A 144,179-nucleotide genomic window follows, 5' to 3' on the forward strand; every position below is an offset into this window, starting at 1 on the left:
CCATGCTACCAGTGTTGACCTTGGTGCATTGGCAAGCTGGCACTACCACCCAGACTGAAGGTGGACAGACTCCCCCATCGTGCCTTGCAATCTAAGGAGTGCAGCGGACATCCCTTCCTGATGTTTCCGATTTTGCCTTTGCAGCTCCAGCAACTGTGACATGACCAATTCCAAAGGCTCGACACCTGACTTGGGCTCAGCAGGTTTCTGGCCTCCAGCAGTCCTCCGAGTGCTGGAAACCTAGGAAGTCCCTGCTGCAGCCTGCTGTGGATCAGACTGTGCGATGTGCTCACCAGATTGTAAACCTGAAGCTACTGTAAAGCTAGACCCCACTGAAATGTGTATCTCTGCACTTGTGGAGGGCGTGGGTGAGCGCTGTTACTGGTCTGTGATTAGGGTGTCAACAGATTCTTCTTCTGAGGTGTGTTCAGGGCTTTGAGTCAAGGTCCGCAGTTGTGGACCACCTTGGCTTTTTCCCAGATGTGCCTGCGAAAGCCAGGAAAGATAATTAGAGCATGGCAGCGGACTGCAGAACATGGGAAGTAACTCATAGCATGATTGACTAATGGATGCTGTATTGCTGAATCCTCACTTTGTTGAGCACTGATCGCACCATCAGAACAGGAACGGCCCAGATTTTCACCAACCAGCTGGATGGCTCTATTTTCAAAGTCTGTGATGACTTTGATGTCGAGCATTCCTCCACTAGTCTGCAGCCTCTCCCTTTTGTTGTGTGCCAGCTTGTCCTGCATGAAAACAGATAGAAAGAGTGTAAGCAGGACGCCTGCCAGGCCAGATGAGAAGGATGCCTGGCATGAGTGTTGGCGTGGACAGGATGAGGACACGATCTGCAGAGCAGATGGAGGTTTGTGTGAGAGAGTGAATGGTGATGTCCCTTGAACTGGGAGTGAATGAGATCCCTCTGGATGTGTGATGGGCTTGTGAGTGTGTGAGTTGAGAGTGCTGAGAAGAATGACTTACCTTGCTGGAACAAAAGAGATCGTTCATCCTCTTTTGGCATTGTGCGGCTGTCCTCTTTTGCAGGGCATTGATGCTGACTGCCACTGCCCCCAGTGCTGAATTGGTGACCTTGCTTGCTGGTCTTTACCCAAAGCGGGGGTAAGGGGACTTCATGGTGGGCCTCCACAGCGTCCAGTAGGTGTCTGAGGGAGATGTTGCGAAATTTGATGGCAGCATGTTTCTCTCCTTTGGCAGCCATGACATTCGAGCACCTCCGATGCCTTAGAGAGAGAGCTAGCTTTGTTCAGGGGCACCCTTTAAATATGGCGCCTGGATTACTGAAGGCCTGGAGTGCTAGCTGGGCAGGATGTTGCCCCATGAGAGACCCAGCGTGTTCCCGGGAATGCATTATTAATGTGACAGGACAGGCTGGGAATGGGATGATACCAGCAAAAAGCCGCCATTGTAGCCGGCAGGTGAAACGTTCTTTTTCCTGCCCACTGCCGCACTTTGTGCAAATCTGGGACAATTCCGCCTGATGTCTCTTTCTATGGTACATGTAAAGAAAAGCTCAAAGTGGCCTGTCACCCCTCACTTCTACCAGTGCTCAAGACAACAATTTTTTTTGGTTTATGTCAGAAATCTTCACACAGTACAATGAACAAAATAAATATTTTTCATCAAATTGTGCAACTCCAATGCAGTGTACCTGATTGTGGGGATTTGTGCGCCATTGCTGTGTGACTCCAGTTCTCTTCTCAGTATTCATAGCCTCCCAGTGATATGTCAAATTTGGAGGCAGGGGCATTTAATTGGTCTGGAGGGTGTGGGGTTGGGACCCCACCACCTTCCAACCTCTGCCCAATTAAGTCCAGGATGGGAAGGCCCGTGGACAGCCTTCCCAGCCTGATGCTAACTGAGGCCCAGAAGTGCAATTTATGCCCGCTTAAGGGCTTCATCCCATTGCCACTATTCACCCAGCGGTGGGTGGGAGAGTCACCACACTTGGGGCCCAAAAGCAAAGTGCCTTATTTGTGGGGGTCCAGGGTTGGGAGAGGTGGGGGTGCTGTCCCTCATTGAAAGACACTGATTGAGGGACCTAGCATTGGGAAGGGATGGTCCCATTGATAGCTACCTCCTGCCCTTTTGTCTGACCCCCTCTCTCACCCAGCCAGCGACCCCCTCTCAGTGACCCCCATCCTGCCCTCTTTTACCCATGGCCTGGGTTCTGTGTGGATTACTGGCAGCAGCTACAGCTCCCAGTGGCGCTGACAGGTAATGGAGAGCTGTCAGCCTCTGATTGACTGGCAAATCTTGAGGAGCGGGACTTCTGCCCCTGGGGTCCTAAGTCCATGGGAAGGCCCAATATTGGCCAGTTAATTGCCTGAGGGGCATTTAATACTAGCAGGCCTTGCCTGACAGAGACGACATGGGGCTCCACCGGTTTGCCAGACAGTGAGCGAGATCCCCATTGCCAACATTAAATTCTGCCCCATATGTGACATGTTGGATTTAAAATTGGCTGAGAGGCAAGAAGAAGAGGGTGATAATAGTGGGATGTTTCTGTGACTGAAAGTCTGTTTCCAGCGGGGTTCCGCAAGGTTCGGTGTTGGGGCCCTTGCTGTTTGTAGTGTACATAAAATGATTTGGACTTAAATGCAGGGGGTATGATCAAGCAGTTCGTGGGTGACACGAAAATTGATAGGTTGGTAAATAGTGAAGAGGATACCATAAACTGCAGGAAGATATCAATGGACTGTTCAGGTGGGCAGAGCAGTGGCAAATGGAATTCAACCCGGAAAAGTGTGATGTAATGCATTCGGGAAGGGCTAACACTAAGGGATTGCACTATGAATGGTAGGATCCTGGAAAGTACTGAAGATCAGAGGGACCTTGGTGTGCATGTTCACAGATCCCTGAAGGTAGCAGGGGAGGTAGATAAGGTGGTTAAGAAGGCATATGGGATATTTGTCTGTATTAGCCGAGGCATAGAATACAAGAGCAGGGAGGTTATGCTGGAACTGTATAAAACACTGGTTATGCCACAACTGGAGCACTGCGTGCAGTTCTGGTCATCACATTATAGGAAGGATGTGGTTGCACTGGAGAGGGTGTAGAGGACATTTAACAGGATACTGCCTGGACTGGAGAGCCTGAACTATGAGGAAAGATTGGATAGCCTGGGGTTGTTTTCCTTGGAGCAGCAAAGGTTGAGAGGGGACCTGATAGAGGTGTATAAGATTATGAGGGTGCACAGATAGGGTGGATAGGAAGGCACTTTTTTCCATTAGTAGATGGGTCAATAGCCAGGGGGCATAGGTTTAAGGTCAGAGGTAGAAGGCCAAGAGGGGAGATAAGGAGAAATTTTTTCACCCAGAGGGTGGTGGGAATCTGGAACTCACTGCCTGAAAGGGTGGTTGAGTCAGAAACTCTCATAACATTTAAGAAGTGTTAAGATATTCACCTGTACTGCCATGGCCTCCAGACTATGGGCCAATCACTGGAAAATATGATTAGTGTCATTAGATCTTTGTTGACTGGGACAGACAAGATGGGCTGAACAGCCTCCTTCTGTGCTGTAAACATCTATGAGTCTACAAGCCTTGGTATATTAAGCTATGCTTAAACCAGTAGCAGTGTTACTTTTCATTGAGCAAGCCAGTATCTACTTCCACATCTTAAGTAAAGTAAAGTAAGCCAAGATAGATTCAGAGATAAAGGCTGAAGCAAATTTCCAAAATCCAATCCAAATGTCTGAATCTGGAGTATGCTGTGTTTATTAAAAGATGAAAGGAAAAGATACATAAAAGCAGAATATATCTCTCAATGCTTTTTATTAGCTCAAGGAATTTATAATTCCAAAGATATTAGACTACTTATTAGAACATAAATTTTGACAATCATAGCCAAGCAAAAAAAGAAACATAAACTAAACTGTCCAAACAAGTGAACATTAATAATACAAAATCAAAATATTGCTGATGCTGGAAATCTGAAATAAAAAAATGGAAAATGCTGGAAAAAAAATGCAGTTTAAGCAGAATTTGTGTTGAGAGAAACAGAGGGCAGAATTTTCCCATGCCCATTGGCGTTGGGCATGCTCGGCAGCATGAGCAGAAAATACGGCAAGAAGGCCAGAAATCAGTTTCACAACATCATGAAACCAGTTTGCAATCGTCCGATCTGTCCGTCGATGGCGGGCCACATTCCCTGCCATCGGACATTGGGAAGCTTATTGCAATGCACCTGCATATCATTATAAGGTCAGCCCACCGGAATCGTCCCACACTGCCGCTGGATTGTCCGCCTATATAGGCAAGAAAACTCGCCGGTGCAGACATGTCTTGATAATTATGATGTGCAGAGGTCGGGACTTACCCCCAGGGCCTTGTTCGCATCGCAGACATCTGAGGAACATAAGATGCTGGAGCCCGACAGCAACAGGATCCTGGAGAAATGTCCATGACATACTGGGTGGGTTCTCATGGACGTGGCTCTGCAGCGAAGCAGCTCACGGAAGGTGGAAGGTCACCGTTGAGGGTCTGCTCACAACGGATAGTGGTTGACGGGGTGGAAGACGGACAGCTAGGATCGGCTGGGAGAGGAAGGGATGTCAGGGGGAAGTGAAGTTGGGAAGGGGGAACAAAGATGTCATAGCGGTTGGGACCGGGGAGGGAGTACATGAAGGAGGTAACGGAGGAGGAGGCGGCTACTGGGAGGTAGGTATAAAGGGGGGTGGAAAGTTTAAGGGAAGGAGTTCAGAGGGGGAAAAGTGTGGAGAGGGGAGGGGGGAGGGAGTCCAAGGGGAGGAAAAAGTGCGGAGAGGGGAGGGAGTCCAGGAGGAGGAAGGAGTACGGAGATGGGAGGGAGTAAGGGTGAAGGAAGAAATAAGTGTGGAGGAAGGAGTCAGGAAGGGGGAAGGAGTAAAGCTGAAGAAAGAAGTATGGCTGGAGGAAAGAGTCAGAGGAGAGGACTAAGGCAGAAGATGTATGGGTGTCTGAAGGAGCCGGGAAGGAGGAAGGGCTAAGCGGGTGGGGAGTCTGGTAGTGGGTGGGGGGGCGCGTGGATTGAGGGGGTGGGTCCAGGGTAGGGGGGAAGGGATTCCAAGGGGGGAAGGGGGCCGGCGGGGGTGGGGGGGTGCCAGGTGAACATGCAAGAGAAGGCTCTGATGAGTACATGACTACCTCCTGGGGAGTGAATTGAGGGTGGACGTGGTAGGAGACAATGGTGAGAATGACCGACAGCAGAGTGAGGCGGTAGGATGGGAGGGTGAGGGTTCAACGGTAGCGGTAAAAGGGATGATGAGGATGGTTGGTAGGCAGGTACAGACCCTGGTGGTGAGAAAGAGGAGGTCAGGGAGGTGAATGTGGACGGGGGTGGGCTTTTCAGGAAGGGAGGGAATGTGTACGTTCACCAGGACATCCCTGAAGGAAAAAGGTTGTGGCAGATAGGTCCCAGAGGGGACATGGAAAGTGATGCTAGGCGGGGGGAAGAGTCAACTGTGATTGAGGAAAGGAAATGGATGACTGGGGGAGGGGAAACGATGGGGGAGGAATGAAGAAATGAATCACCACCACGCTTTCCAAATCGAAAGTGAAACAAGAGCCGTGGAGGGCAAGATCAGGTGCTGCATTGGAGTGTGATCAGTGGGTGGGCAGAGATGCAGGACAGCTCAGATGGCTGTCTGAAAGTGAACCCCAGCAGGAAGCATTGAAAATGCTCAGGATATTGAGGTGAGTGTGATATGTGAAGGATCCGTGTGTGTGGGAGAGTGCTTGCACGAGGCTCCGAAAGGCCCTGCCACACACACACTTCTCCCTTCGATATCAATCATTGACCCGCTGCTCTCTCTGTGGTGACAGAGGATGACGTTGAGGGGCTCACAGGCAAAGGGGACTCGGAGGGAGAGGACAGCCTCTGAGATTCCTGAGTGGATGACCCAGGGGTGTCCAGCTGCCGCCCCTCCTCCCATCGGTTGCCTGAGGGCCCCGTGCTGACTCCTTGAAGGCAAGGAGCACCTGCAGAGACATCGAGGTGCCCTGTTTCCCTCACGCATTGCCACTGCAGGAACCAACCCATGGCCCCCATGGCAGAGTGCAGGTCTGCACACATCTCCACATTCTGCTGGACCAGGGTCTCATCGTGTCCACCATGCTCCCAATGGAAACCTTCAAACACGCACATGTGGGCACCACTTCATCAGCGAGCAGGCGGATGTGCTCCTCTGACTCACATGCCGCTCTACTGAGGGCTTCCAACAGTTCTGCATGATGTTCCCACGCCTTCTGCTGACTCTCCAGGGTGAGTTGGAAGGCCAGATCCAGAGGATTGTCATCTGCCTCGGACCTCACAGATGCCTCTTCCCCAGCAGTCCTCCAAGTGCCGGGGTGCTTAGCTGAGCCTGCCTCCTCCTGCTGCAGACATGTTTCTATGTGGTGACCACCAGATTGTGAACCTGAGCCTGCTCTGGACCTAGGTCCCACTGGGGTGTGTGTCTCTGTGCTGGTGGAGGGTGTGGGTAAGCGCTGTGACAGGTCTTCCAGACTGCTTATTTCCAACACTTCAATGGAGGAGGTGTCCTCTTGGCTTGAGATGAGGACCTGGATGGAGCTGAGGGATTGGCTGGCTGAGAGTATCGGTCGCTTGGCAGAGCTCCCTGTGAACCAAAGTAGAGATAAATAGAGCATGAGAGCAAAGTCAAATTTAGGAGAGTGAGATTACTCACACTTGTATTGAGAGAGGGATGATGTGATGCAGGATCGTCATGAGGGTGTTTGCCGCCTACTTCGCCGTCACCGCAGGCACGGTCCACGTTCTCACCAGTCAGTGCGATGGCACACTCCTCAAAATGAGTGAGGGGCCTAATGTGGGCCACTCCATCCCTGGTCTGGGACCTCTCCCTGCTGATGTGAGCAGGTTTCTCCTGCGTGGAAATAGATGAAGAGTGTGAGCAGGAAGAATGGCACTGTGTGGAATGTTTGTGTGGTTTTGTGTCGTGAGCAGAGTCATTGATGGACAGGATGAGGATGCAATCTCAAGAAGATATGAGCCTGATGGAGATATGAGGGTGTGTGTGAGAGTTAGTGATGTTGTCCCTGAGGTATGAGATCCCTGAGGATGTGTGATGGGTTTGTGAGTGTGCGAGTTGAGAGAGATGAGAAGAATGAAATACCCTGGCAGAACGGATGAGACCATTCATCTTATAGTGGCACTGGATGGCTGTCCTCTTTTGCAGGCATTGGCGCTGACCATCGTTGCCACTGCCTCCCATGCTGAGTTGGTGATGGACCTGCCCCTCATGCAGCCAGAGTGGGGATAGAGGACATCAAGTTGGGTCCCCACAGAGTCCAAACGGCATTCAAGGGATGCGTCACTAAACTGAGGGGCTGCAGTTTTTTTTTGTCTTTCGGGTCCTTGTGTTCTGTGCAGCAGTCGTGGGCTGGAAGCACTGAGAGGTGTGCGCACAGTTGCACTTTAAATACGGCGCCCAGCGTGATGAAGCAGCGAGGTGATGGCGTGGCAGGCAAATGAGAGCCCACCACCATGGGAATGGCATGTTTCTGAGGAATGCATCATTAATGCAGCGAGTTTGGGACAATACGGCGTGAGAAGCCGCTATTACCGGCTGCCGGGTAAAACATAATTTTCCCTGCCCGCTACTGGACTTAGTGCAAACCTGGGATGATTCCGCCCAGAGTTAACATTTTAGGGTCCTCGAGAAAGGTCATCAACCTAAAACATTAACTCTATTTCTCTCTCCACAGATGCTGCTTGACGTGCTAGGCATTTCCAGACTTTGTTAATAGTTTAATTAGTAGGACTATATTAGCGATTGCCTTTGAATATGCAAAGGCTTAATGACAACAAATCTTCAGTCACTAAACCACATTAACTGAATCATAAAAATAAAAGGTAATTGAATACAATAAGTATTAATGCAACTTAACAGTGTGGCCTTTGAGTTAGTCTGGTCTGATCTTGTTGCTCTCAGAATATAACAAAATTCGCAGTACCACATGGCTATGACCCCTAATCAGACTCTCTTTATTTTTTAATTGGATGGTAGCATAATTTTGTGTACAGCTCCTTGAAACCCAAATACAAGACTAAACCAGATAGAGGATTAAACACATAACTCACCCACTAATTGACCAGGGGTATAGAGAGGCAGTTTCCCATTTCTAGTTCACACAAGAAATTATATTTATTACCATCAAGTTTCCTTTATAATTCTCCAACTGCTTGGTCTTTATTTCAAATGCTTTGGCCTAATAGCATTCAGTATAGCTTCATCCTTGGGTGTCTGGAATGTGTGCCTTTTCAATACATTATGGCATAGCTATGTGTGCTATGCTTAGAACGTTACGCAGTAGTGTATGTAATGCACAAACAGGGTCAAACCACCCCCACCAGTGGGTGAGAGTTTGCTAAATGAGTTATTCCTGCTGAAGTCATTTGTGTATCATTAACAGCTCCAGTATCCATCCAGGCATGGCTAAAGAATGCAGAATCAGTAAATTACAATATCACTTAACTACAAAATTGAAAGTACAGGTAATTGGAATAACTATTTTCTCCCTTCAGCTGTATTTGCACACTCTGTATCCTGCAGTTACCAGTGTTGAACTGACAGTATATTAGAAATGATGTAAACAGGAGGTGCCCACTGACCTACATTGACTCCTCATTAAGCAAGGCCTCAATTTTAAAATTCTCACTCTTGTTTCAAAATCTCTCCATGCCTCATCCATCCCTATCTCTGCATTCTTCTCCAGCCCAACAAGCCTCCAAGATACCTATTCTCCTCTAATTCTGGCCCCTTTAACATCCCCAATTTTAATTGCTCCACTATTGATAGCTGTGCCTTCAATTGCCAAAGCCTTAAGCTCTGGAATTCCCTCTTTAAACCTCTCCACTTCTCTACTTCTAAACTTACCCCTTTGTCCAAACTTTTGACCATCTGCCCTACACTCTTATGTAGCATCTTGGAACAGTTTATTACATTAAAGGTGCTAAATAAACATAAGTTGTTGTTGCTGTGATTTGCAGCCTTGTGAAAGAGCTTAGGCACAGCATTCTGCGACCTGACTTTGGAACCATATTCAGACACATATGTAGAGAGCTGCGTTCTGGATCCAAATCACTGGGGAATTTTTTGAACTGAAAGAGATGACAAAACAGTCAATTCTTTGTTGGTAAAATTATGAGACCACCTTAAAAGGAATATTTTTTAACAAGAACAGTGGGGGTTTCACACTGGTGCTATTAATGTTATTGCTGGAGGAAATCAAAGAATATGCCTAAATGCTTCAAGACAGCTCCATTTTCACTAATGCCAGCCTATACCAGTAGCTTTATACAGTACGTCTGCACCTGGCACAACAAAAAGCTCAACGTGGCACCAACGCTATCTTGAGTAACCTAAGTGAATGGTCAAGATCCATTGTACATGACATCGTCAAAATGGGAAATAAATATAATTTAGTAAATTAGGAGCTAAGTCTAATACATATTAAAAGCCCACATTCTTTCAAAAAGTGTAGGCTGACAGAAGTAAGGAGATCTAATATCCTGATCCCTTGGAAACAGTAATCTCAGAGACACTGCAAAGTTGTACTTCAAAAATAAATTCCTTTGTGAAGAGCCTGCTACAATCTTTCAGTGATGTGCTACTCTGGGTTCCAGGCATTTAGCCAAATTATCTGACAGGGCTATCATCTCAACATATAAGTTGATGTTACATTCATATCAACCTAGGAAACTAGCCAAGGCTGGCCGGCAGCTTCAAAAAAACTGGCACGTGCCCTATAAGGCTGCCAACTTAAAATACAGCTATTATTATAAACATATGAAGTTTAAAAACCAGTAATCACACGGAATGAATAACTTATGCTGTTGGTAGACACATTCCTTCAGTTGTATTGGAGGAAATAAAAATGGAACTATGTGAAAGTTTGAAGGACAATTGATAAATTGTTGACAGCACAAACCTGGTTGTGCAATTCTAAGGTGATTCCAGGTTGAATTTTTGCATTAGAAATGATAGCTTGCTTAATTTTAAGCACATTTTTATTCAACTAAATAGGTCATCACTTATCACAAAGTTAGCTCAAGAGTCACCATCCCCATTCCAATCACTGTCCCAACACAGTTCATAGGCAGGTTCTATCACCCAATCCTGTCCCAGTTCACAGACGTGTTCAATTTCTGTGACCCAGTTCATAGACTGTTCTATCCCCCTGTCTCAGTTCATAGACATGCTCTATCCCCCTGACCCAGTTTGCAGAGGCAGTGTACCCCATTGAATTCCCATGATTTCACAGATACAGAATTGGATTCTCCTTGTTAGTCAAATTCTGACTGGAGATAGAGTGGGCTGGCCTTTTGGCTGTTTGGCTCACTGCTGAGTGCTGATCACTGTTGAGTGATCCTATTCCCTTTACATAGATTGGTGATCAATCAAACATTCAGGGCTGGCTCTTAGTGTTACCTCTGTGCTTCATTTAGCATTTACCACTGTAGTGGGGTAGGGCTTTTGTGGGCTAGAAGGAAATGTTGTATTCGTGCAGCCATTCACTCATTTTAGCAGCTTAAAGGAACAGGCCAATCACTTCATTAAACACAGATTTCTCAAAGGGAAAGAATTCTGCTGTAAATAACCCTTATAGTGAAGGGTCTGAAATAGCAGCTAATAAAAGGATTGCAGAAAATCACCTGATGGGATTTACATATTGCTTGGTTCCCGGCACCATTCATCTCTGACCACTACCTTGACATCACTATGCCTCTCAATTATATTACTGCCACTTCTCCAGATGTATAATATTCTATACTTTAATGTTTATCCAAGGTAATTGATTTCATGTGATTTTGAAATGTGTTCTGCATTTATATGGCAGTATCTAAAATTTATTTTTCATTAATATTTGCCAGTTCTTCTTTGCCCTTGCTTTTAGATACAATGTCCTTCATTCCTATAGTTTCCTTGTCTATATGGTCAGCTTATCTTTCCATCATCTTTTGTTCTCAACAGAAGTGAGGTAAAGGAGCTGATTGTACATATGAGAAGTAGCTGGATGATAAATATGTATTAGAGTGATATATACACACATGATCATGCACTTATGTATGGAAGAAGGAGAGAACTCACACTTATGTAGCACCTGATCACATCCTCAGAACATCCCAAAATGCTTTACAGCCACTGGGTGACTTTTGAAATGCAGTCACTGTTGATAATGTAGGTAAACAGTGCAGCCAATTTGCACACTGCAAAATTCCACAAACAGCAAATGAATAAATTAGCAGAGAAACTGTCTTTGATGGTGTTGGTTGGTGGAAGAGTGTAGGCCAGAACACCAAGAAGAATTAGACGATGGCTTTGCAGAAGCCTCTGTTCAGTCTGCAAGTGTGACTCCAAGCTTCCAGTGCTCTGTCATTTTAATCTCCCACCCCAATCCCACTCTGATCTCTCTCGCCTCAGCCTCTTACTTTTCCAAAGAAGCTCAATGGAGCATCACATCATCTTTCAACTATGCATTTTACAGTTTTCCAGACTCAACACTCTGTACAATGATTTCAGAACATAACAACTACCTCCAATTTTTGAGGTATTGGTTGTGATGCCGTCATTTCCATTTACATCTCGTCTAGACCCATCTTGAGTTTTGTTTCTTGTCCCATTACTACCTCCTTTTGCCTTACAGTGTTGGGAATTAAACTAGAGCTTCATATTTCTGGATTTCACATTATTTGAGCTGTTTGACTGCAATGAATCTTGACACTTTCTGTCATCCTTCTTCTGCACGTTATTCACAAAGTTATAACAGCTGAATTTTCCGAGCTGGGGCACAATGCAGGCTTCAACCTCAAACCCGCACGTGGCCGTGGGGGATGTCACTCACAATCATGCCAGAGGCAGGCAATTAAGGAGCCACTTCTGGAGCCTTGTCCAGCGAGTGAACCAGTGAAGTGGTAATCCCAGTGGAGGGGTTCACAGAGATATGTCCAGCTGGCAGCCATGACACTGCTGATGGAGGCAGGAGACCATGAGGCTGCCTAAAAATGGTGGTGCTTTCTGCAGAATTGTAAAAGTTAAAAGTTCCTCATGGCCACAGCTGTCAGGCCATCGTTGTGGTGGGAGATCCTCTCTTCAGGATAGTCTACACTACGGGCTATGGCAATCAAATTCTAGCATGTCCATGCTGGGGTGATGGAGAGGAGGCACCAATGGCTCCCCACAAGTCTGACATCGAAAGGCTGCCTCTGGTTAAATGACGGACTCCAGGCTCAGTGTGTGGCCTAGCTCTGACAGTTTCTGTTTTTAACAGAAACTCCCACTATGAAAGTTCAACCTGACAGCTGGGATCGCATTTGGGATGATCCCAGCAGCAGCAGCACCTTTCCCCCAGTGGCATTAATGAGCCTAATTGGCTATCCACCGCTGTCAGGTGAGTAGCCTCTAGCTCACTCACCCCACCTCCGGCAAAGTTGTTTTGGGGGGGATCATGGTGGATCAGCTACCTGGCTCGCCTCTTAAACCATCTCTGCGGGGCTTGGAAAATTCAGCCCATAATGCTGCCTAGAATCATTGTCATTATATAGAGTATTATATATATAAGCCTAGAAATTATATTGTATGATATTGTTATATAATTGCTTAACATATTGGCATAAAATTTGCTTTTTAAGTTAAGGTGCTAACCACTTTTAAGAGCTCTGTGCCATGGACAATGGAATTTGTATAATGTTATCCCATAGCCCAATTGGCAGGCTGTGCTGTGCATGTTAGACTAACTTAATCAAGGACAAAGAAACCTGTTTAATCCAAACCAAAAATAATAACTTTGCACAGAACTTGTATTTGTAATGTTTCCTTCAATGACTCTAGAAGCCCAGGCAGTATACTTAAAAGGTTATCTACTAACGCAAATAATCTAATTTTGATTTAACTGTCTCGTGTGTGAGGTATTTTGTCAGCCCGCTGGTGGAAGAAACCACTAGATCTGACAGTTTCTGTTTTTACTAGAAACTTCCACTATGAAAGTTCAATCTGCCAGACTTCTTAAAGGCTTCTGTTTGAGATCAAAGCAACACTTTTCTCGAGAAGACCCGTGAGAAGCTGTCTGCATTTCAGGCAGGTACTCAACTTTAAGGAAGCTGATCATATACCGATAACACAAACAGTAAGCATCTGCGAGTGGTTTTAGCCACCGTCTAAAGGCCTGCACTTCGCCCACTGGCTTTCCGTGTTTATCGAATGTTCTGCACCATTCATATCAATGTGAACAACGTCTGCCAATCTGTCACGTGCAGAGTTGACCTTTAACCTGCTGGGAGTTAAATGTACAAAATTATACGTATGTAAGTCTTAGCAGTTTTCAGCGTACCAAGGCTATCAGGCAAACTCATGTTAATATTGAGCACATGAACCCTCCTTACATAATCTTCATTCAGCAAAATACAATAGTTACTGTATCAATGTTTTGTAAGTAAGCACTCCTGTTTGAACATTAGGGAAACATAATTTAAGGTGCCTATTAAAATGCATTCGGGATACGTTGAACTGTATGAGAGATTTATGATGCAGCAGAGACTTCCCAAAACACTGTTAGTAACTAAAATGCTCTAATGAGTAACATTCCAAAACATGTACACTCTATGGTAGAAGAATTATTTCCTTGTGTTCAGAATTCAAGGAAAGGATGTGAATTAAGGGATCTCAATATTACTAAGGAAACTCCTTGCACAATAATAAGCTTGAGCAAGGCTAATTCTTGGGAGACTGTAACTATAAGAGGAACATTTCTCCTTTTTGTGTTTGTTTAATCAGTTAAATTGGAATCCATCAGCTTTTAAAATCTGATTAAACAAACAGTGCACAAGAGCACTGCTTTAGTGTAGAGTCTTCTGAACAAAACAAGGCTGGAACCAACAGTAAAATGCAGCCATTAAAAAACCCCACTACAATTATTTTTCCAACTATTTTCACCCAAATGAAATTTGAACACCAATTCTGCTCACTTACAAAAGCATAGTTCTGATACTCTGGACTTTGGGTGATAATGTGATAGGGGCTCTATCGATTCAGCTCATTGAGGTCAATCAAAATGAAAATCAGGAAAGATATATAATGGATTGTTGGTCTAAATTACCCACTTTATGCTATCAGGCAAATACAAACTTACCCCCACTTAGCTTTAAATCTCACCAGTTTAGTTTAGATTAGTTTGAGTTGATATTCACATGAAACATTTTGAAGTTTAGACTTACCCTGTGTATGACTACGATAATTAATGCCACTTAAATTTAATATGATATGGATTGAACAGTGTTTTTTTGGGACTGGAAAATTGCTACACATTTCAGAGCTCTCAGGCTTGGACAGGAGTTGCAGGAAATATAGTCAGAAGGCTGGCTAGAGGCACTCGTTGAGAACAGCTGCATGCGTGATACTCAGAGAGGCAAGAGCTCCAGCCGAATAATTGGTCCACAAACTTCAAATACGAAACCATGTGAATGAAAAGTAAAACACAGGAGTGTTTTTAATGAGTTTGAACAGCTGGAGACAAGTTCACTTGTTACCTTTTCAGCATAAGTGAAATGTTTAATCACATACACTTGCTGCAAGACAAATTTGTTCCACCTTACAAATATGCTAATTCGCAAATACTTTTTAAATACCTTTACAAAAAGGTAAGTACATTTGGAGGATAATGAAGGATTCTTGTCATATTAATTGATTTCTGAAATATGCAACTTCTTCCTCTCCTGCAGTCAATACAGCTCACACAAGTAACCAAATATTTCCCAAATGGAATTAATGTTCAATTTTTGTTGTACAATGATGTAACGCTAAAATTGTTTTATAACTGATTGTTAAATGTTAGGGATAAAGCCTGTGACTGCAGAATGCTGCTCATACCTATTGCTTTGGTATTCAGCCTGATCTTGAGCTAAATTTATCTTTTAACTCTTACAGCTAGCAGCAGGTCCAGACAGACCAGCACAGGCAACCTAAGTCCCAGCCCTCAGGTCACCTCAGGGAATGATGAGGATCCATTTGAAGATGACCTGTGTTCATCTGCACCCTCCACCAGCGCAGAGACACACACCCCCCTGGGTCATATTCTAGATTAGGCTCGGGGTCACATTCTGGAGAACACCTAACTGACACGTCTCCACAGCAGTCAGAGGCAGTTTCAGCCCAGGCCTCTGGCACTTGGAAGACTGTTGGAGAACAGGCACCTGCTGAATCTGAGTCAGGTGATGGAAACGGCCAACACAAATGGTGAAGATGCAGTGACAGGTGGCAGAAAATCAGGTAGAGTTGCAAAAGGCAGTCAACAGGCTACAGCAAAGAATGGAGGAGTCCATCCACATTTTGTCTGATGTTGTGGTTCCGACAGGTCACCATGGGAAGGGTGTTGGCTGCCTTGGAGACCTTGGTCCAGCAAGTTCTGCCAGATTTGCACTCGGACCTGCACTCCATCGCTCTAGCTACAGATGGCATCTATCAGTGGCTAGGTAAGAGGAAGACAGGGCACCGTAACTTCAATCCCGGTGCTGCTTCTCCTCAAGGAGTCAGGCAGCGGCCCTCAGGCTCCCACAGGGAGCAGGACCATCAGCTGGACAAGGCCACTCACCCAGGTGACTCTGAGAGCATTCAGCCAATCACAATCCTCTCTGCCTGTGACCCTACCACTTCCAACTCCACAGGCCAAGGAGGGTGCACCTGCCTCACGGCAGGACACCGAAAGCTGGCCAGGGCCCTCCAGGCCTTGGCCCTCCAGAGGATGCCCACCAAGGTCATCAAGACATCAGGGCCTCATAGTCAGCAGGCTGCCTCAACCACTGTTGCAGATGTCAGGGATGCACCAGAGATGTAGCAGCAGAGTTAGAAAAATTAAGAAACGTTGATCTCACAATAAGGGCACGGGTATTCACTCACTCTATAAATAATGCACCTTTGTAAATACCTTTGCTGTTCATGACAATGGCCTCATCATTTGAATGTGTGATGTATATGCCTCTGTGTTCCCTTTTATTGCGAGAGTGAGCCAAGCTCCCACTCCTTTGTTTGCCTCAGATTCATGTGATGTTTAACGGGCTCACGTTAGTTACTTGTCCCTTGTGCAATGTCAGGGAGATGTGTCCAGCTCATTCCTGAAAGTGTCTGCACATTGATTGTGGAACTTTTATTCCTCACAAAACTCCATGGAGCGGTTCATCCTCATGTGCCATTAGTAATGTCTCATTGACAATGAGCTGTCATAATTGTTTGTACCAAGGTACAAGACCTGCAGCCATGATGGCATCTTTGACCATGCCTGCATCTCTTTTGTCCCAAGAAGTGTCTCATTCAGGTAGCCATGACTGCATCAAGTCCAGTAGATGCAGGATTTGTGCTGGAGAGCAGCCTTTCATTTCCCAGAGCGGCTACATGCAGCTTTGTCTGCTAACCTTTTCAAAGAGTAGGGCCTGGTGATACATGAAGATTGCAGGTCCAAGGCGGTATGCAGACCTTGCTCTCGATATCACTGCTTGCAAAGGCCTTTCCAAACACTGGCATGGCACTAAGGGACAGGAGCTATGCGCTTGATCACCCTTGCCTGGACCTTATTCCTCCTGGAACCTTGTGGCTATCGGTGTATAATGGGCACATCTTCCACGTTGTGCTGCTTTGAGGGCATCACCACTTGGAAGGTGACCCACATTGCCCTCTTTAGGTTTCTGCCCATCCAGGTCTTCATCTTCTGAGGAGTTCTCCCCTTTGGAGCACCAGGTTGTGTAGGGCACAACAGACCACGATGATGCAGGACATCCTCTGTAGAAGGTACTGCAGAGCCCCACCTGAGCCACCCAAACATCGGAAGCACATCTTCAGGATGCCAATGGTCTGCTCTATGGATCTTGTCGCTTGGTGCTCCACGTTGTATCTCTCCTCCGAGGCACTTTGAGGGTGATGCATGGATGTCATGAGCTATCTTTTCAGCAGGTAGCTCCTATCACCCACCAGCCAACCTTGTAAGCGCTGCAGCCCCTCCAATATCTGTGGCATCTAGGGATGATTCAGGATGTATGTGTCATGGGAACTCCCAGGGCACTTGACACAAACGTGCATGATGTGCTTCTGATGATCATACACCAGTTGAACGTTCAGGGAGTGGAAGCCTTTCCTGTTAATGAACATCAGGGACTGCTGCCATGGAACTCCCAAGGCCACATGTCTGCAATCAATTTTACCCTGTACTCTAAGGAAAATTGAGATAGCTGTGAATCCTAGAAATTTAGCAGCCTGCTTAGCGTCACCCATTGTGAACTTCACATATAGATCAGCTTTACTTTAAGGAGCATGTCACCTATGTTGAGGACTTAGGGATGCCACATAGGTCCCCTGTGGACCCCTGGATCATGTTGTTTGCAAAAAATTTGAGTGCGGCGGTGACCTTCGGGGACACTGGCAGAGGATCATCTCCAAGTCCATGTGGCATTAGCTCCTCCTGCAGAATGTGGCAGATATGAGCCACCACATCTCTTGACAATCATAGATGTGCGTAGCATTGTCTCTCACTCATCTCCAAATAGGAAAGGCATCTTCGGTAGAGCCTTGCTCGTGCCAGTCTCCTCTGTGAGATGCGCCTGATGTCCTCACTCTCTGGTTCTTCTTGGGCTCCCCTGGACCATATACCTCAGGCCAAGGCTCCTCTCAAAGCTGAGTGAGGCGGCGCTGGACCCTTCTTCTCCACCTCAATTGGAGCCTGCCATCAAGAATGCAGCATTGAGCGCAGCCTCCATCCTGCAATCCTCCTTCTTCCTATGTACATAGAAATCCAACTGATTAATGAGAAATGCCCAACTATAGTAGATCTCCCACTCTCAACCAGAAAGCCACTGTCATACCTGAGTTATGAGTTTGCGCTACTTGTCTTCCCTTGATCCAGCCTTGTAGCTCAGGCACCATCACACAGATCTAGGTGCCTAAGAAACCACCCCAGCAACTACACATCTTAATCCAATTGAAGTTGGAAAGGCTTGAGCACAACCATGCTATGTTCACCCTCACTGAAGACACTCTCGCGATGCTTGATTTGGCATAGTGATGATGCCAAAAATGCACTTTTGGAATGAGTGGATGCTCTTTGGCCTGTGAAACATGTCAATTGGACAATGCACTTTACAGGGTTTCAGTGATCATCTTGCAGATATCCAGTACCTGTGTTCCATGGTGGACTGCATCTTCCCATCTCGCATTCCTCTCTTTAATTGATCACCATAAACGTGACCTCAATCATTCTTGCAGTCTCACGTTAAAGCACACCTTGGGCAGGATTTCCAGCTCGGCATGCGGGTGTGTGCCCGACACATACGAGCGTGAAATAGCACACGATGACATCGGGCGAGGGTCCTGACATCATTGCGCACTTGCATGATATTTCGATCAGCGGGCGCGCACGAGAGTCAGCAGCGCCCCCGCCAACAACTAAGAGGGCTATTAATCCCATTAACCAATTAATTAAAATGAATTTTTCGCTGCCCGTCCAACGTTACGGTTGACAGGCGTGCAAATAGCCTTTGCATTTTTTGCGAAACCTCATCCACAGGTAGGGTGAGGTTTCCAATAGTGACTTAAAAAAAAAATTTTAAATTTTAAACTCATTTCTCAGATGTCCCTATTCATGTGTGGGGCATGTTTTCCTTATTTTTAAAACCTTTATTTTTCATTTTTAAACTCTTCAGCCCCCTGAGATAGCTTTGTGCCTTCAGGGAGCATTGACTGAGCACTCCCCCGTGCATGTGCAAACTTCAGCACTCACACTCCTCCCGCCCCCACCCCGGCAGCGCTGATTCACACTAGCCGGCCGTTAATTGGCCAGCCAATGTGAAATCGCGGTCGGGGCCTGATTGCGGGTGGCGGACTGTTTCGCAGCCGCTCCTGGACCTGCCCACCACACCCTCCCGACGAGGGGAAAATCCTCCCCCCATAATATGTCAGTGGTCTCAAATCTACATTCTCAATAAAGTGTTCATGAGTTCTATCAGGTGAGACTTCACCTCCATGTTGGGAACCTAAGAAGTATGAGGGTGTCACCTGCGACGGCCCCTGAGTTGGGCCGTGAGCTCCCCCCACACTGCCTGTGGAGAATTCTTTCCAGTTTCAATTTTAAACTGTACCAGCGCTTTAGGGTCTCAGATGGTGGTACTGAATTTCCACTTTGAGGTCAGCTTCAACCCTCCCCCTGTTACCATCCTGCCCACCAATCACCCTGGAACCTCACAATTTGCAGGTAGACCTCCCTCTGATTATTCTGCAGCCTCCACCAGTAATCCTGAATCCCATCGTTATTGGTGTGGACATTCCTGTCCTCCCCCTGAGCCCATCACTGTTGACATCGCATCCCCAAGTCACATGTGGACCTCACCCCCCCACCCCCCTCCATCTTGAGGCTGTGTGCATGGTGGGGAGGTGGCGGTATTGTGGTATCGTCATTGGACTGGTAATCTAAATAACCAGGGCAATGCTCAGTAAAAAAGCTAGAATTTAAAGTCTGATGGTGGCCATTAAACCATTGTCAATTGTTGTGGTGAACCATCTGGTTCACAAATGCCCTTTAGGGAAGGAAATCTGCTGTCCTCACCTGGTCTGGCCTACATGTGACTCCAGATCCACAGTAATGTGGTTGACTCTTAAGTGGCCTAGCAAGCCACTCAGTTGTATCAAGCCACTAAGGAGTCAATAAAAAGGAATGAAGTCATACAGACCACCCACTGTTGACCTAGGTACCAGAAACGACAGCCTTTGTCAAGACTGCAAAGTCCTCCTTGCTCACAAGGCACAAGTGGTGTGATGGAATATGCTCCACTTGCCTGGACAAGGGACAGGACGGTAACAGGAGGAGGGTTGAAGTTGGTCTCAAAGTAGAAATTCAAACTCTTTGGAACTCCCTCCCTAACAGCACTGTGGGTGTACCTACACCACATGGATTGCAGCAGTTCAAGAAGGCAGCTCACCACCACCTTCTCAACGGCAACTAGGGATGGGCAATGAATGCTGGCCTAGCCAGCAATGCCCACATCCCATAAATGACTTTAAAAATAGAAATATAGAAGTGACACCTCTCCCACACCCCCAATGAGAGCTTTGAGTAACCTCCAACTTTATTATCTTTTCTCCATTTACAGGCTGTAGATGCCTCCCCTGACCATGGCCATCCCATCTGAAGACCAGTACCGAGCTAGGCAACACCATCACCACCAAATGTGAAACAATGCCTATGCCCTGCACACAAAACTATGCCTGATCTCCACTGAGCACACTGGCCTTGCTCCTCCCTGCATTTTAGTCTTCCATGTCGGGCTCCAGCTTCATCCCTTTCAATGTTCCCTCTGCCTGCCATCATTCCCCAGCCAAGACCACCTTCCCCTGCACCCTTCGCCCTCATGTCTCTGTCATTCCCACCCACCCCCACCCCCCCACCCCCAAACCCCAGCCACCATGCTGGTCTCTGTTTTAGAGTGCAGTCCTGCCTGAGACCAGAGGCACAACATGAGTGCTCTCCTCCAGGATATGTGCAACAACCACCATGAGCAGCCCTACTACACACCTGAGGCACCCACCCTGAGCATCCCTACTGCACACCCGAGGCACCCACCCTGAGCATCCCTACTGCACACCCGAGGCACCCACCGTGAGCAGCCCTACTGCACACCCGAGGCACCCACCGTGAGCAGCCCTACTGCACACCCGAGGTACCCACCCTGAGCATCCCTACTGCACACCTGAGGCACCCACCCTGAGCATCCCTACTGCACACCCAAGGCACCCACCCTGAGCATCCCTACTGCACACCCAAGGCACCCACCCTGAGCATCCCTACTGCACACCCAAGGCACCCACCGTGAGCAGCTCTACTGCACACCCGAGGCACCCTCCCTGAGCATCCCTACTGCACACCCGAGGTACCCACCCTGAGCATCCCTACTGCACACCCGAGGCACCTGCCCTGAGCAGCCCTACTGCATACCTGCCAACAATTAAGAGGTCTATTGAGCCCATTAAAGGCGCAATTAACTGGGATTTTTCGCTGCCCGTCCAACGTTACATTTGCCGGGCGGACGAATCAGCCAGGCGGCCTTTGCATTTTTCAGGAAACCTCATCCAAGGGCGGGGTGAGGTTTCTGTAATTAAATAAAATAAAATAAAAATCTGTGCACTGAATTTTGAAAATGTCCACACACAGGTAATTCATTCTGATTGGTGGGCATTTTTTCTGGATTTTCAATTCTGTCCTTAATGATTCATCAGCTCCCTGAGGCAGCTCTCTGCCTTCAGTGGACTTTCCTTTCCCGCTCCCCCACGCTGACTTTAGTGCTCGCCGTCTTCCTGCCCCCACCCGGGCAGTGCTGAGCTTCTCACTGCGCATTTCACACTGGCTGGCCGTTAATTCAACAGCCAGAAAATTCTATCCATGGTGCGCATAGACTCTTCCATGGTCTGTGCAAAGCTATGCATAAACTCTGGCATCTCCACCATATGTTCCCTAACCTCTGCTGCATTGACAGTAGGTTTATGGGGCTGAAGTCAGAGACCCATTATCAGTGTGAGGCTCAACGCAGGTCTGTTCCCAACAGTCCTTCAAGTGTCAGGGTCATCGGCTGTCACAGCCTCTCTCAGCTCCTACGGTGAGGCAGTGCTGTGCTCACAAGAGTGTGGCCCCCATTCGAAATGCAACCCCTCCTGGGGTCGGGATTACGAGGCCCTGTAAAGAAGAACTAAAGGAAACACACTAAGGTTCCACAGAGCCTCTGAGCACAGCATAATTCCCCACCTGATCCTGAATGCCTATTCTGCCAGCCCCAGGTTTGATGCATCCTCACTCTGATGCCTTGGCAATCTGGCCTCGCCATCAACAACAGATCAGCCTCCCTGCTCCCCAGAAATCTGGAAAGCTTCTTCCTCAGCAGGAGTGAGGGTCTTGAGATCGAGCACCCCTCTGCCCATCTTCACCCTTTCCTTTTGATTATGGGTCTGCTTGTTCTGCAAGACAAAGTGGAGATTTAGTGAATTAACAATGCCTGTTGACCCCCTTGTCTGCATGCATCTGCACCACCCATACTGGTCCATCATTGTGTTAGGTTGAATCCACACACTCAAGCCAAACTGGCACACACTTTGGTTTCAAGTATCCTGTGGTCATGAGACTAATCAAGCATTTACCTGCCTAACCTAGCTGAATAGTCACTCAAATACATAGTCTGATTCCCACATTAGAGACAATCCCATGCTACAGTGACACTTACCTGGTGCTGGGCCCAGGATTTTCAGTGGATGCTAGGTTTGCTAACCTGCTCCACAGTTTCTGCCCAGGCCAGCTTGGTCAGGTGTGAAGGGCTACTGTTGTCATTGGTGACAATGAGCACTTGATGCCATTCCTTGACAGCCAGGAGGAGAATCTACACTGAACCATGGGTCCGATCTCTGTCTGGGCTCTGACAACTTCAAAGTAATGTTGAAGGATGTTGATGTGATGGCGGGGGTCCCAGAACAATAAAGATTAATAAAGGAGGGAATGATGAGGGGAGGTGCTTGAGGGGTGAAGAAGGGAATGGCGGGGTGCACAGAGCAAATGGTTCAGACTTCTGACAAAAAAGAAGGGGGGCAAGAAAGTTGAGGCCTGATGCAGAGCCTGCCCGCTTGTCCAGGCAGCTCTTTTATAGCCCACCTGGACCTGCTGAACTGTCTCTTGCACACTGGGATCCTCCAATGGAAACCCGTGCCCAGCAAATAATTTGCAGGTGTTTCATGTGCCCACCACCAGCCCTTTAAATTTTCATCTGAATTGCATGGGCACTGGCTCCCAACACAAAACTGGAATTGGAGCCTATATCTGGTTCCGCTGTCAGGGATGGCGTGCCATGAATTAAATTCCACCCTGAAAGATAAGAAATGATAAATTAACTTTTCATTATATAATACGCAAAGGCCCCAAAGATCTAAACAAACAAATTCTGGCCACTGTATATTCAATGAGACATAAATCTTACTGCTTGCAGAATATTTTTACTTGAAATTTACATTTAGCTTGTTCAAACTCACAATGTCCCTGTTAACCTAACTGCATAGAATGGAAAGAGTCAAGATTAGTACTTTAGGAGTACATAGACAGAGGAAGAATACAGTGCATAATTCAATATTTTAAAGACTAGCCTGGTTTATTAGTGGATCAAGTGGATCACGAAATCCACAACCATAACCCTACCTGTTTACTTCCTTTTGGGCAGCAGAAAACAGTTGAAATTTTTGACTAGTTTGAGGACAACTGAAATCTAGTCTGAATATTGATTCTTAATAATGAACATTATGAATTCTTTCATATCCATTGTGTACATGAAGACATATTAATCAAGCCATGCCTTATTATTCCCAAGGCTGTAGCAATCTTATGTTTGCTAACAAGCCTCACTTACATTGAGCTCAGTTACTGAATGGTCCTATTCTGATGTTAGGGAATGTCTTATTTAGCAGGATTAGCTTATTCCATGGCTTTTTATTCACTGTAAATCATTTAATATTGTTAAGTGCGTTTCTTCCTTGTGCCACATGTTGCCAAATTTTATAAGTTTATTTGTGTTAGTTTTGAAGGTCTGAAACAACAAAATGATTTTATCTTATTTCAAGACAATTGATGGCACAAAATTGCTGCACTACGATGTATCAATATGACAATCATTCAGTTACATATTGATTTAATGTATACACTATGGAGGGGTAAAAATAGTGATCAAAACTTTCATCATTACTATATTATGGCAACCAAAAGTGAATATTGTAGTTAAATATTAGGTGTAATGGTGGAATAAGTTATTACAAGTGAGGAAAATTTAAAGTGTTTGAGGTGCATTTGCCAATTACTGCTTAGAATAAATTTTGGAGGCAAAAGTGCAAGCTTTAGAAATGATCCTCTATCCACTGTTAATCAGTTATAGAACAGGGTTCTGTATCACAGTGATCTTACTTGGAGATCTGATCCCATTGCAAGAGAATTACAATGATGATGGACTGGGATTGCCTGAAAATTGTCAAATTTTGTGATAGGCCAGTGAGCACTGAAAATGGCCTGTGTTAAGAAGATAAATATGTCAATTTTTAAAATATTAAATCCTGTGGCTGGAAAAATGGCCCTCAGAATTTACGGAGAAAATAGATTTGTTTTTAATGGTGGAACCTAGAAAATATAACAGAATAAAAATGTTAAAAGCCACGACAGAATTGATTTACTTTTTAAATAAAATGGAACAAGAAGAGAGGCCATGGAGAAAAATGGGAAGACAAAATTAAAATTTCATTTTATCTATTTCAATTTAAATTTGTTTTGTAGATTTAGTTTTGTTGTGTCGAGTTAACATTGCAGTAACACTGGTACACCTGATATCACAGTAACAATAGACCGTTTCAGTCTTGCAGTTTATGAGCTGCAAATATAAAAAATACGGCTAGCCAGGGTGAATGGGATTTCCTGTCAGATGTTCATGGTTTGGTAAAGGGTTTTATTGGCATGAATTTAATTGTTAATTAATGACTAGGATTTATGTAAACAATAAATATATAATGTACATTATCCTTCGATGTTAGATTTTCTAATTGCATTATTAATGGATATTTTCTGTTGAATATTTTAATCCTTAGAAAGAATAACTTGCATTTATACAGCACCTTTCATAGCATAGGGCATTCTAAAGTGTTTAATAGCCAATTAAGTGCTTTTAAAATAAAAAATAAAGTACTGTGGATGCTGGAAATCTGAAATAAAAACACAAAAACATAACAGTCCTTATGACCCTTCTTCAGAGCTGGTGAAGAGTCATACATACTCAAAATGTTAACTCTGTTTCTCCCTCCACAGATGCTGCCAGACCTGCTGAGTTTTTCCTACATTTTCTATTTTTATTTATCTACTTTTGAAATGTAGTCACTGTGGTAATGTAGGAAATGCTGCAACCAGTTTGCACACAGCAACTTTTCTCAAACAGCAATTAAGCAAACAACCAGATCATCTATTTTAGCATTAATTCAGGCATGAACGTTTAGCCAAGATACCAGGAGAATGCCCATGTTCTTCTTCAAATAGTGCTGTGGGATCTTGTAGATCCACCTCAGAGGGCAAACAATATAACAGTATTACACCTCATCCAAAAGACGTTACCTCCAATAGCAGCACTCCCTCAAATACCGCAGGGAAGTGCTCAATTCTCTAGCTGATATTTTCTGGCCCCGTTGTGGTAGGACCCATCGTGAGAGATTCGGTGACCCAGCCAAAAATCCATTGACTTTCAGCGGGACCGGACAATCCCAGTGGTAGGTGGGGCTGGAAAATCCCACCCTCTGGGTAGGAGTTAAATCCGCAACCGTGTGACTCAGATGCAAGAGAGATATTGCTGATTCAGGACTGGAAACTAATGGTATAGGTGCTTCCATTTCATTTTGTTCCAAAATCATGTACATATATTCCTCTTTACCAGTTGTAGACTGGGGCTGATGAATAGTTTTAACTTAATACATTCCTGAACTAACATGTTTTCTTTGTTAGTCGCTTCATCGCTCCTAATAAGTCTGTCTAGCTGATTCCCAGAGTGTAGTGACTTGCAGTAACAGTTCACAGCCTCCTTTCTTTTCAGGATCTCCACTCTACCTTTAGTCTGATGTATTTTAGTAGCTACATTTACATCATTGAAGCATTTTGAGCCAGATTTTATACGTGCAATTTAATTAAGTATCAGCAGCTTTGCAGTAGATTTATACATATTTCTAAAATTAAATGTAGGAATTTGTATTAAATACATTTATATAAGCAAAGAAAGAAAAAGAATTGAATTTATATAGTGATTTCACAGCCTTAATAAATTCCATAGCAGTTTACTGTTAATGAAGAGCATGGAATGTAAGAACTAGGAGCAGCAATAGACCATTTGGACCTTTGAGCCTGCTCCGCCATTCAATGTGATCATGGTTGAAATTCTACCTCAACTCCAGTTGCCTGCACCCTCCACATTTCACTTGGCTCCCTGATAGATCAAAAATTTATCAATCTCTATCTTGAATATAGCCAACAACGGAACATCCACAATCCTCTGCGTAGACAATTCCAAAGATTCACCTCAGTCCTGAATGATTGGCCCCATGTTCTATACTCCCCGGCCAGGGGAAATAACATCTCAGCATTTACGCTGTGAAGCCTCTTGAGAATCTTTGTATTTTGATGAGATCGCCTCTCATTCTTCAAAACTCCAGAGAGGATAAGCCCAATTATCTGGATCATCATCTGAAGAAACATTTGCAGAGCTACAGGAAAAAAGCAGTGAAATGGCACGAGGAGCTCTTGTAGAGAACCATCACAGACACAATGAGCCAGGTGGTTTCCTTCTGCGCTGTAACCATTCTATGATTCCATGATTTAGTTTACTCAGCCTCGCATCATAGGAAACCTGCTCATCTCAGGAACCAATCTAGTGACAAAACAAAAACAAAAATACCTGGAAAAACTCAGCAGGTCTGACAGCATCTGCGGAGAGGAACACAGTTAATGTTTCGAATCCGTATGACTCTGCAACAGAACAGGTTTGAAGGGTCATGAGGACTCAAAACGTCAACTCTTTTCTTCTCCGTCAATGCTGCCAGACCTGCTGAGTTTTTCCAGGTATTTTTGTTTTTGTTTTGGATTTCCAGCATCCACAGTTTTTTGCTTTTATCACCAATCTAGTGAACCTTCCCTCTGCCCCCTCCAAGGGAAATATATCCTTCTTCAGAAAAAGAGACCAAAATTGCACATAGTACTCCAGGTGTGATCGCACCAAAGCCCAATACAATTGTCACAAGTCTTCCTTAATCTTGTACTCCAATCCCCCTAGCCATAAAGGTGAACATGATATTTGCTTTCCTACCTGCTTGTCGTACTTGCATGTTAACTTTCTGTGTTCCTTATGTGAGTACACAACTAAATTTAAACTTTTCATTTTTTGAGAAAATATTCCGCTTTCCCATTCTTACTATCAAGGTGAATAGCCTCACGGTTCCTCGCATCATATTACATCTGCCACCTTTTGCCCACTTATTTAACCTGTCTATAACTCTTTGCAACCTCTTTGTGTCCTCCTCACACATTCCCACCTAACTTTGCATGATCACAAATGTAGATATTTTACTCTTGGTCTCTTCATCTGAGTCACTAATATAGGTTTTAAATAGCTGATGCCCAGTATTGATCCTTGCAGCACTCCACTAGTTACAACCTACCAACTTAAAAATACTCCATTTTTCCCTACTCTCTGCTTCCTGTCCGTTATCCTCCATCCATGTTTTACATATTACCCCAACCCCTGAGCCCTTATCTTGTGTATTAGCATTTTGTGTAGCACCTTATCGAATGCCTTTTGGAAACCCAAGTGTACTACATCGACTGGTTCCCTTTTAGCAATTGTACTTGTTATATCTTCAAAAAACCAAAGTAAAAGTAATTTTGAGGTATAATCACTGTCGTTCTGTAGGAAACACTGCAGCATACTTGTTCACATTAAGCTCCCAAAAACAGCAATGTGTTCAGAGCTGTGCACACAGATCTTGATGAAGACAGAGTTGTGTGAATATGCTAAACAGATTAATGACGGGAACTCAATGACAGCAGAAATGAGATGCAGAGAGGGAAAGAGGGGCTAAGTGATTTAAACTAAGGGAAAACAGTAACTAAATAAATAATCAGAGTAATTAATTAGATCTAAGGGGATAAAATTAAAATCAACTAAATTGAGAATACCAATATTAAAGGGATTCAGATCACATTAAATAAATATCTGGCAATCATAAATAGATTATCAATAGAAGTAAGGGAACACTAAAGTAAAAGCACTTATATTCAGCTTAAGAAAATTGACTTTTAAGCAAAATAATGAAAAGCTGCAGGCCTGGAGGCTACTGGAGTCAAAGGCTACTTGCCCCAATGATGGGGCCATGTGGGTGAAAAGCCAGAGCTCTGTCCATGCAAAGTCTAGTGGAGGAGTTCCTCTCCAACTCAATGGCACAACCAGCTTTGGGCCTCTTTATTGCATGATGCTTATGCAGGCAAATGAAGGCCCCTCCATGATGAGGTGCCCTCCTTCTCGCCTGCCTGCCTCTCTCGCTAAGGGCCTAGCAGCCTAACATCACTGCTGGCCCTCTGTTTGGGCCTCCAGCACTAGGAGCCCACCTGCATGCTATTAGGGCGGTGTCCGTGAAGGCAGCCAATTTGGTGGCCACTTCTCAGCAGATTGCAGCAGCAGGCTAGGGACTCATATTTGTGCCTAACATCAGGGTCCCAAAATCCACCAGTAAATGCAGCCATTTGATTCTACGACCAGATAATATGTTGTTCCATGTTGTCAGAAACTGTCAGTAATGCAAAAGAATTATTGCGTGGGTGGCTCTTTAATGGTCAGTAAATCTTCAATACCATAATAATTCTTCAAAAATTATACTTTATGCAAATTCATCAAAATTATATAAATAAAATGTCTAGTTCAGCTCATTAATTCTTTTCAGTCAATATATCTTTGATAAAGATCACAGAATAATGCAAATATTATTAATGTCATACTTTGTACGCTGTTCTCATCCTAATTATTTTAGCAACTTTAGATTTATGCTGGTTCCAACTAGACAGTGATGAGCAGCATTGCTATTTTCAATTTGGATCGAGTCTCTAGCAGTTTTTTTGCAAGAATATTAATCCACAGTATGCTTAAGTTTCTTCCCTGATGGTCTAAGCAAATCTATCCAATTTAGCCACACAGATTGGGAAGAACTCTGATTTCAATCTTTGATTTATGCTGAGTTTCCTCTCCTCAATGATGGAGATGTTAACAATTTACCTTGGCCTCTTGAAAATGATGCACAGACATCTCCTTTTGATCACTGTCCGATGATGTCTGCTAGGAGTAGACATTGAGTATAGACACAAGATCAAGTTGGCTGTGGTGTGTCACCAGTTGAATAACCTGCTGCCATATATCACAAATGAACAATGGCTACTTGGTGAGGAACTGGAGGCCACCCAAGAATTCTAGAAAAATAGGAAAAAATTGCCTCAGATCATTGTGGAAGAAATGAAGTCAATTTTCATTAGGAATGTTCAGTCAAATGTTATGTTTTATCCAAGATATAGAAAAAAGACTCCCCCTTTCAGTTTTTGCATTTCTAACAATTACTTATGAGGGATGCATGTCATTTCAAAAATATACATTTTCATGGCAAGAGATACATCAATGCTTTGTTCGAAACTCTGTCTGCAAATATGTTATATGCAGCAGAGGATTGTTGCTGCCATTTAGCATGGAATACACAAGCGAAGTCTCATCCCTTATTATCATATATTTCACAAGAAGTGCTGAATGAGTATTCAGTTTTTGGCTAATTCCATATTGTGGTAAATTAATGCTGACTCATAAATTTTGCCACTTTGGATGGAGGGGCAAAAGAAGGGACAGTGGGGTACTGAGTGGGGCCAACCACATCTGCCACTTTTAATGCAGATAAATGCATATTAGAGAAACAATGAAACATATTTTATATGCATTTTGTCTATGGTTTTGTGCAGCTATTTAATCTTCAAAATCAGTTATAATTCTCTTATGTACAGTGGATGGCCAAGTCTTAAAGGTTCGGACTGTGGAAAATCACAACCTACTTTATTAAACATATCTTGCATCCTCGTGACAAAGGACTGGGGTTGGCATAATTAAATTGCTACTTTTATGGAGTGCTTTCACAAGATAGCATACATGTAACTATGATTGTGGATTTAAACATTGCCAGCAATTAGAAATGTATTTGTCACCCAATGCTATTTACATAATACAGGTAGAGTAATCAAAGTTAGTGGAAGTGGAAAGGAAAAGCAATAATTTACAAATAGTGCAATAACTATCATAAACTAAATGGTTCTTTACCAATTTGACCCATCAGTTAATTATTAAGTTTGGTCAAGCACTATTTCATACCATGATATATCACATGAAAATACCATTTCCACTGTTAGGCATGTGTTTAAGATGACTATATGATAGTTACAGGAATCTTACAAATTATATTAATTGTATTTTTGTGACTGTTCATTTTAAAAGGGCCACTGTTATACTTTTTAACAAGGCTTATTTATTTACCACATGATATTTCCCATGGTTGTATTTTTCTTGGCAAAATACAGTTCAAAACTGCTTACAGCCTAAAAAATATCTATATAACTATCCTTCACACAAATCGCCACACAGGCCAATAGCACACAATGAAGCCATTGATACAAGATCATTTCTGGGCCTATAGTATTCAATTTTGAAGTGGCTTTAGAACATTATGACATAGAGTTTTAGTGACGACAGTTGCTTATAACAAAAAATATTGAGGACTTTAAATATAAAGGTATTTTCAAAAAATGTAATCAGTTTCCTTTCATCTTTAAAAGTCACAACTATAATTACTATAGCATGTGATTCAACCTGAACCCACAAACACAAAGGCAGATATTCGCATTTGCATGTTAACTGCATTTAATGTAATGAAAATGATTTCACTATATTTTCTATACATGTTTGAGATCATGAGCCTTGATCTTTACAATATTTTACAGGTATGAGTATTTGACTTAGTTAACCCATTCTTCACAAACCCCTATTTGTATGGATAGAGATTTAGAACAAGATGCCAGAGAAAAGGTAAGTCACTCAAATATAGTATTTGAAGTTATCTCATTTCAGTATATACACTTGTTTTATTTACAATGAAGCATAATTGATTCCTCTCTTTTATACACCAAAGAACTTTCAACCACATTTCAATAACAACTTTTCTCTAACAATAAATCATTCTTAATACTCCAAAAACAAGCACTTTTAGGTTGTCCAACAATAAATACTATTGACCAAAAAAAAACACTAATAATTAATACAAGCAATTTCAGCACTTTGTTCATGTTGAATAAACAGTTAGTTATTGCTTGATACATAATTTAAAATATTATCCTTTGCCTTATGATGTAAACACCAGTATTGCTCAAAAGTGGAGACTAAACTTTGATGCTAAGAGTCACATGAACAAAATATAATACATACATAGCTGTAATTGGCTATCTGTATAAAACATTTACTGTATGTGAAACAAAGAATGTCTGTGGGCTCTCCATTATTTACATCCATTAATTTTTGCATGTACCTGTGTTGAGTTGTCTCATTGCTTTATATATCTGGAAATAGGCCTAGCAGATATCATGGAGCACTTTGTCCCACGTTCCCCAATCTTTTCTATGAACAAAGCAAGTAACACCAATCTAAATTGTTTCTGAAGCACAAAGCATTTGCCTGCACACTGAAGCATTAGTGTGTCCTCGGTATCATTTGGGTTTGATGGACTACAATGAATATCTTATTGTATTCTGGGATTTATTTCTGTTCTTAGCTGTTGTCACACTTTACCTGGGGTAAGATAAATAGTGGAACTTTTTCAAGAGTACTGAAATTCAAAGTTCTCTTTTAGATAAGTTTCATTCCTGTTTGTGTTCTTGACATTACCTTGTATAAAAATGAATTTAATTAGGTGTTAGTCATGTGATATTCCTACTTATGCTTTTAGTCACACAGTATTGCTAACTGTTCCTTTAACAATGTAGGAGGAATTGATACCCTTCCCTCCACCATCACTGCTATGTATATGATATCGCTTCAGGTTTGTTTCGATTCGTACTTAATTTGGAAATATTAAAGCTGTAAGTGTAGTAAAAAGTTATAATTATTAAATAAAAAATGTAATTTGCAAATCAGTAGGCCTCATAAGCATTTTGCTTGACTTAGTTTATATAGGCCCTACTGGTAACACTTTGAAATAGTTATAAAAGAAATGTAATGATAACTACCCAAAGAGATGGAGGTAAATATTTCCTCCTTTCGGTGATATGTGTGGGCATGCAGGTGTCAGCATGAAGAAATCCTTCAGTGCTAATTACTCTGGACCATGCCTCTTCACCAATACCACATAAGTTTATAGCAACAACAAAATTTAAAGGGATGGGGAAATTTCATACATATTGCTGATGATTCTTCTGTTTGTACAACAACTATCATGCAGTTTTTTGAAACAACTCCAAAATATTAACTATACAGTGCAGAGAAACATCCACCAGATGGAACCCTTCACTCTTGTTTTTTGTGAATAACTAGTTTCAATATCATTCAAATAAATAGTGTTCATGTGCATGTGTGTGTGTGCTTCTGTGTGGAGGAGAGGAAAGAATATTTCAAATATATATATATCTTTTATAAAGATTTGTTACTTGAAAAGTACAGTTAGTTTTGGTGTTTTTAAATATTGCTTGAAACAATGTCCAACTTCAACAAATGCAAACATTCATGTATGTCAGATCAATGGAGAGTTCTTTGAATTAACTGTTTTCAGTCCACTCGGGCACTATGCCCACTCCATGTACTGAGTGGTATTGATGTGGTGAGAGGGTTCTTGACATGCCATGTGGATACAAGTAGTCAGCAGGTTGAAGATTGCTTGCAGACTGGATCCCAGCTTGAGGGGCGCACGGCCGGACTATGGGCTGGTGAGAAACTGAGCTCTGATGCTGAAACATGTTGTGGGTGTCTCCTATCTGTGGAGACGTATGGTTGGTAACTCCAGAAATGCGAGGCATTAATGGGCCTGATGTGAAATGTGCTGAGAAATGTTGGTAGGGCAGTCTGTCCATGGGTTGCATTGTAGTCACTGTGCAGCTGTTGTATGAGGGAACGGTGGCCCAAGTGTTACAATTAATGTCATCGAGGCTGGAACTAGGGTCCGTGTCTGTTGTTGAGCCAGCATACATGCATGCTTGCCTTTGTGCTGAGTCAGTCCTATAGGAGGGAGTAAGACTTTGCTGTTGGGTGTAACTTGAGGACCTGTAGAATGGATCATCCTCTGGAGGAGAGCTTTCTAGATATGACTTCTTGTATGGATGTTCTGTTGAGTTGCAATCTTCTTCCACTGCTTTCATAAATAAATCAGAGAAAAATAAAATTTCAATTAATGAACAATCATTGTATAAAACAGCATAGACATTACTTAGTTAGTAGAAAGATTGTTTTTGTTAGTCAATAAATTTGTTGTCAGCGTCCTTAGAAAAAGTTAACCAGTAATGTTGTGTGCGTGCATCTCAAGGTCACATGGGACTTAGTGACCTAATTGTCGCTGGTCACTTCTGAGCTAGAAGATTCTGCTTTCAAGCCCCACTCCAGAAATCTGAGCATAAAGTCTTCACCGAAGCTGAGGGAGTGCTGCACTGTCAGAGGTGCCACCTTTTCAATAAGACCAAGGCCCCATCTGCCCTTCAGGTGGATGTAATGGATACCATGGCATTAATCAAAGAAAAGTAGTGCAGTTCTCCCCAGTGCCCTCAACAATACTTATCCTTCAACTAAAATCATGAAAACATTAATTATCTGGTATTTTTTAAAAATTGTTTATGGAATATGGGCGTCATTGGCTAGGCGAGCATTTATTGCCCATCCCTCATTTTTTAAGAGTCAACCACATTGCTGTGGGTCTGGAACTACATATGCTGTCTGTAGATCTTGCTGTGTGCTAATTGTTTGCTCCATTTCCTACATTATAGCAGTGACTGTGTGTTAAATGCACTTCATTGGTTGCATCCAGAGGTTCTGAAAGGTGCTATATAAAGGCAAGTGTTTGTTTTTTTTCATGGAGCAAGTCTGAGCTCATGTCTCCACTGCCCCACCCACCACCCCCAACACACAGAAACACACTGATATTCCATCAGCAGTGAATTACTAACACTTTCACCAAACATAAAAATGTTTTAGCATTATGTAGCTCCATTTGTTTCACCTACCTTGTTATGTAGGCAAGTATCTTTGTTAGTCAAGAGTTCTGGGTCCTGAGCAACATTTTCCTAAAGATGTATTTGCACCAGCTAATCATCACAAAAGCTATCTCTTGCTTTCAGCTTCCTGGCAATGGAGTATTACTAAAATGCACTTTGAGGTAAAACAAGATGTTGACAAGCCCAGCCTGTGTGAGGTGGAGCTCGGATTTGGAAGATGACATGCTCTGTTCACGTCACAGCATTCCAACTTGCCACTGGAGCCCCCAGAGTTGTTTATTTTTTGACACTCGAGTGGAGCAGATAACTGGTTATTTAGAGAAGCCACCCACAGAAGAGACGTTTAAATCTCTCTGTGGGAATTCTTGAGGCGGATGACAACTTGTCAGTTTATTCTTTAAATCGGTTGTTTCCTCTATAATAGGAGACAGCAGAGTGCTGCACTTGTCATGATTACTAGAGGTGGAAAGTAGCTCATTTCTGATTCTATTGTGTACTGAAAATGCATCTTTTCATTATATAAAATGTGTACCTGATAATGACATGACATTCACATTGAAAAGCGTCCAAGCCACAGAAGCTTTGAAGCAAAGGCTGAGATCTGTCTCACCTTTCCTCTTGGTGCAGTGGTACAGCGGGCTTTGCTCCTGGCACAGTGAGTATGGGTTGGGAGGCAAAAGCTCCTGAGTCGAACTGGAAACCCCATTCTCGCACTGATACTGGGAGCTCAGGTTGTTGGACACTGGCAGCACTCGCACCTCTCCACTGAACTGACTCGCAGTGGACCCCACGCGTTGTCTGACTGTGCTCCTGGGAACCACAGGGTATTCTTTACTGTAACCATATTACAAAATACAAATACCTTGAAATTCAAGGGGGTAAAAAAAGGCGCAACACAACGATTGTTGCTTCCATCGGGTACACAGCGCAACGCTTTGTTTTATAGTTCAGTAGTTAAAGATTTAAGTTGCGCATGCTATTTAAGGATGTTTCCATTCTCTGAAAATCACAATTGAACCATTTAAAATGTGGAAGTAATTCTGCCTGTTCTTGTGCCCGTGTTCTACCCATAATTCTAATTTGCAGGGGCTATGGGGAAAGTGTGGGGGGGGGGGGGGGGGCGTTGTCGCGGAACCAACTGGGGAGTTCGTTCAAGGAGCTGGTTCTTGCACGATGGACCGATTGGCCTCCTCCTGGACTCTATGATTCTTATTGGCCCAGGTAAAGGTCTTGTTGTTTTCGACCAATGCAACGAATTGCACCTGGGCAGGAATGTTTGCATCAGGACCATATTTGGGCACCGACTCCCAACCAATGACGTCGGACCGTCCTATCTTCCGATCAAGGATACTTGGATCGGGAATGTGCATAGAAAGTCTGGGCTGCATAACGTAGACAGAAAGCCAAGATTGACCGCATTTGATATGTCTGCAATAGCAATTTCGTGTAACAGTCTCATAATCTACAAATTTATGTACAGAAACAGGATATTGATACAATTTAACTGGAAAGAGTCGTAACTGTTCGTTCCCTACGCAACAGAAAGCAGCTGAAGTCGGCCCGCAGTTTACAGGAAAAGACACCTTATTTGAATCGCCACATGAGAGCAGTAAATAGGTTTCATTGGCTGTTTCGGAGCATCCTGAGCTCATGAAAGGCGCTAGATAAACGCAAACCTTTTTCATTCTTTACAAAGGTATCACCCATTTAATCATATTTACAGGAGGCAACATGACAATGAACTTAGTCCGGCCTCTGACTGAGTCAGCATTTGTGCATGCACACATAACAACAATCCCGAGAGCACTAAATGGAACAAGCGTGGCGATTATTTTACTAAAAGGTGATGGGGTTTGGTTGAGATTGAAACAGCTAGATTGATGCGAATTAATTTATATCTCAACCCTGACAAAATATTATCGGTTCCTGCTCTCATATGTCATTAATGTTTGTGTGTCTTACCTCTGCATTCGGGACATCCTGTGCAGCTCCATGTCATCGCTCCCTCGAAACCCCTTTGCAAAGGGGTTATTCTCGATCTTGAGCTGAGTAATCTAAATTAGAAATTAAATCAGCTTTAAATCTTTGATGTCACATTAAAATAAAATACTGTCAAGCGCACTCCGTTTAAACATCACCTGTTTCCCCTTATGAAACCTAACTATGGTGCAACTTGAGGAATGTATTTTAAAACTGTCTACCTCATTGTTTCGCTTTTTGGACGCTTTGTGAGAAAGTGGATACCTCTCCTCCATACTTTCCTAATATTAAAACGCCAAACCGGAGTAGGATTGCAGAGAACTGCTTCATACAGGCCTCAATGCAGTCAGTAGTAAAATTGTGGACAATATACATTGAGCCCGTCGGGCTGTAAGACAGGGATGGAATGTGAATCTTCTAACTATGTTTGTGTGTGTAGGATATGGCTCGGGGCTTGCTTTGATGAGGAGGTGGTCGGGAATCGGGTCTGGCTCCTGCAGGCAAAGAAACCATACCTCCAGTGGGAAGTCTCAAAGCATTGGAGTTCGACCTTGGTGCAGTACAATTCTCAGTCTGGCTTAAAGAGGCGTTATAAAGTGTCCAAGCTGTCTAGGAGACTTCCTGGGGATATACATCCACAGATATTAAAAATACTTCTCACATGCTCGCCAAGCAGACGTGTTCAAAGCGGAATCGCTTGAATTGGTTGGAAGTGGGTTGAGTTGGCAGGACCTGCCAGGTGATTGGGGCAGACTCCAGATACAGTTCTGAGAAAAGTATAATTGCCGCCCGGGACAGCAACCAAACGAATTAATCGTTCCCAAGTGAACATATAGAACCTGGCGTTTAATAGTCTTTAAAATTAACATATCTCTGACAAATGAATAAGACCCAAACGATTATATGTATTATTCTCGCCGGTAGCGTTTAATTTGATAAACAGCGAGGCAAAAGTAAAGCCAGTAATTCAGGCAACTCAAACACGTGGAGTGTATGGATTGGACACCTCTTTCTTCTGAAGAAACGCGTGTTCCGACATCAAAACGTTCCTTATTTGATGCTTACGCCATGTGCAAATAATGTGGTGGTTTCTGGAAAGTCAATTATTTGAAAATTCGTTTTCAACTGCATCGAACGTTAGCTAATATGTACCGTGCAGGTCCAATTAACCGGTTCAACATGTGCAGCCGCGTTGCCAACAATACCCCTCATGGTATCACCAAATTTCAGGGCCTTCTGCTTAAACTGAATGAGTCGGTCGCGGATGTGAAATAAGCCCGTCTGTCCATGTACAGAAATATTGAGTGATATACGGCGAGGACTCGGTATATCAGGATAGAAAGATACCCTGATCAATTGAAGGAAATTCGTGCGGATGATATTATTATATGCAACGTGATCCCCCAAAAAAGCCAACTTACATTGTATAAAATAATTTGCATTCCAATCTTATTGGGTGAGAGCGAATTTGGATTTCGATCCTCAAATAACATGTGCACTATTTTTGTTTTAGGAAGTTGTATATTAGAAAAAGACACGCTGTGTATCTAATAACACGATATTACATGGAATATTTATGAGTTGTCTTTCTTGCTATTTTCAATTAATATCTGGTGCACTTATTCACTTTTTCAATGCTCACCAAAAACACGCAGTCTACCAATCTGACCATTTTAATTTTAAATACGGGTCAAATTTCAATGTATTAAAGAAACACGAATGAACCCACAACTTGATTTTATATATCTTTATATACTCTTCTTTAATTAGGCCTTATTACAAAAGTAATAAGCAGAAGAATTTAAAATGTTATGTGAGCTTTGCGAAACCATTCTAGTGTGCGTATCTGATGGAATCGTCCTACTGTTTACTCAATATTTGGGAGGAGAGTGCCAGACTACAGTCGAAGTTTAGGTGGCTTCGGGTTGACGCATTTACCAGAAAACTGAGCTTTCAAACAATGGGTCCTAAAGAGTTAAAGGTGATTTGGGTTACAGGCGGCTGCATTATTATACTGCTTCAGTTAAATGTCTTCATTAATGATGTCTAAATCAGTTAATTCTCCTCCACAATTATACTAACATTTTGCAGCATGCTGGAGTTTCCAGATCACTGGGAGCCTGTACGCTTTGAAAAAAACAAACACTGGAATCGTAAACTTGCAATGAAACTTTTGTACCTAGTTAAGAAGTACAATCTTCCACCTCCAAAATGCCACTTATATAAAGTTAAGTATTTTCAAAAACCTCCATTCAAAATAAAATGTACCGACTCCTTGGGATACTTCCCATCCCAGAAAAACTGATCTTTCAGTCAAAATAGCCCAAGTCTGATTCCGCGGAATCTTGGGCTTGGTGGGACCACATGATCCCACAATCTATGCGTTTTTATTAAAATGATACATGTTAATTCCGTTTCACGTTTCACGGGCTGCAGGTTAAAATTCTGCTTTATTTTGGCTGTAAAGTTAAATGGATTCCGACTCCAAACCTATCACCGGGAGTAAATGTTCACCGCATTCCCGTCTTCAACCATCAATCGTTTAAACGGGTCGGTAACTGCAATTGAACGCAGCTCTCAGATCAACGGTTCGGGCCCCTCCAATGGTTAAATGACACATCACCAAAAGTGATTGCTGATCTATGAAACTTTAACCTTCAACTAATTCCACAACTGGCGTTCTTTCAATAGAAGCGGAAATTAAAAATTAGACTAGACTTTATATATGTGGCGAATTATTAAAGTCTCCCCTTAAAGCGCCCCCATCCCAATAAACTTAAGAGACGGAAGTGTATGGGTATTGAAATTTAACGCAAAGATTGGGTGTATGAAATGAAAGTTGAAAATAATCGCCATATGCTGTGGGTCCATTAGCATCCGTAAAGAGCAAAGAACGGTTTGAGCGAGTTAATTATTAGTCTGAGCCTTTTTTTCTCAGTCTCTCTATCCCAGTGTTAATCTATCAATTGTTTCCAGATGCTTGCGAACTGTATTGCTTGATACTGCTCCATGAACAACATATAGACGCGATCTTTAAATCTTCGAATAGGTAGGTGATCGCGCATCAAACTAACAGTTCATGAACAGTTCTAAAACTATACATTCCCCTGTTTACAGCGTGACACAGAAACAAGGGAAACCTGCAGGCTGCTTACATAGTGCAACCTGGCAGGAGTGTAGCTCAAGTTTCCGATGGTCCGACATGATCCTAGATGTTACATTTATTCTTAAACAGTGCGTTAAAACAGGCATTGCAAACTACAGAGGTGTGGCTGGGCGAATGGTTTCTGCTAAGGTTCGAGCTTGCTGGGTCAACGCTCACCTTGTGGTTCTGGTACGACGTCACCGCGATAAAGGCGGTTTCAGAGAAAGCGTGGGTACAGAATGCGGTGTTTTTGGAGCCGAAGCCGTTATTTTCGTCAGCCTTTACAATATGCAACCTGGGCTGGTATTTGTGCATCGAGTTTAGGATAATCTACAAAATAAAAACAAATGCAGTCACTTCGTCATCCCACCCAGCATCAAAACTGCCTCACGTCCGCGGTAGCATTTTTAGCAACTTGATTCTGGGGAATTTGCTCGAACGGGAAGCTTGTGTCTGGATGCTCTTCGTTAGTTGCCAGTCTGTGGTGATATCAAAGTGGCTCTCTGAAGACTTCTCTCTCCAATTATTCCAAGATCGTAAAGATTGTTGGTGTGGGGTGGGGGAAGGTTGGGAGAGAATCTGGCGACAGAAAGACGCTGCTTGTCCCGCCATCGCAGACCCTGCAAGTCATCTCTACTCGGAGTCCCTCTCATCCCTCAAGCTTAGTTAAATTGCTTTGACAGCCCCGTAAGCCGTAGACATCGGTGGTGAACGATCTAATGATTTTTAATTTCATTACATCCCGCTTAATTGAGAGGCTACCAGTACTGGTTTCATCTAGCAATTTGTTAAATGTATTTCTCATTGTTGCCTCTCCCGTTTGTTTAGAGAGATTTTTGCATTCGCCGCCTTTTCACAGCGGGGAAGGCTGCCTTCGCTGGCCTTCCCCATCCATCGCAAGGCAGTTTCCAAGGCTACCGTAACCTAACGAAGTGCTTAACGTCTGCCCAGCACAGCTCCCTTATTCTGGTAAGCAAACCATAGGAAACCTAAGCCGAACGCTCAAAAGCGAGCATGTTTCCTATCGTGCACTGCTTCTATGTTTTAACCTGTATTCTCAGCTCTAGGCAAACCTCGCAGATTAGACAGATCCCGCTGCCATTGCTGGGCCAGTTTACGATGTGGTCTTTCAGAGTATTTTATTGAGTCAAATGGGGGGATTGAGGGCATTTTACAACGGAAAATCACAAAGTTGCGGGAATGCTATCAGAAGATTTAAATCGGGTCCCAGAACTCAAAATACAATAGAATGACTGGATCTTTATAACGCAGCGACATATATACAGTGCATGTTACAGAATTCCTAAGCCTGGCTTAGCAAAGGCCTTCTCCCATAATGCTCTTATTGTTTATGTCATGGCAGACCTCCACATCCCATAATACACAGCATCACAATGAGGCAATATGCAATCAATTTCAGGTGGAGAGAAAGATTCAAATCTCCAATGATGTTTGCAAATCCCTTGTATGCGTCGCTAAAAAAACACTCGCTGACCCTCTTACGCAGCTCACATCGCTTTATGAATGTCCCTTCCGAATAAGTATCACAACATGAGCAAATATTCGCCTTACATTAAATGTTCTACCAACATGTAGAGCAGTTCACCACACAACTTTCTGATTAACCCTTAGTAGACCATCGCGCCAGTTAAATGAGTCACTGCAATATCAGCCGATTTAGATGTATTTAGTTTTAAGGGCCAGCAAGTTTCGACAATACTTAGTATTAACTTTTCTCAAGACTGCTCGATTAAAACGTTGTACGTTTTGAAGACAACTGGAGTTCTTTGACAATTAATGGAAAGAAAGAGAATTTAAAATACAAGTAACTACGCACTTACGTGCCCGAAGGGATCGAGGTGGTTATTGGTAAGTTTGAGTTTTTGGAAGGAGACTAACTGTCTCATCCAATGGGCCCCGGTGGCAGGTGAATCTGGGTGAACGTACAACCTGCCTGGCATTGCAGGCTCTGCTTTCCCAGTCACAGACCTTGGGAAAATAAAGCATGGAAAATGTTCAGATTACTCGGAAGTGAAACTCTAACAATTTGCCATCAGTCCAGACAACGGGTTTAGACTTGGCCCACAGAATATGTTATATAAATAGTATTACCATTAACAAAACAGGTGCCATATACGTTGAAACCAAACTCCAAATTTATATTACACAATGGACGCTAGTAAGTGGATAATTCCAGATATTTAACTGCGAAAAAAAACTTGGCGTATTGTAAAACTTCTGTTCTCATATCTCTTTGAAAGAATTAACAAACTTTATACAATATAGTCAGTATTGAATACAATCAACACGTGCCGTTTAGGAGAGGCCAGTCACTTATCAACACAAGAGTCTTCTTACATCCTATCCAGGAGGGGGGGGGTGGGGGGAATGTTATACGCTCCATATTCCACCGAGTAACGCTTTGAAACAACTCAATATTCGCATCTCCTCGATTGATTAACTCTGATACCGTGATAACCTAAACCTATTCAGGCCAACCACCATTTATTCTGCATTGCTTGAACCAAAAGTAATGAATCAGATGCAAATAACGCACAGCACTTACCATTTATTATCAGCGAACTTATAACGGTGATCGTCCGCTGGCACAATGTCCATGAGGAGGATGTACTTTGTCTTCGGATTTAACCCGGTCACCTTCACTTTGTAACTAGGAAACATGCGCCTGAAAAGAGAGAGACTAAACCATTTTTGTACATGAATAATAAAGTGTACAAAACGTTCACGCTGGAAAATATTAACATATAGGTTCGAAATAATAAAATATATTATTTACATGAAATGATCTGCCAACCGCTATTATTTGTTTGTATTTAGTTCGATATAATGGTTAGCTGTGACAAATTTCCTTATTTACTTCGTGTTTATATTATTTAAGAACATTTACACAGTAAGTCACACTTTAAAGATGTGCGTGGCAAAGAAAATCTGTTCCGCTGTCCTTAAGTATTTACTGACAAATTGTTTTATTTGGAATAGACTCGGTAACATTAAGAAGCCAATTTGATAAAATAAACAATTGTTCAATGTCAAGAAGGCATAACACGATCTGTAATTCATGTGCACAGTAAACACGGGTTATAAAAGCCGCGGTTAAACAGGCGACGTTAATGCACCAAGTAACACACACAAACATGGCTTCGATCATGGCCTAATTTGTAACATGCATACAAAGCCTAATGTTTCACCTCCTTGTACCTAGAATGTTGATTTGAAGTGCTAGACGTGTTTACAAAATACTTTTGGAAAATAAACTGGATGTGATTTTAGTCGGTAAGGAGTCTCACTAGAAGTGAACTAAAGAGCTTTTAAATTAATAGCTGGAGTTGTTGTCTTGCCGAATTATCAGAGAACAGCTTGAATATATGTAGATCTTTATAAATATTTATCACTCGTTCAGCGTAAGTAGGATGAAAATGAAAGCCCACGAGGGAACATGTTGTCTGCTTGCAAAAAATAAATGTCATAACAACAGTATTAAAGTAGGGAATCTCACAGCGCCGTCTGTTCGAATGGCCTGCACTTCTCTCAACCTGCAACTTTGAGAGTTATTTGGAATATTACCGTGTATATGTTCTTAAATAATATAAACTCGAAATAAATTAGGAAATTTGCCATTTCTAATCATTATATAGAACTAGATGCAAATAAATAATAGCCATGGGCAGACAATTTCATGTAAATAACATTTCATTATTTCGATTCTATATGTTTATTAAAATACGTGTTCTTGCAATATTTTATGATAACCCTTTGTATTATAGTTTCCACAAACAGCCTAAGGACAGTCATTGCTAGGTCAAAATTTGCGGTTTTCGGGGCAATTATTGAAAGCTGTTATTTACATCTCATAAAATACTTGACTGTTACTTCATGCCTGGCAGGTTCTGCTCTCTCCAGTCACTTTAAATATTTCATATTAAAAATTGATTGATCCGAATCTGTCTAATGTTGAGCATTGCCGTTATTATCTATTATATTCCACCCTTAAGAAACACTTAAAGATTCCCCTTTGGGACCAAACGGACTTTGAATAGGCGTAAGGAGTTCTATCACTACGAAATTTAGGTAGTCAAAATGATATTTACAAATCCATTTTGGATCATGGTCGTGCTGTGAGGACGATTCCAATAATTGTAAACAATAGCGGTTATTACTGCATCACTGTATTTAAATATATCAATAGGTCCTTACCTTCCTGCTTTAGTAATGATCATCTCAGTCCCGACTTCGTGAAATTTTAACCATAACTCTCGTTCATGCAAATAAACCTTGATTCCTTCCATGCCCTATGACAAGTGGAGATGGTATTAATATATGAATGTTCTCAAACTTAACACTTCACAGCCAAATAAATGCAATCCCATGTGCTCATGCAATGCTTTCTAACCATACTTATGTCTGGTTGCTGACCAGAGGCATTGTAAGTAATAGCCCGAAAGTCTGTAACAAGTAACGAGATTAACCAATCAGGCCGTGCGTACACCAGCAGCAATAGAGGTGTCAGAAATACATTTCTGGGCATTTACATACGACACCTAATTGTTACTCGTGTTAAGCAATAGCCTGCACTCACTACGCTGTGCTGTTCATGGTTTTGTCAGTGTAAGGGTGTCTAAGACCAACCTGTTGAGTATATGTGGCTTGTTGTGGGGAGGGAGGTTTGCTGGCGGCTCCGAGCTGGCTGTCCTGCTTACTTTCAGATGAATGCTCCTTGGGCTCGGACTCGCTGTGTGTTGTTGCTGGCAGCCCGAAGCCTTCCTCAGTCTCCGCCATGTTTCGCCACACAGTTCTTGTAAAAGAGGCACCGAAACCCAAGCACTGTCAGGTAAATCAACGTATAGCGAGCATCACACTGCAGAGCTCCCTCCTGACAAATATACAAAGAAGAAATGCTTAGAAGACGCCAAGAGAAAAAAGAGGGAGGGGGTGGGGGTGGGGGGATGAAACGCCCTCAACAAGAACTATTTTCTAACCAGAGGTACTAAACTAGGTATTACAGACTGCAGGCCTTTTATATTAAGTTATGGAAAATTGAGGGGGAAAAGATAATGTCAATCTTAGCTGACTCCAAAAGATAAATGAGGTATTCACGAAATTCGTCTGGACTTCTGGAAAGAGTAATAAAGATAAGATTCCAGGCAGCTTTTGAACAACCGTTTGATTGGAGTATAAGCAGCAATTACATTTCCTCGACTTTATAGAGCCGTGATTGTGTGGTATACCAACTTCTTCCACTGGTTTTATTGCCTTGTTAAAGTGTCGGTAGCTTTCGACATTAGCCCGAGGTTGCAACCGTATTATTACAATGACTATTGTTTCCTTGGCTCTAGTGCATTCATTCACGGTACAGTCCGAGTTAGGGAACGGCTGAGCACGTGACCGTATTACTAATACGTGTAGTTTTCAAAAAGTGTGTGACCTCCTGAACAAAATACTCGACACTACACTTATCCAAAAAAAGGCAGAGTTTTAAGATCTGAAAGGCAAAACGTTGTCAAATTTTAAAGCCCCCCCCCAGAAAAAACTGTTCTGACTACAACGATATCTTCGATGAACGTCTTTATCGCGCTATTTTATTCCTGCTATGGTGTACAATTATGAGTCAAGTGTTGCATTAGTCAAGCATTGTCAGCTACTTTCATTTGGGAGTCCAACTGATATATTCATTTCTCTGCACTTCTTGCTATGTTCATTAATTATTCACTGCCCTAAAGTATAAAAATAATAACGGCTTTGTAGCACAAACAGAAAACACATGCAATATAATTTCGTATGTTATCGCTAAATTGTTTTCGAGTTTATTGCAAAATATTTATAAACAAAATTAATTTAAGCAAACAATAACATTGAATGCTTCCAGATCAACTCCACTTAAACTAGGCCTCTGTTGATAACATGCAAAGGATCAGTGATGAGGAGGATTATAATACGAAATTATGTGGGCCAGATTTACCCTAGATATGGGACAATTAATGCTATTTATGTACATTAAAATTATATTTCCTCGGCTCATACGGCTATTAGTTTAATGAAAAACTGTTTATATAAAAATATAGTATCCGAAACACATTGAATGTAGCATCTTTTACGTAACAATAATATTTTAAATATTGCTTCGATGCCAACTTGTAAATGACCCGTAGTTTGAATTTTACATTAGTGTTTTGCTTTAAATGTAGGAGACTATAATGCTCATGGGTTTTCAGGCTGTGCACTTAATTAGCCATGCGTTTTAAGCATTGTTATAAATAATTCACACCAATCATGAAACACTGCGTGTGTATCTGTGATCGACAGCATTAGCTTGCAAAACGTAATCATACCGAGGGTAACGTGTTAATAATGCAAATAATGCATCACATGTTTGAAAAAGAAAGCAATGGATATTTATAGGCTTTACGTATTTTTAAAAAAAAAGTTGTTCCTTTTTAGTAAATTTCCCTTTACTCTATGTAACTTAAAAGGCCTTTAAAGCAATGTGTATGAGCATGACGGCAACCAGCACTCCTCTGTGAGGGTGACACTGCTTTACAGTTTTGCAGTGTTGTCAAGTTAAAAACCTTGATACTTGTTTCGGAAGATATTGTAAATTGTCCAATATCCAATGGAAACGTGTCACCAGTTTATGCTTTAGCTTGCGCTCTAGAAGAAGCAGTCACTGAATGCAGGAAATGAATTGTTTGCAAAGTTTCTCGGTTGGGTGGAAGAAGAAAGGAAAGTATTTCTGACGATATTAATCTAGCGTTTAAAAAATGATAGAAATTAGAAATGTTCAATACTGACTAACGGTTTACTCGAAATAGATCAATGTCGTGCTAAACTCTAAGAATTTGACCTGCATGATTAACACTGAAGTTGAGTGTAAAATCACTGGACGTTCAGTGTTAAACGATAGCTGTCTGCAGATAGGCCGCGACACTGTGAGTGTGTGTGTGTGTGTGTGTGTGTGAGTACACATTGCCCACTGGACACTGTCCGTCATTAGCGTTCTGGTTATATTATTTTGTACACGCAAGGCTTTCTCGATACCAGTCAATAGATGACCAGCTCTTTACATTTCGGGAAGACTCGCCGACTGTCATTTGCAACAACGCGAAATGCTCCCTTTTGTTTCATTTTCCACGTAGGCCCCGTTATTCGCTGATGAATACTGAAACAAGTAACGACCTCTGTCTCGCACGCATCGCATATTTGAACACCACACGTACAAGCAAAAAGCAAAACGCAAAGAATGAAGGTCAACCCGAAGAAGGGATAGTAATATACCTTCCGATCTCTCCACGATGAAAGGGTATTTATACAGCCCTTCTCAATCTTTGTTTTCCCTGGTTAGGCACAGAACACATCCCAGGCTGAACAATCCATAGATCTCCAGAGGTACTGCACTTCTCCAAACACTTCCAGGTTGCAAGACGCGCAAGAGGGATCCTGAGAAAAGAAAGATAAGGCCTTATCGCACTGTTTGGGGCATCTAGCTTCAGTAAAAAAAAACTTGCCGTTCAGAGTGCTGGTGGGGAAGGAGTTCCCCCATAAGGTGGATTTGGTGGGTGCTGTGTGTGTGTAATATAGGAAATGCGTGCACATCCAGAGGAGCGCGCTGACTGGAGTGACGTGGTGGGGAGCCTTTCGTGCTCTCAAAGTGCTGAGCGTCTGTCCAACCAGCGCTGCTCCTCACAGAGCGACTCGTCCCAGACCCCCCAGCATCCTGGCAGCTCAAGCACAGCACAAAGACACTGTGAAACTCAACAGCACCCCATCATCCATCTTGGTCCATTCTTTTAAGCAAAAGGCAACGCCCCCACACCCCCCGCCAACCACCCGCCCCCCGCCCCCTCCCCAACTGTCCCCGACCCCTCAAAAAAAAAAGAGACCTTTCAGCACAGACTGGACCAAAAGATCACTCTGAATAAAACTTCACTGAGCACAGTGAAATGCAAATCCCATTCCCCCTTTTAGGCTGTAGATAACTTCGCAGCTCACCATGACGTTATCCAGATGGAGAAACAGAAATCAAGAAAGTAACAAGCCTGCCCGAGGAAGCAAGCGTTGAGATACAGTACTGGGTACTTCTGCGGTTTGTTTTGTGCCTGTCAGAAGAGGGCAAGAATTGTAGGAGCAGTTTGTTTTTTTGCAACTGGAATCCGAGGTGGTTACGCTCGATGTTAGTGCATTCTATAAATGACTGTCCGGGCCACTCCGATTTAAATACATCTACATAATACTTTGGTTAAAACAAGCAACACCATTTCAGCTTGCAGGATTGTTTCCGCGTTCATCTTTTTTTAACGATTAGCGTGTTGTTGAATCGGTCAGTCTCGCTAAACGGCGTGCTGTCTCATTCTGCACTCTGAAAAGAACCAGATTAGAAACTGCATTTTTGATAAGGAAACGGGTCCCGCACCACCCTTTCCACGATGGGTGATAATTTTTGATGCACTATCAAATATGGTTTACACTTAAATGTCAGATGTGGTCCTTAGCGGCTTTTGGAATGAACGACATATTAATAAATTTCTGCTAATGCAGTTGAACATCTCCATGTAAAATGTACGGACAAATATACTTAGGTCTAAACTTTCATCGGTGGGACATCAGATCAAAAGCCAAGGACACACAACAGCTTTCGGGCAGGGCCACTGTTGTATACATTACACATTTTGCCATTGCTGTGAGGCGCAGAGCACCTGACTATAGGTAAAAGTGCAGAATATTCCTGCAAATACTAAGATACAGAACTGGCCACATATTTGAATATAAACAGGAGAAAACTCTCGAAATTACTTTAAGCTGCCTTGGGTACTGTCCAGGTAAACCTGGCATGAATAAAATACACGTAACGTGGCGAATAGCAATTTCTATTATCCTTCCTAATGCTTTAAAAGTACTATTTAAACTGACTTATCCTGCCCAAGCATTTACCTCGTTAGTATGTTTCATATTAAGGCAACAAAAAATAGCGTTTTAGCCGAAGGCAGGAATTCCACCCATGCACCAAATATTGTTTAGGCTGGTTGGGGTACAAAATTATTGCTGGGATATTTGGTAAAGGATATATATATATGACATCGGATTCCAACATCTCTAACTGGATATCATATTTTTTAAAAACAAATAAAACGAAATATCATTCCAGTATATGCGTCTTAAAGCCGTGATAGCAAATCTGAACATTCTAAATGGAAACGCCCATGATTAAAATACATTAAACCGATTTCTAAAATGCATCAAGTAATTTTGTAACTCATATCTTTTACCTACCGACAACGTGTAAGATTCCTGTACTCTGTGAAATAAAGCAATAGGCTTCCTTCCAGTTGGGCTCAGGCTTGTTTTCTGTTTCTTTTTCTCTAAAAAAAGTCTGATTCAACATCGAGAATTCCACGGTCCAGTTGCACCGACAACGCCAAGAAACTCTCGAATTGAGACGGGTTCAACGTCTTGAACGAATGTAATATTGGTGTTTATCCCTCGTCGCAGGCCAATAGATAAAGAATGCCGCGAGAATATCCGCGGTATCATCAGCCATTCACCTATAGAACTCGCCAACGTCACCACCACGCAACTCGGCTTTTTGTGTTGGGTTAACTGCAACCAGAGTAGTGGGGAGGGGTTCATCTGAATCAAGATTATTCCTGCCAATGGGAATGAAATTCTTATAAAACCAGTGATGTTCAACCATTGTATTTTAGGGCAAGCTTTAAAATCCCTGAGTGTTTGTATTTGCCGTCTTGTCTTAAGAATTGCAATAATTAGAGGTTAGAATCACGGTTAAAGTGACAAAATGCATATTTTGAATTTAACGCGGCGCCCGCTTGCTAAATTTGTGTTATTAGTTGAAATCTTGTACAGACACTTCGGTGACAAGTACTTGCTATACATAGTAATTGATAACCTGTGGGTTCACCAGTATCAAACGATAAAAAGCTAGGAACCAATTATTCCTAGTGATTAAAAACAAGCTAATCCTCTAACACGGCCAACAGAAACTAAATTTAAATCGCCAGGTTCTTCTAGAGCCGAGTTGTTAAAAATGCTAAGAATTTTTCAAGTGACGTCGTGCGCCTGGCACATTTATTAATAATAAATGTATAATGCCAATGTTAAAAGAAATGTTAAGATTACATTGAGTGAAAAGGGGTTTGGATTGTAAAGAGCATCAGTGGCCTAAAAATTTTATGTTTAGGAAATGATATTGGCAGTCGCGATTGGCAAGTACCTGCGGTAAGTGAAGCCGAACTGGTGTGTAATGCTTCTTAGTGGCTATTTATAACGTGCAGTTGTTTATGTGCAGTAAAACATTTATAGTTACTTCTGGTTACCGTAAACTCCGTAGTAGTGATAGCTTTTTGAAATAACTTATTTTTAGTATCGCACTGCAAGTAGTTAATGGAATGTAAAAGTCACAGTTGTTTGGAGAGGGCGAGAAAGATATATACGCAAAGATAATGTCAAATAAGAATGATAAAAGGACCCTATGCATTTCTGTGGTAAAATAATGCATTTTATTGCTCAAATGACATAATGATAATTGCATATGCGAATAATGTCATGTGGCTAAATTATTATTTGCTTCACAATGTCCGTTTAAACACGTAGATGCGTCAGATAAACTTTAAAATTCTAAAGGTGGAAAATAGCGTGTGACCGCAGCTATTTATCCACCTTATGCTAATAATTTTTCAGAAACAGGCGGAGTCATACCTTACTACCAAGTTGTTTTGACTGCAAACAGCGCCATGGGAAGCCGATCTGATTATTAGGTACAACAAGGCGCAGACACCCAATTCAATCCAATCCGTGCACAGGCTCACTTTTAGTTGCACAGCTAGTCGTGTCTCTGTATTTGTTTTACAGAAAGAGAACGCTCATGTGGAAATGGGAGTGCATAAGTAACCATTGGTGAATAATCCTGTTTGTTCCCCGGTACTTTTGTCTTGGATTTTCTTCTCTCATAAAATGGTTTGATTAGAAAAACTTTGCTCTAGCACAACATTTGTTATAGAAATAATGTTCCGAAAGCCAAGGACAAAATAGGATAAATTTGAATGTCATATCATATACCGGCCCATACAAATTTAATACGGGTTCCATGAAGTACAATCAACTCAATATACTATTGTATTATTATATATTCAGGTAGTTTTATTCTTTAAGAGCACCACATGATGAATAATGCAAAACTACCAATTGCACTTTTGCATTAATGTCTCTCACAACACTTGCCACTGTAATACGGGTTATAGCAGGTCAATGTGAGATGGAATTAAGGTCTTAAAAGCACATTTGACATGATTTTAATAGCAGCGGAATAAAGAATGGTAATCTTTCTGGATTTCAGAAGTTTCATAACTTATACAGGAATCCAAGCATTCCAATTCACAACAGCACCAGTAAGAAAGAACTGAATTCAGCGAGTATCGTATTGCATTTAGTTTCATTTTATTTTGCATGCAGAACCTACCAATCGTTAAAGCATATATATATAGAAATATATATATATATATTTCTAAATAAAGTGTAAATACTTGAAACGGGTAACTGTAAATGAAGCAATTTCTATTTTACCATTCTCTCATAAACGAGCGGTCGTTAGAGATTCGGCATTCTATTGAATCACTCCATTACTATTTAGAATTCCTACATACACACACCGAACTGAACACTATTGTATCTTTTAAACACGCTATCACTTGAAGAGATTAGTGTGTACATACATATGCAAATCTGAAACTCTGTGAATCTGAAATTAACTTTTTATCATAAACAGTTCATTTTATGCCGTCTTACCAAGTCTATAATGCACCTTAGTATATCACTAACGATAATGTGAAATGTCCAATCATGTAAAACCAGTTTCAATTATATTTTAATTTTGACTGCGATTAAGAGTTTTACTGTGACTTTCGGAATTCAACTTGTCTTATGCATCCAAATGTTATTTACTTATTATGCCGAGTTCTCAGTAAACTTTAGTACCGTCCATACTTTGGGGCTTTATTAAATGTCTAAATGTAGATATTATATAGGTAAGCCACAATAGAAGTTACCTCACGGCAAATGTAGACATTTGTAACAAAGTTTAAGCAAATGCTATGGTGGGCATTACAAAGCAAATAAAAATATTGATGTTGCATTAAATCATTCATCGGCCTCAAAGTTGCTCATGACAAATTTAAATGAATCTGCGTTAAAGTGAACACTTCAATCGCTGTTCGTAAGTATTGGAGCTGTAGCACTCCAAATAAATAAAAGATAATGCATAACATGCAGCGAATAACAAGTTAAAGGAAAATGTAATTGTTGCAGCAAATTGAACTGGGAACTTGCCAAGCGATGCACTTACGTTCAAAGTTTAAGTGAATTCCTGCATCATTTCTCACAATTCTCAGCACAGTATTAGGGGCAAACAATTGGAAAATATGTTGACATAATTTCAAATTTATTTGAAGGCAATTGTTCAACTGTAACACCTATACATCAGAGTTGCGCTTACATCGACCCGCTTCCAGTGGATTACATTGCCAGACTGGGAACATTTAAAGAAAATTAATAATTGCACAGTTAACCACTTAACAGAGAAACACATAAGGAACATTTAGACATAGATGAGGGCGTATCCAGTTATAAACGATTTGCATGGAGAACATCGTGGAACCAATGAAAAAGAAACCCCTGTTTAATATTGTCGACCGCACAATCAAGCCTTGAAGTTTATTCACTTCGAACTTTTCAAATTAGAAAAAAATCTCAGGCTTAGTCCCTCAAATTCTGACCAACAACCGGTACATTTGAATTTCTGTAAATGTACTGCTAGATTTTTTTTGTTTTGGAACGTATTCGTGGAAAGAAAACAGCTAATGCATCCGAAGAAGCATCCTGCTAAAATCTTACTTTGGTTTTATAGATCACTTGTACAGCAAGTATACATGTGTAACCCCAGGCAGGTTAATCAGTTCCCTATCAATCAAAAGTTTACGAGTTAACAGGAAATGCTGCAAAGATGAAAAGTACTGCAAAACTGTTGGAGACATCAGCCGAAAGAACATGTCGCTTAGTCTTTGCGATCTCTGTTCTCTCTCAGTAGAGGATTAAAGGCATGTATCTTTAACGCGGCCTGTTGTTGGCGCCAAGTGGTGTGTTATTAATCATGACTTTTAGCTCCATTTTACGTAAAGGCTATGTTGCTACAATTCTTCACCGCCGAGTTAAGACAGTGAAGCAAACATATATTTTTCTCATTCTGTTCAGTAAAGTATCTTAACTCTGGCCAGTCGCTAAAGTCAGGAGTCGTTCTAATAACCATGCAGCTGTAAGTCTGTGGTTTAAAATGACCAAGTGATTATATCGGTGAAAAGATGCGAGTTCTCTCCGGGAATGCTAATCTGTTCTTGAAGAAGACAAATATATCACACACTTTCAGATCTAAGCTCAAAAGAGGCCTCAAATGTATTAACATATTCTGTGGGGAATCTTCGATGGTCTGTTTTCTATGAGTTAATATAACCTTGAAACCTCATAACGTAGCATTATTTTAGTTTAGTGCTAATTTGATCAAACGCAACGTACATTTATGACATCCAGCTGCAATTGGTGACTATGCCAACGTGTTGAGAGGTATGTTTTCAATATGTGCCCTTACCCAATCAGGAAAAGTTTATTTTTCGTTTTGCATAACGGTGAACATGTAAGCTTAATGGTCAAACAAAGCAACGTAGCAACGATTCGCATAAACATAAGAAATTAGGGATTTAGCTTGTGATATAAATGGTTTAAATATTTTGTTAATAGAATGTGCATGCAACACTAATTATCAGAAAATACGGGCAATCTAAAGCATTCGCAGAATACACACCAATTTTGCAAAGGAGAGAGGAGCACACTCCCCAAATTTCTATCAAGGTTCTCGGATAGAACTGTGTGCATTGTGGGTTTGTACATTTGCAGTTTCTTTTCTGACCTGGTTCATTTTCAGTGTATTCTTCGCGTCCATGAAGACTGACGCAAGCGCACATACCTGTCTCTAACATGGCTAGAAACGGAAAGTGGCTAACATACAATTAAAGGGTTACTGTGAAACTTGCCTACTTCCCTTTTAAATTCATTTCACCATAATCTGTTTCGTTTAATTATTCTTCACTTTCAATCTTCATGAAAAACTACAAATTTGGTGAGAACCATGTTCAATCAGGTGGAGGCTTTGACCGAAACACGTTGTATCTTCACGGTGTATAAAGCTTTGACAAGTTTGTGACCGTTTACCGACTTGTGTATTTGCCTTTTGAAGTTGATGAGGCCAATGCGTAATAAACAAGAACAATCACCACCCATTTCTATTCGAAATAGCGAGTCTTTATAATAGATACTTAACGGCCTGTTGTATTTTGTAAGTACCGAGAAATGTTACGATAGATGTACATGTTAAGAATACACATCTCTTAAACTATAACTAAAGGATGGAAAGTTAAAGGCACTAAAGTTAAAGTCAACACTGTGCACAGGTTGGAAATACCAATTCTCATTTATAAGTAAGTGCGTATTTGGGGAAAATGATCGCATCTTTTAATCAACTCATTTTTTTAGGGTAGGTATTGAAAGTGGAGCTGATTTATGCTGCTACTAACAAACTGATTTATAATCGAAAGTGAATTGAAACAATGAGGTTTTTTCTGCTTCGAGATCAACGGTTTTGGCTGTTGCTTGAATCATATATCTTAACATTGGTTTTCTTGCAAAAGTGTATTACAGAGGGTTTTTACATTGCATCTATGCTATTCAAACTGCCCGCTGCGGTTTCGTTCTCTTAAACTTTGAAGGAATGCATTTTATTAAAAAAAACTGCCAATCCTTTTTATCCACTGTAAATGGACATACTATTCGTCACCAACATTGCAGCAATATCAAATCAACCATTAATATAATGGTATTTTGAGCTTGCGTCTATCATATTCCCTTCCTCCCCTTTCCTTCTACAAATGGCAATTCGACAAGTTTGGCAATTCAATAATGTTATGACATTTACAAATGGGAGGGCATCTATTCAACATCTCAAGGCCCCACAGCTGCGAGGACATGTGATAGTCCAACTGAGACTACGTTTTTCTGTTTGTGGGACTTTGCTGTGTGCAAACCGGCTGCAGTAACTACATTTCGAAAGTACTTCACTGGCTGTAAAGGAATGCTGGGACATCCTGAGGACGTGAAAGGGGCTACTTAAATAAATATTCCAATGATATCAGGTCAACATAGGATGAATGCCCATGAATGCCCATGTCTTGAATATTAAATTTGCTTCGGATGTACTGTCTCCCTCGTTGATCCAAATTGTTCTCTTACCTGGATGTTTGCTAGAGATTACTTTCACTACCTGATTTCTCTTCGAACCCACAATTATTATCCATCAAACACGTTGAATCATATGGGAAGTTTGAGTAAACATTTGGGAAATTGGGCAAACGACACAATACCAAACTGTACAGCAATAAAAGAGACACTTCGTACACATTTTAACACAATATTTGGCAATATCTCTTGTGTTATTCTGTGCAGATTATTCATATCGGCCCAGTCTCAGTCCAACAGTTGTCCAAATACTTGCTTATAAAAGCATACACATCCTAGTTATCAGCTGAAATGATTTCATAATTAAACCCCCCGAAATAATTCAACGATGATTTCAAACACATATCAGACACGATTGTTCCCATAACCTATTTGTACACATTAGGAGCTCGGGACAATTTGGTTTTAACGTTGCTAGTCAATAGTTTAAATTGGTAAAATGTCTTCGGTTATATTTTTTACCGGTTGTATGAATCCCCCCTTATTTCGGGTTCTATTATTTATGGGCGATTTAGATATGATCGAAAAACACATTTTTATTTTGGTAAGCCCATTAGTCCAGAAGATTGAATACAGAGCCCCATTTCAGAAAGCACGTTGAGCAACATCCCTTTGTAGTGCGGTGTCCACTGCTTTATTGCTAATCCCATGCTAAAGTCCCTGGGTGAGATTTTTGGTTCATTTTACGGAAACAGACGGTTCTTTTCCCCGTTAGGCCAAAGTTGTTTGGAAAAACTGCTACGGCATAAACAAAAAAACGTATGGCCGATTCTTTACATATTAATAACGTTATCTTCCTTAGCTTAGTTGGTATGGGCGAGTGGGGAGTAGTAGCTCGCCCATTAGATCCGGAGTCTAGCGCTTGCGGCCCATTCCGCTACTACCCAAAAACCTGAAGCCAGAATCATATCTCTAGGTCAACAAGCGCGCTGGTCCAACAAAGCCCTCCTCGTCGAATGACCCATAGCCCAACTCACTTCTCACTCGAACCAACTGAGTAAAAAGGCCGGTTACCTTATAAATGAAAAGAACAGTTTTGTGCAGGTATTTTAAATCAAGTCAATGGTCCCACCACGTTCTCTATCCCACCCACCCCCCACCACACCCTCCTCCCCAATACTCTCACACACAACACACACACCTGGAAAGCGCCAAATCTTGCATGTGTTTCTTTTAACTTCACGCTGTTTAACACCCCTGGGCTGCTTTTGTGCACAGGTAACGAGAGATTGGCTTCTTTCGAAGGACAGTGGCATATTCTGAATTGACTTCAGATCATGAGCATACCATATTCGAAGTATATCTGCGCGCACCGTAATTAGCAATAGTTTACATAGAATTTCTGCAGTTACAAAGTCAGTTACAGGATCCCGGCCGCCAAAAGGCGAGGAACTTGTTTATTCCGGACTTGTTAGATTTGCCACCGTTGGAACTTGGGAAGCTCATTCGTAAACTTACAATAAGGGGAAGGGAACAGCTTGGCCAGCACAGCAGCAAAGGCTCCATCGAGGACGTGTCACATTCGTTTTCTTTCTATTTACTGCCCTTGCTTTCACAAAAAAATCGAAACAAAATTCTCAGTGCACGTGCTGCGCGTGCATTCCAAGCCCAATAAAAAGGGTTCAAATGTGGCCGACTCAATTAGTGTATCAAAAGTTGCTCATGGCAAGTAAACTTTATTTAATTGCGTATTAAATTAACTTTTCGATCGGCCCGATCCTCTTCCGGGAACTTAACCCAGATAAATACATCCTAAAGAAAATAAAACGCACCTTTTGGAAATGTCAGGTGTTAGTCGATGGGTGGGGAGAAATACAACCGGCGCATAGGTATCCAATGAGGCAGAGAAAGCAGTGCATGATTGGAGATCAGCACAAACATGCTGCTGCCATTTGTGAGGCAGTCAAGTTTTGTTTCTGTTTCTTATTTGTCAAGGCTCGGTTTTAAACTCCGCCTCTCCCTCCCACCCCACATCTACACCCCCAGCTTTTAACTGTCAAGTGGAACAATCCAGCACACAACGTGTAAAAATCCTACTTCCATAGCTGGCTGAATAAAAAGTAATTAGAAATGGCCCACAAAGAACCATAGGCATCCCTCTCTATTAGAGAGAGACACACACATACAGTTCGTTATATATAGCTCGAAGGACAGCATTCTACAGGGATGGGGCAAGGTGAGGAGGCAGGCATCCATGAACTACCACAGCCACTAGAGGGATTGAACCCACGCTGTTGGCATCATTCTGCATCACACTCTCGCCACTAGAGCCAACTGTCTCACCACGAGTATATGTTCATTTAAATGGATTCTTATAATAGCTAGTAGTGTGATAGGTACATGAGACACGAGTTCAAAGTTCCATTAAAATCGGATATAAACGGTAGGATAAAGCTAATATTATAACAACATCTTTATTTTTCATGAGTGCTTACAGCACAGAAAGTGACCATTTTACCCAAATGGCCAATGCCCATGTTTATGCTCCACATGAGCCTTCTTTCACTTAACTTCATCTCACCTCATCAGCATATCCATATTTCAAACTATATAAAGATTTATTCCATGCTGTTTTGCAGAATGGGGTGCACCAGTTGCTGGATGGCACAATGGGTCATTAGCCTGTTTCCACTGAGAGCTGAGTTTGAATATAGTCCAGGAATGAATCAGGTGATAAATTCCTCTGCCTACCAGCTGTAGTGATTGGTAGTGAAGTAAATCAGAGCATTCTCAACTCAATTTCTAATAGTTGTGAGTTCAAAGCACAATAATCCCATTGTTCAGTTCTACTTATGCTGCTTTACCAAACTCATTGGGAAAAGCTTGGTGAACTAAAAGATTTTGAACTATCACCACATTAAAGGAACAGGGCAATAAAAATGAAATCAACAATATTGTGCAGCACAACAATTTTAGAAAAGTTAGCACTTGTTAGCATGTAAATATTTTAATTGTGTCTATTTCTTTAGTACCTAAACATCTGACCGCATAAACTGCAGTCCATACGCAGTTACAGACCACAGAAATATTGGTACTTCTTGCTTTCTGTAGGATCTTGTTTGGGGTTTTTTTTGCAGGATTTAGTTTATCACAAAAGGAAAATGCACCAGGTTCAGTTATACCCCAGATTCTAGATGTCTAACTGAACAGCCTATGTACTGAAGATTCATAGTGGACATAATGTTTCAACAGTGCTAGTGACTCTCCCTGCTAAACTAATGTAAAATTCTCCATTTGTATTTAATCCTAATTAGAGCTACAAGTATATAGGCAATTTGAATTAGAAGCTCATCATTTATTATAACCGCCCCGAAAAAAGAATGCATCATTCAAATTTCTACAATTAATTAACAACAGCAGGGAAAAGGGTCATTCAGCACAACAAATCCTTATCACTGTTTCCTTTTGAGCAACTATCTTTAATTCATATTTACTCTCACATTCAACCTTTATCCATCTACCAAACCTAACCTTGAATGTTGGCATTGATTTTGCTATAACCACAAACCCTGAAAGTGAATTCCACAGCCAGATCCCATTTATAGAAGAAAATTGTACATTGAACATTTTGTTTCTGTCACTTTAGTAAAAATATCAAGTTTCTCACTGATGTGAGGACTTCTTCTTTGCTTGAGTGATCCCAGGCAATATATCACAGTCCAGCTCCACACAACACAGTGGTGAATTCAGTTTGAAACCAGTCTGAGTGCTTATTAACAGTGACAAAATCCGAGCCGGGGATACAGGTTTGCTAGATCCAAGTAAAATTTCCCAATTCAAATGATCTCAGAGCAATTCTCAGACCATAACTTCAAACTATTATAATCATTTATTCTATGAAATTGTTCCAGAGAACACAAAATGTGTCAGATAAAATACTTAAATGTGCAGATAAATATCAGATGTAGTTTAATATGGATAAATGTAAAGCATTGTTCGTTGGAAGAAAAATTGGGCTTACATATTTCAAGTATAGAGCTGAAATAACTAAAGTTGAAGTTGAAAAAGATCTAGAGGTGAAAGTAAACTTAATATGTTTAATTAGTGAGAAGCAGCAATTAACAAGAAATAGAATGACAAACTATATAGCTAAATAAATAGGACACAAGTCAGATGGTACAATCCCCAAAAATGTGCATTGCTTTATTTTGGCCATACCTTGAAAACTCTGTTGAATTTTAATTACTGAGATTGTAGACAGACATTGAAGCCCTGAAGGTGGTGCAGAGGAAAACCTGAGGCTGATTCCTTGAGTCACTGATGTGAACTGGAGGAAAGGCTGGAGAAATCTGGGCTTTCCAATTTTGAAAGAAGATGTGATAATAGTGTGCAATACAGAAAAGTTAAATCCCAAGCAGTAAATTAAGTTAAGAAACAGTGGGAGGTGTAATCTGAGGAACTGCAAGCGTGTTCCAGACAGAAGAACTGATTTGTTTTGAATGGTCTTCCCTGTCTGTACCTATGTTTTGATTTCCCACTATTGATTATGACATATCTATATGTTATATTAAGGTTTTGGAATGTGGACAACATTAGTAAGGATGCATTTATTACCCATCAAGTTGAATTGAGAACATACCAGTGGGAATCTTCCTCAAACCACTACAGTCTGGTTCCACTCCTCTTGCCAAGTTAACTTAAACCCTCCCCCAACAGTACTAGTTAAATTCTCAGTGAGAATATTGGCCCCGATTGTTTTCAAGCACAATTCGTCTATCTTATATAGGTGCCCCATCCCACAGAATTGGTCCCAGTGCTGCAAGAACCTGAAATCCTCGCTACTGAATCACCTCTTCATGTGCTGGGCTTTGAGTTTACAGATTATTCCAAGTTTTATATCTGTGTGACTGTGGGTCTGTGCAATTGTGCAATACATTGCTTAGAATTCCTGAAAGCAAATGGATTATATAATTGGAGGATACTATCTTCACAACTTGTCAAACAGCTACAATATACTCTTCCACCAGATCAGCTGTATTTCCTGGCAGATTGTCCTGAAATGGACACTAAATATCTTCCCATTTGCACTTTGCAGATCCTAATTCAAATCAATTCCCAATTTCCAATGAGTAATGTTGTGAAGTAATCTTCTGCATATTACATTTCCAGGTGGAGTGGAAACAAATATTAGCCAAGAAAATAGTGAACAATCACAGTCCTTTGAGAAGGAGGTAGTTAGGAGATAGAGAGCTTCAGCAGTGGTTAAATTGAGGCAGGGTTGTAGCTGGCAAAATTACAAAGGGGAAATAGACAGTATTAATCAGCAGATTTATGGCTGGAAGCTCGTCTTGGGGTCAAACACAACATTTAGATTACGAATAGTCTGATTCAGCTTCCAAAAGTTGCCAGGGACGGAAATGATGGTCAGGGAATGTAGTTTGTGGCAGGGACCAAAGGCAATGGGCTTTAGTCTTCCCAATATTTAGTTAGAGGAAATTTCTCCTCATCCAATACTGGATGTCATACAGGCAGTGTGTCAAATCAGAGATAGCAAAGGAACTGAGAGAGGCAGTGGTAAGAGTTGAATATTGTCAGCACACATGTGGAACCTTAAGTGTTTTTGAATGATGTCACCAAGGGGCAACGTATAGAAGAGAAGTAGAAGGGGACCAGGATTGATGCTTTGGAGATTCCTGAGGCAATGGTGTGGGAATAGGAAAAGAAGCTATTGTAGGTGTTTCTCTATTTATCATTAAATAGATAAACATGGAACCAGGCAAGTGCAGTTCCACTCATTTGGAGGGTGGAGGAGAGGTGTTGAAGGAGGATGGTATGGTCAGGTATGTTAAGGACTGTAGATGGACTGATAAGGATGAGGAGAGGTACTTTAGCAAGATCAGTCACATAGAATGGCATATGTAATTTTGATTTGATAAGAGCCATTTCAGTGCTGTAGCAGGGGTGGAAACCTAAATGGAGGGTTTCAAATGTGGAAGTGCTGGGAAACTTGAGGTGGATCTCATAGACAAGAGAATCTCTGAGAGAGCAAGGCAGATAATAAGATAGAATCTAGAGCAAAATGTGGTTCAGAGCTATGACACATTAGAAAAGGTTTGGCTCGGTGGGATACTGGGAGACAGGAAAGTGGCGTAAGCAAGTGAATAGATGGTTTTGATCTTTATGACAATAAGTACATAAACTCTTTATACGTATTGGTGGAGGTAAGGGTGGAGGAGCCACTGGAGGGTTGTTTAAGAAGAAAACCTGTGGTGAAGAGAAGCCAGGGTTTATCTTTGCATTCCAGGATAATCCTTTTCTTACAGTGCCTTGGAGATGATAAAGAGCTGCACAGGTCAGTGTTTATTCTTGTAATATGACCTGATTGTACAATTACATTAAATGCCATGTGATGCCTAAAGTGTGAAGGAACTTTGCATACCTACTCACCAAAGATATCATAAAGATTAATGATAATTATCACTAATTACAGATTTGATCGCCAGTCTTAATTTGCAAATCTTCCAACCTGATGTTTTCTCTGGTAAGTCTCTCCTAACTATTAGTAGGCAGCAAGTGCACAGTGCATCATCCATTCATTAAGAGCTCAGAATTGAATCAGGGTGCTGTAGGACACTTACTGGCATGTTATAAATAGGTGCCTACTTGAAACAAATGCATCACTGGGCTGCCCATGTAGTAGCCCCCATCATAATGGTGATGGGTGGCAATAGGCAGGGACTGGAGAGGTAGGTACATGATTTTTAGGGTTCTGTCATCCACTTGCACTAGGCAAAGTGAAAGAAAACTTGGGGCAATGAGTTTGAAAATGTGGTTGTGAGCAAAATATGACAAACAAGGTGCATTTCTGTGATGCATGTCTTGTACAATGTTCTTTGTTAAATGCTCCATCGACATACACAGTTGCTGTCTGAGACCTCCTACAGATCTGGAGACAATGAAAACATCCAGAGGAAGACAATTGCTGAATATAGTATCAGATGTTCCAGCGTGGACACATTCCAAAATTGTATTCTTATGGAGTAAGCCTATGTCATTCGGGAAGGTGATGGCATAGTGGTATTGTTGCTAGGTTAGTAATCCAGAGACCTAGGGTAATGCTCTGGGGACCTGGGTTTGAACCCAACCCCCTACCCCTACCCATTGCAGATGGTGGAATTTGAATAGTAAAAAATAAACTTGAATTAAAAGTCTAATGATGACTATTGTTGATTGTTGTAAAAAAAAACCTCATCTGGTTCACTAATGCCCTTAAGGGAATGAAATCTGCTGTCCTTATCTGGTCTGGTCTACATATGACTCCAGACCCACAGCAATGTAGTTGACTCTTAAATGTCTTCACAACAAGGGCATTTAGGGATGGGCAATAAATGCTGGCCTAGCCAGGATGCCCACACCCCATGAATGAATTTAAAAAATTACTATCATAATTGTAAAAGAAAATCAATAATATGAACAATACCAATTCTAAGTATTTAGAACATGAAAATTAACAAAAATTTTAAACTTCTACTTGACTGGTAACTTCTATCTCATCAGACTAATAATTGTGAATTCAAACTCAGGAAAGCATTTAAAACAGTAGCTGAAGTGAAATCAATGACAATAATTTTCAAATCTCATTTTTATATGATGTGTGCATGTGTGGGTGTATATATAAACTCAGGTTAAAAAAGCTTTTTTTTCTGGCCAATTTTTTGGATCAGTTTTCTCTCCTCACGCCCCTATGAAAGGCCTCTTGCTTAGTTTGAATGACTCTGGTCATCCTAAAGAATTTCACCAAGTGGTCATTTTCATGCATAAGTCTTAATAGTGAGGTGACAGTCATGTCAGTAGAAATAACTGCATTGGGGTAGGGCATCATTACCAAGCCTGATCCATCCCCATCTGATATCTATGCTTGTGCACTTCCAGAAGGTGTCTTGGATGGCAATCAGGAGCAAAAGATGGTTGATTTCCCCACTTCACCAAACGAACATAAGACCAATTGCATTCTGTCACCACTACTCTAGTTTTAATTAGTTAACTCACTGGATAAGCTAAATGGGCCATCAATCAAGCCAAAAAGCATGACGTTAATAATGGCAAATCTATTAAGAATGGCATTTTCTTTCAAGTTATAATTTTTTCTATTTATTTCAATGGAACTAAATTTCATTGAAAACTGAACATCTCCATCAAGCAAAATCGAACAATGGCACATCCCAATGCTCTATTCAAAGGCATGCCTCTCTACAGGTATAAAACTAAATTAAGACAAGGCATATTTCTGTGCTCATTAAACATGTGATAAGTGTGGAAGCCAATTGGAAGGCCTTGGGTATTTTATTTTATGATTAATAAAATAAACTGTTTCTATGATCCATGTAGAGATCAATAACTTATAAAAAGAGATATGAGTTTTCCAGTAACCAACTCAAAGGATCATATGTTAAGATTTCATGTTTTAAGACTTTTACTGCAACAAACACACTACTAATGACATTAAAACATTACTCAGTAGGAAGCTAATACAGTAAACTACACGAAATGTATTCCTGAGTAATCTCCTAACACAACCAAAAACCCTTTGCCACATTTACACATTACACCACAATCTCAGCAGAACTTCAGTCTTGTTTTTAAAGTTTCAAGCTCCTCCTAGCTTTAACCATATATCTTCCCCCTGCCCAATCAGTGCTCTTTTAAATAAAGTCCCTTCGCTCAACCCCTTGAGCATAGTTCAATGAATGGACTTCCAGTATCAAGGTACCCTTTCATAATTCCATAATTTTAACTCTTCAGATGCTTTGTTGAATGGGGAATCCATCCTCACTAGCACTCTGCTTGGTCATTAACCCCCCAAAATTCCTTTTTTTCTGTTTGGTGTAGCAGCTGTTGTGGGGCTGCTTTCCCAAAATCTCTCAACCTGACTGAATCTGAGGCCGGGATTTTCCAGCCCCGTCACAGGCTAGACCTGCCGCAGGCAAGGTGTTGCCCCAGCCAGAAGTCCATTGACCCGTGGTGGGACCAAAAGATCGTGGCGGTGGGAAGATGTGGAAAATCCCATGCTGAGAGTTTGAGAGTCTGGGCAGCAGCATGGCCAGCTGCTTCCACCTTTGTGTCAAGGTGTTAAGACTTGCACTTTACTTTGACTAAGTTTTGATTTAAGTTTCTGCCTCCATAGCAGGTCACATGGGTTTGTCTCCAGATAGATTTAGTTTGAAGCCACATGGGCTTGCCTCTGGGCAGATTTCATTGGAAATCATATCTTCCTCTCCAAACTATTCTATTTTACCTTGAGTTAAAGGAAAGGGTTTAAAACATAATCATGTTATAAAGTCCAGCCATTATAATACTATCATTGGGAACTCATTAGCAGATGAAAGTTAAAGCAATTATTATTAACACAAAGTTTAATTGGATCTAATTCTCTTAATCACACATTACATAAAATTAATAAATGTACTGCAGCCAATAATTCCAGATACCATTGCCAGGAAGGCAGCATTATGTTTAATTATTATTATGACATCTTCATGATTATGACATTTCTTACATTTGCCAATGGAAGCTGGGCTGGAGGTGAAGGGTGTGAAAGGTGGAGGTACAGTTATATCTCAAAACCTCAGGAAGAATATAATACTAGGAACAATGACTTCATACTTGAAGTTAACTTTTGGAGCAGATGATTATTTTCTGTTACAAGGAATGGAAGGATATTTAAAGGAGTCAGAGCAATTCCAATATGTACCTCATCTATCAGGAGGTAGAAGGATATAGATTTGGTCCCAGAGCAGGAAGGGCACAAAAATGATGTAAGCCACTGGGAGTCTTGCTGAAGCATTTTGAGAACAGAGAGAAGGTGAACACAGTTTTTAAAAACAGCATTTATTGATTTTTGCGACTTTTTAAATATCCAATAATAACTTGGATTTGTTTGGTGCATTTCATGCAGTGAACCATCCCAAGGCACTTCACAGGAGCAGCATGTCAATAGGAGAGAAGGGCACAAGGGGTAAAGAGAAAAGGGAAGTAGAAGTGAAGGGTTTGAATCTGGAGCAGCAGCCAAATTGGACACACAAATGGACACAAGGAAACTATAAACTGAATTCATGATATCAGGAAAATTAAATTGTATGCAATGATAAAATATATTCAAACGAGAAAGGTCAATTATTCCATTTTAGTCCAGACAGATAAAAAGATCTGCAGTTCCCCTCCCCCTCACCGCATACAACTGGTTCTTGAATGACTCTAAAAGTTTTGCCTCTGCTCTTTTGGCAGTTTAAATCTTCATTACTCCAAGGGAAAGAAAATATTCCTGCCATCGATCTTAAATTCACCTTTCACCAGCTTACTATCTTTGTCTACTGCCATGATTTATCTTCAAGTTGTTCTCTTGATTTACCTTTCTAAAACTGTTTAATACCAAATACCTAAAAGAATCTAAAGGCTAATGAAGCCAAGTTTCTCTAGCTTTTCCTGGAGGCTCAGCTATTGGACTCTGGGGATCCGCTCCTTGGCGTTTCACTGTACTGCATCTACACAGTCTAACAGCAACTTATTGCTACATATAAAACAGCTAATTGAAAGCTCAACTCTAATCACTATTTTCATGCATATAAACAGATTCTCCAAAATGGATAGAGAAAATGTCAGGGTTTTTGACCAAGCAGGTATGCAGCAGAATCATGTTGTTCTCTCCAAAGCAATCTAGAACTCCTTGCACCTACCACCCCGTTCTCAACAAAGGAGGCAGCATTATGTAGCCAACCGGAGTTGGAACAAAGGTTACCCCACAGGGTTTATGCTTCACTTTCACTATCACGTGAGTTAAAGGATGCATTTGCATCGCACCATCTCCTCATTTCCCGTGGGTTTGCAGTGCCAATTCACATTAGCTCATTCCCATTAACTTCTTGTTTTGAATTAGATGCACTTTTGAACTAGAAGTGTTCACACTGTAGTCTGGTATCTGTAGCTCAGGGTCACCCCCCCCCCCCCCCCCCGACTACTATTAACCTCCAGTTTACTGAATCTCTGCTTGTATGTCAATTTCTGTGTCCCACTTTGCTATGACACTGACAAGATCCCCTCTCCCGAGATTTGAAATCCCAAATGTTCCAAGGTGGCCTACTCTTATTTGCATCTCAGGTGAGATATTTGGATTTGCAAGCTGGAATATTCTCCTATTTGTAGGACTGGAGGGTGGGGGGGAGGTGACTAATTCAATGCATCGGGTGATAGGAGTCAAGCTTGTTTTGAGGTTTAACAAATACGAGTTGCATCTAATTTCTACATCACCGCTGATTGAATTTTCGCTAAGGTTCTGTCCTTCGTCCACCCACCGGAGAAGCTACAGAAAAATAATGGAATCAATATGCAAATAAAGAAAGTGATTATTCAGAGAACTGTTCCTGTTTTGGAAAATCTTCGTCCCAGAACTTGAAAAAAATATCGCAACTATTCGAAGGGCCAGAGTGCCGGTCAGTCTAAAGATAAGTCTGTATCACTAGGCTACAAGCAGGTTGAAGCTGCTTTGGAATGTAATCGAAATATCACGCTTTCAGGACAAACGTTCACTAAATACTAAACAACATAGGCCAGTTATTGAACAAACCGAGGTGCAATATGCATTCCACCCAAAGTTGACGTACTTTGGCCGTCGGTCAGCTTGGTGTATGCTGGAATTTGGCACCTATGATTATTTATGAAACCATCGAGTTTGCCAGCGATTTGCACATAAACGGATTCGCCAGAAGTACTGTAGCATATCCGCCTCATACCTTTAACGCCCCAAAGTTCCAGAGCAGGTCCGCTAATTATTTCGCTCTGCCCTTTATGCCGGCTTCTACTTAACGGTGGGCATTTAGCATAAGCAATAGGTTTACATCAAATCTCATCAAATATTTCATATAGGAGATAGTACCTGGCATTAAATACTGCTGCGACCACCGCTCAGACCAATACGGGAATACCTTCTACACCTGAAAAGGACGTGACATTTGAAAGTGCCCTCAGAATGCAGTGGAATGTGTATTCCTCTATCTTAACTGAACATTCTCGACCCTGCCCAATGGTCAGATGTGGTCAGTTTGTTATCTGATACAAAAACAGCATTCGATGGAGCTGTATCCAGGTTCCTGGAGATTTAGCAATAGTTTCCAACTGTATTTGTGGAACGTGCACTAAAGGAAGTTTGTTGCTTGTTCTGGTCAGTGAAAGGTGGAGATACTGGAACAAGCCACTGTGGCCCAGCAACAGCGGAAATGCTCTCAGAAAGATAAGATCTCGCTAATAACGCGCGCGCCAATGATGTTTTTTCCTCTTTCCGGTTAGAAACCGAGGGCAATGATTTTGACCACTCCCCAGAGTGTAGACGGAATGACAGTAGCTTCGTTGCAACAAATTCGGCGATTGATTGGCACCCTGGATCTTTCTGGCTGCTCGAGATACGCAAGACAACTGATGTTGTGCTAAAACGATCGTCCTTTTCGAAAAGCTGAACACATGTGTAAGGTCGCGACAGAATGGTTTCATTTTTGAAGCGAATGTAATTTCTTTCTCGCTTTAAGCCATAAGTCTGGAATAGTCCAGATGCGCATTAATAACGAAATCCCCGAAACACAACTGTTGTGTTGTATCTAGGAGAGTGCAGCTGTTTGCTAAATGCTGCAAACGCTATGATGGAAGATCATTCTTAATTCCCCTAATAAATCATCTTATTTCTAAATTCCCATTGGTTTATGTTCAAAGCAGATATATATATATATATATAGTTCATGCGAGATCTATGAAAAATGGAGCATAAAATCTGGTGATAACACTTTGCGCCTTGTCCGACAGAAAATGACCGATCTGTCCAGAAAAACGGGGAAAACTAGGACCACAATTAAAACCACTTTCATCCAGGGTTCGATGTAGAGTCACTTTCGACACACACTTGTTCACTGTTTACACATCAACCCAAATACATAAACTACCCAATAAAATAGATTCAAAGGAGCAACTCTGGAGAAACCTTATGAAATAAAAAAAAGAGCGAGTTCGGAGGCGCATTAGACAGCGGTAAGGAAGCAAACATCTGGAGCATAGAGGTAGCTCGCAAACTCTGCTACCTAATGTCTCACCCCATCGTCAAGTTATTGTGTGATAACAAATTCTAGTGTCAATGAGAAACTGAAACTTTCGTTATGTGTCGTTGTTCATTTCTTGTAGGTTCAGTTTTTCTCTACATGCTATGTCTAGACTTGGGAAGAATGCCTTCGTCTGGCCGCTTAGCTGTCCCTGCTAACTTGAGCGCTGCCCAAGAGCCGAACATGAAAGCAAACGTTCATTATTCGCTCAAATTGATGAACCGAAACTTAAGCGCATATGTTATAACACATGTGGTCACGTCTAATCGCAAAACTATTGTAACAGTCGAAAACGTTTCAAGAGAGGAACTGGACAACAAAATACACGCCCGAAACTGCCAATGAACCTAAACGTTGTTGCCTGTTTGCTCCGATATACAATCTTGCGGCGATATCTGTATATGGTCACATTTTCGGTTTAAGTAGAAGCCAGTTTTAAACCTATCTAATTTATGTAATCACCTTTCTCACTGCTCAAGGAGACAACGAAACCCATCAATGGCTTTTTAATATCGGACACCTTAGGTAAAGATACCTTACATTAGTGGGCGCCTGACAGAAGGAACAGGCGGTGGTGGCGCAGATACGCCGGGTTGCTGTAGCACCGGGTCTCTTTCCGCATTGGACACGAGCAGTTTCGCTCTCCAGGGCGCACCGTTTCCCCTCACGGCTGTATTCCCTAAACATCAGCCTGCAAGCAACAACGGTAGGAAGAGATCAAACTGGAGATGCAGTGGCGACTAATTCTGCTGCCCCAGTTACACGTTAGGAGGGTAGCTCGGCAGGAATCGCCTAAGCAGCATTCTGGCAGCACGCTCTCTCGAGCAGTCTACGATTGTTGCAACCATACAGGAGCAGTTTGGATGGGTGTCAAACGAGTACGATAGATTCTGACATGTTAAAAATTGTGCCTGAGGTAATCGCTGCTCATTCTAGATACAAGTCGATTTATAGACACCAGGTAATAGATACTGGGCGCGTTGGGGTGTTAGAACTTCTGCAACTAAAAGCTTTGTTGTAAAATTCCACTGTCAAATAAAATTATGGCAGAATCTATTCACCCTCGCTCCACCACCTTTACTTTAACCATGCTTCCGGATGAGAAGGGAGCATTATAGTAGCGGGACTCACAGCCTTCAGTCTAAAATCATAGGAACATTGGGCCTGTTCGATCATTCAACTAGGTTATGGCTGTATAGCACATAACCCTCGCGATTATAGACTGGGATGCCATCAGGAAGTGCCGGATGGGCAATTTTATTTTGGGTGCAGACTTCTTAGACTTGGTTTAACCAAGATTGTTTTTGGATTATTTATTTTGGAAAGCCGCGCTGTGGTTAGAATTGGAATGAGTTGTTGGGAAAAGCGCATCGTGTGTTTTCCAAATCCACTAAATTCTTTGATACATTTGCCTGTTAAATTGTAGACTCAGGGATGTCTTTTAAAAAAAAACACCTTACTTTCTTTTAAAGATTTGGATCTGTCGTTCATATTTTGCGTTTGATCGTGAGAAATGGGAATCCTTCTAAATGGATAGAAGCCATCATATGTATATATATATATATATATATATTCTAGAGTATATGTGAAAAGTGAAAAATTATATCAAGCAAACATCAGAAGATCGGGCCCGCAAAAGAGTTTCTCCTCTGCACATCACTGAAGTGCAGCCCCTTATTGCACCCTGGCTAAACGAAGATAAGAGCGCAGCTCATCGATAGTCACTTCCCCCTTTCAATTTCCGCCGTCTGCCTTACAGGAACTCCGCCGTAATTCGCACAATCTATCACACCGCTTCCCTTCCGAATTCGAAAGGACCAGTGAGACATTTTCAAACCAGTGAGAGGTCCCGCACGATCGCTACCAATGCATACGTCTATAGTAGTAAAAAGACTACTGTGTGTTCAAGTGTACCACATTAATTCTAATCAAAGTCCCAGTTACAATCGTCAGTAAACAATTCGAATTAAAATCCATCTGAACCCATCGTTTATTACACTTTAAATCTACCAATGATGTGTGTTAGCTTTAATATTGTCGTGGATTAAAGATGCATAGTAAGATCGATAAAGCAATTGAATCGTCAACATTTAATTTCCCTGTGAAAATATTAATATGATTACAACTTTCCAATTAAACTGGAACACTAGTAGAAGTGAGTTAACAATGTTGCTAATGATGCGTTTTTGTTGTCGTTATAAGTGCAAAGGGCTTTTTGAGAATTTTATGCTCTCACTTTCAACGCCTCGGTGTTATTTATTAATTCAAAAAAAATGTTAATTCGCTGTAATGATATTCATACATTTCATGAGGCTTTACCTCTGCCTCCGGTCATTAAACTGTATATTCAATAACCTGTTATCATGCAGTTTGTGTGTATAACGATTTGCTGTGCATTGCCCATCGGGGTGTCAATCCCCTCCCTGTTATGCAGAATGAGCGCAAACAGCTTTACGCCAATCTACCTCTCCTGTATCATGCAGGTCCTTAGCATCGTGGCACCCCTGTGCTTATGAAAATAGCTTTCACCTGGAAATCTGATCTTTAAAAATTAACAGTATAACTTTCAAACCTCTGGATATTAAGTTCATATAAAAGTTTACTAGATGCAATAAACAAAACGCAGCCTGATTATTAACCAGGGACTCAACTGCCAACCCCATTAGCAGTAAAAATCCAACGACAGCGCGGTAGATTTCTAACAGTATAGGTTTCTAACGTAGTAATTATAGAAACTTACATTTATTTACGCCATAGTTTGACCGTGATTTACATAGATAATATAGACCTGGGACTATTTGAACGGGCAGATCGGGTTAAACTGTTACTTAGGATTAATCATATAACCTGGTCGATAACTAGGGACAAATACTAGCCCCTGTTTTCTGGTGCATAGTGAACGATTTATGTATCACAAGGCAGAACTGAAATTGAGCCAATTTAAGCTTGCAATTGCGTAGGAACAGACGGTAAACTTCATAAGAAACCATTGATGGAATTATCAGTTTCACTACATGCGGAATATCTGCAGGAGTTCTGCGTGTTTGTTCGATTGGTGATTCGGAATGCCAATTGCAAACCAAGTTAAACTCATGATTATATCCAGCTTCTCTGTTGGCAGCCAGTAATGCGGAACTTATGTAAATTAGCTGGATATTTTAAATTCCACAGTTGACTTCAAATCTCACATAAATCCACAAATCACGGAGTAAACGACGCAGGATACACAACGGAATGTTCACTGAACAACGTGTAACCCTATCACGCCATGGCATGCTGTGCGAGCACATTAAGGAACCATAAGAAAGTAAATCTAGGGTATTTTGGAAGCAGACTCCCGTCGCAACAACAAGCAAACTGTCTTTGGAAATTTTGAGTTTTATTTTGAATTTAAGCAAATCTAGAATTTCTGAAGCTAGCAATTTACGAAGGTGCTCACCCGCGTCGATGCTGAGTGATAGGAAACAGAAAGTAACAGTTAGGGTTGTTTTTTTTTCCAATTTGAAGGAAGGTTTATGGTGGAGTTCCCCAGGGGTCGGTATTAGGACCCCTGCTCTAATCCTGATATATATAAATAACCTAGACCTTGGTGTCCAGGGCACAATTTCAAAACTTGTGCGCAATACAAAACTTGGAATCATTGTGAACTGAGGATAGTGTTAAACGGGTTGGTGGAACGAGCTGACAAATGGCAGATGAAATTTAATGCAGAGAAGTATGAACTGATTCATTTTGGCAGGAAGAACGTGGAGACACAATTTAAGATAAAGGGTACAACACTAAAATTGGGTGCAGGAGCAGAGGTGCATATGTGCATGAATCAGGGTGACAAGACAGGTTGAGAGAGTGATATCTAAAGCAATATGACATCCTGGGCTTCATCAGTAGGCAGGAAGAGTACAAAAGCAAGAAAGTTACATTAAACCTGTATAAAGTATTTGTTCACCCTCAACTTCAGTGCTCATCTAGCTCTGGCACCACACTTTAAGAAGGATGGGAAGGCATTAGAAAGGGTGCAGAAAGGATTCACAAGAATGGCTCCAGGGAAATTAAGTTATGTAGGTAAATTGGAGAAGCTAGGACTGTTCTCCTTGGAGAAGAGAAGGTTGAGAAGAGATTTGATAGTAGTATTCAAAATCACGAGGACTGTGAGCAGAGTAGATAGGGAGAAACTGTTCCCATTGGTGATCAAGAACCAGGGGCTCAGATTTAAGGTGATTGACAAAAAAAGCAATGGGGACATGTGGAAAAACTTTTTCATGCAGCGAGTGGTTAGGATCTGGAATGCACTGCTGGATGCTATGGTGTTCAATCAAGGCTTTCAAATGGGAACTGAATCATTATCTGAAGGGGAAGAATGTGCAGGGCTACAGGGAAAAGGTCGATGATGAGTACTAGATAAGTTGCTCCTACAGAAAGCCAACACAGGTACAATAGGCTGAATGGCCTTCTTCTTTGCTGTAGCCATTCTATGATTCAAGCTGTGCATTGGTGTTAGATTGGCAGGACCATTTGGCTGTCAGCTGCTAATTTAACATCCATGCGGACTAAAGTCAAGGAGTTATGCCAAGTTTCTAAGTACATTCCCATAGTCAATACTTGCATAAAATAATCAAAAATGCATAATTTAAAGGTCAAAATCCTGGAATCCCTTCCTAACAGCACTGTGGGTGTACCTACAGCACATGGACTGCAGCAGTCCAAAAAGGCAGCTCACCACCAGCTTCTCAAGGGTAATTGGAGGGTAAATGATGGCATTGCCACCAAAGCTGATCCCAAAAACAAATAGATATTAAATTAAAAGAAGAGGAGTAGATTAGTCTTAAAACTGAAGATTGGGAGTGTTTTAAAATCAAGCAAAGGGCCATGAAAATTTGATAAAAGGGGGGGAAACAGAATTTGAGAGTAAATTAGCCAGGGATATAAAAACATTGTAATAGCTTTTGGTGGTGGTATATCTGACTGTATGTCCAAGTTGTCTACTGTATATGCTCCACTGGCTGAAGAATCCAATGCGAGATCAGCATGGGCATCCACAGAACTGGCAGTTCATGTTGAATTCCTGCAGCTGTGCCATAACATCCAATGTGCCTTCCTCTGGATACACTGGATGTTATGAGTTTGGCATACATGGTCCTCAAAGTGTGCTGAACAAAATTTCAGTGCTTGTCTCCACGTGGACCATTTGGCTGCACTGTTTTCTCAAGATTGGTGGTCTGCAGTGCAGAAGATTGTAAAGCTTTTTTTGAGGGTGTCCTTGCATTGTTCGTACTGACCACCATGATGATTTTTCCCCTGAGACTGTTCCAATAGAAATCTGCTTGGGGATTCTGTAGCCATCCATGTCTACATGCTGTTGAGTCAACATGATGAAGGGCCTCACTGAGCTTTGACAAGTTTATAAAAAGGAGAGCAGCCAAAGTAAACACAAGCAGCAAGTAGCCCATTTGGGCAATTAAAGGCCCTATTAAGGCAACTAAACATTTGCCGACTAAAATTTTCTGGTCGGCATGTGGGCACGCCCATGAGGCTGAAACATGGCCAAAGTGGCCTAATGGCAGACTGGGAGGGGTGGAGGCCCAGCACTTCATCCAGCTAGGAGACAGATCTGCTCCTGTGCCCACGACAGCCATTGGGCCAAAACTGAGGCCACTGGCCATCCACTGGAGGGCTCGCCCATTCACAATTACAGCCTGGCAGCTGAGGTATTTTTGATATTAAAAGTTAGTGAAAGGTCTTCAGATGGTACCTCCTTCGAGTTGCCCCCCATCTCTCTCCCACATACTTCAGCAGTGCCCACCTCTGATGGTGGGGCTGCTGATCTGTTAGTGCTGGAGTGCTTCTTATTGCCTGTCTCAGGAGTGAGAGACAGTGTGGGGACACCTTGGCCACTAACTGATCTAATTATTAAAACTCGCATTGGGCATCAGTCTTTGGCGCGACCCAACATCATGACACCCAATGATGGAAGCCTTAACCCAAACAAAAATTTAACCCAATGTGTATGACAAAAGCAATATTAAAAAGATGCAGAGAGAAGATGTATTTATAAAACATAATCAAGAAGGAATAGATAATAATGTGCTTATGTTTTTAAAATAATTAAGTTTGAAGTACACACAGTTCCTAGAGTTCATGATCTGAAATGAATCTTTGTTTGCTGTGAAACTACAATTAATAAAGTACAACTGAACTTCTGCCCTCACAAAGACATCTTAAAAGTTAATGCTCAGTGTGTGGTCATCATTTAAGGCCAAAATATAGAAAGGAGATGCAAAGGGCTAACATGAAGAAAACGTGAAATGTGAATAGGAAAGAAAAGCAAGTTGATAAATTATTAAAGAAAAAAGAGCTTGGCCCAGGGTAGTCCATTTCTGTGCTGTAAATGCTACATAACACAATGTGGAAATTCATATGGCTACAGCCTGTGCCAGTGGGTTGTTAGGGGTTGGTTCGGTTGAGGAATATTAATTGATGTATTATTTGTAACATATATTTCAAATCTGCGACCTCTACCATCTAGAAAGACAAGGGCAGCAGATGCATGGCAACACCACTACCTGCAAGTTCCCTCCAAACCACCATCCTGGCTTGGAAATATATCTCCATACCTTCATTGTTGCTGGGTCAAAATCCTGGAACTTCCTCTGTAATAGCAGTTTGGGTGTACCTACACCACATGGGCTGCAGCGGTTCAAGAAGGTGGCTCACCACCACCTTTTCAAGGGCAATTAAGGATGGGCAATAATTGCTGACCTAGCCTGTGTCACCTGCATCCCGTAAAATAATTAAAAAATTTATAACTATTTATATGGTCTTCCTTCTTCATTGATGCAGGTGGTTAGGGGAATTCCCCTATCATCTGAAAAGTTGGATATAAACTTCAAATCTTAACAAAGGTAGTGGTAACAAAAATTTCCACTGAGCCATATTGACACAACCATGTCTAAATATTGCTTGGCATCACCATTTTACATATCTTGCTGTAAGCTTTGGTGCCATTATTGATGGCTGCTAAAAGAAAGACCACAGCCAGAGTCATAGCCTGGTGATGTAGTGGGAAGGGTGGGAAGGAATGCTGCATGTTGCAGTTGGGGACTGTTTTGGGTGTTAGGATTAGGCCTATTTTGAAAATTAGGATCGGGGCTGGGTGGGGAGCGTGTTGTGGGGAATTGTGGGGTGGGAGCTATGCAATGGGCATAGGAGAGAAAAAGTTTTAGTCTGAATTTATCCTGTGGCTTAATTGGGAGAGCTAGGTGCAAATGGATCTGAATGTAGCTGAACAGTGGGCTACCTTCAAAGAAGACATAGTTCAGGCACATACAAAGTATAGTCTCTTGAAAGGGAAAGGTATGGCAAACAAATCCAGAGCTCCTTGGATGGCAAAAGAGATAAAATTAAGACCAGAATGAAAAAGTGCGCTTATGGCCGGTGCCAGGTAGAAAATATAGTTGAAAACTAGGCTGAATGTAGAAAGTCCAGAGGGGAGGTTATAAAGCAAATAAAAGAAACAAACAGGGAGTATGAAAAGAGACTTGCAGCTAACATTAAAGGAAACCCTTAAGTCTTCTATCGGCATTTAAATAGCAAAAGGAGGAGTAGGGCCAATTAGGGACCAAAGAGTGGGTTTACACATGGAGGTAGAGGGCACAGCTGAGGTATTAAATGAATACTTTGCATCTGTCTTTACCAAGGAAGAAGATGCTACCCAGGCCATGGTGAAAGAGGGGGTAATTCAGACATCATAAAGGTTTGAAATTGATAAGAAGGGTGTATTGGATAGGCTGTCTGTATTTCAAGTTGATAAGGCACTAGGACCAGATAAGATGCATCCAAGGATACTGAGGGAAGTGAGAGCGGAAATTGCAGAGGCACTGGGCATAATTCTAGTCTTCCTTAGATTCATGGGTGGACCCAGAGGATTGGAGAATTGCAAACGTTACGCACTTTTTCAAAAGTGTAAAGATAAGCCCAGCAATTATAGTTTAACTTCGGTGGTGGGCAAGCTTCTAGAAATAACTCAGGACAAAAATAATAGTCACATGGTCAAATGCAGGTTAATTAGGAAAAATACACATGGATTTATTAAGGGGAAATCGTTTTATATGTGTATAAGTCATTGAAAGTGGCAGGACAGGTTGAGAGTGCAATTAGTAAAGCATACAGTATCTTAGGCTTTATTAATAGGGGCATAGAGTACAAGAGTAAGAAAGTTATTTTGAACTTGTATAGGACACTGCTTCAGCCTCAGCTACAGTATTGCATTCAGTTCTGGGCACCACATTTTAGGAAGGATTGGAGAGAGTGCAGAAAAGTTTCACAAGAATGGTTCCAGGAATGAGGAACTTCAGTTATGAAGATAGATTGGCTGAATTAGGACTGCTTTCCTTGGAGAAGAGAAGGCTGAGAGGAGATTTGATAGAGGTATTCAAAATCATGAGAGGTCTGGATAGAATGGATAGGGAGAAATTGTTTCCACTCATGAAAGGATTGAAAATGAGAGGGTGCAGGTTTAGAGCAATTTGCACAAGAAGCAAAAGTGATATGAGAAAAATAACTTTTTCACAGTGATTCACAGAATCTGGGATGCACTGCCTGAGAGTGTGGTGGAGGCATTCAAAAGGGAATTAGTCTGTTATCTGGGAAGGAAGGCTCCGCAGGTTATGGGGAGAAGGCCTGGGAATGGCACTAAGTGAATTGCTTATTCAGAAAGCCAGTGCAGACATGATGGGCTGAATGGCCTCCTTCTGCACTGTATCCATTTTGTGATTCTGTGATGTGGAAAGATATGTATTATTAATATCGCTCGTCCTGATCAACACAAGGAAAATACCTCTCAACCTGTTGAATTATTTGTTTATGCACTACAAATAAAATCTCTTTCCTCAGCCCATCAGGTTCTTCCACTCGTTGCAAAATAAACTTGCTCGTAACTGTGGAAAGGACATTGTTGCCTCACAGGTATTCAAGCGTGTAAATAATCTTAACAATTAACCTAACTTCAATATCTAAGATTGAATTAGCAATAGAGACTGCAGGAATTAATAAGGTTAAAGGCTCAGGATAAATACTTTCTTTGTTTTAGGTTTCTCTATTATTCATTCTCACTGTCTCTTACTTAGGGTTATCTGCTTTCTTTAACATCAGGCATATACTTCTGTACAAGGATTATTCTACGAATCATTTACACAGTCATTTTTACATCAGTGTGAAGCAATTTCCACTCCAAACTAACGTTAAACATGCAGAGCAATTCTGATTTCAGGAGCTGACCTGACTCTAGTGAAATAGTGAGATAATTACTGAAGGGGATAGGGTCACACAATTTATACTGACATTGCATGCAGTGTAAATCCTTTGCCATATCAAAGCTGGCTTGCAAAGTGCTTGAGGGTCTGTTGGAGCACCAGACACAGGCAAAAATACCTGATTTTAATTTAAATGTATAGAGATTGAGGATTTCTCTATATCTGCTAAACAATACAATGTTTAAAACAAAAGCAGAATTACCTGGAAAAACTCAGCAGGTCTGGCAGCGTTGGTGGAGAAGAAAAGACTTGACGTTTTGGGTCTTCATGACCCTTCAACAGAACTGAGTGAATCTAAGGAGAGGGGTGAAATATAAGCTGGTTTAAGGTGGTGGTGGGGGAGGGGGGAGGGGGGGTGGGGTGGGGGGGGGGAGAAGTGGGGCGGGGTGTTGTGGTTGTAGGGACAATTAAGCAGTGATAGGAGCAGATAATCAAAAGATGTCACAGACAAAAGAACACAGAGGTGTTGAAGGTGGTGATATTATCTAAACGAATGTGCTAACTAAGATTGGATGGTAGGGCACTCAAGGTACAGCTCTAGTGGGGGTGGTGGGGGGGCTTAAAAATTTAAAAATAATGGAAATAGGTGGGAAAAGAAAAATCTATATAAATTATTGGAAAAAAACAAAAGGAAGGGGGAAGAAACAGAAAGGGGGTGGGGATGGAGGAGGGAGTTCAAGATCTAAAGTTGTTGAATTCAATATTCAGTCTGGAAGGTTGTAAAGTGCCTAGTCGGAAGATGAGGTGCTGTTCCTCCAGTTTGCGTTGGGCTTCACTGGAACAATGCAGCCGTCTCCTCTACATTGGAGAGACCAAACGTAAACTGGGCGACCGCTTTGCAGAACACCTGCGGTCTGTCCGCAAGAATGACCCAAACCTCCTTGTCGCTTGCTATTTTAACACTCCACCCTGCTCTCTTGCCCACATGTCTGTCCTTGGCTTGCTGCATTGTTCCAATGAAGCCCAACGCAAACTGGAGGAACAGCACCTCATCTTCCGACTAGGCACTTTACAGCCTTCTGGACTGAATATTGAATTCAACAACTTTAAATCTTGAACTCCCTCCTCCATCCCCACCCCCTTTCTGTTTCTTCCCCCTTCCTTTTGTTTTTTCCAATAATTTATATAGATTTTTCTTTTCCCACCTATTTCCATTATTTTTAAATCTTTTATGCCCTGCTAGCCTTTCCACCCCACCCCCACTAGAGCTGTACCTTGAGTGCCCTACCATCCATTCTTAATTAGCATATTCGTTTAGTTAATATCACCACCTTCAACACCTCTGTGTTCTTTTGTCTGTGACATCTTTTGATTATCTGCTCCTATCACTGTTTGCTTGTCCCTACAACCACACCACCACCCCCCCACTTCTCTCCCCCCACCCAACCACCCCCCTCCCCCCGCCCCCCCACCACCTTAAACCAGCTTATATTTCACTCCTCTCCTTAGATTCACTCAGTTCTGTTGAAGGGTCATGAGGACTCGAAACATCAAGTCTTTTCTTCTCCACCGATGCTACCAGATCTGCTGAGTTTTCCAGGTAATTCTGCTTTTGTTTTGGATTTCCAGCATCCGCAGTTTTTTGTTTTTATATATTTATATATTTAATACAATATTTAATTTTTGCAAAATAGCTCTGTGCATTCATTTGTCCAGGCATGCACAGCATCACTTCTGAACAGGACGGTTAATGTTCTAGACAGACAACAGCAATGTAATATTAATGGGATTCAGTCTGTCTGGAATCCTGAACTGCATTTTCTGATCGCAGATGTGCAAGTACATCTTTAATATACCTTGCGAGTAGAACTTCTGCAGTGCTTCCCTGCTCCCTCCTGTGGTAACTTTGGCATTGGGTCAGTGCCATCCCTGGACCAATGGCATTAATGATCATTTATGGTGCAAATTTGTAGTTGGAAATCCGGACTTGGATGAAAGGACCGATTACATGGTTGCTAAATTTGCTGATGGTACAAAGATAGGTAGGAAAATAAGTTGTGAAGAGGGCATAAGGAATCTGCAAAGGGGTACAGAGAGGTTAAGTGAATGGGCAAAAATTTGGCAGATGGAGTATAATGTGGGAAAATGTAAATTTTTCCACTTTGGCAGGAAGAATAGAAAAGCAGCGTATAATTTAAATGAAGAGAGATTTCCAAACCGTGAGGTACAGATGGATCTGGGTATCCTGGTCCATGAATCAGGAAAAGTTAGTATGCAGGTACAGCGGGTGATTAGGAAGGCAAATGGAATGTTGATATCTATTGTAGGGGAAGTGGAATATAAAGGTAGGAGTGTTTTGCTATTGTTGTATGAGGTGTTGGTGGGACCATCTCTGGGGTACTGAGTACAGTTTTGGTCTCCTTATTTAAGAAAGGATATAAATGCATTAGAAGCAATTCAAACTTCCTAAAGAGCTAACAATAGAGACCCCAACCTTAGAAGAGGTGCATGCAGTGTTCATAGCCTTTCTGACCCATGAGAACAACCATGCAAACACAGCACATGGTCAGAAAGGACTTTCAATTTGAAATTAGGTTTTGTCATTCCCAACCCCATTCCCGCTTCCTTCACCAGTCAAAAATTTGGCTTGAGGATTTTGCACCACAGAGCCACTTAGTGACCACTTAGAGGGTGCAACTACAATGTAGCAGATTACATAGCAAAATTGAATGGAAAACATTGATAGGGATTTACAGTGACAAGTGGTGACAAAAATCACGCCAACAGGAAGCTAAGCTTGTGCACATGAAGTATGTGACTTATGTAAATGTTTTAATATTATGTTAATATTAGTGCAGAATGAAGTTTCTAGCACTAATTCAAGCTAAAGGATAGTGCTAACCAATCTGTCATAGATGTTACAGTAACACAAAACAAACTTTCTACCATAAAGAGAGTAATTTAGATTTAGTTCAGCTCAATAACTGGTTGGGGACTTAAAGCTTACCAGAAGGTTTATATTGTCTTGGTTTAGATAAGGATATTGGAGTGCTGCAATTTGTTAAGGCTTTAAGTCAAGGTCACATGAGCATATTCTGGTGGTCCAGATGAATATTTACAATCCCATAGCATTAACTGAAAAACAGAAAGGAGTTCAACAGATGTCCCACACAACATTTTCCCCTAAATCATTCTAGCTGGGTAAGTTGACGAACTTGTCATTCACCAGTTATTGTCTGTTGGACATATTAGTGAAAAAAAATGCCTGCATGACATAAGTTACAATTCTTCAAAAAGCAGTTAATGATCTAAGGACATTCCAGTGTGCTAAATTGAATCAGAATTGCCAGTGTTGTTTTATTATAATGGGAAATCTTGCTTTCTTGAAACGACCAATACAGTGTTGGCTTTTACTTACTCAGAGCCTGAAATGTATTTTGGTATACAATAGAAAGCTATGAACAAGCCACAGGTTAAAACAGTAATTCTTAACTCAATAGAACAGATGTAAACATTGCACACATAGAAGTTGTTTGCAACAGTTGTGTTATCTATGCAATAGCATTTACACTGTGTTATGACGATGAAATGAAAGAAAATGGTGCCTGCCGTTGCTCCATAAAGACAGCATTATGTATTAAATTGTGTTTGCATTGTTAAATTATGTTTTAATAATTGAATATAGTAAGCATAATGGGCATGACATTCAACTAAGTGCAATTGTTGCCACATTAAAGTGTGCACAAAAATATCCTGTGGGTGTTATTTTAACAATTTTGTTAATTAGTTTAAAATTAAACATTGTATTAAAAAAAACACTCTGTGGAATTTCAATCCCTGCAGTTTGATTTTCAAAATGAGGCAGTGACTCTATGAACAACTTAGTTCAAAGACCCATTAAATTCACTACACAGTAATTACAGGTTTTGGAAGCAATTTGTTTTGATGATTTGCATAAAATACCACAGTTAGGTGCCAGTATTTTGCCATTTGTGTTGCATGGTCCAAAGACTGTGCATATTGGTTATGAAAAATACAATTGGTTTATTAGTATCCTTCAGCCTGGCAGCTGTATTCATTCTGATGAATGCATGATTCTAGTCCCATCCAATGTGCTTGGCTTATAATCAAACTACCACTCAGAGAAACTAGGGATGACCAATAACGCGCAGGATTTTTTGGCTCTGCTTACTGCTGGGATCGTCCGGTTCCCCAAAAGTCAATGGCTGGCCTGCTGCATACCCCCAGAGGGTCCCACCATGGTGGGGCTGGGAAATCCCAGCCAAAGTCTTGTCAGTATTAATTACAATGCAAGAACTACTAATGAAAATGGAATATGAGATATTTGTTGGCACAAAAATAGGTTCTTGACTAGAAAATAAAGTGAGGAAATATGGATAAGCATTGAAACCCAAAAAGCTTCCATTTTGATTATATGATGATGGTTATCTGTCTGATAATGGGAGATTGAGTGTACATATATCCATCAGTATTCCTGAAGGTTTTATTGGGACAAAATTGCTGATTTCAGAAGTCACAAAGTAGCTAAGCTGTTAGTCCTCCAAATCTGAACCATATGCCAAAGTATCTAAACAGTCATCTCTAGGAGCAATAGGGTAGAGTTTCCATGAGAGATCAGGGAACCCCCCCCCCCACAGCAATTGCTGGTGAAAATCTCCAGCTGAATTAGAAATTATCATTGTGTCTCTATATCTAACGACTTTGTCCCCTGGAGAGCAACAATTGCTGTTGCTGATCTTAATTCAGAGGCCATCTAACAGATATATCATGGGGCCTTCAGTGGAGTGATATAATAACCATGGGGACACTGAAATCACCCAGTGGAACAGTGGGATAGATACTTGAATTTTACATTCTCTTGGATTTTAATTTCAACTTTTCCAATTGATTAATTCAGAGCTCACATAGAACTCTCATATATTTAAAGTGATTGGTAGAAGGATTAGAGGGGGATGAGGAAATATTTTTTTACCCAGAGGGTTGTTGGGGTATAGAACTCACTGTCTGAAAGGGTAGTAGAGGCAGAAACCCTTAACTCACTTAAAGGGTGTCTGGATATGCACCTGAACTGCCATAACCTGCAGAGCTACAGACCAAATGCTGGAAAGTGGGATTAGGCTGGGTGGCTTGTTTCTCGGCCAGCATAGACAAGATGGGCCAAGTGGCCCCTTTCTATGCTGTAAGCTTTTCTATGATTCTATGGCAGCAGTCATTTGACCAGCAAGCAACAAAATTGTCGAACTATATTCACTTTCACTGATGATTTGCTGTCTACAAGTGTTAGGAGCTTTTGGGCTTTCAATGTTAATTGAAGCAGGCTCCCTTTCCCTCACTGCCAGAAATTTTAAATTCAGATTTGGATGCTTGAATCTATGTGTGGCCTCAGCTCTCCCTACTTAACCTGATCCAGTGCTGCCACCTTCTCTGTCCTAAACTACCTTTCCACTGAGTCTGGCCTGTTGTTCATTCATTTGCCGTTTTCCCATTATGGTGGCTGTGCCCTATGCCTTGGAATTTCCTCCCTAAATCTCTCCACTTTTCCATCTTCCTCTCTTCCTTTAAGATCCTGCTTAAAACTCCACTCTTTGAACACAGTGTAGGTTGCCTCTTCTTTGACCCAGTGCCTGATTTTTGATTATGCCTCTGTGAAGTGCTTTGGGATGTTTTTTCTATGTCAGAGACACTATATAAAAACAAGTTATTGTTGTTGCTAATGTTACATCAACAAAAAGGGTTCATTTGATTAAGGTTACTCCACCAGTCAATATTGAAACAACAGCAGGCCAATGTCACCAACTTACAGAAACCTGGTTCACTAACAAAGTGAGTATGATTATTTCAAATACAATTAAGTTCGATTACTATTGCAAAATATGAGCAGGACCCAAACTGAACAGAAAGAAAGCAGCGGCTCTGAAGTAAACATGACTACTACTGTCTGCTGAAGATTTGGTCAAATTCAGAAGTGTCACTGAAAAGAAGCAGACAGAAGAATATAGAAAAAAAAAATAGCCTTCAAATTAGTTTTTTTTTCTCAGGACACAATTCTCCAATTTCTGCCGAGGTTTTTCCAACCTTCAACTTACGATCAGAAGAACCATTGTGGAAACTACAGACAGAGCACAACATCATTGTTCTTGTGTGATTCAGTTATTGGGCTGCATCTTTGGTGAAGATCTGACTTGTCGCTGTGCAAAAACATTGAGGGGGTTATTTTGGAGAAAGGGTGAAAACAGATGCTGGATGGGTGCTGTGCTAATAAGACACAACTCTTTAAAAGTCTGGTTTTAGGCCAGAATTTTGGAGCTAATTGCTGATTACCATGATTTAAACATGCCTGGAGGCACTGAACTGGAGATCTGCATGAGAGCACTCAAGCTCTGATTAACAGTAATTTTACTGAAGCAGTATATGTAGCCTCCACATGCACAGTTACACTGGAAGTGTGCAGCGCATTGTCTGACAAACAATGGCATGTTTAAAAATGGCTCAGGGACTGAGGGAGAGGTCACACAGGTTCAGAGGTGGCATTGGGTGTCCTGATGGAGAAGGCATAGCAGAGAGGGGATGCGCTGTACTCGCAGGGGGAAGGAGGACACAGAGGCAACTAATGGGGCCGATGTGGGAGGAAATAACCCAGAGGGTCATAGCCAGGAGCATTCCCCAGGGCATAGAACTAACCTTGTTGAAAAAATAATGAATTGACACAAGTGGTCAAGGTAAGATCCATTTCACAAATGTACTTCTCAATATTGCACCAGCATACAACATTACAACCTCAACACACTGTATCCACCAGTGAACCATATGCTGACATTCACACAACTCACAATATTCCATCTTTCAGAGGCACTACTCACAGCGCAGACACATTTCACAGCTCTTCAACCATGTGAGGCATCAAACAACCATACCTTCCAATGCACTCATTTACCATCTCTTCCAGGTCAAGCTAGCAGATAACAAGTATCAGCTGGACCTGATTGGGGGAGGGGAGGCATGGTTTCATGAAATCCCTTGAAGAGGCAGCATCAATCAGGAAGAGACTGGCAGACACCATGGTCATAGGCAGAGCAGGATGCATCTCATCTAGAGGTCTGTGCCACTGCAACTTCCTTACATATCCACAATCATTCCTGATCTCAAATCTCCCCCAGCTATCCTCACTCACAAGCTTCATATGGTCTCATCACATACATCTTCACATAGTGACCCCACGCACTACACCAGGACTCTTCTAGCTTTATCATTCAGGCTCCTAGGAACAAGATCAACCTCGTCCTCTTGGTGGAACTGAAAGAGGACTAAGAGCTGCCTTGTGCGTGGGAATCATGGAGCAGCTACCTATTGGTCTTTATCCAAATGCCAGCATTTTGTCTCCCTCTCCCATGGATCCACCATTACCCTGTAAACCTAATGGCCCAGGCTGCTTAAGCCCCGTGCTGAGGTAGTGCAGACTGAGCCAGGAACATTACAGCCTGTAGCTTCTCAAGGACATTGTAGAAAGATAAATAAACTGCAACCCTCAACCTTGTCTGCTGCTGCCATTTGGGTTGCATTTTGGAGCAGCACCAGAGTAAGTAAGAGCACTTATAGGATAGCCACTAAGGGTAAACAACAGTGCGAATAGTTTAATATTTGTAAGAGCTGATGATTTTATTATGTTTTCATGGGTTTTGCTTTAGATAAAGTGTGACATTGTAATCGTACAGTGGTGGAATTGATGCTTTTTTATGTTCTTCATGGGGAATGGGTTAAAAGAATTGAGGAATCCTGAGTCATGCAAGGTAAGACGTGATAACAGTGCTCCGAATGTTGAAGGAGGATATCTCTCATAAGTGGTCTTGAATCACATGGTGGCAAGTGTCCCTCCCAGATGTGGATCATCTATCTGGAACCCACTGGTGCGCCCTGGTCTACCTCATCTGCCTCATCTTTCTCTTCCTCTCCTTCCTCTTGTGGCTCCTGAACTTGACCCTCTGGCACATCTGATGGTGTTAACAATTGGTCTCTCATGATTGTCCAGATTGTGGAACATGCAAAAGTCACCATGAACCTGCTTCACCCTCCTAGCCCTCCTCTCTGTCTCTCTTACAGCAATTGGTGTTGCTCCATCTGGCCTCAGCTCCTCATTCCATTCTTTCTCTAGACCAAAAGGGACCCCTAGCATGATTCCTTTCTCCAGCCGACCCCTGTAAGGTAGAGTAGCACAGCACTCACTCCCTTTATGTGAAGTCCACAGAGAATTTCCTGAATAAATGTTGGTAGAGTGTCCTAGAAAGTCTTGACATACTGTCCAAGAAAGTCCACAATGTGTATTAAAAGTCTTCTTGAAGTGCAGTGTAGTCAGTTGATCTCCAGCAGCAAATGAACAATGAAAGCTGAGCATGCTTTAATTAACACTTGCATTCCTCACCAATGTATTTTTTACTCCTGTTCAGCTGGTCACCTAGGAAAGGTCATTAATTAACATACTAGTCAGCAAAATGACAGTCAGCCTCTTTAATGAGCTTTGGAACCACTTTAATTGATCATCAGAGCCTTAAATCACTTTTGGGGTGGCAGTAGCTTTACTCAGATGGCAGCTTGCGCTAGGGTGTTACAGCTCCAGACCCTATCTTAGCCACCTTGGGGATTCTTTAGCACCTAAAGTATTTGGAAAAAGTAGCCCCTTGAGAATTAGCCACCTCTCTTACGGGTTGGCAGTGTTTAGAATATTAAACTCCCTTAATGGTTCATTATGTAATTACACAGTGTGGTCTGGTGTGACATTGAGCTATCTACTCTAGGAGATTTACAACTACAATCCTTGACCTAGTCTGGGTTGGCTCATTTCAGTTGGGATGATAGTGATCACGCAATAGTGACTTTAGCATCCCTTGTTTAAGGAAGTTAAAAAAATCAGCCTGTTTTTTTATTCCTGGCTGCTGACAAGCGAGCCATGATGGGCATTATGAAAGTAAATACCATGGAAAGTTCAACTGTGGTGGTTGCAACAAACCAATAACTTGTCAACACCGCGACTCATGGTTTTACATGTGCATCTGCTTAAATATTGTTTATTGAGATTTGTGGAATGTCGAAACATGATCTGCCATGATCATCACTTCAGAACAGGAAGGATAAGAAAATGACAAAGTACTAAGCAACCTGCTGTAAGAAAAGAGCAGAAAGTATACAACTTACTTTCTACATTGACATATTGTGCATTTAAGAGTAGCGTGGTCTGATTTTCAATTGATAATATCCATAGATGGATATTAAACTGTTTCTTCTGCCAACTCTTTATTCAGGATCCATATCTTAATGAAAAACCTGGCTTTAATTAGGGGACAGCAAAATAAACACATTCTTTATCATTGATAACAAATATATTGAAGCTAGTTTACAGCTTATCATTGTGCTATTTGTATTAATTTAAATCAGATTCTAGTTCTTTAGAAGATTCCATTCAGTGTTGGTAATGGTCAGCATTGCTAGATAACATAGGACACTCTCCATTTTAACTTCATCACATATCAGTATACCATGATATGTACTCCAATAGTTGTCATAAGACAGAGAATTCACACCACCATTTCTCAATGAGGGCAACATTTCATTTCAAAATACATACAAAATGGTAAGGCCACAGAAACCTGTTTCTTTGGCCAATGAAGGAACTTGTGCTGCCTTACATATTTTACTTTGTATTTTTAATTCCAAGTCATTTCCTAATGAAAATATCACTGCTGTTTAATACTAAACCATGTTTTATTCTGATGATTCTTCTCCATTTGAGATAAATTTAGACCCCTCACTATGAGCAATGTCTGCAAAGGAAGAGTTAAAGAGGCTAAGTCAGAACTATCTAAACTGCAATATGATACAGAATATCAACAAGCATGATTTTGCAGCAATCTATTCCACAATTTCTACATTACTGGAATTCGCAGACTCCGTCCATCAATCACTGATAAAGGACTCCTGGCTGTGGCTGTTTTTCCAGATAACAGAAGTTTGATGAGCGAATCCTTTCGTGTTCTATGGCTGGCTTGGTTGCTGTCACTTCAACAATGTACTAGTCTAGTGATTCTTCTCATGACTAACCAGATGGACTCGGATACTCACATTCAAGGGCATTAAGTCCAACACTGAAGACTCTGGGATTACTCTGGGATCAATTCTTTATGCACTTCTGTTTGTTTAATATAGCAATAAACTCTTTTTATACGTAATAGTAATAGAAATATTTTAGGTCCATCCAGTGTACCCTTCCAAAGCACTGATTGCTTTCCTACTATAATTCTGAATTTAATGATCTCATATTTCCTTGTCTAATTAAAGCTTATAAAGTTTATCCTGTCCTTTTTTATAACCTTCCATGGCTTTCTGCCCTACCATCTCTGCTATTAATCTGTTTCATGATTTTATCACACTCTTCCTAAAAATAGGTTGCCTAAGTTTCCTCCTTTTATTGACACCCTTAACTTTGCACTAAGAGTGGTAGTGGGCATAAAAAAAGTAATTTAGCCACCGGCTGCAATGGCAGGTTTTTGCGCCCTAAGGTCCCATTCCTGATTCATTAGTAATGCATGCATGAGAAATATTCTGGATCACTGGCAGGGTGGGGTCTGATTCACCCACTCTGCCATCACCTCAGGCCTTCAATAATCTGGGCATTATATTTAAAGGCGTCCCAGCATTCTCTAAGAGATCGAAAGCTGCTAGAAAGGGAGGAAACATGCTGCCCCCAGATTTAGCAATGTCTCCCTTGAGTGCGTACTGGATGCATTAGAGGCCTGCCGTGAAGTCCTTTACCCTCGCTTTGGGCGAAGACCAGCAAATAAGGTCACCAATCCAGCATGGGAGGCAGTTGCAGCGGTGGTCAGTGCCAACGCCCTGCAAAAGACGACGGCCACCCAGTGCCAAAAGAGGATGAATGATCTCCCCTATTACACCAGGGTAAGCCACTTTTCTCATCACTCTCAACTCACACACTCACAAAACCATCACACTTCCACAGGGATCTCACTCACTGCCATTTCAAAGGACATCAGCATTCACTCTCTCACATGCACCTTCACCTGCCCTGTGGAACATGTCCTCATCCTTACCATGGCAGCACTCACCACCCAGACGTGCCAGGTATCCTTCTAATCTGGCCTGGCAGGCGTCCTGCTTACATTCTCTCCATCTGTATTCATGCAGGGCAAGTTGGCACACAACAAAAGGGAGAGGTTGCAGTCTGGTGGAGGAATACCCAACATCAAGGTCCTCACAGACTTTGAAAATAGAGCCATCCAGCTGGCTGGCAACAATCTGGACCATTCCGGTGCTGACGGTGAGGTCAGTTGTGCTCAACCAAATGAGGGTCCAACTGTGCAACATCCATCAGGCAACCATGCTATGAGTCAGTTCCCCTGTTCTGCAGCCAATGCAATGCACTCTCCTTGCTTTTGCAGGCACATCTGGGAAGCAGCCAAAGGGGTCCACGAGCCAGGTCTTCAACTCAAGCCCTGAAACACCTCAGAAAAAGAATCTGAAGGCACCCACATTGAAGACCCATCAGATGCTAACCCACACCCTCCACCAATGCAGAGACACACAACTCAGTGGGATCTAGTTCTAGAGTAGCCTCGGGGTCACAATCTGGTGAGCACATCACAATGTCTGATCCACAGCAGGTGGGGGCAGGGACTTCCCAGATTTCCAGCACCCAGAGGACTGCTGGAGGCCGGAATTCTGCTGAGTCTGAGTCAGATGAGGAACCTCTGGTTTCGGTCATACCTTAGTTGCTGGAGCTGCAAAGGCAAGCTTGGGAACGTCAGGAAGGAATGTCCGCTGCACTCCTCAGACTGAAAGGCACAACGGAGGAGTCTGTCCGCCTTCAGCATTGAGATCAAAACTGGTACGGTGCACATTGGTCCCACACTGCTGTGTGGGCTGAACTCCATCACTGGTGCCATAGTTGGCCTCCAACAGTGAGTATGTGAGAGGGGTGCAGGGCAGCTCGATCTCACTCCAGCTTCCCTTTTTCCTCAAGGAGTCAGCCAGGGACTGTCAGGCACCCATAGGGTGGAGGACCAGCAGCTCGACACCCCAGGGCCACTCGCCCAGGTGACTCCAGGAATGTCGGGCCAATCCAAATCCCCTGTTCCTGTGACCCCTGGAGCTCCAGCTCAACATGCTGAGGAGGGTGCAGCTGGCCCACAGCAGGACACCCAAAGCAGGCCGGGGCCCTCCAGATCTCAGCTCTCCAGAGGACACCTGCCAAGGTCATCAAAGACAGGGCATAGCAGTCAGCAGGCTGCCTCCACCTCAATTGTGGATGTCGGGGGAGCACCAAGAAGTTGCAGCAGCGTTAGGGAGGTTATGAAGATGTAGTAATTGCACAGCCTGGGTGTTAATCACTTGTACATAATGTTCACTTTGTTAATCAACTCCCAAGAATGTCTCCCTGCCTCTGGTTCTTTGTTCTGATGAACAATGTTTGTGAATCAGATATGAAGCCTTGGTTCCTGCACAAGATAAAGGCAAGTGTCTCAGTCCAGGACCTCTTCCCTGTGCAGTGTGGAACCTTCAGACCAAAGTGATGGTCCAGCTTCACTTTCAATGGACACATTACTGATGCCTGCACCTCGATGGTGTTTGTCATTGCTGCCAGAATGTCATGGGCAGGCACCACAGAGTTCCATCATTTTCTCTCCGTGTGCTCTCAACACCTTTGAGGTGGGGCTGGCCCCCATCCCTTCAGCATCTGTGCCCGGTGATGCTGTGCTCCTGAAGGGGTCAGGTACTGAAGGCTGACAAAGGATCAGGTGCAGTTAAAGTTTCATGAGTGTTTGTCCATGATAAGACCCTGATTGCAGAGCGCAAGTGAGCTGCTCTCAGCCAGACAGGAGTCAGACATTCACAGGGGCAACGTGAAGATCTATGGAGTGTCTTCACTGCATGTCATTATCAACCTCCTGGAATCTAGCGACTGTTACGGCCTCCCTTGCATCTCCATGACATGAGTCTGAGCACTGAGGGTATGTCCGCTGCCATCAGCCATACAGGAGTCAAATGTTCACAGATGCAAGGTGAGGATGTCAGGACTGCCCTCACTGCATCTCATCATCCTCCATGAACCTTCCAGCTATGAGGGCCTCCTGAGCACAGCTGCCTCATCTGGCCATTGCAATGCTCTCATCGCTGGTATCCTCATTTTAGAGGACCTCATCATCATCATCCCCTTTGACATCCTCCTCATCGGAGGAGATGTGCAGCTCTTCCAACTCCTCCTCAACCAGGCCCTCCCCCTTTTCAGTCCCAGGTTGTGTAATGTGCAGCAAGCTACGATGATGCATGACACCCGCAGTGGAAGGTTTTGCAGTGCTCCACCAGACCTGTTGAGGCACTGGAACCTCATTTTCAAAATGCTTATTGTTTGTTCCACCAAATGCACGTCATGGCATGAACCTCATTATTCCATCACTCTGCTGCAGTGTGAAGATGTGGTATAGGCATCATCAGCCACATCCTCTTTGGGTAGCACTTGTCCCCGAGGAGCCAACCCTCCAGCCTCTCTGGTTCCTGGAAGATGTCAGGGATCTGAAACCTGCTAAGGACATAGGAGTCATGGATGCTCCCTGGGAATTGTGCGCAGACCTGTAGGATGTGTGTTTGTGGTGGTCACACACCAGCTGAACATTCAGAGAATAGAAGCCTTTTATTGACATAGTTGACTACTTGTTACCATGGAGATCTAAGTGCCACATGAGTGCAGTCAACGGCATCCTGCACCTGTGGAGAACCAAAGATCTGCTCAAATCCCAGCGCTCTTGCTTCCCTGATCCCCGGCTAAATGCACAAAGTTCTGAGCCTTCACAAAGATAGCGTCTGTGACCTCTTGGATATACTTGTGCATGGAGGCTTGCAAGATCCAGCATAGGTCACCAGTGGATCCATTGGTGTAAAAATTGAGCGCTGCAGTCACTTTCATGGCCACGGGCAATGGATGCCCTCCATGTCCCTGTGGCACCAAATCCTGCAGCAGGTGGCATATGTGACTGACCAGTTCCCTAGACATGTCTTTGGTGACACTGGTTCTCAGTCATCTGCCGGAATGACATCTATAGACTCTGGGTCTAGTGAGGTGCCCACGAGTGACGGCTCACTGTGGATCTTCAGCTGTGTGCGCAGCAGGCTCTGCTAGCCCTTCATCTTGAGGGAGCTGCTCCTTCCTTTGAGCCAGGCTTCTCTTTCGTACTCTGCTTCTTCTTCTCTGCGCTCTGTAATCCATGAGGGGTACCACTGAATCACCAGGCTCCATGAGCCTGATGTGCTGCTCCTGCAGGATCAAAGAGAGAGACCGTGGGTTAGCACATGTGTCCTAAGAATCTCTCTTGGTTAAGTCTGAAGGCCCATTCATACATGCAGGAGAGTGCTGGCCAGTGTGTAGTGCACTCATTGGCTGTCCAAAACCCCACCCACTTCCACCCCACTCCACTTGACCGATTGGTGGCAGCTTCAGCCACTGGACTGCATGCTGTGCTCTCAGCTCAGGCACAGGCATTTTCCTAATCCCCACTGTGAGGCTGCATTGTTAGCTTGAACCATGATGGATACTGGTCCAAACCTTAATAAAGACATTGCAAATGGCTGTGAGCACCTCCAACAGTGACTGTTCCATGGCCACCTTTCACAAGGGGATTGTACAACTTGCCCAGTCACCCATTTGTTCTGCTGCCCTAAAATGCACATTAATTTGCAGTCTACGCCTGAGGGCTGAAACGTTCTGGAGCATTTGGTGGCAATTTCATGCTTTTGTGGTGCTTGAGGCTTCAGAGGCCTGACTCCAAGCATGTCAATGGAGCTGCTCCTGAATGGCCTCAGCTGTGGAAGAATGCTCACTTTTGACAAGATTTTCCAAATGCATGCCCACTTCCCTCACGGTGCCACCAACACCCCCCCCCCCCCCACCCCCCCAACTCCCAACCCCAGGCCTCCCTCCTCAGCATGTGCTTGAGTATTTCCTTCAGTCTGTGCTGCTTTGCTCCCCACCAGCCCCCCACCCCAGCCTGACCCATACTGGAATCCTTGCCCCAGCATCACACTGAAAGCCAGCCCATAAAAGGTGACTTGCCTGTGCCCCCCTCAAATGCGTGGCACCTCTTCCTTTATGTCCTACAGGCAAGCTTCGTGAGTGCTGTGCAAGGCTGTGTGCACTCACCTCCAAGTTCCCCTCGAAGTTCAGGTCACCAGGTGCATACCTTTTAAAGGCAGTCGTGAGGCCATTCTGAAATCATGCTGATGTGGAAGGTAAATTTGACGTGGGGGGATGATTCCAGTGAGCAGGGCTTATAATGAAATGCTAAAGTATTGAAATTAGGTACCTGATGTGTGGTGGCAGCAGACGCGGATGGAGCGGATGATCACAAACTGGTTTCACAATGGCCTTCTTGCCATATTGTCCGCTCATGCCCTACACCAACGGGACCAAATGATTCTACGCTTTAAGTTGTGCCCAGTAACACTTTACCAAATGTTATCAATGCAGGGTATAATTCCCTTTAGCCCACGCACTTCCTTTTACAACCAACACCACTATACGCACATAGGAGCAGGAGTAGGCCATTCAGCCCATTGAGCCTGTTCTACCATTCAGATGGATCATGGCTGATCATTTACCTCTATGTCATTTTTCCCCACTCTCCCCAAAACCCTCGATGTCATTAGTCTCCAGAAATCTATTGATTATCTGTTTTGAACATGCTCAATGATTGAGCTTCCACAGCCCCATGTGCTAGAGAATTCCAAACATTCACCACCCTCTGAGTGACAAAATTCCTCCTTATCTCAGTCTTAAATGGCCTGCCCCTTATTCTGAGACTGTGTCCCCTGGTTCTAGACTCACCAGCCAGGGGAAACATCCTATCTACATCTACCCTGTCACACCAAAACCAGATAAGCATCATTAACTCAGATTCATCTTATTACTATTTGTTGGACCTGTTGTCTGAGAAAAAATGCCTGCTGCTTTAGCCCACATAATAAGTGCAACTACTTTGGGACATCTTGAGAGATGTGAAGAGGTTTGATATAAATGCACATCTTGGTAATTTTGACATATCACTGGGTGAAAAGCAAGTGATATCAAATCAGCACCCTGTTTTACACCTTAACTGATTTTCCTTTTCAATTACTTTAGTGGAATATAATGTCAGTCAAGGTATAAAATGGACATACGATTTGCTAACACCTGTTTGTCATCTAGAGATAGAAGTTAAACTTACCCCATTTGCTACTCTGTCTCAATTACTTTGCCGTGTTGCCACTAGGACATGCTCTGCTCTCAACAAAAAGGTAACAAAATAAATGGGGTATGACGGCTGCAGTTGAAGACAATGTGACCCACCAAAAAGGGTGGTGTTTAGTCTACACCTATGGCAGTATGTGTGCTGAATCATCAGAGGTGGAGTGAGCTGTGTTTTCGTCCATACTCAGCTGAGTGCTTACACCTTCACCTTGCTCTCATTGGTCGGCACAGATCATCCTGGTAAAATAATGCTTTTTCAAAAAATTTTCGCATGGAATTTTGGGCAAGCACATTGTTTAAACGTTGACGCAAAGCTGTACAAACTGCCATGCAATGAAAATGGTGCTGGTTCTATCACATGCAGTGCTGCAGATTACATTATAACTTTATCCCCTGAACTGGCTCTGCAATATCGATGCAACAGAAAATACCTCGACATGGTTCTGTATCCCAATCTAAATTTAAATCAGCAGAGCAATCTCTATACTTCATTTACTTCATGTGGAGCTTAATTGTGTGACCAAACGTCAGCCCTAGTAATGAATTCAGGTGGACTCAATTAGATTTAAAGTTTTTCAAACCTCCACAAATTCAGTAGCAGCAGTTAATATAGGGTTGCCAGAAATATACACGAGGAACAATTCTTTATGTTTAGGTTACAGCATCGATTCAATGTCAGGGCTGTTTTAAGAACAGAAGGAAGGGTGCACAGTGTGGAGATATAGAATCTGTTCAAATTGCAGGGAGCTAGGATAAAGAATGGGGGAGGGGCAGTTAGCTAGATTGCATGTGGTTCAGACTAACACCAACAGATTTGGTTCCTGTTCCAGCTGAAGTAGACTTGGGACCTGTTCCTGACAGTGGAAAGCAATGGTAAAGCACCACTGACAAAACTGCCAAGAAAACAGTTCAGGCAGAATCTGGTATTCCCCTGCTGGTGGGTTTGAAAGCAAGGCGGGCCTGTAAAATTCCTCAGATGGCCTGCCCACTGAGCTCGCGTCTGCCCCAACTTGTTCACCATTTTCTGGTAGGATGGGCACGGCCTAGACCATTCCCCCGAACCCCACCCTTGCCCTAATTGAGGCCCATAAGTGGCCAATTAATGACCACTAAGGAGCTGTTTCCTGCCCTGCCTCAATTTTCAAGCTTGCAGGAGGAGTTCAGGGGCAGAGGGAAACCCAGAGAGTGACCCTGCTCAGGCATTGGGCAGGAAGGTGGGATGGGGAGGGGGACGCCTCCATCAACAGCCTCCTTTCAACATCAAGTATCCCGCCCCATGAATTCTGGCCCCTGGAGGTGCTCTCTCCCACCCGGCCTCTCCACCAACAATCTCAGCCCACTCTCTGCCCAACTTCCCACCCCCCCCCTCCTAGGGCTTCACCTCCCCTCCCTGCACTGACACTCCATACTTACCTGATCCTGAAGTCCCAGGACTTAGACTCTGGGGACTGCTTGTAATCCCAGGCATGTCCACTGTAGATTCTGGGGCTGCTGGGGCTAGACAGCTGCCACCAATTAGATTGGCTGATAGCTGTCTGGGGTGGGACTACTTCCCAAGCGAGGAGGGTCCCACCTCCAATCAATTAACTCTCATTGGAGCGTTAAATGACTGCAAGGCAATGAGTGTTGGCGGGATGTGTTCACCACCAATTCTTTGGATGGTGGGAAGCAAAAGCCCTAGCTCTTAGCATCAGCAGACAATGAGCCAAGGGCCTGCCTTTGTGCAAAGCACACATGACATGATAAAGAATAGCCATGCCTGAATATGCCATTATAAAAATTTGAATGCATGCATTATGAACTGACCCATTTACATGTTGTCAACCTGCACTGATCTTTGCAATTATTTTCTGCCTTCTGTCTTCAGTTCTCCTCCCATCATTTTGTATTTTATGATGTGCAGTGCATGAGCATTTCTTTCATATTGGCGCTTGATGGGAGTCATGTTTGACTGGCATCAGTGCATTATACTTGATATTGATGTAAAGCCACCTACACATGTTTAGTAGAACACCAACATTAACTTTATTTTAGATTTTTAAAAAGGGGGAAAAATATAAATTTCCTAGAATTGAGAATGAAACAGGAAATATAGGACCAACCTTTACAAATACGTTAGTTGGCACAGAACATTCTAACAAAGATTATAATAAGTTTAGTAAATTATGCATTTTAAACTTTTGTTTTAATACTTTCCTTCGATTTTGGCTTGGTTTTTCCCCCTATACCATTTTACCTCTTTTTGATGTTTATGTTGTTTCTCTTGTCTTATGCTTAACCTACCTGTTACGTTTAAAGCAATTAGCATTCTTGATAAATGAAAATAACATGCAACAAAATTGCCACACATCAATGTGAATCCAAACCTTGAAAACACACCAAATGCCTGTCAGGATATTTCTTTGCTGCCTCTTTACAATAATTAGTTCATCTGTATTTTTCATCCTTTCTTGCTTTTCTTCTGATCAGTTCTATAGAGAGCTTCCATTGCCAACCTTTTCCTCCCCAGATCAGTGCTGATCAAAACTCCCAGCCAAACTGTTAAACAGCCTTATTACTCTTTAAATGTTGATTTGCAGTGTGTTTCCAATACTTTCTGTTTTCATTTCACAATACAATGTAACCTGGAGGCTTAGTCAGAGAGCAGGCTAATGAAAAGACAAGCTAGTTGGAATCTAGAAAGAAAAGGCTAAGAAATGGACAAAACGTTAAGAGAGTTTAAAAAAAGTGATTCTATGAACAGAGGGGCAATAAAAGATGGGAAAAGGTGTGCAAACCTTTTCCTCTAGAGAGGTGAGGGGAGGTTAAGAAAATACAATTTCCCAGAATTGAGAATGAAACAGGAAATGGGGGGCCAATAAAAACATCCGTCAGAGTTTGAGGGAGAAAATAAACTTAATATTAAAGATGAGTGAATCCATTCCCTGGGGAATTTAAGCACCCTGAATTATTGGACATCATCTTATAGGGGGTGTTCAAGTTAAGTAACTGCATTTGCAGCAAATACCCCTGGATGCTGTTGTAGATGTGGAGGAGCAATAACTAAATAAAGTTTTACTTCACACAGGAGTTTGTTCACCATAACTGCATGGTGTTATTATGCTGCATCCTTCCAGTAAGCTTGCTACTGTCACTCAGAAGAAATGAGGAGAAACCTATGTCTATGATTTTCTCTTCCCAGAAAGACAGATACATTGTTGGTAATGAATGGCTGGCAGTGAGATTCAAGGCAAGAAAAAGCACCAATATAATTAATCTTTATGATGATTATCACAAAGCAAGAAAGAAAAACTCATGGTTTATGAAATTTGACAGAGCAGAGAGATCAAACTATGTATAAAACTGACTGTCGGGCATCTGTTGGTCTCATTTAACCCCATGTTTATGTTAAATAGTGACTCTGAACATTTAGTTTTCTGACTGGTTTCTAGGCAATATGCAGGAAAGACAACATGTCACATGTGAAAAAAGGATAGTGCTGTGAAATAGGAAAGTGTATGGCATCATGGAATTGGTACTACAGAACAGCCAAACTGTTGTCAATGCTTGGTTAGTGAAGATAATAGACATCATATAAAATGAAACTATAAGTCATTTCCAGATTTAGTGCTTAATATCAGTACAATTGTGTTTTATGTTTGGTATCTAGTCAGAATGACTAAATTATAGTGAATTGTCTACTAACATCTGGCTCTAGAAGCTATTTGTTTCCTAATATATTAAAACAATTATTTTAGTGCATCATCCATTGAATTTAGAATTTGTGTTTGAAATAACCTGGAAGATAACACTTTGTATCATCTCTGCATGGTTGAATAAACTATTGTACATAAACCATGACTTTTACTAATTTATGGTACTGGCAACAAATGCTGACCAGTTTTCTGCCTATTGATTCCAAGTAATGTAAATCAGATATTTGTGAATCGTTTACATACTTTTCATGGCTAATTGACTGAATGTTGGAAATATTTGAGGTATTTTAATTATACAATAATTTTGGACTATATGTGTGGGGTATTTAGCTCAGTGAGCAGGCCAATGCTATTCTGCTTTGTGGATATTACAAATTGCACTGTCAGCCACACAGGAATTTGGGGCATTTGTATATTGACACATGCACAAAACTCCATATCCCCAGTGGCTTTTAATGTAGGATAATGTGGCTGGAAGACCCAGTCTTCTCATAGCATGGACAATATTGAAAGGCTCTTGATCCCATGATCTCCACTACCTAGGGCAACAGGTGTATGGGAACTCACTACCTCGGAGTTCCACTTCCAAGTCTGGCGCCATCTTGATTGGGACATATATCACTATTCCATCTCTGTTCCAGGGTCCACAGTCTGGAATTTTCTATCTAACAGTATTGTGGGATCACCTTCCCAATATAGATAGCAACAAGTTCAAGAGACCCACCAGCTTCTTGAAGGACAACTAGGGATGGGTAATACTACCAGCCATGCCACTCTTACCCACAGCCTGAGAATGAATAAAGTTAGCAATGTTATAAAATGTCCAGAATACCCAACACATCTTTCACATAAATGTATAAATAAATTAGGCAGCAACAGATGTGAACTCAAACCTCGCAGGTGTCCTACTTCCTAGTTTTTACGTGCACAGATTAATACCTGATTCCTAAATTGAAATACCATTGTAACGTCATGGTGTGCCTGAAATTAACCTGAAACTCCAGTGATAGTATAATCCGCGTTCTGTTTCAAATTTCACTTTAAACAACTTTATCAGAGTTAGCAAATGACATTTTTCTGATACTGCAACTTTGCAACAATACACATTCTTTCATTTATTTACGAACCGGAACAAACAAATATTTAGAAGTTTAAATCAAAAGATCAAAAGTAAATGCAGCTCGCGTTTTGATAGTGTTTATAGCGCAGTAAAATGCCCCAAGGCGCTCCACAAGAAAACATTTGATACCTAGGGTATATTTGTGTAATACTAGAGAAATTGATACAGTTGTAACATGAAATCTTCGATTCACACTTGAATGATGGATGCAAAAGTAACTATCTAGCATCGGAGAAGATTAGTAACGTGCTATAACTAATTTCAATGTTAACTCTCTGCAAAGGACCGAATTAAAGTAATCACACCGATCTGATGGTTTACCTGACATCAGAATACATTATTAAAGCTCTGACCTGAAAACATTTTACTAGAGAAATTCCAACTTTACAAAACCCATTCTCGCAATTGTTCGTTGCTGTACCTGCTTGTATATCGGTGGCCTCAATGCATTCCTCAAGCAAGCGGCTGGAGGTGATGATAAAACAAAATAAATCCTTTACAAAACACCACATGCGCGACAATGAACTTACTGCGTTCAACCTTTGCGTGTTTGGAAAACTCACTGGCGGAATTGCACACCGGACGCAGCAGTGGGGTAAGATCGTTCTCCGTCTGCCGCTATTGAAAAGCAGTAAAGATCAAAATCAGAACCCTCTTCAGCAACACCGCACCGGTGGGTGGAAACCAGTAACTTAATTCCTTTTATAAATGCAATTCTCCGAGTTTTATTAACATAACACGTTATAAGTTTCAAGTTAAATATACCTGATTTTTAACATACAGCATGACCTCCGTTTTGGACATAGTACAGGCCAGGTTTCTCCATGAAACCATTCCCTGAGCATAACAATAGTTAAACAAGAGGCTTTCCATAGGGTGTAACTTCACCCTTGGTCACCGGTGCTCGGTTCTGGCTTCAGGGTTGCCCCTCTCCCCGCCGCCCACATCCCGTTAAGGGAAGAAAAAAATCGAGGTAACTCTACAGAGGGGCAGGATTTTCCTAACACCTCCGAACCATACATCTGGAGCCTGCATCAACCGGCGAGGCGATCAGAGAAACACGACTACACACGTCAGAGATTTGTAGCCGGGTCAAACTGGAGAGCACAACAAACGAGCAGACACTGTCACAGGAGTGCTTCAAATATTTCCTAAGTTGAGCCAAATAAATTTGTGCAGGGACAAAGTCGAGAAGCTATTAGCTTCGATCAAACAGTGTCAAAGGTGTCATTTTATAACAGTGGAACTTGTCTTCCAAAAGTAAAACAAGAAACAAATAAAATATTGTTTACAACGTTTATATCACAACAAGGTTGAACCGGTGTAGAAATGGGCGGTGAATGAAGCGGACTAAATGAGTGATGGGATCCGGTGAAATGGTCACACTGAATTATGAAGAAAAAAATGTATAACACATTTCATTCAAAGAAAACGAAACAGATGAAGGTGGAAAATGTAGACACGAGTTTATTGAACTGTATTTTGATACATTCGTCTGGCATTACCCTCCCACCTTCCTCGCGTGGACGATAATTGTTATATTTTATCTCAATAACTCATTCGCACCAAAGGTAACTTTAAAAATTCCTACTTACAGATCAAGAGTCCCATGTCGTTTTGTTGGTGACAATCTTATGACCCCAGTCCGAAGGAATCAACAATTAACTTTTAGAATAAAGGGGAATTCGGCCTCAAGTTGAATGTTTCACTCAAAGTAGAATTTAGAAATAACATATCTTCAGCGATTCAATTAGTGAGTATTTCATGGCGATTATCCCGCCAGTCAGGAACCCGACAACTGATCTGTTTGGCACTTGGCATTTTAGTGCTGTCTCATTTTTCTTTCTTCTGCAATGAGCTGCTTGGCTATCCTGTGAAGATTTGTGTGCCAACGCAAAGGTTGCAAACACCGTAAGAAGCCAGTTTTTTTGGATAAGTGCAGCTTTTCTTTTGAGATTAACGTTTTGTGTTATTGGCGAACGAAAAAAATATTTCGAATCTCGGATAAAATGGCACCTGAAATATCCTTGCTCGGGTCACAGCCATCAGCCCCGCATTTTATTTAGGGGGCTGGGGGAGTTCATTTGAGCAGATTTCAAGCTTCCAGTAAACGCAGACAAGCCCTACGGTGCAAGCTTTGAGTGAATTCAATGCCTTATTTCGGTGGGACTTGGTGTGATGTGAGTAGCCAAGCCGTTTGGTATTTTCTGCGTGGGCTCTCCGTCTAATTGCAGTGAAAACAAGAGACAGCCTGAAGTCTTATTAGTCAGAAAACAAACGCACTGATTTCTGAACCTTGAGCTTTCTGGATTTCAAAGTATCAATTTATTTTCACGACTTTAAACAGACACCGTTTGATACTCAGTACCAACGTTTATTCGTATGTCGCATTGTAATGGGTCGATAAAACGTGGGTAGTTTTATATAGATATCTACACACATGTAGACATATACATGTGGTGTGCAGGGATTAAGATAGAGCCTACAGGAAACGTAGAAAACTCTACTGGGCTGGTCAGCCACTATTCGCATCTGTTAGTTCCATCTAACACACATTAATCACAGACGATATTAATTATTCCGTGCAAGCAACAAGTAGTAACATTAAATAAACGCTGTGAGTGTAATATGCCACGTTTCCGATTAATGTACGTTTGTCTTTGCTGTATTAATGCTGAGGATATGGGCGCCGCTGGCTAGGCCAGCATTTATTGTCCATCCCTAAACGGAATGGTTTGCTAGACTAGTTCAGAGGGAAGTTAAGAGCCTAGCATGGTTGGTGTGGCCTTAGAGTCACAAAAAGGCAAACTGCGCCAGGAATAGCGAGTTTCCTTCTCTTAAGGAGATTAGAACCAGTGCCCTATTTTAAATTTCTAGGCTCTTTTGAAAACCGAATTCTAATTTTCAGACAGCTGTGCTGGAATCTGACGTCGCATTCGCTGGAGTCCAGTAAGATGAGGACTACAGTACATAATCACTTTATAACAGGCTGCATATGGGACAAACAATAGCGGGAATGAAAAAACAAAAACAGAATTACCTGGAAAAACTCAGCAGGTCTGGCAGCATCGGCGGAGAAGAAAAGAGTTGACGTTTCGAGTCCTCATGACCCTTCGACAGAACTTGCGTTCGAGTCCAAGAAAGAGTTGAAATCTTTCTTGGACTCGAACGCAAGTTCTGTCGAAGGGTCATGAGGACTCGAAACGTCAACTCTTTCCTTCTCCGCCGATGCTGCCAGACCTGCTGAGTTTTTCCAGGTAATTCTGTTTTTGTTTTGGATTTCCAGCATCCACAGTTTTTTTGTTTTTATAATAGCGGGAATGAAATGGACATGTTCTGTACATGTTCAATGTGTTTCCTGATGCAATAAGTATACAATGCTCGTATTCATTCTTTTGAAACGAAACATAAAAATGTCATTATGGGTATTTTCTTTAAAATAGAGACGGACGTGATTACAACTATTTATCATCATGTTCACTATTTATAGGCAAGCTGTAGCTCTCTGAATGGGTATTTTGCAATATTTGATAATTGCGGTGTAATGGTAAAAGGATAAAGTAGTGCATAGCGAAACGCGAGAGTATTCAATGGATCGGGGGCAAACATCGTTGAAACTTGCTGTTTTACAAGTTATTGGCCCAAGGACACTTCCCACTTCACACCACAACCTAATGACCTTTTTCCATTTTACTACTTCAATCTCATCGCAGTGCTGATGTCTTTCTTTTAACAAAGAGAGTAATAATGCCAGTCAATCAGTCAAACAGAGTTTGTCATCCAGCCTGCTTTTATTTAAAAAGATGGGCGTGGTCAGTAGGACGTCTTACTTTACAAAGGCCCCAGCATTAATAAATGGTGGCTACAAGGGCCATCACTCTTTCTTATATCTGTAAACCAGTATCTATTCTTGACGCAGCTGACACGCCATTTCCTTCGGTTGAGCAAGGGCGACTCCTTTTAAAATTAAATGTGTCTCCAGCTCTGAAAACTCGAAATGTTCAGAGACAGACAGGAGTTTAGATTCCGTTTAGAGAATGTGCAGGCATATTTTGTGCAGTGATATATTATCGAATCTTCCTACATTGCCGCAAGCTGAGAGAAAACAATCACTGGAAGAGTATTAACTAATGACATGGGAAGTCCTTCTTTATCTAATCACCTCTCATGTTCCGATAGAAGCGCAACCAAAAGATAAGTAACTTGGCTCTTCGAAGCATTAACCACTTTCCTGGGCCCTTTTATTCTGAGCACTACAGGTTTTTATTATCTATCAATAGCGAACAACACACACAAAAAAATCTCCTGAATTCTGATATTCCCAAAACTCTGCAGAAACTATTGTTTTGGTTGACATTTAGTTTAAATTGGACGATCAGACTCTATTCATTTCAATTAAATGCAACTATTACTTAAATGGAGACTGGCAAGTCCTCTTTCGGCGTGCAAAAAACATTCTGCGGTTTCATGAAATGTGCAGGAACGATAAATTAATGTTAGCATCTGTGACACTATCGTTTTAGATTGCAAATAGTAACAATTTACAGTAAATGGACCACGGCGACCCACCTCTGTCAGATGTTGTGCTTAATTTCACAGACCGTCACTCATTGTAGGCTGTTGCATTTCCCTTTTTAAAAAAATTCAAGCTATCTAAATGTGCGTAAAAGATTAAAGGAAAAATCTCCAGGTTTATATAATTAGTTTTTAACCGGTATCGTATTAGTCCATAGCAGCCACGCTCCCCGGTGTGAGACCGCCCCCAGGTGGCAAACATCAAACTGAGCACCTCAAGAGTTTTTCCACATTACTAAAGATGGAACGGGACATACTAAATAAACTTCACATGGAGGTTTCCACAATTTATGCCTATGTTTATACCTATGTCATGCCCGGGGTTGCATTATTTTATGATTACGTGGCTAACACGTACTTAGAACTGTGATTTCCTGCAGGGTCTGCGAAGGTGCAAATGCCCATAGCCGGGTGATGATCTGAATGAGTGAGTGAGCTGAACCAGGATGCCACCACCTCCCGGGCGGCGCATGCGCTTCCTCGAGTGCCCTGTCATTCGAATAGAGTGGTTTCTGGTGAGGTAATCCATGACGTCATGCCATCGGCCATATTGACCACTGAGGGAGGCACAGAAAGGCAGTCAGTGATGGCACTGAAACTGTGTCACTCAAATTAGCCCACAATAGTTACTTTAAAAATTATTTTTTTAATAATACAAAGGATCTTTGAACTTGCAATTTTATTTTCAAGCCAGTTCATCTTTTCTCAAGTTACTATTTTGTTTAGATTATTTGCATTCTCTATACATTTTCCTCTAACACTTGTTATTTTCAATTGTTGCTGGCAAATTTTATTTTGGACGATAACTGCCCCTTTTCTAACAACGGCCATACTGTTTGTCAATTTTGTTTTTAAAAGTTTGGTTAAAAAGCCTTGCAGAAACCTACCTTCAGTACATTTTTACATCCAGATATTTGTTGGGAAAGATTTTGTAGTCAGCAGCAAAGCGACGTAACTCACTGCTGACCTCAAAGAAAACTACCTGTAGACCTCCTCCTTTCCAATGGTAGTTTAAATCTCACACCAAGTGAAGGGAATCACCAAGTGTCCGAAGGCAATGATGTCAACGAGCTTGGTGAGCAGCCAATCATGTTGAAGTATTCTCACACGCAGCAAACCAGGGTGTGAGAAGCACTGATTATCATCACGTTTAATTAACATTGGCAGCCAGCAAAATAAAAGATTAATATAGAAGCTAAGTAGCATATACAAACTTTTTAAGAATATATTTTAAAAATGAGGATTCAGAATGAATAGACTTGACATTCCAGAAACAAAATTAATTTTTCAGAAGCAGTGAGGTTGTGTATCTCTAATTGTGAATGCAGTACAAAATATGAGAAGGCATTCAATAGTGTCTACTATCGGAGAATAATGGAGTGTTTGGAGAAATTAGACACTTACAGAAGGATAATTCATAATCAATACTGGAATTAAGCAATAGTGGCAGGACTTTCTAGAGGCTTGTCAGACAGTTTCCCAATCAAAATAACAGGGCATCAGGAATGTGTTATATTCGTAAAACTGTTCAACCTGTTCACTGAGGTTATCTTCAGAGACATTGACGATCACCAAGTTGCAATAGTAGGTTGGGGGAGGGGTGCTGAATTTGAACAACTTGAGATGCGCAGATGACGTTGCACTGATTGCAGAGTGACAAGAGGCACTACAGGAAATTGAGAAATAAAGTCAAAGCAAAGAGTGAGGAACATGGATTAAGAATGAATTTACCAAGACAATGGTGGTAAGCAGAGAACTGACCCTGGAAATAAAACTTGAAGTAAACGGACGCACCCTGGAACAAGTGAAAAGCTTCACATACCCGATGGCAGATTGAGACATAGATTGAATGAAGAGTTGGGAATTTGGTTCAACTGCAATTTTGGTGCACAGGGACAATGAGGTGAGTTCCTGCGGTGGAAACACGAGGGAAACGGGGCACCTCGACATCTCCCTAGGTGCTCTTTCCCCTCAGAGTCAAGCTGGGCTACTTGGGCACCGAAGGGAGGAGCAGCAGCAGCTTGACACCCCTGGGTTATCCATTCAGGAATCTCCAAATCCCCTTTGCCTGTGACCCCCTAAATCTTGTCCTCTGTCACCACAAAGGGAGCTGTTGGCTCACAGGAGGACAGCCAAAGCGAGCCAGGGTTCCCAAGGCCTCAGCTCTCCAGATAGATGCTGAAGTCATCAGAGACAACAGGGCCAACCATTGTACAGGCTGTCTCCACCCCTGCTGCAGATGTCAGGGCACAACCTAGAAGAAGTGGTAGGCCTAGAAAAGTTAAGAAATTCTGATCACAAGTGCATGGGTAAACACATTTTTTCACTTTATAATCTGAAAATATATTCACTTGCACTGAATAATGTGTAATGTTGTCATTCAGCTTCATTGATAGGCTTTGCGAGTCCTCCCACTGCATCCATCCCTATTAGCAGACCACGAGTGATTCTGGAGGGAGAGGTGTGTGTGTGTGGCAGGGCCTTTCAGAGCCTCATGCAAGCATTCTCCCATGCACACAGAGCCTTCATTCATCACACTCATCTCACTGTCCCAAGCATTTTCAATGCTGCCTGCTGGGGTTCTCTTTCATTTGTCCATTGGAGATGACCTGCATCTCCACCCACCCATTGATCACACTCCCATGCAGCACCTGTGCAGGTCCAACACAAAGCTCTGCTCACTTTTAATTCAACAGCCATGATCATGGTCAAGTATCTCATCAGCTCCCTCATCCTTTCTTCCAAGACTGTCAACCCCACCGCATCTCTTTCCACCTCTCCACCATCATCTACCAGGCCAAACTCTTGTCTCAGGGTTCTCAGTTGAAAATGCACATTCCCTACCTTCCTGGGAATCCCACCCCCATCCACATTGACCTCCCCAACCTCCTCCTTCCCAGTCCCAGGGTTCATGTTTGCCTCTTGACTCGCCACCAACCACACTCACTGTCCCTTCTACCATTAGCAATGCATCTCCATCGTCCCAGCTCCCTCTGCCCCCTCTCACTCACCATTCCCTCCAACATGGCCACACTCAGTTCACTCTCCAAGAGGCAGTCATTGAATCCACAGACCCCTCCCTTGCACTTTCACCTGGACATCCCCTCCCCTTACTCCATCCTACACACTTATTCCCTCCTTCACCCAGACACCACCCCCTCTCCAGCCTCCCTACTTTACACCTTCCTCCTTCTTATACCTTACCTTCCCATTTGCAACATTCCCCCCCATTACACCCTCCTCCCACTCCCAACCACACCCACCCTTGATACTTTCATTCCCCCCTTTGCCCCCTCCCTGACGTCTTCATTCCCCCCTACTAAATTCAACCCCCCCAGTACACCTCCCTCTCCCACTCACAGCTGAACCTTCCTCTCCAACCTCTTCACTAATCATTCATAGCAGCCCATGGCCAAGATTATGATGTTCCAAAGTAGACCCCAGACATCAACAGAGGCCCCTGTTACTCACAATAAAAGGTTGTGATTGATGAATTAATCCAGGCTGGTCTTTTGTTTCAAGCTGGTTTATTTTCAAGCCAACTCCTCAATACTACTAACTTCCAAGTTGCTTCCACACAAAGTGTTCCAGCTGTATCTTTTCAGATTGGATAATCAATGCTCATCACCTGTTTAACTAGCAATTAGTTTTAACAAGGCAATTGCCATATTAACAACTTCCCACCTTCCAAGAGCTACTTCACACAAAGCCATGTGCATGAGGATCAACCAGCATGCAATGCATATGTTCCTCCAGGGTCCGGTAGCTGTACGGCTGCAGCATCTCTTCTCCTTGGATGTCTGCAATCTGAGCAAGGCCCTAACATTAAGTCCAAATTCTGCATGTCACACATGTCCCATTCCTGGGATGCAAATCGGTCACATGCCTGCAGCAGGATTCATGTTCCGCCATGGCCGACACCATCAGATGACCCCACTGTGATGTTACGCTGGTGTGAAACTGATTGTTGCCCCTCACGCCGAATGGATTCCTGCCACCCCCCCCCCCCCACCATCCCACCGCCCACCCATCATGATTCCACCCTTAGAGTTTGACATCAAAAACACAATTTCTAAATTTGTGGACAGCATGAAATTGGGGTCTGTAACCAACTGAGGAGGACTGCAACAAGTTACAAGACAACATTAGTAAACTTGCAGAACAGATATACAATTAGCAAATTAATTTTGACATAGGTAAATGTGAAATATTATATTTTCATAAGAAAAATAAGGAGGTCATGTATTACAAGTTTGGTAAAGGAGCAAAGGGACCTGAGAGTGCAAATACAGAAATCACTATAATTACCGATTAAGGGCAAAAAAGCAAACTAGCACCAGGGTTTGTTATCAGAGGCATAGAATTGAAAAAGAGAGAAGTTATGCAAAACTTGTACTGAACCACACTTGAGCTACTGTGTGTAGTTCTGCTCATATAGAAAGGATAAAGAGATACTTGATGACGGTGCATAAAAGATATACATGAATGATACCTGGACTGCAAGGAAATCACGAAAGGGTGCACAGGTTGCGTACCTTTCTCTTTGATAAGAGAAAGCAGGCGGTGGCCTAATAGAAGTTTTTAAAATTATGAAAGGCTTTAAAGTGTGTTTCCATTTGTTGGAAGAGGAAAATTAGAGGCCATCAATATAAGGTAGTAACCAAAAAATTAAATAACACATTCAGAAGAAACTTCTTTACTCAGATAGTGGTGAGAATGTGGAACTCACAATCACAGGAAATGGTTCAGGTGAACAGTGGAAGTCCTGATTTTGCCTTCATCTGGCATCCACATACTTGCAATTCAAGCAGTGATCAGTAGATTACAATCAGGGGCAGTACTGCTGTGTAATTCCCATACTAACCAATTGGTGCTGTTCACTACTTTCTTGTGGGAGATCCTTCTAATCACAACTGTCTGGAGTTAGATAATTCTGCCTTTACAGTTTAATAAATTAACCTACGTACATTGGTTATTTTGCTATTTAAGCTTGTAATAATTTTGCACACTCAAATAGCTCCTCTCTTAACATTCTGTAATTTAATGAATTCAGCTTATATTTTTGAGACTGTCTTCATAATGATAAACTTTAGATATCTGAATTATCTTCACTGCTTTTCTCTGAACCATTTCAATATATTACTGTCCCTTTGAAAGGCTGAACAGCCAAACCTTCACATGATGTTCCAGATTAAATATTTTACCAATAAATTAAGCTGCACAATTAACAATTAAGGGTTCTTGAAATGCATCCCAATTCATGTTTAGCCTTATTGCTAACAGTTTCACATTCTTTGTATACTTTAAGTGAATGCCAAATGTTACACCTAAATTCTTTCAATCCCCACCTTTCCTAATCCTTTCCTTATCCTTCATCAGGCACTATTTGGTGTTTCCTGCACCAATTTGGTTTCCTTAGTTTTATCACATTTCTTTTTTTTATTCTTTAACTCACTGACTTAAATTGTTGAGAAACCCTGCTTCCCAAATATTTAGTGTTCCTACACTGATCATTTAACCACATAACTTGGGGACATCAACAAGATTTATCACATCCAAATAAATCCCCTCCTTCATATCATTTATGAATTTATAAGTAGCCACAGTCAAATACTTTTCCTATTATCACCAGAGGTAGCATTTTGCCCTTGGTGGGCAGGCTTGGCGGTGTCAGGCGGGGCAGCCGGGAAGCTGACTGTTGCCCGCGTTTGGCACCACACTGCGATTTCATGCTGGTGGGCCAATTAAGGCCGCCCAGAGTGAAATGCAAGTGGCAGCACTGAGCGCTGCCCATGCAGGAGGGGGGATGAGTGCGAGCTGCTGAGAACGAACTTCGTACGCGAATAAGCGCTGCGTAATCTCCCTGAGGCACGGAGCTGTCTCAGAGAGATGAAGAGATATATAAAAAATATAAAAATGTAATTAAACATGTCCCCTCATGTGACTCTGTCATGAGCAGGGACATGTTATGAATGAAAAATTAAAGTATTTATTTTATTTTTATTTACTTTTGGAAATCTCATCCCACCCGTGGGTGAAGCTTCAAAAAAAAATGCAAAGGCCGCTTGGCCTGCTCACCTGCCCGCCAACCATTAGGTTGGATGAGCAGCAAAAATTTAATTTAATTGATAACTTGATGGCCTTAACAGGCCTTTTAATTGTCGGCGGGTGCATTGCCGGCTCTGGCATGCGCCTGCCAACTGAACTATCGCACGACTGCGCACTGACGTCTGCACGCTTGGCTGAGGTCAACACACGTCATTTCACGCTCGAGTGGTTCGGGCATGTGCCTGCCTGCTGACCAAAAATTTCTGCCCCAGCTTTTTCCAAGCCAGTTTTTAATCCAGCTAGATAATTTATCATGAATGCCACATGACAACTTTTCTTTAAATAGAAAGTTAAACTGCAACTTTGCGTCATAAAGAGAGGTCTATTTTCACAGTGATGAATAGCTTTCAATATAATTGCAGTTGAAATAGTGTCAGTTGTAGACTTGGCTTCAAATATAAGACCACCTATAGGGAGTAGTCTCACACTGCTTTAGTTTACATCAGCTGCAGTATAATTGCACCAGAAGGAAACAAACTGTTTAAGATTAAATTTTAAGAAGTGCCCAGGTGTTTGGCTGGATGCCTGGAAATTTGTAATATTGGTAAACACCAGCATTCAGAGGCTGTCGAGAAGACTTCAGTACTTATACGTCAGAACCTCTGTGCAAAGTTCTGTACAAAGAACTGTTAAAGTTGGCTCTACAACTTAGTGGTGCTGGCTTGCATTGCTCTCAAAATCATAAGAATATTACTGTTTTGCTAGCTATGGAATTTTATCAAATACTTTCTGAATATCCAATTAATTGTAATGTGCTAATTTAGCAACTTCATCTAAAAATTATAATGGCTGTGGCATATCATTAATTGATATAAAACCACCCTGACTACTTATTATGGCCTTTGACCAAACATTGAAAGCACAAAAGAGACCAGTTTCATTGATCACAATTGTCTTTTAGCCATCTTTAAATGCAGCAATCATATACATCGTATACATGTAAATTACTGTGATGCAGATGAAATTTCAATTTGTTCAGTTTGAAAAATTCAAGTGCCATTTTTATCAAAAAAGCTATCATAAAAGTGTTGCAATGATAATGCTTGATCATGCAATGATGTTTTTGCAATTTAATTTGATGGTTTTACAATGCAAACTGCATGACTGCATTCACAAAGTCCAAACACTTTGCTCACAATATTGCATCTGTAACAACGTCCCTTCAAAAATTGAAATGACCTTCAAAGAACTGAGATCTTCAATCCTACTTCAGTTAAAATTGCCACGTGCTGCTGACTCATCACCATCTAAAATATCCAAGAGAAATCAATATTAAAGAACTGTTTGCATGATGTTTATAATACTTTTAACTCAAATTGATGTAAATTCAAAACAATGTTTGTGTACGATATACTTTATTTCGGTGACTTGAAGGTCACAGAAAAGGATTAATATAAATTATGAAAATGTAATTGAAAATATTTACAGCATAACTGAAAGTTAGAACATAACCAACACTCTAAGTTGTTAGCATCTGCAGAGCCTTATAGCTCCCCACCAAACCATAAGTATTAAGTTAGTGTATATTGGGAAGGATTAGCATATCCCAAAGTAATCAGCTCTTTGAAATGCAATTTATATTGCAAGAATCGTTTGTGCTAAATGATGTAATTTAATTCTGCACTAAACATAAGTGAACCTAGTACAAGTTATTTCACAGCAAAAATGTCATGATCTACAGTACTTTACACGTAGAGAAATATTGAGAGAGAACGCACAAGTGTTTCTTTGCAACAGGCCCTGTGCTGTTGTGCCTCCATAGGCTCAGATTTGCTCACAGGGTTTGCCTGATTTGTTCTAGTATTTTCTTCATCACAGCATTTTGATTATTTATTCTGCACAGTAAAATGCTGACAAGAAAAGATTACCCAAAAAATGTGAGTAGCTGACTTGAAAACCAAGTCCAGAGATTTGTAATCAGACCCACGGTTTTCTAAAGGCAAAAATGTAAATGTTACATGGCATAATAGGAACAGCACAAACAGGGACAGTGAGGTAAGAAAGCAATGTAAGTAATTGTATGTTTTTTTTCCTTTAAGCTATCATCAATCAGAGGGGCTGCCACAGGAGCTGCCCTAGTGCCCAGGAAAGGTTTACTGGAGCCTGTATTGTAAGTTATTGCTGAGCCTGTGTTGCACCGTAAATTAAGAGCAGACTCTTCCTTCATAGTTATAGAATTACGCAAATCCAGTTTGGGACATCTTTACACTGCTCAGATTCTTATCAGTTACCTGCATTTCTTATCAAGGGCAAGCAATGTATCCAAGTGAGTCATGTAGATTCTGTCCAGCAACAGAGCACCATCCTGGGATCTGCAAAGCACAGCATTGATCAATCTATCGGGTGGGCTACTGCAGCAATTCATTGCATCTTTGTACCCTGAGCCTGACATGAAGGCATCTAAGTTAATTTAGATGTCTTTGATCAGCAGGATCAAAGCAGTCCTGTTTGCTTTACAGTAGGTGCTTTTTCATATTGTTTTAGAAAAAGAACTACTTCATAACATTGGGATTCTGCAGCCATTTTTGAAAGCCATTTTAATCAGTAACAGCAAATCACTCAGTTGAGACAAAAAGTAAGTCGTAAACTCCATTAATTCCTGGAATAGTTTTGCACATCAGAGGTCACTATTATACATGTTTAACATGAGGTCAGTTATATTCTTTCTAACAAGTCAGTACTGAGAAATACATGTTAAATATCTTCTCTTTTCAAGTAATAACAGGCAAATTGATTGTTTTTAGTGATTTGTTGAAGCACAATTATAGCAGGTTTTACAATCACACAAAACATTTAATAAACATTTGTATTACTTTTAAAATCTACTTTTCACCTTTCAATTCTTTTCACATTCCTACCCCACATTACTAATGGTTTGAGATGGATTTAGGGCAGTAAGCAGTTAAATGAGTTCCTCTATCTACCACTTCAAAACACTGCAAAACTATTGTAGTAAGTTATCCTCCCAAAAATGTCAGTGCCCTTTAAGGTGCATCAGGGACCCAATGCCATTGCAAATCAGGGTATGGCTCACCTCTCTGACACATTTATTTCATTCCAGCCTACATCTTTCCAAGATAATTTAGCACATTGAAAGACCATTTTGTATGTTGCTAATGAAGTTTGGTATCACTACCAGTATATTTATCTCTAAGTATTTTGGAGACTCAGTCAGGACTGTTCTGGCTATTTTTACTCAGTTCTGCTCAAAATGTGCATCAGGTCATAGACTTACCAGTGGGAAAACATCTATTCTTATGCTAAGAGGAGGAGAAGGCCATGGGGGAGACTAGTTTGGATGTTTGGAGTCAGACATCAGAGAAGAAATTACTTTCTATCTCTCATACCCACTTACCAGGGTCTATAGAACAAGAAGATCATAATTAGACTTTTTGACTGTCAGTGCCTTAAAAGGTTCTGTTTTCCTCCTTCTGTATGTCACCACTGACTGTAAACCACTTTCACCTTGGCAACAATGCTGCCTAAGCCAGTCAAGGTCATAAAAACAAAAAAACTGCGGATGCTGGAAATCCAAAACAAAAACAGAATTACCTGGAAAAACTCAGCAGGTCTGGCAGCATCGGCGGAGAAGAAAAGAGTTGACGTTTCGAGTCCTTATGACCCTTCAAAAGAACTGATTGTTGAAGGGTCATGAGGACTCGAAACGTCAACTCTTTTCTTCTCCGCCGATGCTGCCAGACCTGCTGAGTTTTTCCAGGTAATTCTGTTTTTGTTCAAGTCAAGGTCATGTCTGCCTCGAATATCTTTGCAACCAGATCCGTCCAGGCAGTGACAGGTGATTTTTTTTGCCACATTAGCTGGGCAGTTGCTCAGTATTATAGCAAGAAGGCCACTGACTCTTTATTCAAGTGGGCTGTGCAATTCATATCCTTCCTATTTGAAGTAGACAGAGAGAGAGAGAGAGAGAGAGAGTGAGAGTGAGCGCTCAACTGTTCTAGAGTCCATATGATTCAAGGAACAATTGAAAATAGACCATTGTCAATCAAAATCCCAATACATTAAAATAACACAAAAAACTTTTACAACTCTAGGACAAAGAAGGTGGTTAAGAGCAATGCAAGCTCCTTAAAGGCTATTGATGATATTAGAAATGAAAATAAGGAAATGGCAGATGTGTTAAATAATTACTTTGTATCTGTATTTACACCAAGCCAGACTCCCCAAATCCAGGATGGTGAGTTCCCATAATTAACAGAAGCAAATTAACAGTAATGAAAAAATAATGGCACTAGAGGGTGGCAAACCCCCATGACCAGCTTGTTCTCATCTTAATGTTTTAAGAGCAGTAGCTGGGAATATTTCAGTTGCCCTAACTGTGATCTTCCAAAGTTCTCTCGATCTAGGAACTTTTCTTTTCAATTGGAAAATTGCATGTGCCACTCTTCTATTTAAGAAAGATAAAAAGGGGAAATTAACGAGTTACAGAGGGGTTAATCAAACATCTGTTGTCCAGAAATTACAAGAATCTATTATTAAGAATAGAGTGAGTAAATGCCTTGAAACCTTTCAGCTGATCAGAGAAAGCCAGATGGATTTGTAAAGGGTAGGTCTTGCCAGATGAACCTGATACAGTTTTCTGAAGTGACTAGAGTAGTGGACAGAATGTCTATGAATGTTCTTTACATGGGCTTCTATAAGATACTTGTTAAAATCCCTCATAAGAGACTTTTAGCTAAGGTTGAAACTCATTGAAGTTGAAAGCCAATTATTGATCTGTTTAGGAAATTAACTGAGTGGGCAATAGACAGAGAGTAGAAATAATGGTCATCCACTTTAAATGACAGGAAGTGTCCAGTGGCATCCCATAGGAATCTGTATTGTGGTCTCAACTATTCACTGTATTTGTTAACAACTTATATAATGGGATGGAGAGCCACATATTCAAGTTTGCAAATGGCAAAAAGATAAATGGCATTGTAAGCAATGTAGATGGAAACAGAAAATTACAAAGAGATCCTAATAGATTAAGTGAATGGGCAAAACTGTGGCAAATGTATTTCAATATAGGCACATGTGAGGTCAACCGTTTGGACCTAATGGATAGATCAGAGCACTTTCTAATTGGTGAAAATGAGGAACATTGAAGGTCCAAAGAGGCTTCGAATTCATATGCATAGATTGTTAAAATGTCAAGGGCGGGGGTAAACAAATAGTCAGAAACACTGGGGTGGCACGACTCAGACAATAACTTATGGAGCTTTGAGTTTATCCGTGCATCTGCCCCTCTCCTGAATTTGCTGTGCCATTTGCACATAAATAACATGAGTGCCATTGGCCTCACTCACCACTATTTTGACAGCAAAATCTGGGCCAAAATGATTCTGCTCAAAATGTTGATCCTTGTTGAAGATGCTACTCCACCACCTAATGGTAGAATTAAGAATTTCAGTCCACAGTGAAATTGTAATATAAATGGCACAACTTGCTTCCTCGTCAGTGCTCTTATTAGATTAAAAGGTTGTACATTTGAAATGTTATTTGAAGCCACTTGGTAAAACATACAGGCCTAGAAATTCTGTCCCTGAACCCATTTAAGTCAGTGGTGTTCAATTTCAACCTCCTAGTGTTAGAGTTTTGATGCAATATGTTAGGATCTAAAGAAAATCCATAATTTATAGAATGGAGTTTCCACAATGCCTGTAAGTTTTAAATTGTGAAAATTAAGGAGTCAATTGCTTATGTCAGCATTTTGTTTTCAGGATAGATCAGCAGTGACATACCAGGTACTGAGGCCGATGTTCTCAAAGGGAGACATGAAACCTGATTGAATTGCTTTGCCGGTAGCTATCATTGTTTTATGGCTGAGGTTGGCTGCTCAAATGACATCATTGAATGCTACAAGCGTACAGCAGCATCTGCAATATGAACTCTCATATTAATACCAGTGCACCGGGTTGGGCATATTTACAAGAAAGTAAGGGTTAGCTGGTAGGTTATGGAATAAAGCAGGGCCAGATGTGAGTTCCTGTATCTCATTTACATTGAAGAACTGTTTATCAAAAGCAGTAGCATCGTCTGCATTCAGTGTGCATCCAGAGACAGAGCCAAAGACAATTTGTTGCTACCTCTAGACTAAAAGTTAACTGAAAATTGTAACAGTCTTACCTTTTTTTCCTATTGTTAGGGTACTTTCACCAAGTATACTGGGTCAAAACCCTGGAACTCCCTTCCTAACAGCACTGTGGGTGTACCTACACCACATGGACTGTAGCAACTCAAGAAGGCTCACCACAACCTCCTCAAGGTCAACTAGGGATGGGCAATAAATTCTGGCCCAGCCAGTGAAGCCCACATCCCATGAATTAATTTTTTAAAATTCAACATTATTCTTTGACAATAATAATAAACTCAGTTTATTTGAAAATAATTTCCAATATCTAATTTAAAATATTCACTTACATTTCTAACATTTTGATTTGGTTTTCACTGCTAACTTTTAAAAATATTACTTTGTTAGTAATATTTTATGGAAATATATTGAGATTCTCCGCCAATTAATTCAGATCCAGATTGTTAAAATATTCCAGACTGGTAAATGAGCAGGTGAGAGAAACTTGTTTTTCATACTGAATCTTTTCTCTGATGCTGGGTTTTATTACCTGCCTCTATCATTTGTAACAATTGCTGTTGCACAACACATATGAAATCCTTCAAATGGACTATTAACTTTATAAATTCAGTTATTCATTGATGGCATAAATAAAGTAAGGTTTGGAAAAACAGATTAAATCTGAGTATGGTACATTTTTGCTAACCAGATGTATTAAGCAATATGGAGTGAAGACAGATATATGGAGCTAAATCACAGATCAGCCAAGATCTCATTGAATGGCCTACTCCTGCTCCTTTGTTCCAGAGTTTACCTACTCATTATCAACAATTTGTACAGGACCTGAAATCTGGGGAAGAATTTTGCAGGTTATCCTGCACTCCCACTGTCACTTTGACAGAGAAATGGTGTCAATAGTTATTAATACTATTTCGCTAGCGTTTTCACTGAAGTTATGGTGGAAGGTCAGAAAAAACCCCACAGAAATTCCAGCTATTTCATGGAATGATCATGCTGAAAATCTTTACCGTAACAATAAGTCACATAGAAAATAGGTTCAGCAGTTTTCAAGTTACTAATTATATTTATTGCTTGCAAGACACTAGTCCCTACATCTTCTTGTATGCCGATGTATTGAATGTGTGTGGCTTTTTCCTTTAAATAAGGCTAAAGTTTTCCTCTCATTTTTTAAACTGAAGCTTGCTCAGCCACTTGTAATTGGTAATGTACAAATATATATTTTTGATAATCAAATGTAACAGATAGAAATTATGTAATGTTAATAGATCAGATGCACCATAGTGAGAGCAAATACTCTCAGTTATTCAAATTTCTACATAAATGGGAATTTAAAATTCTAAAATCCAGTAACTAAGGAAATGATTTGCCCTTTGTTGATTATACTTACTGCTTTGAAAATTAACCTCAGAAAGCCTTCACAAGCTATTGTATAGTAGAGTGTTACCAAAAGGATATGACTGTTGCTATGGGTACAGATATAAGATTTTTACAGCAGAATTACTACAAAGTAGTTATAAGATGAGACATAAGACTACTTTGGTACTAATTGCAGACAGACTCTTAACATTCCTCTGTCCTTGTTTACCAGAGGTTAATGCCTCCTTAAAACAGTAAAGGAATGTCATCTGTTCAAATTGAAAACAATAATTTCTAGGCTGTAGGCACCTGATTTTTGAAAGAAAGCGTACTCCAATTTTAACCGTATGTAATGCTAATGTTGGAAGTGCTCTTTAATGCATAATTTATGTTTCTTTACTTGTGATTATTCACCTGTGATTTTTCACATTTGACATCATACACTGTGGAGTTCTAACTTTGATTCAGTGTCCTATTACCAATAAATATTTCAATTATTGCAGTGAGATGCAAGATCTTTTAATTAAAAGATTAAGATGAAAAGCACCTTGCACATAATGTAGGAAGTAGTGTCTGGGCTGGAGATAAATCGTGAACTGAAGAGACTCTCACTAATTCTGGCATGTTATTCATTTTTTGAACAAATATAATTGAGAATTTGGTATTCATTGTCATAATATGTCCTTAGCCCTAATAGATTTCACTCATATGTACATTCTTAAAAATAAACCTTGTAGAAGAACAGGGGGAACAAATCTTCATGAATTGAGGGAAAGAAAAATTGAATGACATGACAGGAAGTATTTAGCCCATAAATTTAATAGATCCAGCAGGTTCACTCATTGCACCTAACTTGGAATTGTACCCCTGACTTCTATGCAGTTTTACTGGCTCTGAGTCAGGTTGCTTGATGATGATTCTTATGGATGCAGAATTATATTGCAAAGTGGACAAATCATCCAAGCATTTCTCTTGTCTGGCTACCACAAATCACATTTGATTGTAGACATGGAGAAGTCTTTTATTTAGAATGTCACCATCTGGGTTAAAAAAATGGGGCAAGAATGCAGAAAATGATAAAATGGATCAGGGGATTACAAAGAAGTTGTTCCTGTAATCCCAGCAGAGAAATAATGAATGCAATTTATGATGGTATTACAAATATGTGACATAAGGATGGCCTATATATGTATACACATTTATAATATAAATCTACAGTTAAAAAATGTACACATACCTTCAGAGGGCCTAAAAAACTGTTTAGGCATGATATAGACAGCTACTTAGACATCAGCAAAAAGGCACAATGCTTCTTATATATGTTACTGTTGAATATGTCCCCTACCAGGATTATTCATGAACAACAATGATAATCTTAAAGGTGAAAATCTTATCTAATATTTAACATTTAGAGGGCTTTAGTTGATAAAAAATATCAAATTAAAAAGAGAGTGATAATTCCTGGTAAAACTATTCCTTTTCTGAATGTCTTTGATGAATTAAACAAGCTAATTACTGCATATTGTACCTTTAAAATGGGTGACTTTTCTTCATAATTGCACATTTAACTTGCATGGTATTGTGGGAACATGAAAGAATATGGGTCTGATGATACAGTTGACATAATGGTAGAATAATGATACTTAATTCAATTTTTGTTGCTGGTGGCCACAAGAGAGAACAAAGTGGGTCAGGAATGATCATATTATCTAGGAGGATAGTTGGGTTGGATTGCTGTTCTTCGCACACCCAGAGAGGGTAAGCATATACCCCTATATACCTTCTTGAGGCAGTCAGCTTTCCATTTTTAGAGGGAGCGGGGTGCAAACATCACTTGCTCCAACTTGCTCCATTTGTTTTAAAATATAAACAGAAAATGATGGAAATACTCAAAAGCATCTGTGGAGAGAGAAATTAGTTTACATTTCAGTTTGGTGACCTTTCATCAGAACTGAAAAGTATAATAGATGTAACAGGTTTTAAACAAGGGTAGAGGCAGAGAAAGGAGAGGGGAGGAAAGAACAAAAGAGCAGCTCTGTGATAGGATGGAAGGCAGGAGACATTAAATGACAAAAGGGATGATGATGCAAGGCAAAAGGAAATGTCAATGGGACAAGTAAAGAAATGAAAGGATATATTTGTATTGGAGGCAGTACTGCGAAGGTTCACTAAATTGGGTTCTGGGATGAGGGAGTTGTCCTATGATGAGAGGTCGAGTAAATTGGGTCTATACTCTCTGGAGTTTAGAAGAATGAGAGATGATCTCATTGAAACATACAAGATTCTGTAGGGGCTTGATGGGATGGATGCTGAGAGATTGGCCGCAATTTTCTGCTCCCAATCGTGGTGGGTGTCATGGCAGACAGGAGCGGAAAATGTCACGAGAGCCTATAAATCTGTTTACATCTCCGGGAAAACAGGTTCCTACTGTCCACTCCAGCCTTCACTAACAGAGTATGTTTCCCAACGTGCAATGTTGGTAAGGCCCTTTGAACACATTTAAATCTGATGAATGTTCATTATAAAGCCTGGTTGCGGGTATCAACTCCCCCACGCTGGATCAAGAGGGCACATTGGCATCTACTTGGACTGACATGTTTCACAACTGGATATAAGCAATGTGACGACCAGCACTTCGCTTGTGACTTGGAGGCTTGTTTGCCTACCTTTCATGGCGCTACACTCGCAGCACCTCAGCTCAGCACCAGGCTTTGCAGGCAGCAGCACATTGCTCTCAGCGGGGTATCCCAGACAAGGCTGTACCTACCAACCAGTAGTAAGGCGGGGGTGCTGTGGAAGAGTCCACAGGGCAAGGCCTCCACGAGGATGGGGGCAAAATAGACCAAGGTTGTGGAAAGGTCTGCAGGACAAGGCCTCCACTGGGAAGGGGGCAAAACTGGCAAAGGATGCACTCCAATACATGACTAGGGGGGTGCAGGTTGGAAGCGTCCTCTGGGCCAGAATGGGGAAGAGTGTCTCAGAGAGGGCCATAAGTGAGCTGGTGCTAGAATTGGAAGATGGCAGACTGACAAGGCACAACTTTACAGTACTGACCTTGCAAGGATTGTCTCTGTTCTAGACACAGGAGGAGGAGGGCATGTAAGCAAAATGTCATTCATGCTCAGCAAGTTGTGCACAGGGCATGATTGTTGTAACGAGCGTCTCGGTCCAGTGGCTTTCTGGCTCAATAATGGGCTGCGGTTGGCACACTCACAGTCAGGGTAGGCTATACATGGTTAAAAGGAATGGTAGAGCCATTCGAGGGTTTCAGGGGGAGGTGGGGAATGGCGGCCTCACAAACTCACTGTGCAATAGGACTCAAGAAGGGATATCCTCCACAATTAAAAATGGCATAAAGCTTTGGAGGAGAAGGCTTGAGAATCCTTGAAGGAATGGAAACCTGAACATAATGCACCCCCAGGATGATGGCAGGGATCACTGCACTCATACAACAGAGAGTCCAAGCTGGTCTGGTGGTGAGGCCTTAGCACCACCATCTTGCAGCCTGAAGGGATGGCGCAGCACAAAATTAATCTAAGGAAGAGCTCAGCTGGTGAGTGCTCTGTGGGCCATTTGGAGGGCTGGTGTGCTGTACTGGGGACCGATTAAAGTGGCATGCAACAGAACTGTGTATTGCCTAATGAGGATAAATGCACACCTGAGACATGCTAGGAGCCTTTCAATAATAATACAGGGAATCAGGAGAGTGAAGCAATGAAACTCATTCATTTGGGATTAATGACCAGCCATGGCAGTAATAGAAACAGTTGCTTTAACTCTTTGTTCTTAGAGTGCCAACTGCCCACAGCGATAACGAGATGGAGACCATTTTGGCGACTGGGCAAATCCAGATGCATCTTTAAAGAAGGAGCCCAGAGTCTTGGTGCTGGCAGGCTCACATCTGAGAAGTCACCAAGCCACCTCCAATAATCACAGTTCCTCTATGAATATTAAACCTGAAGAGGATCCCAGTGACAGTGGGATGACAGTGGGATGACAGTGCAGTGAGTGAGGATCCCAGCGCCTGGCCAAACCAGTTGCAGCGCAGCCAGTCATGTCAAGTTTGGTGGGGGGTGGGGTGGTGGGGAGGTGGTGCATAAAACGTTCCTTGCGCTGGCCAGGATTTCAGTGTTGAATAGGTGCTGTCACTGGACCCAAGCCCTTGAACCCACAGTCACATACTACAGTAATTGGAGCTTTGGAGACTCATGCTGACTCGTTTTTTTTCTGACTGGTGCCGCAGAGAGGGAAACTTTAGGAAGTTGGAGGCTGGATTTGTTGTTGCCTGCATTCTCACATATAGGCAGAGGAGAAGGCAGAGACGATTGTGATTGTAGTGCCTGGCTCGCCAAAGGGAGGAGCTAAACCATCAAGAGTAAGGAGCAGCAGGGCCACCTCCGGATGCAGAGGATTACAGAGACATGGTGCCTAGGTGGCTCCCGAGACTGAGGGTCTACGGACCTCAGATGTCTTAACTGCAGAAGAACAAAAGACAGTGTCGTTAATGCCCCCACATGTCTAGGGATCTGGTGACTCACATTTGCCACATTCTCCAGGAACTGGCACCATGGGGACTGGGAAGCCATCCGTTGCCAGTGGCACTGAAACTCAGCACTGCACTGAACCTCTGTGCGAGTGGCTCCTTCCAGGGCTCCCTGAGGACATGTACGGGATGTCCCAAGTGTCAACGCACAAATGCATACATGAGGTTACAGACACCCTTTTTGTGAAGGCCCACAATTACGTGCACTTCACCAGAGATCAGGAATGCCAGCAGGCCAGGGCACTGGACTTTGCTGAAATTGCCAGATTCCTACAGGTGCAGGGTGCCATCGACTGCACTCATGTGGCTATCAAAGCTCCCTGGCAACTCTCGAAGGCACTTGATTTTGCTGGCATTCAAGCCTCCAACCTTATCCCTTTATAAATTTGCCATTGTCTGCATTGTGGCCATAATGTAGGGATGCAGGACTGAGCCACACGTTTTGAGTTGCCTCCCCTCACCTATACCCTCACCCAGGCCATTGAAGATTAAAAACAATTGATCGTGTGGTACGATCAAAGGAGCCTTGGAGCATGCTCTGGAAGTGCAGGTGGTAGCTTTTGACACTTTTGAGGGTACCAATGGGATGCAACCCAGATTGTAATGAATCTGATGTGTGCTCTTTATTATCAAACAAGCTTTACCTTTAGTGGCTCATGGCGTGTTTGCATTTTGCAGTTGGCAAGGGCCAGGGTTGGCCATGAGGGCAGACTGACCGTGTGAACCTTGTGATCCTAAGGTGCCCTGAATCCATGGAAAGGTCAGGATGAATGCATGCCCGCTCCCTAGCAGAGAGTGACAGATGTCAATGTGATGAAGGAGGCCGGGGCACAAAAGGACCACGTGATGTCAAAATGGAGTTATACCTGCATAACATCTCCTGCTGCCTTGGCCCAAGTATGACCTCAAGTTAAACCATCAAGGTGACACAGAATGCATTTTCCCGTTTTGGCAGATGGATCTCCTTGAGGGGCTTGAAAGTGCAAAATAAAGTGCCTTCAGGGTTCAGAGCTCCAGCATTTAAATGTGGAACGGTGCTCACATTTGTCACTGAGCTTAGCAACTGAGCACTGTGAGAGCTGGATACATGCAAGGCAGACAGGATTGTACACGATCTCTGAGCAAGGTCTCAGATAGGAAATCCTGCTAGATGACAGTGAGTAAATGGAGTGTGAGGACCTATGACCCTTCTCCATGTTTACACATGTCTCAATGGAAATGAGACCTTCACCTTACAATAGTGCAGACGAGATGGCTGAACAGCTTAGCCTCAACCTTAAACAGGCAAGAATGAAGAATACATCAAGCAGCACATCATGTGAATGAGGTCCCTTACACACAAGCAGACTTGACATTAAGGAGGAGGCATCAATGATGTTGGAAATGATATGAGTGCACACAAAAGACTACTAGAGGCCAGGATTCTGCTGAGTCTGAGACTGATGACAAGCCTCTGGACTTGGTTCTAACTCAGCTACATGTTATATACTTTACACTGATGTAAATGGAATACCATCCATTTCACAACTTCTGTGTATGCCTCCTCTTTATGATCAGCTGTGTTATTGTCCATCAGATGTGACATAATGGCCCCTAACCCCACTTATTGCAGGTGTCCAAACCAGGTGTCTCAGGTGGATGTTATCAGCTTCCACATCACCTTGGTGTTTTGGAATGCCCATGCTATAATCCCAGACTGAATGTGACAGACTCCTCCATCATGCGTTGCAATCTGTGCAAAGCAGCCGACAACCCTTCCTGATATTTCCTTGAGTGTTGCTGGAGATCCACCAGCTAAGTTAGAACTGAGTCTGGAGGCTTGTCATCAGTCTCAGACTCAGCAGAATCCTGGCCTCTAGTAGTCCTCTGAGAACTGGCTACCTTAGATGTCCCTGCCTCCGCCTGCTGTGGACCTATTGTGTGCTGTGTTCACCAGATTGTGACCCCGAGGGCACTCTAGAACTAGGTCCCGCCGAAGTGAGTGTTTCTGTATTGCTAGAGGGTGTGGGTGAGCGTTGTGACAGGTCATCAGCCTGTCTCCTCTTCTACCTCTGAAGTGTCTTCAGGGCTGGAGATGAGGGCCTGGCTTCATGAAGCCCTCAGGCGCCCTCCAGAGGTGCCCAAGACAGAAAGTAGACATTACTTAAGGATGGCAAGCTTAAGTTAGCGCCACCCACCTCACTGATGCCACATGCACAATGCCTGACCTCGCTGGCTAGCACAATGGGGGGATGGCACGCTTCTCATATGGAGTGGGGGGGCCTTAATTTCAGCAATTCAGTCCCCGGCCTGGGATCTCTCCTGCCTATTGTGTGTGAGCTTGCCCTGCATAAAGACAAATGGTGAGCATGATGCAAAGCAAGGCAGATGAAAAGGACGCCTGCCTAGTGTGAGTGGTGAATGGAGCAGTGGACAGGATGAGGACATGATGTATATAAGACATGAGGCCAGATGGAGATGCAAAGGTGTGTGTGTGTGAGAAAGAGATTGAGTGGTGATGTGCCTTCAGCTGGCAGTGTGTAAGATTCCTGGGGAGTGTCATCCTGCTATGTCCTGATGGGTTTGTGAGTGTGTGAGTTGAGGGTGATCAGATTGTTGATTTATCCTACCAGAAGGGATGAAGTCATTCATCCCCTTCCTGTACTGGATTGCAGACCTTTTCTGCGCTGTGTTTGTGCTGACGGTCGAAGCCACCACCTCCCAAGCTGGAATAGTGGCATTGGTGGGCCACCTGCAGCCATCACTGTGGTAGAGGTCATCCGGGCAGGCCTTGACAGTGTCCAGCAGGTGGCCTAGCAAAGCGTCACAGAACTTTGGAGCCGCATTTTTCTTGCCTTTTGGGGCCATTTCTTCCATGGGGCTATCCTGGCCTGGAGACATTGAGAATGTCGTGGGCACACTTTAAACCTGAAGCCCAGAGGAAAGAACCGCTGAGGTCATGGTGGGGTGGGCAAATCAGAGGCCGCCCACCCACGATCCGACATGCTTCTGGTTTTTGCATCGGTAATGAGGCAGGAGCAGACAATATGGTGTGAAAAGCCGCCGTTGCACTCAGCAGGGAAAACACTGCTTTTCCTGCCCACCACCGCACTTAAAGTGCACTGGTCAGGGGAATTTAAAACACGGGGGTGGGGGTGAGGGGGGCTCAGTCTCAGGATAAGGGGCCGATCAATTAGGGCTGGGATGAAGAAAAACTACTTCACTCAAAGGATTGTGAATCTTTGGAATTCTCTACTCCAGAGGGTTGGGATGCTCTGTCATTGAATACGTTTAAGTCTGGGACAGACAGATTTTTGGTCTCTCAGGGAATCGAGGGAAATGGCGAGTGGGCAGGAAAGTGCAGTTGAAATCCAAGATCAGCCATGATCATATTGAATGCGGAACAGGCTCAACAGGCCATGTGGTTCACTCCTGTTCCTATTTCTTGTGTTCTTGTGAAATATGGATCTCTAGAAGCTATAGAAGGCAACAGTAGGATCATTACTAGTGTCCACTGTACAAAAACAATGGGAGCAGGTTATGGTCTGAAATTGTCACACCAATGCTGAGTACAGGAGGTTATAGACTGCCTAATTGAAAGATGAGGTGCTGTTCCTTGAGCTTCTGTTGAACTTCATCGAAATAATTTAGGAGGTCGAGGACAGAGAGGTCAGAATGGGAATGGTATGGATAATTAAAAAGGCAAGCAACCAGAAGCCCAGGATCATGCTTCTGGACTGGGTGATCATTTTGCAGAACATCTCCGTTCAATCCACAATAAAGACACGGCTCAGGATTATTTTGAAGATCAAGAGTTAGGATTTTGGCACTTGGGGCACACTCCAAAATAGACATTCATCAAATGTAACGGGTAATTTAAGCATGAAACATTGACGATCTTTGTATTGCCATCTTATACTGCCCTCAAGTGGTTTCCATAAGTATGTGGTGCTGTTCACTTAAAATCAGATTTAATCAATTCAGTAGCACTCTTGTTAAAATTCAATTTATTTTGTGCGAAAGGAGAAGGAAGCAGATTAGTATAGTATACTTCATTATTATTTCATTGTATATAAAGTACTTTGGGAAATTCTTGATGCAGACCATATGAAGGCAAATTCTTTTTTCTTACTACTTCTATATGTCACTCATTTATACTGCACAGTCCATGTTGATGTGGTATGTGCAATGTAATTCAGGTAGAAAGTCACCTCAGGATGTGATTATGCTACGCTTGGTAATATAACATAAGAAATAGAAGTAGAAATAGAATGTGTGGCCCCTTGAGCCTGCTCCGCCATCCAGTATGATCATGGCTGATCATCTGCCTCAACTCCACTTTCCCCATTCACTCTCCGTATCCCTTGATTCCTTGAGAGACCAAATATATGTCCATCTCAGCCCTAAATATTTTCAACAGTGGGACATCCCTAACCTCTGGGAGGGATAATTCCAAAGATTCAAAACCCTTTGAGTGAAAAGGTTTCTCCTCATCTCAGTCCTAAATGATTGACCCTTTATCCTGAGACTGTGCCCTTGTAGGCTAGATTCTCTCGAGGAAACAACCTCTCAGTATCTATCCTGTAAAGACCCTTCAGAGTCTTGTAGGTTTCAGTGATATCACCTCTCTCATCTTTTAAACTCCAGAGAGCATTGGCCCAATTTACTCAGCCTCTCATCATACAACAACCCCCTCATCTTAGGAAACAATCTAGTGAACCTTTGCTGTACCGTCTCCAATACAAGTATATGCTTTCTTAAATATGGAGACCAAAACTGCATACGATACCCAAGGTATGGTCTCACCAAAGCCGTGCACAAAAGCTCTGTAGGCAAATGAAATGTGCAAGTTGGTGGTTTGGGGTTAACTTCCAGCAAGAAGGGATTGTCTTCTAGTGCACGATGGTTATATAGACTTAAGTTATCCTGCCAATTTACTGTAAGTAAAAGTTGTAAACCCCTGTGAAAAATTAAAGGATTAAGGACAAACTTGAAGAGTTCCTGATGTTTAAACCTAATTGTGAGGCAAAACAAAAATCATGTTAGCTGTTTGGTGTGCTAGTTGATTAAGCAATATTACTTATTGACAAGTAATCGCATTTAAAATGTTAGATTAACCGTCAAAGAAGGATAATATTAAATGTAAAGAACATAGGAGTCCCAACGGCCAGACATACTGAAGATAATTTTGAGGGTTTATTGTCTCATTGGGAGAGATTTCCAACTTCTTGTCTGGGCATAAAGTTGTTGTTGTAGAGATTATTGTACCGATTATTGAAACCACTTGATATTTAATTCCATTGAAATCAATGGAAATAAAGGTAAAGCGGTTTCAACAACAAGCTGGGGATCTGCAATGCCACTTTTATGCAAGTTGGTGAAATGTCAGGTTTTTGCAATGAATGAACTCCATCCAGCTGCAGTTGGGATTCCATTTGTGAGGTATACAGCGCAACTTAAGAACAGTAGGCCATTCAGCTCCCCTAGCCTGTTCTGCCATCCAGTCAGATCATGGCTGATCTGTACTTCAATTCCATTTATCTGCCTTTGCTCCATATCCCTTGATACCTTTAACCAACAAAAATTTATCAAACCAGTTGTGAATTTTTTAATAAAACAGCTTTTTGAGTCCCTGATTTCCATTGCAGTTTGTGTGAAAAGGAGCTTCTTGATATCCCCCTTAATGACCTAGCTCTAATTTTATGTTTATATTCTCTTAGGAGAAAATAGTTTCTCTCTATCAACCCTTATCAAATCCTTTACTCATCTTAAATACTCAAATAGATCACCCCTTAATCTTCTGTACCCAGGGAAATACAAGCTTTGCCTATGCAACCTGATCTCACAATTTAACCCTTTCATGCTGGTATCATTTTGGTTTGCTGTACCCCCTCCAAAGCCAATATATTGGGGTGGATTTTCAACCTAGGGGTAAGTAGTGGGATTCAGGAAATTTCCCAGCTCAGCCTGGCTGCCTTGGGAGAAAGTGCCAGCAAAGGCGGGATTTTCTTTCTGGGGTTGAGGGGGGTGGGGAGGGGAGGAGTTAACTGGAGTAGTTCCACCGCCCCTGGAAAGAGTTTCAGAGGTAGCCACACGGGCTGCCAAATGCTGAGGCTGGTTGTTAAAGAGGTCTGCCTTGGTGCTCTGGGACTTTGCCCCAGTTGTAATAATGACAGCTAATCGAAGAACAGCCCTCATCCCTCATAATCCCACACACTCTCCATGCCCCATCCATGCCAACTCATACCACATCATGCCTCTCCATGCAACCCCATGGTCCCTCACATTCTACATTCCAAGCTATGACCCTCCAACCAGTCCCCATGGGCCTTGTACCATCAATGCCAAGCTTTGCCCCTCTACCCACCCCCATCATGACTCTCACATTTGGGGAATTCCACCCCCCTGCCCACACAGGAAGCGCATAGCGTTTCCCGCTGGGCATCACGCTGGGTGGGCCTTAATTGGCCCGCCCACATAAAATGGCAACGGGGTCTGTTTCAGTGGTGGCGATCGGCTGCCTGCCCACTGCCGAGTTGGTCAGGCCTGCCCATCAAGGGCAAAATTCAGCCCATAGTATTTTACTTTCTTAAAAGAAAACTTGTTTCATCACAGCCTTATAAAAGTGTCTTGAACCAGATCCTTTAAGGTATCAATAACTGAAACTGCAAGCACTTGAAACCTCTATCTTGTGTAAAGAAACATTGCACAATTAGCAGAATAGATCAGAGAGCAAGAGTTGTCAATAAAGCAATGTTTTCCCTGGGGCACAGCTGTTTCAACAGTCTAATGGATGCCTGGGCTTTCAGTCAAGCTCCATTATCCATTTTGTTGAATTAATTTTTAACATTTTTTTCATACATTCCATTGTTACTATAATGTCCATTGGTTCTGTACAGAGTGAAATGCCATAGCTTGGCATGGCAGGTATGAGGGGCTATGGTGTGTAGGTGGATGGTCAAAGGTTGCATGGAGGATATGAGGGAGCATGAAGGGTTGGTGTAAAAGCATAACTTGGCATGGAGGATATGAGGGGCCATGGGGAGGGGGTGGGTGGAGGGGCATAGCTAAGAATGCAGGTCATGGATAAGACCTTTGTAACTTACCTTTCAAAAGATTCCCTCATTTAGACTATGGTTCACAACACCTCTGAGGTGCCATGAGCCACAATTCCTTTAAAATCTGTCCTGACTCCATGAAAATTGCAGAGGACTAGGACATGCCTACCCTCACAATGGAGCCTGCCAGTTTGCAAGTGCAGGTTGCAGGATCATGATCTGATCCTTAACCCACACTGGTAGAATGTGCTGGGAATGGTGTGAAGAATCCTGGAATTGGGTCCTAGTGACCATGTTTACACCTCCACAGAGTCCATGACTCCATAAAAATCCTGCCTTTGTTCCTGAGGTGCAGTACCCAGAACTGAACATAGTACTCTAAATGGGGTCTAACCAGAGTTCACTTTAATTGTAGCATAACTTCCACCTTTTTGAATTCTAGCCTGGGTGAGATAAACACTAGCATTCCATTAGCCTTTTAAATTATTTTTATACCCATTCGCTAACTTTGGATGATTTCAGTTTATGGACTCCTAAATATATCTGCTCTTTGTAGCTCCTAACTTCTTACCAGTTAGAAAATACTCTGATCTGTTGTTCTTACATTCAAGGTAGATGACCATAAACTTCCCCACAATGAACACCATGTGCCATAATTTTGTCCAAACATTTAATCTATTAATGTCCCTTTGCAGCTTTCTACACCCATATACATTACTTACTGTGTCATCTAACATAGTGTTATCAGAAAATGTGGTTCTCTATCCCTTTATCTAAGCCATAGATATAGTGAAAATCTGTGACCCCTGTAGAGATCCTAAACGGGCCACCACTAGTCACACCCTGCCAATTGTAATACATACCAATTATCCTTATTCTTGGTTTTCTCCAATTCCATATGCTTTCATTTTTGCTAACAGCCACTTGCATTGAATCTTATTGAATGCTTTCTGAAAGTCCAAATAAGTAATGTTCATAGACACTCCCTTATCTACCACATAAGTCATATCCTCAAATAATTCAATTAGGTTAAGTAGACATGGCTTACCTTTTACTTATCTTGCCGGCTAATTCAGTCACTGAAACTCATACTAATAGTGAAAGACCAGTGAGTGCAAGGCTACCTGCATGTGTTTGGTTATGGATTTATAGAGCTTTGCCCATACCAGCTGCATGAATGTGCTAAATGAGAGTAGAATACGCAGACACCCACTCACCTCTTGTGAAGTTAAAGCCAATACCACATTTGTCGGTACAGTACTGAAGCAGGCATAAAATTAATTGTGAAGACATAAAATGATGACATCAGTACACTTGCAGAGACATGGGATGATCAAAAGCTTATATTGGCATGAGACCAAGCAGCCATTTACTTGATATGGCCAGGGGGATGAGTTTCAAACTGTAGAATACCATGGGTGGGGGCAAGATTGCTGTCACAGGCAGAATTTATGTCTTTCCGTTCACTGCCTGTGGTCAGTATGTTTGTGTAAAAGGGATGTGTTTCCTTACCCTCAGGATGAGAATCCCAATTAAACCATTTCCAGCAACAAGTGCTTTGTGAGTTCAAAAATAAAGGAGGTTATTTTTATCATACTCTTGCCCTGGAATTTAAAAAGTGACATCTCATTCACTTGCTTCACACACTCAAAGATTAGATACAGATGAAGGTAAAAACAATATGGTTGCGACTTATAATTATCTCAGTCTCTTAAACCCATAGTTTCTTAGATGGAGATGTTACTTTAAAGTTGAAGTGAAAGTCTGGTAAGGCAAACAGTTCTCAGTAAGCTGTGAGGTTTCTTGTAGTCAAATTTCCGAGAGTTTAGTTCTCAGGTGAACTCAAAGTTGGAACAGGTTGGGGAGAGTCCTTCTCCCACTTTCAATGCCTAGCCAGTGATGCTCACATCCCATGAATGAATAAAAGTATTGCTGTTTATTACCTTGGCTGCTTGGATGACACGCAAGTGGTCCGATGGCTTTTGGTCAAGGTTTCCCTCTACAAGTAACTTTTGCTGAATTTAAACCAGGCAACCAAAATGGCTTCCTCATCATGTGACTTCCACAAGTTCAAAGTCCTTTGTCCAAAGGGCGGTGTGTTGATTACACATCCCATGTTGTTGTTTCATACCTTGAGAGTTTGAGACAAGCCGTGTCTATGTGTTTGAATGAACCATTCAATTGATAATACACTTTTGAATTAGTTTCAGGGAATGACGTTGATTCAATATCAGTCTGAAATGTTCCTTTTGTTCTTTCTTGAAATAGGAGAGTGATTTCAATCCACAAACATGTTGGGTGATCCTTGGGTGGCCATCTTTTGCAGCCTTTTGTAGTCTACTTTTGAAAATATAAAAATTAGTTTGAAGTTCAGAATATGCTGGGACATGACATTCCACTCACAACTTCACTCAGGAGTGATGCTTATATTGGATTCACTTCAGCATGAGTTTTTCAGTTTCAATGGCAAAATATTCAGATGTGGATTATTGAAGTTCTTCCAAATCGCAAGTGAAGACATGTCAAATTGCCTATGTTTTGTTGTTCCAGATGTACTGACACTTTTTGAGTTCTCGTGGGATTTTATGAAGGTTAAGAATTCAATCCTTTCCAATCTCACTTCTAAAATCATAAAACTTGCAATGGTTTCAATGTCAAGTCATTTGCAATTCAGTTTTTTGAAACAACAAAATCTCAAGCCATTTAAAGATTTGGTGGGAGAGGCTTTTGTGATGTAGAAGGAACATGTTTCTACTAATATTCAGCTATTTATCGTTACTTATCTAGTTTCAGGCTATGGAGTTTAATTCAACCATTTATGACTCACAGAATAGCGTGTGCTTTTGTATTATAAATCATTACTGGTAATAAAATCCTCCAGGTCTGAATTGCTTCAAAAATGGTAATAATAAGCAACTCCTCTGATGTCCTTGTTATTCTACACTTTAGGACAAATACACCAACATCTTTTTCCCAAGAGTGTACCAGAACATTTATAAACTGCACAGTGAAGGAACCAACAAAATCAACACAATATATTGTCCTATGCTGGTACTATGTAGTACCACAGGCAATATTAAAACTTGCCTATTTTCTGGATTGGGCAGCCCAGAATCTATTGTACTGGGATGCCATGATGAATGTGATCTCATTATGTTATGGTAGAATGTCTTATGTGAAATCTGCTAATGCAACCTAAGACTTAAACATTATGTTTTAAGAGGACATATATAACTGTTCTCATTTTGAATTCAATATCAGATGTCATAAATATAATGTAGAATAACATATCTGCTCTTCCTGCTTTCGAAAGTGAGCTACACATATATTTATCACTTTATAAAAGATGACTGTAGGACAGCATGCCAGGAGCAGGACCAAGCATACTGTAAAATGAGATGCCAACCCGGTGAAGATGCAGGACTAAATACACTCTTAACAGCAGAAGAAGCATGCTATAAACAGAGCTAATCCATCCCACAACCAAAAGGTCAGATAAAATTTCAGCAGTCATGCCACATCCAGTCATGAATAGTGGCCCATCCAGTCATGAATATTGGTGGACAATTAAACAACTAACCAGAGGTGGAGGCTCCAAAAACATAAAAGCAAAATATCGCGGATGCTGGAGATCGGAAATAAAAACAGAAAATGCTGGAAAAACTCAGCAGGTCTGGAGCATCTATGGGGAGGGAACAGAGTTAGCATTTCAAGTCCAATGTGACTCTTCTTCAGAACTTAAAAACATCCCCATCCTCAATAGTGGGGGCACATCCAGCACATCAGTGCAAAAGACAAAGCTGAAGCAAATGCAACCATCTTCAGTCAGAAGTGCTGAGTAGATGATCCATCTCGGTCTCCTCCTGAGGTTGCCAGCAGCATAGATGTCAGTCATCAGCCAGTTTGATTCACTTTACGTGATATCAAGAAATGGCTGGAGCTTCTAGATATAGCAAGGGCTATGGGTTCTGACAACATCCTGGTTGTAGCGCTGAAGACCTGTGCTCCAGGCTAGCCACACCCCTAATCAACCCGTTCCAGTACAGCTACAACACAGGTACCTACACGACAGTGAGAAACATTGTCCAGGTAAACTGTCCACGAAAGGCAGGACTAATCCAAGTTGACCAATTACCGGCCCATCAGTCTACTCTCAATCACCCCAATGTGATGGAACGTGCTATCAATAGTGCTATCAAGTTGCACTTACTAGGCAATAACCTGCTCACTAATGTTCACTTTGGGTTCTGTCAGGGCCAATCAGCTCCAGACTTCATTTCAGCCTTGGTCCAAACAAAGACAAAAGAGCTGAACTCAAGAGGTGAGGTGGAGAGTGACTGCACTTGCTATCAAGACAGCATTTGACCGAGTGTGGCATCAAGGAGCCCTTGTAAAATTGAAGCCAATGGGACTCAGAGGCAAAACTCTCCACTGATTGGAGTCATACCTAACACAAAGGAAGACGGTTGTGGTTAATGGAGACCAACCATCTTAGCACCAGGAAATTGTGCAGAAGTTCCTCAGGGTAGTGTCCTAGGCCCAGCCATCTTCAGCTGCTTCAACAATGACCTTCCCTGTAATATAAGGTCAGAAGTGTGGATGCTCACTGAAGAATACACAGTGTTCAATGCCACTGGCAACTCCTTAGATACTGAATGTACAAAATTGTGAGGGACCTGGACAGTCTGGATGGGGAAGGCCCATTTACTTTAGCAGAGAGGTCAGTGATTAGGGGGCATAGATTTAAAGCAATTAGTAGAAAGATTAGAGGGGAGATGAGGAAAGATTTTTTTCACCCAGAGAATTGTGGGAAATTGGAACTCACTGCATGAAAGAGTAGTAGAGGCAGAAACTCTCAACTCATTTAAAAGGAGTCTGGATATGTACCTCAGGTGCCATAAGTGCAGGACTGTGGACCAAATGCTGGAAAGTGGGATTAGGCTGGTTGGCTCATTTTTTGGCTGGTGCAGATATGATGGGCCAAGTGGCCTATTTCTCTGCTGTAAACCTTCAGTGATGCTATGAAGCAGTTCATGCCTGCATGCAGCAAGGCCTGGGATAGATTTTGCCCTTATCAGGTGGGCACAACAAGCGGGCCCGGGTGCAGTCGAGCAACCAACTGATTGCGATTTGAAGCTGGCTGGCCAATTAGCAGTCAGCCAGGGTGAAACGCACGTTGCAGCTGGGGTGGGGGAGTGGGAGGAGCATGAGCACTGAAGCGTGCACTCGGGTGCACACAGTAAAAGCCCCTAAGGCCAGAGCTGCCTCAGGGAGCTGAAAATTTTTAATCAATAAAATAAAGATTTTTAAAATAATGAAAACATGTCCCCCCTTGTGACTCTGTCACATGAGCAGAGACATGTTAAATATGAGAGTAAAAAGTTTTTGTTAAATCATTGGCTGAAACCTCATCCCTCCTGTGGATGAGGTTTCGCCAAAAATGCAAAGGCCGCTTAGCCTCTTTGCTTGCCCGCCCAGCGAATGGTTGGATTAGCAGCAAAAAATTCCAATCAATTAATTGATTAAGAGCCTTAATAGGGACACTCGCCTGACGTCGTCACACGTCATTTTATGCTCGAGCATGTCAGGCTCATGCCTGCATGCTGAGTGAAACATTCTGGCCATGGACAACATTCAGGCTTGGACTGATAAGTGGCAAATAAAATTTGTGCCACACAAGTGTCAGGCAATAATCATCTCCAACAAGAGAGAATCTGAGCAGCTTGCCTTGACATTCAACAGCTTTATCCCCACTGAATCCCCCCGCTATCAACATTCTGGGGGTTACCATTGACCAAAAACTTAACTGAATCAGCCATATAAATACTGTGGCTACAAGAGCAGGCCAAGGGCTGGGGATTCTGCAGCGAGCCACTCACCATCGACAAGGCACAATTAAATCACAAATATTATAGAATACTCTCCACTTGTAGCTCTAAGAAAAGACACAAGAAACTTGACACTCTCCAGGACAAAGCAGCCCATTTGATCGGCACCCCTCTCCACCATCTTCAACATTCACTCCCTCCTGCACAATGCAGAGTAGAAGATGTGCATATCATCTGCAGCAACTCACCAAAACTCCTTTAACAGCACCTTCCAAACTGTGAGCTCTAATGCTTAGAAGGGCAAAGACACCAGGCACTTGGGAACACCACCACCTGCAAGTTTCCCTCCAAGCCACACGCCATCCTGATCTGGAACTATATCGCCGTTCCTTCACTATCGCTGGGTCAAAATCCTGGAACTCCCTCCCTAACAGCGAGCAGGGGGCGGGGCCCGCTTGCCGATGTGCAAAATGAAGCGGGATGACGTTGGGGGGAACCCCTGTGATATCCACATCACAAGGACTGCAGAAGGCAGCTCACCACCACCTTCTCAATGGCAATTAAGGCGATAAATGCTGGCCTTGCCAGGGATGCTTAAATCCCAAGCATGAATAAAAAAAAATGAAAAAACCATCTTTGGACACAGGTCATGGTACAACTCCATTGTTCGCAACAAAGAATTTTCATGAAATCTAATTCATTCCTAAGAAATTAGACCGAATACACAAAACCTGTTTGTGAAACAATTTGCATTATACAATCAATTATACTTAGGGAAGTTTATCAGTGTTGATACTGAAATGATTATAGTTTCAATATTGTTTCTGTTTTGCCAGGACACTGACTTGTAAATTAGAATATTCACAATAACTTCAGTTTTAATTTTAACCAAAAATTGGACTATACATTATGTTCAGTAGAAGTGTCATTGCCATTCTCTGCATAGCATACAATCTGAAAGTCACAGTCCATGGTTTTGAAGGACATGGCGGCCAGAAAAATGCAATATCTTCTCCATGGGCCGAATTTTCTGCCTGTTGGGCGGGCGGGCCCGACCCAATCTCCGGCGGGCGGGGAGCCGATACCCGCCAGAGAAGTGGGCTCCGCCGCCATTTTAAGTGGGTGGGCCAATTAAGGCCCACCCAGCGTGACGCCGGGTGGGAAGTGCTTTACGCTTCCTGTGTGGGCGGTGGGGTGGATTCCCCAAATGCGAGAGTGCGCTCTTTGGTGCATGCGCATGAAAGAGCGCATATCTCCCTGAGGCTGAGGGCTGCCTCAGGGAGATCGCTGACAGTTGTGAAAACATTAAAAATAGGAAAAAAGAATTGTTAACATGTCCCCTTCATGTGACAATGTCACATGAGATGAGACATGTTCATAAATTTCATTAAAACTTAATTAAACTTTTTTAATCCCAATTATTTTAATGATCCTGTCAATGGCCTCAATTAGCCATTGACAGGTCGGCAGGCCCGCAGCTGATCTCACTGTGCCCTTGCTTTCCTGAAGATTTAAATGGGGCGGGTTGACGTCAGGGGTTCCCCCCAACGTCATCCCGCTTCATTTTGCACATCGGCAAGTGGGCCCCGCCCCCTGCTCGCTGACGGCAAAATTCAGCCCCATGTGTCCTGTGGGAGCACCCCCATGTGGCCATCTTTTAGATATTTTATCAGCTGCCAACAACAGTCAATTTCATACTGTTCTGGCTTGCTGAAGAGGGAAGCCTTCTCATAAGACCATAAGACGTAGGATCAGAAGTAGGCCATTCAGCCCATTGACGTTGGTCTGTCATTCAATGAGATCATGGCTGATCTGATAACCTTCAGCTCCACTTTCCTGCCTTTTCCCCATAACCCTTGATTCCTTTACTGATTAAAAATCTGTCTATCTCAGCCTTGAATATACTTAATGACTCAGCCTCTACAACCCTTTGCGGTAAAGAATTCCACAAATTGACTACCCTTTGAGAGAAGAAATTCCTCCTCATCTCTGTTTTAATCTCTTACTCTGAGATTATGCCTTCTGGTCCTAGACGCTCCCACTAGGGGAAACAACCTCTCAGCATCTACCCTGTCAAGCCCCCTAAGCATCTTATATGTTTCAATAAGGCCACCTCTCATTCTTCTAAACTCCAATGAGTACAGGCCCAACCTACTCAACCTCTCCTCATAAGAAAGCCTGTCCATCCCCGGGATCAAACTAGTGAACCTTTTCTGGGCTGCCTCCAATGCCAGTATATCTTTCCTTAAATAAGGGGACCAAAACTGTTCACAGTATTTTAGGTGTGGTCTAACGAGTGACTTGTATAGTTTTAGCAAGACTTCCCTATTTTTATACTCCATTCCCTTTGAAATAAAGGCCAATATTCCATTTGCCTTACCTATTACCAGCTGAACTTGTTTGCTAGCTTTTTGGGATTCATGCACCAGGACCCCCAAATCCTTCTGTACTGCAGCTTTCTTCAGTCTTTCTCCATTTACTCGCTGCCTTATCTGTTCATCCCCTGGTTTTGAGAATTATTATTTGTGAGTTTTGTTTTTAAAAGGTCTGGCATGAGCACTTGCACTGACTGCCAGCATTTTCTGTAATGTATATCATCTATATCCATTCTTGTCCAGATACACCTTATACTAACTTGTATGAGTCAGAACCATGGCAGTCCTAGTTGAAGTAGGATTCAAAATTAATTAATGTAATCCTTACTAGGTTTGTTACAGTAACTGAAAAACTGCCTCAGCAGAAGAGAGAGAAGCTCTGGAGGTTTTGAAATAATTGGTAATGTTCAGAATATGTGGAGTTACAGTCAAAATTCACCTTCATACCCAGGTTATATCTCAGAGCCCGTCTTTAGAGGCTCAAGCTTTTAATGAAGAAAAGTCTGCCCTGCTTTATATTACATATGGGACTGAATTTTCTGGTTGGTGGGGGGGAGAGCCGGAGCAGACCTGATCGCCACCTGTGATCGGGTCTGCGCTGCCATTTTACGCGGGCAGGCCAATTAAGGCCCGCCCAGCGTAATGCGTGACTTCCGAGGATAGCAGGAGTGGGCGGGCGGCGGTTAAAGTGCACTGTCCACCGGGTCTAATGGTGACCTGGTGGCCTGTTTATCTGAAGCTCTGGCAGCCTTTGCAAGGCTGCTCACAATGGCAAGTGGAAGGCCTCACCAGAGGGCTTCTGGTGAGCAGGCCAGCCTGGAAGGTAGGCCAGCGGGGCAAGCCAGGCTGGAGGGTAGAGCGGGGGGCCAGTGTGCCCCTAGTTTTTCAAATGACTGCCTTGCTGCCCTCTTTGAGGAGGTGGCAGCACGGCGGAAGGTGCTGGTTCCCCAGGATGGGAGGAGGAGGCCCCCGCCACATGACAAAATGTGCCTGGGAGGAGGTGGCGGAGGTGGTGAGCTCCCGTGATGTGGTGCGGCGCACCTGGATCCAGTGTCGCAAGTGCTTCAATGACATGTTGCGCTCTGGCAGGGTGAGTACCATTTTGGCATTGGTCATTTAACCCAGCAAGTCGGCTTTCCCCCCTGCTGCCCCCACCCTCCAAATCTGAGCATAGTGACTGCATTGAATCAGTGACGGCATTTGTCCTTTTGCTGGGTGGGCAAGCAGATATTGCCCATGCTGGGGTCAGCCTGAGAGGGTGATGAAAAGATGTGCTTTGCCCCCACAGCATGTGTTACACTGAGTCCCACATGACTGGTCTGGGGGCAACCTGGAGGAGCTGCACCTAGGTGCTGTGTTTAAACTCCAGGAAATGTCCAGGTCAGGGTGATGACATGCTGGAAGGGAGCTTCAAGGTGGTGTGGCAATGAACCAGCTGCTGCGCTCTGCGCTCCATGCTTGTGCTTCCTTGCTATGGAAGGATATAGGATGTGGTTCCTAATGTGATGTAGGCAGCATGTGTCCAAGGAGGGGCGGGGGAGGGGGGAGTAGGGGGGTGGGGAGCAGTCCTAGCATCTTTGTGTGATTTTTTGGCAGCAGCAGGGTGAGGAGGCACTGGAGCCCTGATATGTCCCACTCTGGGTGGGCCGTGCAAGAAGAGAGTCCATGTGTAATTTGCACTAATTAATTCTCATCTCTCATTTTCAGGAGAAGAATGCTCATAACACGGCAGAACATGCGAGGACTGGTGGCGGCCAGGTGCAGATCGCCATTCTTAGCCGCTTCGAGCAGGAGGCCCTGGATCTGGGGAGGCTCCATGCGCCCAGGCCCACTGGTGTCGGTGAGGCTGGGTTGCCACAGCCAGGTATTTATGCCCAACAGTGAGGTCAGCATTGTTCTACTAACAGTCATAGCAGTGCGGAATGTTGAGTGATTTAATTTTGCAACATGGCTTTACCATTGGTTATGGAAGGCTGAGCGCACAATGATCCGGGGCACAGGGATGCATTTTGACATTGTCTCCACGTGAACTGATCCACTGTCCTTGTTCTTCCTTTCAGATTCATTGGAGCAGGGCCAGGAGGAGGAGCAGCAGAGGCCCCCTCTCACACCTGAGGGGCCTGAAGTCTCACCAGCATCACACCATTTCTGCGAGGTAGGCACCAGCGCAGATACTAGCACCTCGGTGAGAATTCGGACATTGGCTATTGTCCCGGGGCATAGTGATGAGGGCACTTTACAGTCTCTGGAGGAGCTGGCAGAGACAGAGAGTGCCCATGGTGCCAGCAGTTGGAGGACTGCAGGGGGACCAGGCACATGCTCAGTCGGTGCCTGATGATGTGCCTCTGGAGTTGTCCATGACACAGCAGGTGCAAGAAATGCGGCCGGGTGTGCAGCATCTGGGGGAGATACATGAGGCTATGCTTGGCTTGGTCTCTGAGATGGAAGAACCTACGCAGACGATCGCCGAAGCAATGAGCCACATGTCTGAGCGCCATGCGCCCTCCATGGAGAGAGCGGCGACTCTTGTGGAGAGGCTCCTCCAGAAGTCCAGTCGGGGCTTTCTTGGGATGTGATCTGACCAGCAAGCCCTCACATTGGCAATGACCTCAGCTGGTCAGTGCCAGTTTGGGAGATGGTTTGGGCATCAATTTCCCAGCTCGGTGCTCATCCATTCACGGTGAACAGGGAGGTCCGAAGTGACCTCACGTCAGGGCAGCAGCTGCCTGTCATCTCTGTGGGCACCTCTCAGGGTGCTCCGGATGAGGGCGGCAGCTCCTCTGCCCCTCTCCCAGTGACCGTAGCATCCGGTGAGGCTGCGACAACTGGGGAGATGCCAGCTGTGGAACTGGCAGCTCCCGGCCAGGTGGGCCCAGCACAGGCTCCATGGGCCAGAGAACGACCACCAAGGTCATCGAGGCCAACAGGACAGCAGAATCAGCAGGCTGTCTCAGATGCCACTACCAGCGATGGGGCAGCAACAAGATATAGCACCCAGAAACGTAAACATAAGACACCTTAGGCACACCACAGGGTTTATAACTGGTGCTTTTGTGTTGGACCTAGATGAGGTCTTTATGGTTTGTTTTGAGTTGTAACACCATTGCCTTTTTTTTTGGAATAAGTTGGTTTGCTTGACATATTAAATTCAGATATGTCACCATGGCTGAGGCTGCCTCTTTTCTTCTGCATGTGTATGGTTTCCAAAACTGTAATGAGTGCTTTGTTGGACATTCAGCTTTATTAACAAGGCCCTTAGTGACTGTGCCTGCCCTGACAAATTTGGCATTAAGGTGTCGAGTATTGAGCCAACAGTCCAGGCTTGTCCTGGTGGTCCATCTGTGGTGTGCTAGCTGAAGATTCATTGGATTAAAGCCTCCTGAGTGTCCCTGCCTCCCTGGAGTATGCCCGGGTTAACGTCTACCCCCTCAGCATTTCCCTGTGCATGCTAATCCACGGATTCACTGCTGGACTCGTGTGCAGGCACAGCCACTAGGTTGATGTCTTCATCGTCCACTGAGTCCCCCCCTTTCCAGTGCAAGATTGTGGAGAGCACAGCATGCAACCGCTATCACTGAGACACGATCTGGGTAGTACTGGAGTGTGCCCCCTGAGTGGTCCAGGCATCGGAAGCGCATCTTGAGAAGACCGATGCTTCTCTCCACCTCAGCCCTTGTGGTGCACTGGCTCCTATTGTACCACTGCTCAGCTTCTGTTCTTGGATGGTGGAGAGGCATCATGAGCCACCTTCTGAGGGGACAGCCCTCATCACCCAGCAGCCATCCATCAAGCCAGGCTGGAGCACTGAAGAGCCCCGGCACCTGGGAGTGTCTGAGGATGTAGGCGTCATGGGAGCTGCCTGGGTACCTTGCACAGACTTGTAAAATCAGAATCCTGTGATCACACACTATCCACACATTCATGGAGTGGAAGCCCTTCCTATTGACAAAGGCACCGGGCTCACCTGCTGGCGCCGTGATGGCCACATGTGTGCAGTCCATTACACCCTGGACGTGGGGGAAGCCAGCAATTGCCGCAAAGCCTTTGGCTCACTGTGCCTGAGTTGCCTGGTCCCAACAGTTGCAGGTGAAGGTCAATGCACACCTGAACAGAGCATCTGTAACCTGCTTGACACAAGTGTGGACAGCTGATTGGGAGACACCGCAAAGATCATCCACCAGAGGCATAGAAGTTGAGGGCAGCTGTGATCTTCAGAGCCACTGGCATGGGGTGTCCGCCCACATAGTTAGCGGAGATCCCAGGGCCTATCATCTGACAGATATAGTTGACAGTCACCCTTGAGAGACGGAGCCTCCTTCGGCACTGCACCTCAGACATATTGAGGTAGCTGCTTCACCGCCTGTATACCCTGGCAGCAGGATAATGGGGTCTTCTGCGGCCCCTTCTGCCTTGGGCTACCTCTTGGCCCTGTGCCCCTTGTGCCTGTCCTCCCAAAGGTGGCTCCCCTGGAGGCTGAATGTGCACTCCTGGCCTCCTCCCCCTTCTAGCCCTCCCTTCCTCCTCAGAGGAGCTGCCTCCAGTGGAAGTTCAGCTCCCATTTCCAGGCTATGGGAAGGCTTCCAGAAACCTGCAGGCCTAGAAAAGATTCCTCACTGCAGAGTGCTGACCTGAAGGTTAAGAGTCCAGGAAAAGCAGCTGGTATGCGTTTTGAAGTATTGCAGATCACAGAGGCAAATTTCAAAAACTTTGAAAAATCAATACTTGAGAGAGGACACTCGTGAGCCCAGTGAGCCCTCTTATCCCGTCTGTGGATGAGGTTAATACAAATGTGTCCTACCCGCCTGTCCTTGGCGCCCATGTGCCAACTCAAAGATTGCATGGGCGCTGGAAAATTGGCGTCGATTGGTGAGTCAAGGGCCTTAAGTGGCCCGTTAATTAATGGCGGGCGTGCGTCGGACATCATCACGCGCCCGCCCAGTAAAATATCACGATGGCGTGTGGTGATGTTGGGATGCTCACCCGATGTCACGGCGCATCATTTTATGCATGGACACCAATGGGAAAATTCTGACCATGGTATTGTATATGTCTTTTCTCTTTAATTACATCTTACGTTGGGTGTATATTCAAGTTCCCTTTAGGACATGTGTCAAATCTATGACGAGTCTACAGCGTGGTACTGAGACATGCTGCATTGTCAGATGCCAACTTTTGAATGACACATTCAGCCAAAGTCCCAAGTGCCTACACAGGTGAATGGAAAAGATCCCATCGCATGATTCAAGGAAAAGCAGGGAAGTTCTCCTGGGATCATCCTTGTCTAAATTCATCTCTCAACCAGCGCCTGCCAAAACAGACTAAGGGGCAGAATTTTGCGCTTGGCATTCAGGATCAACTGGGGCAGCCGGGAAGCCAACCGCCACCCACGATGGACAGCGCACCGCGATTTCACGCTGACAGGCCAATTAAGGCCTGCCCAGCGTGATACTCAATGTCTACATGCAGTATTGGCTTAAAAGCAAAATAAAGTGAAGAACCCCTAACAAATTACCTTTAACCACAGAACCTTCAAACCAGGACCGCTGTTTGAACAAACATGGTCTTATGGTAATAGTACTGTAGAAGAGCTTGCAAATAATTTTCTTTCAGAAAATAATATTTTGTGATAGAGAAAATAACAATGTGAAATATAACATAAGCCAAGTGTAACATGCTTGGTAGGAACAGGTAACTTTGGTCCTACAGTTCCATCCTGGGCATGTTACTTTAGCTTATCTGGATCTGTTGTAGACTAATTGATAGAGATCATTATTAATCAACAACTATATTATTGTTGTGTTGTGTGACTGTCAAGATGGTAGAAAATGAACTAGATGAACCTTGGTCTTTTACTCCTAGAGCTCCTATATATCTAAGATGTGAGAGGTATTAATGCAACCGACTGCAAATGTGCCCTCTGCCTTGTATTGAATGCAGGGATGTTGTGGGAAGGCAAACATGTTGTCATCCTTTATCTCTGAAGGGGCAGGGTGCATCAAATCCTGAGTGCTATACCTTCAATGTAAATATGGCATTATACGTTCAAAGAAGAATCCACTTATCTTAACACTTCTGTGGATGTCTGAAAATATATTTTTCATTTGCTCTCTCATCCACCAGTTTCCAAGTCCATTGCTGCAGCTCCCTCAGTAGAATGTCCAGGCTGAAGGGGACAGTTTTTGCCATTGTTGCTCCTGGAAGTCAAAGATAATGTTGCTTTGGTCAAGAAAATAAAGGTTTCCCCTTTAAAAGCAAGCACTTCCCTTTAAAAGCTGTTGTTTGACTAGATTTTGCAGCTGACAGCCAGTAAGCATACATTTTCCATTTACTAGCAGCCCAGATAAATGAATTGGATCCTAAAATTTGGTGCATTCTGCATAGGATATTTAAGACACGGGGTGTCGTTCAGAAACTGTGAAGGAAGCAGATTCCACATGGCTTTTAAACCAGAATAAAATAAAACAGTTGAGAAAGAAAAACAATTTAAACACTACAATGAAAGGGAAAGCAAATGGAACCAACTCGACAGCTCTTTCATCAAACTGACACAGGCAGGATCTGCCCAGTGTCCTCCTTTGGTGCTGTAAAACTCTGTGGTTCAATGATTTAAATGTTAATGTGCAGATGGAAGAATTACTCTAATAGACCTCGTAGTTAAGGGTAAAGCAGCCCAACTGGCGACAGGGGTACAAACCATGTGATACAGGGACAGGAATTCTGTGACACAGTTCATCCAGCAATAGTGCCTACAAATGGGCCATGATACAAATGCACCTCCTCACATGAATCTCTTTGATCTAAACCTGACTGCAATTCCCATTTTGTGAACAAGAGGCCAGATGTCAGATGGACTAAATGAAGTAAATTTCAACGTGAATTTGCTGTTCACTGATGCTACAAGAGTAGTTGTCTGTCTCTGTTCATTCTAGCAACATATTTAACATTAGGAATAGGAGTAGACCAGTCAGCCCCTTGGGCATGCTCTACCATACACTTGATCATATCTGATCTCGAATTAGCTTAAGCAATCCAAGAAATTAGTCAAACTCATTGTGAAAGCTCAGATGGATGGGCTGATTTCCCGAATAAGCCCCTCCCAATGAGGAGGGGTACTTGCACAGGGTGCAAGTCAGGAAATCACAGACCTGAGGCCCCTGGTTTTCTATTAATTAATTTAAATGGATGGGAAATCACTGGCCGTGGGCCTGCAATTTTCTGATACCTGCTCCCTGCAAATGTACTTCCCTGGAAGCCGCATCTTGTTGAGGAAATAGTATTAAAACTAAATTAGTATTAAAGTTCTGTAGTGGAGCAAGTCACCGCTTGCCCTTGCTTGATAACCACAAACCCAAATGTTCTGGAAGGGTCCATAGGATAACAATCAGGATGATAGTTTCTTTTCCCAAAGAGCACTTTGGCAAATTTTAGTACTTGAACTACTGCCCCAGCTGACATCAGCTAACCTTACTGAATGTTTGTTTAGCTCAGTATTGCACAAAGTAGAGCATTTTCTCACTAGACAAAGTTTCAGGGCACAACCCATAGCCCTAATCCCCTTTATAAGCTCATTTTATTCAGCCTGCTAAGTTCCTAATGCTTCTGTAAGACTCAACTACTTTTACTTCAGTCTGACAGTTCAGGCAACTTGGGACAAAGATGTTTGTAACTGTTTCTTTACTTAAAATCAATAATAGTTTCAAGTAAGCATGAGCATAAAACATATGTATTAACACCAGCAAATGATCAATTTGATGGTGACTTGTAGGTTGTTCTTTCTGTGCGACCGATCAAGTAGCCCAACTAATTGCAGTAGCCAGCGTGTCCTGGGGACTGCTACCTTTATACCCCAAAACATGGCAGGCTGCCCCTCCCTCCTTCCACCGCCACATCACTATCACCATCCCCAACAATGCATAGAATTTTCAGACCAAGCTGACAATTGTCTAATTGTTGGTATCTCTTCTCCTTATCTGTGGCCAGTGGGGCCTTGAGGCTGCTGATACTAAATCTGCAGGGTAGCAGAAATTTGCAGAGCTCTCAAAGTCTATTTCCTTATTGGAAATTCAGATGTTCCAACAGTAGCCTTTTTTTAAACTTAGTTCTGTTGAAGAGTCATACGGACTCGAAACGTTAACTGTGTTCCTCTCCGCAGATGCTGCCAGACCTGCTGAGTTTTTCCAGGTATTTTTATTTTTGTTTTGGATTTCCAGCATCGCAGTTTTTTGCTTTTATCTTCTGGTTTTCCATGTCAGACACCATTGTCTAATTCTTATCAGCTTGACTTTGCAGCTTGCCACAGACAATAATGGCTGCTTACTCAAGCAACTGTGTTTAGATTAGTAAGAATAGCTTGAAATCACAGCAATGCCATCCTACAAAAGTTGCCAACAGCTAAGCCCTCAGCTTTTCAAGGCATGCTGGTATATTAATTGCAGTCAAGTTACAGCACAGATTTGGTCAAATCCAAGGCATCTGTACC

The 144,179-nt window shown here is 42.4% G+C and overlaps 1 protein-coding gene across 6 annotated transcripts; it reads right to left on the reverse strand.

Annotated features, from left to right (window-relative positions):
- Positions 1-30,513: 30,513 nt before the first annotated feature.
- On the reverse strand, positions 30,514-98,385 carry LOC121286241 (T-box transcription factor TBX5-like). 6 transcript variants are annotated; one of them, XM_041203267.1, is made up of 10 exons: positions 98,318-98,385; positions 46,273-46,434; positions 43,630-43,873; positions 43,198-43,292; positions 41,549-41,668; positions 40,824-40,971; positions 39,160-39,312; positions 35,820-35,911; positions 34,468-34,691; positions 30,514-33,004 (listed from the first exon to the last, which is right to left on the reverse strand). In XM_041203267.1, the coding sequence occupies exons 3-10, from the start codon at positions 43,777-43,779 to the stop codon at positions 32,415-32,417; spliced, it is 1,572 nt and encodes a 523-aa protein (XP_041059201.1). In that variant the 5' UTR covers positions 43,780-43,873; positions 46,273-46,434; positions 98,318-98,385; the 3' UTR covers positions 30,514-32,414. The 6 variants fall into 6 exon arrangements, with proteins under 6 accessions (XP_041059201.1, XP_041059203.1, XP_041059200.1 ...); XM_041203269.1 differs by lacking the exon at positions 98,318-98,385 and adding an exon at positions 48,265-48,533 and having other exon boundaries at positions 34,468-34,667; XM_041203266.1 differs by lacking the exon at positions 98,318-98,385 and adding an exon at positions 48,265-48,533.
- Between the last annotated feature and the right edge of the window lie 45,794 nt (positions 98,386-144,179).

Source organism: Carcharodon carcharias, chromosome 13 (assembly GCF_017639515.1).
Source record: "Carcharodon carcharias isolate sCarCar2 chromosome 13, sCarCar2.pri, whole genome shotgun sequence".
NCBI classification, from domain to species: domain Eukaryota; kingdom Metazoa; phylum Chordata; class Chondrichthyes; order Lamniformes; family Lamnidae; genus Carcharodon; species Carcharodon carcharias.

Coding starts and splice junctions, on each gene's coding strand:
- LOC121286241 (XM_041203267.1), bottom strand. CDS start 43,779: ATGGCGGAGACTGAGGAAGGCTTCGGGCTGCCAGCAACAACACACAGC. Junction 35,912..39,159: donor CGTCGTACCAGAACCACAAG/GTGAGCGTTGAC, acceptor TTTCTAATTTAG/ATTACTCAGCTCAAGATCGA. Junction 34,692..35,819: donor AGGATGTCCCGAATGCAGAG/GTAAGACACACA, acceptor ATATGGTTACAG/TAAAGAATACCCTGTGGTTC.